The sequence below is a fragment of the Lagopus leucura genome, unplaced genomic scaffold, assembly GCF_019238085.1.
Source record: "Lagopus leucura isolate 7727_CA_CO unplaced genomic scaffold, USGS_WTPT01 Super-Scaffold_1, whole genome shotgun sequence".
Classification (NCBI taxonomy): domain Eukaryota; kingdom Metazoa; phylum Chordata; class Aves; order Galliformes; family Phasianidae; genus Lagopus; species Lagopus leucura.
Genome location: NW_024962250.1, coordinates 32,990,772 through 33,134,559, shown reverse-complemented (window position 1 = coordinate 33,134,559; position 143,788 = coordinate 32,990,772). Strand labels below are relative to the sequence as shown.

The window sequence follows — 143,788 nt, the reverse complement described above, 5'->3', positions numbered from 1 at the left end:
CTGCCATCCTTGCCTTCTCTAAATCTGCCCACTTCTGGTGTCGGAGCAAGGTTTTACCTATGGAGATCACTCTCTGGCCGTGTGAGGGCTATAGGATGGGCTATAAGATGGGCTCCCCCAGCTCTCCTGCGGGCTGTGGCTCTCACTATGGTTGCCATGGTGGTAGCGAGACAATTAGAATGGCTTTATAACCAGCTGAAGGTACCGACTGTTTCCTGGATACCATACATCCCAATCAATCTCAGCTCTGACAGACCTTGGAGCAGAGCCAGGTCCAGTGACAGCAATTGGTGCCATTTAATGTATTTCTTTTTTCTTTCTTCAGCTCTCTAAGGTTAGCTTTCCCACACTGAAGCTGCAGTTCAAGGTAAAAAGAAAAAGCCAACCTTCATCCTTTCTGGATTCGGTATTTTTCAGCCAGCATCCTTGAATTCGAGTGACGCAGCGCAAAAATGCAGGAAGTTACCAACACTCTCCTGATCTTTTGACCTGCAAGAAACTGAATGGGCTTCATGGCACTGAGCGATGTGGGTGCTGCCCTTTTGCTCAGCGCACGGAGTGAGGGATTTCTTTGTCAGGCTTCTCCTAGCAGGCTGTGTGCTGCCCGTGCCAGGCCATTCCCTGTGGGTGGTGGGGGCTGGAGGCAATATGTTGGAAGTCACACTGTATCCCGACAGCTTGGGACTCGGAGCTGTCAAGCAGTGGCTCATTGTTAGTACAGCTTCTTCCAGAACGCCAGGAAAAGAAAAGACGGCTAAAGGCTTTTTATGGCCTGCTGACACACGAGTCTGCTAGGAATTGGGCTGCCTGTGAATCCAGAGGGAAAACTGAGGGTTTGAGGGGCTGGGCTGGTTGTAGGGCTGTTGGTCCCCACAGCTAGCGAGAGTGCTTAGGACAATCCCAAATAGCACCATTACAACAATTAATCTGAACCTGTTCAAGGTTTGTGGCCCTGCTTAAGCCTTCTGAATTGCAAAGCTATTTTGGAAGGCACTGGCCCACGTCTTTGCAGTCAGCCAGTAGTGCACACTCAGTCGCCTTACAGCGTTTGCATTAGATGATCAGATGTCACATCGGTCTCCTGGATTCCTGACGTGCCCATGCATCTGCAAGCACTTTGGGTTTACCTGATCCCACATGGAGGAGCCTCCAGCAGCCTCCACTCCACAGGAAACCAGCTACCTGCAGGAGTTCCTCAGTGACCACAAAGAACAGCTTGAAAAAGACCTAATTTTCTAAAAATAAGAAATCTAGCAGTGTAGATGGAAGGTTATGGCCTTGTTTAAAGGCTCTGTTTGAAGATATTTTTTCCACAACTCCTCCTTGACACCAGTAGGTCTTCCTGGCTGCTCGTGTTGGATGATTTTATTTCAAAATCTGTTTAGAAGCTTAAGTTCTAACCAAGGACAATAATTACCCAAATAACAATGAATTTAACCAGCCACTCAGGAGTCAGGATGATTTATAGCTTTCAGAGGAGCTGGTGCTCGCTTGCCTTTTGTCTTTCTACTTAATGCCTCTCTAATACTCTCCTCTGCACACAATGACTTTCTGAACTATTTTTTTTCTCCCCCTTTTTTTTTTTTTTGTTCTGAAATAGAATGCAGAGCCCCTCCACCACCTAATTTGCTGCATACAAAAGAAGATTTAATATCCTCTAAATGACTATAAAGCACAAACCTACCAGATGGCAAATTTAGATGCTCAAGGGGGATACAGGATGCTTTTCTTGGAGAAGCATTTGAATATGGCTTTGAAAGAGAGAGTCCATTGATGTATTAATCTTTTCCTTAGTGGAGTGCTGTGGTATAACTCAGGAGAGGTGCAAGAAGGAAGAAATGGATCTCATGGCCCAGCAGAGGAAACAAATGGAAGCATTTTACTGATTTCTTGGGTCTCTTTGAGAAACATTAACTACGACCTTGAGCATCTCTGCAGAAATTTGGAGCACTATCGTTTGCATCCTAAGCATAACTTTAGAAACGTGAAGAAAGGAAAGATTCAAGAAAGTTACTGGCTTCCAAAGACTACTTTCTCTACATCTAAACCGCGGATGTTGTTTACATATTTTCAGAGCTCTCCAGGAAGAAACTGTTCTGCTTCATTTTCTTTTAATTTTTCCTATGCCAGAAGTCAACTTGCTAACAAGATTAATTGATAAAAAGGAGGAGTTCTTTAAGAACAAATGTTTTGAATTTCAGTTCAATTCCAAGTCTTTGGCTGAATAACTCATCTGACACATAACTGAATAATTTTGCTTCATAGATTATCTGAGGAGAGATCACAATATTTACATACGGACCTATTGTTCAGATTTATTGGCTAAATAATTTATTGGAATAATCTGTGCTCTGCATCTTATTTGTGGCCAGTTCTTTGGGAGATGTTGATATTCTGATGGTGTGATATGGTTCTGTTCCCATCCAATATCCCATCCAAGTGGATGAGTGTAACTTTCTGGAATGATTTTGTGATGTAAGTGGTTGTTATTGTGAGTTTGAAATGTGTTTTCACGCTAACTTCACACTTGGTGAGTATTCCTACCAGAAAATGTGTTCCCTAGGATAGCTGTAGAAAGCAAACACAAAAAAGGAAGAAACACAGTCAAAGCAAATCCATAAAAAGATTCAGATGAACAGAGATGTATTTGCAGGATATGCTTATCTCTGTTGAGATGCAACATGGAAAAGGAGAAGACCTCAAATTCATAAAGTAGAAATCTGTGTGCCAACAAGGTACATGGTCCTGCATGGGCAGCTTGGAAGATCATCACTGCCAGACCTACTATCAAACAAATATGACCCATAGTGGTTTGCACTCCTCTGGGGCTATAGATTACACAGCAAAGCATCAGGAAAACCAAAATGTCAAGTTACATATCAAATGAAGAACAGAGAGAAAAGAGGAGAAGGGCATATTCTCATGGAACACAATGATCTCAGTATTAGGGATGAAGAAAATAGGGTATTTTATGTGTTGTTTCCAAACTAACACAATAGCCTGTAGTAATGGAAACTACCTGATACTCTGAAAACAAGAGAATAATTTCCATCATGATCAAGTGATCAACTTTCACCCTGAATATGGAGATCAGGTCCCCTTATCTTTGCAAGTGCTACTAGAAGATCTGTTTGGTAACAAGAAAAGAGTTCAACCTAACAACAGTCCATTCATCCTGGCATTGCATCAGGCAAAAAATCAAGCATTTATTTGGAACATGAATCCTCTGCAGACCTTTGCTTCAAACAGTGCTTGCCACAAGTCAATAGGTGTATTAAAATAACAGGAGAGGGGCCTTACTCTCAGAAAGCCAATTGAACTGTGTTTCCCACTGTGACAAAGTAGATCCGAGTGGAGAACCTTTCACAGTGCAGCTGTAAATCTCAATGGTGAAAACCAACCATTCCATCTTTAATCCCAGCTACTAACTAGGATGACAGGCTGCAGTATTTTCTCCTTTAGTATTCACATCTTTCTCTAAATTTCAGAGGACTCCTCTAGACCAACAAGAACAGGTATTGACTTTTAGAGCTTTGACAATCTCTCTCTCCCTCTCGCTCTCCCTCTCTCTCTTTCTACTTACAATCAAGCTTCACTGCCTGCTCACCCTGTATCACTACCGTAACAGTCTAAGATGCTTCTATTGACAATCCTTGGGTGAACATTTTTTGTTCAATATACTGGGAGATGTCCTGAGTTCCAGTGGTCCTTTGCTCTTCTCTGTGATCTACAGATTTACTGGCAGTACGTTGTGGGATTCCTATCCAAAACTACAGAAATACTGGTCTGGAGGGGTAAGTATATTAAAATGCCAAACTCCCATGATTCACATCCTTTCCTACCATCCATTAATGTTTCTGGCACCATTTTTGAATTACTTTTGGGCAGCAGATGGAGGACATGCTGCTGAGTGCTATGATTATGAGATTCATTAATATGGATGGGATTATGCACATGCATTTGTAGTTGGGCAAGTAAAAGAATTTTCATCTGGGTTTTCCTTGGACATTTGATAGTGAGGTGGTACAGCTTCAAGAAATGATATTGCAGAATCAAATGTGGCAGAGCGTTTACTTGAGTTAGTTCTATTTGATAAAACTTTTGATTCAGGATGCAAACAGGCAGCGATGACTGGTAGAATCCAAAAATCAGTGCAGAACTGGATGGCCACTGCTAGTGGCAAAGCTTTTGATGACAAAGGCAAATTACAAGTATGAGTGGATCCCAGAGCTACAAGAACATAGGCATGAGAGTGCCCATCAAGTGAACAACCATGCTACCATTGCCTCTGGCATCTTGCTGCTGATTGGAGAGCTCACCAGCTGGAGCTAGGAGATGAAGTACAGCAAGTGTTGTCATGGGGATTTGTAATGGGGTGGGTTCTGCTCTGTCACGTCACCAGCCTGGAAATGTGCGAGAGTAAGTGCTGGCCTTAAAGGATTGTAAATGAGATAGACACACGCCTACTCTGGGCTTGCAGAAGTCAACTGATCACTATGAAATATTCACCAACATTTACATGAAATTGAATAGTCTGTGACGCTTCGTTATTGCAGAAATTGGTTCTGCTTTCTGGAATGGAGAGGGACTGTTTTTTTTCCAGAGGGGATATGAGCATTATGGTTCTTCTCCTTGTTCTGAGCATCTGGATTCAGTGTATGCTCTGTTTGCCTGGCCAAGGAATTTCTTTGTTGGTGGTTTCAGCAAGATGGAAGAATTCTTTAGCTTTGTATGGAGCGGTTGCAGATGATCAATGGCATGTACTTTAGGAAGATGGAGAGGAGGGAGGTGGTACTTCATGAGAAGGGTAGGTGTTTCTCATCATGATGTGCTTCATGTGATAAATGCCTGAATTTTTTGCACATCCATAAGAACAAGAGAGACATCCTGAAGGAAGTATTGGAGTGGGAATGTGGGTGGGAGCAGGAGAAATTTAATATTTTAAGCAGATGGAAAAGTACCTCTGTGAAATGACCAAAATAGTAATGACCACAGCATAGTGGATATTTGGTGTGGGGAGGACAAAGAGTGATTTTTGGCCTATGAATGCATTGTAACCAAGGAAATGTCTTCTTCTTTGATGTATTGATGGTGTGTGGGTATGATCTGTCATTTAGGGGTTGAGCTGGATCTACATGACCTTTTCCTGTCAAATGCATCAAAATGAATTTGAGTGGGGAAAGTGATGCATGGCTTGTTGAATACAAAACCGAAGACTTCAGCGAGGAAACACACAAACATAACAGCTATGAAAGAGTTGCCTGGTTGCACTAAAGATATGTAGGAACTCTGGGAGGTGCCAAAGCAAGGTTAGCAATAATGATAGCCCCAACATTATGCATGTTCCAGTTTGCGTGGAACTCTCTGCTCAGGGCTGGTACCAAAACCAATGTCTCAACTGTTTGCCTTTGCATTGCCCATCCAATCTCCTCTTCCAAGGTGCCCCATTCCTAATTTTATGAGCACCCCAGAAGTGCCATCTCCCCCCACTTTCTCTGTAGCCCCTCTGTTGAGACGTATTCTAGAGGCGCTGGCACAGATTCTCTTGCACATGTTTTTTTCCATTCAGGTATTTTTCAGTCTCCCCATGTGTGATAACGCTCCTCCTCACACAGGTTGTGCGTTACAAGTGCTAAGGGAAATGATAAAACCTCTGAGTACTTATTGTCCATTCCTAGTTTCCATAGCAACCTTGATTAAATGCTTCTTTTCCCACGTTTCAGGAATGTCATTTACCTTCTTTCCCACTCCCTAGTTCCCCTCAGAAAGAGGGCACTTCCAGGCACTTCTCAGGGGCAGAAATAATGAGCTGGGAGCATTTTCTAGTGAGTTTTCTGCTTGGGATGTATTGCTATTGCACACATATGGGGCTGAGCAGTATGAGTACAGCAGGGAGCAAGTCTGCGTGTCTCTGATGACTTTGTTTGAAGTTGTATGGTGTGCGTGCAGAGAGAGAGTTGGGTGATAAGCAGATAGATAGCCAGAGCATGGAGAAGAAAGGTGTCCTATGTTGGTCAAATATTTAATTTTTACATTATATAATTTATGTGCATTTATAAGTATCTACTGTTGCAGGCTCTTTCTGAACTGTTCAGCAAAGTTCCTCTTAAGGCAGTTGGAGGCATTGCCCAAATCTGCTGCATCTGTGCCTATTCATGGTTGCCATTCCTGATTTGCACCTCTATAGATCCTCCCAAGACCTGAGACATCTTTTGTTTTGTAAGTGGCAAGGGGGTAGTTCTGAAAAGATGGCCTATTCCACCACAGTTCTACCTGGCAGCAGATTCTGTAATATCAGATTCTGTGTCTTCTGTAAAATTACAGTCCAGCTATGCAGGGGCACCAAAAAGACCAGCCCCAGTAAGGAGCAGTATCACTTGGGTAGTGTTTGGAAACCTACCAGAAGTGTAGTGTTAGTACTAGAGCTAGATGAACCTCAGATGTTCTGATTCACCAAAAGTAAGGTTTTCTTGCATTCTTTCCTTCAGAATTTCTGTAAATCAGAGCCAAAGACACAGACTTAAGGCTTCTCAATCCAGAGACACTTTCCAGATACATCTTTCTGACCCCACAGTTTGCAATATGAGCCTGAGGATGTTAGGTATCCACAGAAAGGCACCCCAGAGCCTGGCCTCCAATTTGGTCTTCTCCATGAAACATTCCACATGGCCCTATCCACGAAACATTGAAGATTTGAAGAAAACAGCTGTTGACCTGAAACTCAGCTAAATGAGCCTTCATGAACCCTGTAGACCATCCAGCCTCACTGAAAATTCACCTATTCACCTATTCACGGAGTTTTCTTGTGGGTCCAGCAGTGAAAATGCATGAAAGGTCTCAGGTGGAGGACACCATCCTTGCTACTTAATCAGTAGACAGTGACTTCCCCACCTCCCTGGGCAGCCTGTGCCAACGCATTACCGCTCCTTCCAAGAAGAGACTTTTCCTGATATCCAGTCTGAACCTCTCCTCACACAACTGAGAATGGTGAATTCATTGATTTTTTCAGATCTATGTTGACTAGTCAGCAAATTTGCTACAGAAGTGAGCAGCATGAGGGCATCTGGCACTTTTGAAGCAAACTAATTAAGTTACCCTTTTATACCATGATCTTAAATGTGATTTTGTGGAAGAACCTGGAGGTACAATTGTGTAGTTCTGCCTGCATAGTAAGTTCTTAAGCATGATCAGGATGAAGTATGCTCCACTAAAGGTTCTTTGGATTGCTAGGGTGACCAAATTCTTCAGAGATTATAACTCTCCTGTGTGTATTTCTTGTGATATAGACTGCACACAGTTTGCCAAATTCTTCACATACTCGTTATGGACAACAGTTTCCACATGGATTTAATCCCTACAGGGTTGAAGTGCAGAATGGGGAACGGAGAGCATCCAAGGGTGGACGATACTAAGTAGCATTTCAGATTTTCACCCCTCAGTTTTGTGTGTTCTTTGAAAATAAGCCTGGGGTTCCTAGATTAGTTGAAAAAAAAAGAAGGTATTTGAAGAAGGATTTGAAAAATGTAGATAAAGGAAGGGATTGGCTGCACAGGTAATTCTGCATCATAGCCATGAGCACCTCATCTATCTCCCAGCCATTCCCATTACATTTAAATAGAGCTGTTGTAATGAAGCATTGAGAGGTGAGAGAAGGGGGTTAATGTACTACTTTGTTACTGCTGGAGATATTATTTCCAACTTGATGGAGGTCATGTGAAAATGAGTGTGGTTGTCTCCACTGATTCTTCAGGGCACAACTGATGGCTAATTTCGTTTTGCATTAGTTAAGAATCAGCATCAGAAACTTTGGCAGAGGAGACTGCTCATATCCTCTTGGTTTTATTTAACATTACATTGTTATTACCTGGAGTTTACTCTTCTGGTGTGATGCATTTTCCCCCCTTCAAACAGGGCAAACTAATGGTTAGCCAGAGGCCTGTAGAGCATATAAATGGGGCTGAGTTACAAAGGTCAGCCCTACAGATATGTTGGGCCGTACCAAAGAGCAAAGTGAACAGATTAAGCTGTATAAATATTTAAAGAGTTGTAATTAGAACTAACATGGCTTCACTCCCAAGGCTCTTTATTATACATGCGCATGACAGCAAAGTAACTAATCGTGACCTTTTTCCACTTGTTTTTTACTTACATTTCTGACAGGGCATTTTTCATACTCCGAGATGTTTCTGGCTGGTGCTGGCCTTCTGGGAGCAGATGGAGCTCACATCAAAAGCCCAGTGGTACCTGAGGAGCCCAAAGTTGTTAATGACATGAAGCTGTCCCATTGTCACAAAGCAGGAACACCCTTCTCCTGACTGGAAGACAGCAGCTCATCCTTGGCCTCGGGACCACATCTCTCTTACTACTTGTCACAGCTTCTACAACTCTTCTCAAGTACTCAATCTCACCACCAAAAAAAGCTGTAGTTGGTACAGAGCATCATCTCCCCTTTGCTTAGCAACACGTTTCCATGAGCATCTCACTCCGCAATGCCTGCTGCTGCTTCATCACTCATTGGCTGTGTCTGGTGGAAGGTCTCCATCCTCAGGTGGAGTCACATCCTCACCTGCCTGTCACCCGCAGCAGCAGGCAGCACTCCATAGCACAAAACCCAGGGGGCAGCTCCAGGACACAGAGGCTGAGCTGGCATGGCAGCTGTCACAGGGCTTAGCTCCTCAAAGCACAGCCCTAGTGCCACCAACTCTGGGAAGGGAGAGCACAGGGGACCAACGCTGCCGGTTTGCAGATGTCTGAGCTGACTTCCTCAGGAGAAGAAGCTAAATAACGATCAGAGGTTTCCACTGAATGGCCCACAGACGGCTCCTGGGGCTGACTAGGGTCAGACCCATGAATGCTCCCTGCGGCATTGCAGATGCTCCTTGCTGGGACCAGCAGGGCTGCTGGAGCACCAATACAACTGTTCCAGATCTCCCCCCTTCCTAATCATGGTGTTACAAGCCTGCCTCTGCCCCTTCCCACTATGCCATTGGCTCAGGAGGAGCTGAAATTAGCAACTCTATAGCAAACAGCAGTCTCACCTGATCTAAACCAAACATGGTAGGGATGGACAACATCACCTGGACCAAAGCAAAGCCTGTTATGGTTGTGAACCAGTTTGAATGACATTTCCATTGGGAAGTCTGGTGGTAGTTGAACAAAATGAAAGAAAGAAAGAGAGGCAGGACAAGGGAAGACATGTCCCCACAGAGGCTGGAGGCTTGCAAGTACAGCCCAGCAGCCCACACCCAGATGCACAGCTTTGCAAGTGACTGTGGGACAGGAAATACACACGTTCACAGGGAAAAAAAGAAAATGTTGTTTGCTGCCCTACTCTTCCCTACAGCAGAATTAATTGAGTCTTACTGCTGCCGTCTGTACGCCAGCAGTACTCCCACAGCACCGACTTTAATAGGAGTGCAGATTGCAGGATCAGGCCCACGGTGTCTTGGAAAAGATGAATAATAATCACTACATGGAGAAATACTGCAGTTTGCAACTCAAAGAACACTGTAAATCTGCTTCGCAATTTGTAACGCCCACAAGTAGCACACTGTGTGAAACTGGACTTAGGGCACAAATCGCTGCTCCGTAGCTGTGGCTGCAGAACTCGCCTGGTGCCAGCACAGAGTGCGGATGAATGGAGGGAAGGGCACAAGGTGGAGGAGCAGGGACCTTTGCTTTCATGGAAGCTGCTGTAGTATCTGACAGCACTCAGCCTCTCCCCAGCTCCGTCGCTCCTGGAGCAGCTGCAGGAATCACACAGCAGCGTTGCAGCCTGGCAAGGGTGAGGAGAGCCAGGCTGGCTGGGAAATTGGACAAAAGGGGCTTGGTGCGAGGTGCTCAGAAACCTTGAATGGGAAGAAAGTGTAGGAAGATAAACAGAGCCAACAGCTGAATTCCCACCATATTTTGAAACAATGACCAAAGGAAAATGTAAAGGAGGAACATGTCCTCGGAAAGGTGGGGAGAAGGGATCCACAGCTCAGTGGTAGGAGCGGGTATTGGAGGGGCTTCACTGCACCCAGGAACTTGGACTGTCCTGCCCGCATTTATGGGATTACAAGAGGTGCTGCAGGCCCTGAACATTGGATCAGGGTTGGCATAGGGAGAGTTGCAAATAATACCGTGTGTGAGGGACAAATGTAGTCAGACGTGGGATCCTAGAGAGGCTGTGCAGATTACCAAAGCTCAGCTAGGGAAGACCCTGGGTGACCTGGTTTAATTTTGGCATTTCTCCTCCTCCTCAGGGGAGCAGGAGTGGATGACCTCTAGCAGTCCCATCCAACTCAGACTGCTCAATGATGCTTGACTGCAATCTGCAGGGATCTCAGATCAATATTCTGCCATTTTAAAGAGGCTGCCTGCTGTAGTGCAACACTTGGAGATCTGGAAGGGGGCTTTCAGGAGAACACAGGGCATCCAACAGCTCAGCAGGGCCTGAGCCATTCCCAGAATGACAACCAGACTTACCCGGTTTCAGAGTGGGCTTGATCGCATGCCTGTGTTTTGTAGTGAATGTGAGGGATTTTACTAGCAGCATTTGCACTGGGTATTGCATCTCCACTTGCAAAGGAATAAAAGAAAACCTCTGCTTGTTGCAAATAGTCACAATTTTCTGCTTTACACCTCATGTCCTGAGACACATTTTTGGTGCTGGGTTTGGGCAGTGCTGTGCCAATGGGAGCAGGGACATTTTGTGCAGCCAAGGCCTCTTTGCTGCCCTCACCCTGCCAGGCTCAGGAGATGGCATTGCAGCTGGAACATGTCTCCAGCAGCTTGCTGGAAAAGTAGCTCTGACTCAGAGCAGAAGTCACTGAAAATAACAGGAAAAAGAAAAATCCCATCCCACAACTCAGATCAGCTATCAGTGACTCCAATGGAAATGCTTTGTCTTGAGGTAGCCATGCCTTGCATGTCGAGCTGTGGCCAGGATGCTTCTGCAGCCATCACTCGCCTAGGGCTGAAAGCAGCAAACAGATCCCATTTGATTATTATTTATTCAGTAGCACTTTGAGGGTGGATGTTATGCACACAACGTACACCCCTCTCCCTCACCACCGTACTGAAATTTCCAGTCTGTTTTCTCTCTTGACCCACATTTTTGCAGCAGGTGCTTTTGAATCAAAGAAAGAAAATGAGAAGCAGCTGCTTGATGGCTACTGAAGGCTCTGGGATGGCAGCAGCAGCAGCCTGAGCTGAGGAGGATGAATAGGCAGCGTGCACGTGAGGGGGTCAGAGGTGGCGAATAAACGTGGTTTGTCAGAGAGTTACAGAAATAAAGGAATGAATCACATCGCTCTCATCACCATAGATGAGGTATAAGTAGAGTTAATCAGCACTGAATGAAAGCATATTAACTCAAGAAGAATTATTCATGCACTGCAGGTGTTTTCTCAATCCCTGTCCATGGAAGTAATGAGCGAGAGCAGTAATTGGTGTCCAGCCCATCTCCAGCCGGCAGCTATTGCCCCTTCTGGACTGAATTAATCTTCCAAATTGCCATGCTGCTTTACAACACATATTTCAACATAATGATCTTTTACTTATTATTATTTTTGGTAGCTAGTGAGTTATCGAGATTGATAGCATCCTTTGCAAGAGAAATAAAGAACCCTAAGGGAAGCTGATCAGTCATTGAACTTTTGAACTACCTCCACGTCCCCCCACTGGGACTTCAAAAATATAATGTATTATTTATCCAGCCCTGGCTGTGCCTCTCACAGTGTGGTAGGAAGCTTCAGGGGACTAATAACAGGAGCCTGTATGCTTTCCCTGGATGCTGACTGGAAAGAGCCTGCTACTAATTTGCCTTTCAATAAGGACAGCATTTTTCCTTCGTAGTCACTTTTTAAAACAGCTGTCTCTCAGTGTCAGGTTACTGACGCGGCCACCAGAGTTCCTTTCCTTCTGGCCAGCAGAACTGCTGCTGTGCGTGCAGCATCCCTGTGCTTGCGGCATCTCTGTGCGTGCAGCATCCCTGTGCGTGCAGCATCCTTGTGCGTGCGGCATCTCTGTGCGTGCAGCATCCCTGTGCGTGCAGCATCCCTGTGTGTGTAGCGTCCCCGTGTGCTGAGCATCCTTCTCCCACAACTGCGCTCCAGTCCTGCGACCTCCCAGCCCTCTGGGCTACCACCACCCTTCCTGCAGACGAGACGAGGGCTGACCCAAAAGGTGCGGGTGAGACGTGCCCAGGGATCCGAGCGGAGTTACGGCCCCTCAAGCGGAGCCCAGGGCTCACAGCTCCGCGGGGCGCGGCGGAGGCAGCGGCCGCCGTTCCTTTACGCCTGGCTCCCTCTCGTGGGCCTCCCCAAAAGCACAGCTTCTCGGCTGCTGCGGGAAAGGACGAAGACGTGCAGAGATATTAGTCAACAGCCGGCTGAACGTGAGCCACCAGTGTGCCCAGGTGGCCGAGAAAGCCAACGGCATCCTGGCTTCTATCAGGAACAGTGCAGTCACCGTCCCCGGAAGTGACATCCTTTCCTTCCCCTCATGCTCGAGCCTCCCCACACCTTTCTTCCTCTGCTGCCTGCCCATTGTGCCCCAAACCAATGCTGCTGAGTGCAGGACTGCTGCTTGCCCCTCTGCAATCGTGCACAGAGCCTGATTGCAACACAAACAGTAACAGTGGCGTGTAAAATAATCCTCTGGCAAAAGGGAGGCTCACAAGGGAAGTGGTGCTCGCTAGGTTTTACACATTAAACACCCAGGGGCCTGTAGCCATCCCTAGGACAATTTGTTTCAATTCCACTCATTTTCTTGTGAGATACTCCGTAAGACCCACTGACAGTGCGTGAAAAAGGAGCTCAGAAGCATTCTGGTGTAGAGCAGTCACTGAGCCATCCAGAATTCTTGATGGGCTTTGTTCAGAAACGTGGATCACCTTGTACTGAAAATGTATGGGTAAAGAGGGCATTTTGTGTTACTGTGCCTTGCCCTTACCACTGGTGATGTTTCACTGGGCTCCTGTCACCTCAGCACAGAGAAGCATGCACTGCCAGGTTCACTAACATCACTTGCTCAGAGTATTTATCAAATATTGTGTGTGCTAGGAATGCCTGAAGTTTCCAACAAACAAGAGAAGGCTATTTCTGAATGATGCCATTCAAACAGGTGGGTTCCCCCTCAAGATGGAACTATTGGGTGGCAAGGGGATGCACTGCTGAGACACACTGTATCCAGCAGCCAGATTCCCATTGCAGCTCATCTGAGTTTCCAACTAGCCAGGGAACAGTCCTTGCTTGTCCCAGGGCTGATACTGGTCACTCACACTGCTGCCATCGCTGTCTTGGCAGCCTGTACGTTGTTCTCCAAAGAATCCTTTGTGGGAAGGATAAATGCTGCCACAGCCTGGCTGTTCTGTGCCCTCTGAGTTGGGAATGTGCTGCTAAATAAAACAGCACGTGCTCTCTGGCTGCCTCTTCCCACCTCCTTTGTCTCTGGCTGGAATTATTTATTACCCAGGAGCAGCTGTGAGTGACTGGATACCTCTCTCCCCATCTGCGAACGGCAGCAGCCAGTGCTGGGTTCTGCCTTTTGATCCCTTTGCTGCTGGATCCACTGTGTTTCAGAGGACCAGATTCTCTTGATGTATAATAGAAATGAGAGAAGATGTAGTGCTTACCCCAAAAGCAGCCTCTTTGGTCAGCAGGCAGATGAACAGAGAGAAGGAAGGAGGAGAGGACCACAAAACCTTCCAGGTCCTAAGCAAGTGAATACACTACTCATTTCGGAATCAGATTTTGCTCATTCCTTACCAGATACACAGACACCCAAGCTCAGAAAGTTACTGACTCTTGTATTTACCACTACAGCACTGATCCTGTCTCAAAGGCAGATTGCTTTTCATTACTCTTCTATTTACTTCTCAATTTAATATCACACAGAAGTGAGCAGAGGCAGCTCTCAGGTACTCATTCAGGTTTGTCCAGGCTCACTAGGAGCTGTTTGCAAGAAGATGTGGTGAGAACCTAACAGGAGAGATCACTGTGGTTGAACACAAAACATTTGGGAAAGGTGATCGGTTGGTCTTCTGAATCTATAAGCTCAGGATCCCTTTGAAGAAAGGCCTGTGGCTGTGAGCTGGGTGCCTGCCAGTTCCCACACTGCAGCCACTGCTCACACAATGGCTTGCATGAAACCAGGAGCCCTATGGCTGCATTTGCTAAGGTGCTGAGCACTGGAAACTCTGACTAACCCAGCTGGGAATCATGGGCTGCTTGTTTTGGAGAGCACTTGCAGTTAGTCAGGCTGCAGAACTAGCTGTGGGCAGCAACGTGGACTCTTACTGCTCAACTCATTCATCTCATTTGTAACTGTTAGAGAGGAAGATACATCCTAGAAAGACATCACATGTGACAGACATGCTTGCATGGCTCCTTCCTTCTGGACACAGTGCAGGGTCACAGCACCCATCGTGGTCACAGAGCATGTCATGATGTCTTGCTGCAGAGACCAGGATCTGCAGCAGACACAATGAGCCAACTGGTGCAGCATGACTGCTGAGCCACCTAGCTTGCTCTCAGCAGCTAGGTGAGGCAGGATAAAGGCAACTGGATTTGGATTTAAGATAGGAAATACAACTCTTTGGATAGAGGACTCTGGCTGGAAATGATGGATAACCACCATCACAAGCTTCTGTCCCCTCTGTTGGCTGCTGCTGGGGTGATTTACGAGCTGGTTTATAGGCAGAGGCATGTGATAGCAATTGCCTGTTCCTCTCTGCAGCACGAGGAAGGCTGCAGCTGGCAGCAAGGCTGGGCTCTGCTGCGGTCCTCCACAGAGGGACGGCAGCGTGGTCCTCCCTGGGACAGCACCCACAGCTGCAGACATCCTGATCTCTCATGGGCAGTCAGGAATTGAAAAATAATGTTCACGAGGCAGCTGCAGTGTTAAAGGGGCCAGAGCTGCAAAGATGCTATTTTTTAAATCAAGTACAGCTATTGAGTACATCTTCGCAAGTGGAGTTCTTGGGGAAAAAAAAGGGTCTTCGTGTGGAATTAATGCCTGGGGGTTTGCTTTACGGTTCCAAGTTAATATGCTGAAATGATTTGCAAAACAGTGACAGAAAAGAAAAAATGTACAAACTAGTCATGCATTTAAAAAGCATGATCCTTCAGTGGACTAGAGCCAAGTAATAATCCATTCAGCTCTCACTGAATTTGGGCTTATTTTTGAAAGAAAATGTGGAAAACCATTGGAGACACGGACTTGTTAGAGCACATCCAGAGGAGGGCCACAAAAATTATCTGGAATATTTGTCCTATGAGGGCAGGTTGAGAGCTGGGGCTCAGGGAAACATGAATTAGTGGCTTTTTGGTATCTAAAGGGGGCTGTAAGAAGGAAGGGGACAGACTCTTTAGCAGGGTCTGTTGTGATAGGACAATGGAAAATGATTTTAAACTAAAAAAGGGGAGATTTAGATTGGATATAAGGAGGAAGTTTTTTGTAATAAGGGTGGTGAGGCACTGGCACAGGTTGCCCAGAGAGGCAGTGGGTGTCCCATCCCTACAGACAGCCAAGGTCAGGCTGGACGGGGCTCTGAGCACCTGGTAGAGCTGTGGGTGTCCCTGCTCAGTGCAGGGGGTTGGAATAAATGGCCTTTAAATGTGCCTTCCAGCTCAAATAATCTATGATTCTTCTCTGAGGAATACACTGTGGCTGCAAATGAAGAAAGATACCAGAATTCTGACGAAAAGTAGAAAGATACCTGGGTTGGTTACACTCCATATGGGGGTATGGAGGTGACAAATGTGGATTTCTGGCAGTCAGCACTGGCTCTATTCAAAAGGGCAGCAATGACAGTGCTGCAAGAAACATTGGCCTGTGACTTTATAACTGGTTTCCATGGAAAATACTGTGCCATGAGAGAGTATGAATTCAAGTCAGGAAAAAAGCCAAAGGCTCAGAAACAGGATGCTGGGATGCAGTGGAGAAGGAGATGGGTGGCTGTCTGTAGGCAGCTGCATGTGTGTCACCAGAGGTGGGTTTGTCCCTGTGGTTATCCTGCACACGTCAGCCTCGCACAGATGGTGACAGCCCCTTGTTATCCACCCCACACCTTGCAGAGGCCTGCTCACCCCAACTCATGCTTCCTCCAGCCTCATCACCCTAAACCAGACCCCACAGCCCTGAGTCCCGCAGAGCTCAGGCACAGCCCTGAGTACAAGTCACTAGAGGGCACTCGGGTTATTTTTTCCAGCAAGTCTTCAGTATTAATATTCATAACAAGCACTGTGCTCCTGGGGTGGGTTGGCAGTGTTCTCCTACACGGATGGGAGGATATTCTGATGGCTGTTTCCTTGGAGCAGGACAGTAGTGCCTGTTTGCAGAGGGGGTTCCAGGAGACTGAAAGCAGCCCCAGGAAGTGGCATGCACTGATGTGCCACTAGCCCTGCTCCTGCCATACAGCTTTCATCCTGGTGGAGGCCAGGAGGAGCCCCAGCCCTGGGCTTTCAGTAAGTGCAGCAACCCGCCAGCCTCAAAGGGCTTCACACAATAGGTACTTCCAGTCCTTAGTGCTGGGGCTGCAGGAATGCTTGGGGTTGTCACAAATTCCCCTCAGCTATGACAAACTGAATCCCAGTCACCACAAGCCTCCAGCCTCCATAGGAGCAAGGCACATGCCATGCACGTTTCCCTCTAGCAAATGATGTTTCATTAGTTATAATGCTTTGTAAGTTGTAACTGGTATTCAAATCAAAGAGAAGTAGTGTATTTTCCCCTATTTATTGCCACTTTATTTGTACTAGAGTAGCAGCTAGAGGCTCTGATTGGGACCCCCGTGTGCAAGATATAATGAAAAGACAGTCCCTGCCCTAAAGAACTTCCGGCTTAATTACCGAACAAGAGACAACAGATGGGTGCCCCATACAGACAGGGAGGAGCACGAGGTAACAGGGAGACAATTATGATTAGCTTAATAAGCCGCGGTCACAGTACAGCAGCTGCCTGCTATTGTCTGTAATTGTCACTCCAATTCCTATGAAAGAACTTTTTCAGTTAATCAAGAAATGAGCTCCATCACTTTAGGAAGAGAAAGCCCATGTTCCACCTCCATATCACACACATTACCACGGCCACAGCCTATAGAGCTGTGCACTGGTGCAGAAACCCTGGAGCACCCTGGGCAGCCTGGAGCCAGGGCTGCACCAGCCCTGGGCAGCATCTAGGCTTTCCACCAGGGCATGGTGTTTGGTTGGTAGCTTCCTAAGGGCAGAGCATCTCCTCCATCGGTGCAGATTTTTATGAGCGCAGCATGCAGGCTCTTGTTCATCACATGTGAGAACACACAGGTGGTGACTGAGCTGAAAAACAGTTCTCTGTAGCCAAGAATTTGCTTTATCAAATAGTGTTATTGTGCTCTTTTTATCTGCTGTAGCTTCCATGGAAATAAATAAGAGGCATTACTTTCGGAGCAACCTATGTTCAGTACTTTTTGTTAGAGCAGTAAGATGCCAGGTTTATTAGCAAGCTGAACAAAATCTGTGGTGTTAATGAGTGTTAATAGCTTCGCATTTACTTTGCTGTCACAAAAAATATAATACAAACATTCAAAGATTTTATGGTAGCTGCTGCTGAATCATTGCAAAGTGGAATAACTTCATCACAAATTATTCCATCATGTTTGCTTTCTCACTTGTATTTCCAGGGTTGTATTTCTTCCGTTTTCCCAACCAGTAAATATCAACATGACAGGTACAAGCAAGACATGGGATAAAGGACAAGAATAATTTTAAAATAAAACCTCCCAAGTTAAAACCTAGCAACTATATGGCAGTCAATCTGCTGCTTCTTTCCCTTCTGCTGAAGCGAGTATAAGTCACTGGAAAAGGGATGCCACGGAACGTAGCTATATGCTCATCACAGCCAAGGCCACAGAACGAGGTCTCTTGGGGCCTTGAAGAACGTGACAGTTGGAAATGATTTCCCTGCACATATTTTGCACCATATGTCCTAGCAGTTGAAGTACCTATAAAGTGTGTCTAAGCAATGACACGCTGCCAGGATGAAGGCTGCTGTTCCTCATACTTTCAGCAGCTCTACTAAGAGCAATAGCCATAGAAGCTCTGGAAATCTGTTGGTGTTCTATACCCTGGGAATGCAGAGCTGGTTACTTTGTCACCCAGCCCAGTAAAAAGGTGAGAGACATCACAGGCAATTAAAGGCAAGCCAACGTTCACCGTGCAGAGTTCAAAAATACTTGAACCATCCTGTCAGAATGAGACGATATTCCCAAAAGACGAAATGCAAAATGCAACCAAATACATTAAAACAAAAAAAAAAAAAACAAACAAAAAAACACAACATCTATCAGAAAGAAAATACTGTTATTTGTGAAGGATGCAGTAATCTGGCTGGGGCAGGTCTTGATCAATCAGCACTTTGGTGCCTTATTTACAATTATGAGGCAGACAAAATGGAATGATGGGAAGTCTTGCATAACTAATTCACTGCAATGCTTCAAAGCTGTTAGTGGGATGATAGTAAGAGAAAATAGAGTGGATATTTTGTGCCAAGATTTTTAAAAAGCACTTCATAAAGGGAAAAGTTAAAGATTAATTAACTACCGGCAGTGTTATGAGAACGGAGTAAAGAAGCGAGTTGGATAGACAGCTGGCTTAGAACAGCTTATGAGGGGAGGCTAGGACATGAGCAAGCCAGCAAGTATTTGATTTTACGACTTTAATTATCTGTAATGTCTTGTATTTTTAAATTACTAGGTTGGAATATGAAATATTAGTTACCAAAATTTGCAGGTTAAGACAACAGTCAGAGATTTAATAAGCAGGAAGGGAGCTCTGTTCTGAAAGGCAACTGTGAAAATTACAAACTGCATTTCTTTTTTTTTTTTTTTTTGCGTGGTTCTCTTCCGTGCACAAGCAAATGACAACTTCATAAGCACCTGCTTTGCAAACCGAACTGAGGATCCGTGAATGTCAGTGGGAATATTTGCAGAGTTGGGTGCTTCTCAAAGTGAAACAGGGCATCAGTCCCTGACCCCAAGCCAATAAAGGAGAGATGTGCTTTAATGTTGATGACTAATGTGAAACAATAAATCAGGGAGAAATGCCAAGCTGCAAATAGCACTGTCATGCATTATACTGCCAAGTGTTCGGGAGCCCTATTCAGAAAACTTTTGAGCTCATCAGCATTGTATGTAGCTGCAGTAAACCCAGGAGAAATAAAGACATCTCTGATGGTACTGAATGCAAAATCTACACCATATGGTCAGCGCTCAGTGTGTTTTGCTCAGATTACAACATGAAACAAAAGCAGTAGTTCCATAAACACTGTTTTAGAACTAGGCTAAATCTCATGAGCTATGGTAGGCTTACGCACTGCTCTTGCATTTAAGGGATCTTTAAGACACAGTAAACATATGTTTCGTATAGGGAAGGCTGCTCAGGAATTTGACTGTTCTGGCTGGTGGGGCTTTGTGTGTTTGAGGCTGAGCAATGGCTTAGGAGACAGAAATTCACAGGCCGTGCAGAAACAGGCACAAGAATATATATCGTAAATACAGCTTCCATAGTGGGGGAGGAGAGTGGGACTTGTGTGCCTGCACCCAGCCTGGACAAAGAGAGCTGGATCGGGGAACAGGGAGGGAGCGCTTCATAGCTGTAGGCAGCAAAGCCATCTCAGGCTGTCTCGAGTCCCGTGCTCAGGACAGGCTGAGTGCAGTCTTGGCACCAGGGCTCTGCCTCTCACAGGTGTCACAGTTAGATTTCAGTCTTTGAAGAGTAGGTTTTGCCATTCTCACACTCTCACTTTCCTTCTTTCACCAAACTGGGCACGCAGTTTAGGTCACTGGCAACCTTTCCATGTTTGTTTCAAGCCTCCAAGCCAATAAAAATAGCTTGTAAAGGTTTTCATTTCATCCCCATTACCCATTTTTCAGTGATTCAGCAGGAACAGTCCATGCCCTGCTGCCTTGCTGCTCCTGAGCTTCCCAAGTGACTCCTGCAACTTTTTTGTAATTTCTCAGCAAAACTTTTCTGCTGTCTGGAAAACAGCCACTCTCTCTTCACCTTTGCCCACCTCTGCTGTGGAGCTCATTAACATGTTCTCTTTTCTGTCTTTCTGCAATTGAATCCTGTGTAACTGAAAGTTCCTATTTTGTTCCTTCCTGGAAACTTGCTATCTTTCCTTCACAACCACTTATGAAAATGCTCACATACTGTTAGGATTTCTACTCTGCCCTGTCATCCCCAGCAAATCACAAAAGAAGTCTCTTTTGCTTTGTTCTCTCAGCTTTTTGCACTCACTTTTGGCTATATCATACTCCTCTGCCAGAAACTGGGTTGATCCTCAGTTACTTTTGTGTCAAATACATCAAATTTTCCATCTTGTTTTTGTCTCAGAGATACCAACATCCTTCATAACTCTCATTCAACACTCAGTCAAAACCTCAAGCTCTCCCTAGCATTTCTGTGATGCCTCTATCTGGATTTGAGCTCTTCAAAACCTTTGTGGTATTTCTCTGGCTGGCCTTCATCTGGTTCTTCATCATGTAGGCATTTCTGTTATCAACATTCCTACAAGCCACAGACTGAGCTCTGAGATGCCTGCTGTTCTGGTTGTTTCTTTTGTCAGCCCGAGTTCCTTAGCAACCTGTCTTCTGGTTATGTGTCAGCTGTTTCCCTGCGCCAGCAACTACTGAACTTCTACCAAATTTGGCCAAAGCACAGAAATAGCAAAGCACCTTCCTGTAAGTTCTGTGAAAATTGATGTTTTATTAAAGAAGAGAGTTACTGCTTTTTTACCCTCGCAGCGAGGAGCAAGTCAGGCTCCAGCCCTCCCTTGTGTGTAAGCAGCACAGCTTGCCAGGATGCTTCAGCTCTCGTTAGGAGCCCAAAACAGGTAAGTGGGAGACAGGAGGGGAATCAGGAGCATTGTGAGCAGCTAGGAGGAAGCACTAAATGCTTTGGCTCACTGCAAGGCTGGAGGACAAAGGTACAGGAAGGATGGGCACTGCTGGAGTGCTAGATGTGGGGCAGAGCTGAGTGTGCAGCTGCAGAAGTGCTGTAAGGATAAGGAGAGGAACAAACATCAGTGTGTGAGCAGCACCCAGGGCACAGATCCTCTGGAAAATTGTCCCTTAGTTCTGCTGCTTCTGAATCTTTTCTATCTTGGATCAGTACTGACTAACTGGTGGAAGTGATTTAGTGTCACTTGTTCTGTATAGCCAGACCTTTAAGTGTAGCACAGCTAGCTGGTCTCACTCCCTTGTAAATATTCATAGCACACCAACTCTTTTACCATCTGTTGGGTTTCTTCCACTATTTTAGCACTGCAGTTCCCTTGTCCATTTCTTTCAACAACCTTGAGAAAGCTGTAATACATCAGTACAGTACAGTTCTTCATAGGCTGCTATTTTATCATTCCCTTCTGCAGCGACTACTGACAATGCAGATGCCATGCACTCTGTATCCCAAAACAGCAAATTTATTCACTGAGATCTTCCGAACCAAGTGATGCTAATAACCCAGGCTCACCATGACACATGCTCAAACTGTATAATCTAGCTGGCTTTTTTCTGCTGTAAGACAAAGGGTTTGCTCAGATTCAAAAGATAAACTTTCAGCACTCCTAACTTTTATGTGGCTGTGATAGTCCTCTGGCTGTGACAACCCATTCTGGGTGCAACATGACCTGCATAAAATCAAAACATTCTACGTTCCCGGTTTTTAGTCATTTTTTCCATCATAAGCCACTCACACACATAATAGTTGGTACTTTCCCAAGGTGTGTTTGAGTACAAATCAGAGACATTAAGCATATGCCCCAAGCCCATAGCCTAAAGGACAACAGGACTGCTCCTTAATTTGGCCACTGTCCTTCGGTGTGACAGAGGAAAAAGACTGCCAGCAAAACTTCTGGAGGTTTGGCTGCATTCCCGTGAGAACACAAAAGCCTTTCTGCATGGACAAAACCATAAAGGGTCATTAAAACACAATTACAGCTCATACTTTGTGATGACTGAAGCCCACAGCCCTGCTTCAAGGTAGTGAAAATGAAGTAAGCACTCACTGAAGCCTAAGGAGTTATTCTCAAGGGGAAATCCAGTAGGCAGGAGGAGATGCAGACAGAACAGGAAAAGGTGTTAAGTTGAAAGACATCTGGGCTTAACCTGAGCCAACTGCGTAAAAATGTCACATCCTGTCCCATGCAGACAGGACAGCTAAAGCCAGAGGTGACATGGCCAGCCTGACCAGGCTGTGCAGATTAGAGGCTGCTGCAAAGCCACATAGACACAAGAATCTGCATGGTGTTATTGTCAAAATCCTGGGAAAGGTGTCCAGACTTGGGCTGCTGTCCTTCATTTCTGCATATGCCATCACACAACGTTGTCTTTGAGCTTCCTATGGAAGCCTCATATCACCTTGCTTGGTGGAGGTTGCTTCTCAAGCAGATTTTCTCAATAGTAACAAGTCAGGTGGATTTATATTAAGGTAGATGGGTGTACATGACCTGTGAGAGACTGGTGTGCCCTTACTGAAAAGAAGGCCAACAGCAACCCAGACTGCACTAGATGAAGGGAGGCGATCTTTCTCTGCTCAGCACTGGTGAGGCTGCACTTGTAATGCTGTGCCCAGTTCTGGCCCCCCAGTAAAAGAGAGATCTGGGCATACTGCAGAGTGTCCAACAGAGGGCCACCAAGACGATGAAGGGACTAGAGCACCTCTGCTACGAGGAGGGACTGGAGAAGAGGAGGCTTGGGGGGGATCTCATCAGTGTCTATTAAATACCTGAAGGGAGGGAGCAAATGGGAGATGTGGTTCTGTAATACATTCAGTGAGGCCCATGCATAATACCTGAACTCCTAATACTGTCAGAAAGGTGACCCTGACTTTCTATTTTGACAATGAGTGATCACATTTGGAAGCTGTCCCTGAGATTTTGCTTGAGCTAAAGCCTATTGTGAGTACTTTGCATTTACTCTTAGAAACTACACCCAACTGGCTGGTTCAGGGAAAAAATGCATTTAAATTAGGCATGTATTTGCATCTTAATCGTGTTATCAAGATTAAGTAGTACCTCGGTATTACCTGAGGCAACCATAGGCTGCACACCTAAATGAAACCTGAAATATTCAAACCTCTTCTGCTTTACATATATTATGTCAGTTCAGATTTTCACATCCGCGGGGCAATCACAGATTGGCAAGTGGCATTTTAACGATCGAAAGAGACAGCCTTGCCCAGGACAGGCCTCAATTAATTGCAGTAATGATGGATGCTTTGAAATAATGTGCCCTGTTCCTGGACCACCACGAAATTAAATTTAGGCCTTGTCCTACTCCCAGCAAAATCAATAGCAGGGTCAGCTGGACATCAGTGGATTTCAATGAAGTTATGACAATTTCTACCAGCTGAAGATTAGCCCTGGGGAGTTTAGTTATTGACATCGTGATTCTCTGCAGTTTGCTATCGATTCCAATGAAGCCATGACAATTTATTGTAGCTGTGGATCTGTCCCCCTCCTGCTTAATGTCAGGAACAGGAGAAGTCTCCATTTAGCCATTAATCCTCTTAGAAAGAGCCATCACGTGTGCACACTCCTCTGGGCTGTGCAGCCAAAGCACTCTACCTGTGGCAACAGTAGAGTTCTGCACATAGAAACATCTCCATTTCCCCATCACAGCTAACAGATGGAATAACAGTAGCTTCCTCAGACGCTGTTCACATGCCCTTACATCTCACATGGGGCAGCAGATCGCTGAACCTGGGGCTACCTGGGGAATTGCTCCCCGCTGTGCCTCACCCGAAACAGAGAGACCACAGCACTGTTTTCAGCCTTGTCTGCAAGTCAAAACCCCAACAGACACAAATCTTTGCAGACTTGATCTCCAGAACTTCATGTTGCTCTGGGACACAGATCCTTTCAACATTGTTCTGTACAGAAACAGTTATAAAGAGCAGCTAAAAGATAAGACAAAATGCGGGGACAGTGAGATGGTAATTTGTTGGTGCTTGGTTGAGGGCTGAGTGCCTCCAGACCTGTAATGGTGCAGCTAGGATCAGACTACATCTGGAGCAAAGCCTTTGCTGGGACAAATGAATAGGAGCAAATTTTTTTATTTTTTTATTTTTTTATTTTTTGGCATGTTGTTAGAAAAATCACAGTTTTTGGAAAAGGCCCCACTGAACTGGAAAGTGAGAATTACCATGAGCAGCCTTTCTGGGTATGTGATGCTGAAGATGGCACATCTATTTTTTCCACTGCCTCGTGACATTGTGAATAAATGGAAGCCATTTTGGCCCCACCTCTGCCTTTCTGAGCAGCCCTGGAAATTCGTAATAAAGCACCAGCGGCCAGAGGTGGTTGCCCAGATCACCACTACTGAGGAAGCAGAAGTGTTTTCCGTTCAATATCTCCTGCTGCTTTTTGGGCAATTACAACTGTATTTTTCCTGAATGCTTTTTAAGCTCCGCCTGTATCTTCAAAATAAATTGGGATATTTTCTGATTTCAACTTCTCATTATCACAAAATGATTATCTATGGATTCCCCATTGTGTCGAGAGAATCAGGGAAGAGAATACAATGGAACTTGCTTTTTATTTTGATTGTGCATTTTCTGAAAATCAAAGAGCACTTTGTCATAGAAGAAGGAAGTACGTATTAAAGTAACAGTACGGTACTTAAAATGCAAAAACATTTCATTCAAAGCAGACCAGTTCTTTTCCTTGTAGGTAGATTCAGTTGTGCTTATCTCCATGGGAACACTCCTATTAAAAGTTAGTGACAGATTTTTAAAGGTTCAGGAGAGAACACTGGGGAAGTTATTTTTTCATCTCCAGTCATTTCTCTCAAGACATAAAAAAATATATAAAATGCAGTATTAATGCAAAATGTAATATGACTAATGCTGCTACCCTCAGCAACCCAAGGGAAATAATCCAACAGATTAGCTAAGAAAGAACCCATCTCCTATCTTTTTTTTTTTTTTTTTTTTTTTTTGCATATATCACCTAAAATTCATCTTGTTCCCTGCAGTGAACAGTGCTACTTTGTATTTGGCTGATCCAGAGTGCCAGAATATCCAGCAAAAATACATAAATAAATAGAAGTCCATAAAACCAAATAGGATAATCTTGGTACAACATCAAGTCAGGAGCAAAAAAACCACCTCTGGCAAAATGATGTTTTTGACACTTTGAACAAAGATTGATCTGACTGAGTGCAGCAGATGTGAAGTTGTGGTAACACAAAGCTATTAAATGGCAAAATGGCAGCTATACAGATAGCAGGACATGGTACTGCTACTTGCAAGATGTCATAATTGTTGACAAGTACTGGGTTTTCTTGATATCATCCCTGTACCGGTGCTTCCACCTTCTTCGATGTTCTTTGAAATAGTGTAAGTCTAGCTACTTATTTGTTTGTTTGTTTTGCCAGAGTTTCAACATTATATATCTCAGCAGTCTGGATCATTGATCAGTGCTTTGCTTGGGATACTGTGGACTTGAGATCAGAACTGAAACAAAACTGAGCTGTTGTTTTGCCTAAATGTGGTGATGACATTCTGTTCCAGATGTCCACAACAATGAGCTCATCTAAAATGGCAGCTCCCTGACACTTCAATCATTTTCAGACAAATTCTGAAAGGGAAAAAAAAAAAAAAGAAGAACAAGTGGCCTCATTAATGATTTTGTTGGAAACAGCTGCCCACTTCAGTTAATGCTACTCTCAAGACGTGAATTGAATGGGAAGCCAGTTAATTTGATGTGATCTGTTTCAGGCTCCATGTATTAAGCTGCCTGTAATCAGGAAACGTACTGATCAATACCTCTGGTGATGTCCTGAAATAGCGGCAGGGAGGCAAGTTCCTTTCTTCAGGTGAACTTTAAAAAAGCCTGAATTACTGAGAAAGAAAACAGTGTGAGTAAGAAAAATTAGTGAGGAGAAAACAATCTGCTCAAGAACCTCTTCCATTAACACTGAAAGAAGCAAGGAGTTAGCATGATTTCTTTGCCTATGATAGCATTTTGCTCCCTAAATCAAGACAAGCAAACCAGTCCAACGTGACATATCCCTAAAACAGTCTAATACATCTAAGCACTTTTTGCTTCTTTAGATTTTTTCTTAAGAAGAAAAAGACATGCAGCAAGTGCAAAATCTTTTCATATCTTAGTTTGCCTCACTCTCACTTCAAAATGCTGTGTTATACAATGTTATACAACCACTAGATTCTAGGGACTTACAGGAGTAAAACAAAGGCACTGCCAACAAGTGCATTTAATGGAAGAACATGCTTAGCAGAAAGTGGCCTGCTAAATGGCTCTGCTTTATTAGTATTATTATGAGAAGGCATTTTAGTGAAAATTGGAAATGAACAGGCTCTCAGCCCTTCACGGCACTTCTCCATGAGCAACTTCCTCCTGATTCACTCATCATCATGTGCAAAGAAGAGAGCATTTCATAGAATCATAGAATGGTCTGGGTTGAAAAGGACCACAATGATCATCTAGTTTCAGTCCCTCTGCTGTGTGCAGGGTTGCCAAACACCAGAGCAGAAGGCCCAGAGCCACACATCTCCAAAATTCCAGTGCTGAACTAGCCCATCAGCAGTGAGCAGAGTGAGCTCCCCGGGAGGTGAAGTTCTATCATCTGTTATCCTACCCAAGGAGAGCCTTTGAGAAAATTTCTACTCACTGCCCACCATTGCTAGCATCAGTCTCCTGTGATGACCGAACCGCTGTTGTTGTTAATATTCAGTTTGTTACCTCAGTGCTCAGACTCACATGATGAAATCATCAGACAGCCTCCACCAGAAGACTATTTTTGTCTCCCAGTGTGGATGACAGCTGTAGATTTACACTGCTTTTGGCAAGAAGGAATTTTTTAGAATATTGCCAAATACAAACAGTTATGGAAAGGTGACAGTTTCCTAAAAAATAATTCCAGGAAGGAAAGTCTATGATGACAACAAGAAATAAACCACTCGTTATTCTCAGTCAGATTTAACTCTTTCTTATATCTCTATTTTTTTTGAATTCATTATTAAGAGCTTTCTCTGATTTCAGTTTAATTCTATCTTGTATTCTGAATCCTTGGAAAACTTTTCCCTTACCCCACATTAGTCAGCTTCTCTCTCTTCTAGAAATACCATCTAATTTTATTAATTAGAAGAATATACTTAGGTCTTCCAGATAGCTCTTCTAGCTTTTCAGAGTCTCCCCTTTGCTTATTAATGTAAAAACAACTGAAATAAAAAGAAAATAAAGATTGCAACTTGAATATTTTTTCTTTTTCTAGAGTTGTCTGTCTGTATTTGGCAAAGTAGATGTTTGCAATGTTGTCTTGTTTTGTTTTGTCTGGTTTTGTTTTTAGCATGGAGGGCTCTATTTTTAATGAGCTACGTTGGCAATTTCTGTCCACAGCCTTCTCTATTTCTTTATTCTTCTCACTTACAAATCGATCTGTGGGTGGATTTTCCTGAAGTCATAAAGCAAGTGACACAGCTATTTCCTGTAGCCATCAAAATTCTGTAAGAGAATTTCTCCCTTTAGTAGTTACTAAGTTACCTGGAATACAGCCAAAAAGAAAAAAAAAGAAAAAAAAAAAAAAGAGAAAGAAAAAAAGAGACCTAAGTTGATTAGGTCTGAGATAAGTTTTCAATAGCCATATGGACATCATGCCTTCAGTTCTGCAAGTCTACAGTGATACCACAAAACGTATGAAAATAATTTTGCTTGCATTTGTCCCTCCCAAAAAGAACAAGTTTTTAAAATTAGAACAGTACCAGAAAAGTGGGATGTATTTTTCCACTGAAATACACCACAGGAAAAAGGAACTGATGAGATGGATCATTTTAGCCAGATCACATTTATTTTTAGTACACAGAGTTGGCACATGAGCAACAGGAGTAGAATACCTTCAGCTGCATTTTCAAGCTTATATCCATTTGTTAATAAGTATACCAAATGTCACTTTTCAGCAAGGTTGGTTTTTTGTAACTGCAAACATTGCTGTGAAGATCCAGCATTATTTATAACACACGAAAGTCCGAATGGTTTGCAAGATTTTTTGAAATCTTCCAACTAATTCTGAAATATGTTCAGTACCAATCAAATATTCTTGCATGTGCAGGTCTGATTCACAGAATTCTCCATAGCTGCTAAAGAAGGCTTCAGTATCATCTGTCATCCATCTGTCGTCTTCTCAGCACAGGACTTGATTCTTCACAGTGATTGGTGCAAGTCAGAAAGAGCTCTTGAAATCCCTGAATCCCACTAATGTAGAACAGACCAATGAGACTGGAAACATTAAAGCAACTGGTAGGCAGCAAGTGGCTACTTCTCCAACCAGCCGCAGTTTCCTTTATAAGAAGGCTGTAATAATCACCATCTGCAGGAGCTGATAGAAAGGGGTAAGACGGAGATTGTAACTTGCTCTTGCGTTGTTATGGTGAACTATTCTATCTTTAAAACTCTACTCCAACTCCGCTCTGATCAGCTCAAGATCAGTCCAAAAGTGATCAGAGTTCAATCACAGTCTCTGAAGTGGTAATAAGTCAAAAATGTTACACTCACATTTTTTAATAAAGCATTATCACCCAAAAAACAACTGGAATTGTTAAAATGCTGAGGATTCTACAAATCAATACATCATTGATATTAAACAGTTTAAGATTAGGTGAAACAACTGTAATCGGGGAGGAACATAGAAGAAGAACAAAAACTTTTGTCTATGGTGTGAAATATTTTTTTCAAGTGGATGTTTGCAGAAGGAAGTACAAAGAGACAGAAATCATTTGGAAAATCCTCTGTGGTTTTTCTTCATTTAAAAAATACAGTGCAGTAACAGCACTGGGAAAAGGGTAGCTCCCAGCACAGTTAGGGTCTGGCCCTGAAGGTAATGATCAGTATCATTCAGGTCTTTCAACAACTTCTTTCATGGTCCTTGTAACCACAATGGACCCCAGCAACAGCAACTACGCAAACCCCATCTTCAGCTTCTGGTCCTGGCTCTGACAGCCCAGCACCGAGGTGCCTCCCTTCTCTGTGCACTGGTTTTCAGCTCACAATGCTCCGGCTAATCACCAGGGGAAAAGGAGTAAGGAAAAGCCATCCTTCCCACTGCAGTTTTGCATCGGGACCTGACTGGCTGCATTCCTATAGAAGTAAACTCCCATTGAGCTGTTCAGCATCTTGCCTTAAGGTGCTGCAATCTCTAGGGAGAACAATTCTCAGAATAAATTGTAATAAATAGAAAAAGGCACTGCAGAAAGCTTGAGCATCTTGCACCTAGCTCTCTTCGAGTGATCATGGAGAGCAGCTGCTAAGTGCAGGCTTCTGCTTGTTTTGCCTGCCTCCAGCCTGAGCCATTCCCTATCACCAGAGAGGCACAGAGCTGCCGTTTCCAATGGTGGGGCCTTTTGCCGGCATCAGGACAGGGGATGAGGACAGGGCAGGACGTATGTGGCCACTCTGCGGATGCTGCGATGAGCTGCCATCTCTCGAGGGAAGCAGTGGCCTGTCATGTTCCCCAGAGCTCCGCGACCTTGCCTAACTGCATGAGGGCAGCTCCTCAGGAGCTGCCAGCATGCAACGTTGGATGGATGCGAGGAAACATTTATTCTCAGAAAGAGCAGCAACGCAGTGGCACAGGCTGCCCAGAAGGTGATGGAGTCACCATCCCTGGAGTGTTCAAGAACCGTAGAGCTATGGCGATGAGGGATATGGTTAGCGGGCACGGTGGGAACACGTTGATGGCTGGACCAGATTATCTTAGTGGTCGATGATCCCAGCGGTCTTTTCCAATTTTAATGAATACACAACAGCGGCGAGAAGTTACCACGAGGCGAAAGTGCGGCCGCGAACGCGCAGCCTCCTCTCGGCCCCGCGACGAATCTGCCGAAGCGGATGCAAAGAGCAGACGGGCGCGCCCCCCCGTCCCCGCACCCCCCGCTACGGTGCGGCGCTCGGCCCAATCTTCCCGGGCCGTGCCCACGTCGGAGCGCGGCGCGTTGGGCGTGGCGGGCCCGGCGCGGAGGAGGAGCGGAGCCGTGAGCGGAGCTGAGCGGGTGCGGCCCTTCCCGCCGCCGGGGCGAGGCCGGAGCGGGAGGCCGGGCGCGGCCCATGGACCGGCCGCGCCTGAGGCGGAGCCCGTGGAAGGAGCCGCTTGGCCCCGGAGCGGCCGTGAGGGGTGGGAGGCGGCGCGGCTGAGCGGCCCCGGGGCCTTGCGCGCCGCCGTCCGCCGGTTCGGCCGCCCGGCACCATGTCGGCCAAGGTGCGGCTGAAGCGGCTGGAGCAGCTGGTGCTGGACGGGCCGCAGCGCAACGACAGCGTGCTGAGCGTGGAGACCCTGCTCGACCTGCTGGTCGGCGTCTATGCCGAGTGCAGCCGCGACTCGCCGCTTCGCCGCGACCGATACGTGTCCGACTTCCTCGAGTGGGGTGAGCCGGGCGGCGGGCCGAGGGCGGGGGTCGGCGTTGGCCCCGTGGCGCGGCCGGAGCGGGGAACACCGGCTCTGGGTGCGGAGTCCCCGAGTCCCGCTGCGAGCCGCTCGGCTGCGGAGCGTCCACGGGCCGGGCCGACCCCAGCGGTAGGGCGATGCCCCGCTCCTACGAGCGCTGCCGGGCTGCGGGAGGGCTCCCAGCTCCGCCGCTGTGCCGGCCCCGGCCCTGCTGCGGCGGGAGAGAGGTTACGTCCGTGTCCCTTCCGTTCAGGAACAGCCCCAAAGGACGGAGTGCTGCCAGGCGGCCTTTGTGGCAGCTTTGTTCAGTGGTTTTATGGCACTAAGCGGGGTGATGGTGAGAGCCCTCCGATAGCGGACAAAAGGAAGCGTGGATACGTGCTATTGCACTTTTATCCTAAGTTTTCTGTTCCTCGGTGCTTTGTAAAGGTTGTTGACTACAGGCAAGCGAATAGAAGAGATTCTTCCCTGGTGCATGCTTAACTGAATTTATGTTAAAATGGCCATGGTGGCTGACTGGTTTATTCAGCTGAGTAAGTTATGAATAATAACGTGCAGTGAAGGTGACTTAACTTCTCCGTGGAAAAGGAACTGGGGGTGAGGGAGGGGAGAGCACTGCTCGCCAGAACGCTGTCCTGTTTATCAGCTGGGCCATGTGTGTGCGGTTAATGAGGCTTTTAAAGATCTCTCTTAAAAAAAACCGAACCCACAAAACAAAGGATTTCCTTAGGGAGGGGGAGGGGCGATTTACTTCAATGGATGCAAGTGTGCCCTTGGAGCTTCCACTGCAGTGCTGAGACGTGGGGACAGCTGGTTCTCCTTAATTTCTGTGGGGACCACCACTCTTTGTCATACGCTAACCAACTAAGAGGATTCACTTCCTGGACTCTTCTATTGACGTCAGTAATGCGATTGCCAACTGAATAATTAACCACTTTATCACATCTGCCCTGCAAGCTGCAGCCAGGGGAGCATTGATTATTTGTTTCGTGGTGGGAGCTTTGTGTGTCTTCTACGAAGTGCAGTGTGTTGTCATACTCTTGTTTCCCAGCTGATAGCTGCAGTGAGTGAGCATATATGAACTGGTTGGAGTGATACAGTGGACTGCCATGGTACTTAAATCATTCTCTTAATTTCTATCCTTTGAGACAGGCCAAAGAGAGAGATGCTTCTTCTGTAGTGCTGTTGGTGGTTGTGCCTTGCTGATGGATGCCCATATTGTCCTTTTCTGTGTGATGGAAAGACCAATTATCCAGCTGTTTGTAAAATTGCTTTTTTAAGTTCTATTTGCAGCATCCACTGAATGTGAAAAGGTTACTGACTTGATGAAAAGTGTAGGTCGCAATAAAAACAATGTGTAGCTCTTACTGCAGCGTGGGATTACCCTAGTATAACAAAGTGCCTATTCAATAAATAATTGAAATCTATGTGAGCTACCATCTGGTGCTGCAGAGTAGAGATAGAAGTTTATAATCCGTGCTCTTCCTGGTAAAAGGATGGGCCTAAGTCTGGACTGCTGTATATTTGTGTTCCATCAGCCGGGAATATCCTTAAAAGCAATTAAAGCTGATACTCTGGGTTTCTCCCTTTCCTTCAAGCTGTTAAAAGCAAGTAAATGCCAACAAGACACCTTTTATCTGTGTCCTAATGCCCTCACAGCGTGTTTCCACTGACAAGGAACTTGTTTCTGCCTCCAGCTAATAAGGAAAATAGCATGCCAAACACACTAATCTTCCTCATGTCATGATGCGCAGTCTTAATTACAGTTCGTTTCTGTGTTAGAAGATATTCTGGATTGATGCGCTGTGTTCTGTGTGCTGTTATATGTCTGTGGCAGCATGAGAGTGTAGCTAAATATTTGGGATATACTTTGAAGATCGGCACATTTCTTTATCAGCTGGAGACAGAAGGAATTTCCTTTTGACAAAATGGAGACTTATCACTGACAATGGAAATAAGCTGCACGAGTCTGAAGGTTAGGTTAAATCGAGCTGTGTAACAAAGCATTCCTCTACAGTTGTACTGTGAGACTCGGGCCGGTTTCTCCCAGCTGACATCCAAGAAACTTTGCACATCACCTGCAGTGGTTAGTGAGCCCCGTATGATCGATCTCATTGCTTCTGTCCTATAAACCTGGCTGCTGCTCCCTGCATTCCTGCCACAGGCTTATTTCTTCAAAACCTCCTTCCTATTTGGTAACCATAGAAGAGTGTAGGGTGTGGCCATTTGCCCAGGGGCATTCCATCTCTTCAGAAGCATCATCAGAATCTGCCATTTTAACCTTGGCAGTTGTAGCTTTCCCATGGTGAATGGCATTTTAGATATTCTATACTTTTTTCCCTATGCTGGAATTATAATAATTTTTTTTTTTTCTTATGCCAGGTATCTTTGGAGAAGGACTAGCTGAGCTTTCAAGTGAAGATTTCAGAAGTAGTTTTCTTCCAGTTACTTTTATTTATAAGAACTCTTGAATAAGATCTCACTCAATTAGCTGTCGCTGTATTGTTTACATAATGGATACTAAGATAATGCTCAGTATTTCTAGTGGGAATTAAATCCAAGTTTGTTAACTCAGCAGACCCATGTCTTACATGTTCAGCAAGAGTTTGCCAAATCTGTGCTTAGTGTCATTTTAAGCCATTGCTGCATATGCTGCTCCTAGAGTGAGAAATAATAAAGAACTTCAATAGCCAGCTCTGTTTATTCCAGTTACACTTTATCTTTCCTCTCTGAAGGTTGTCACCAGGACTGCCCAGCTGAGAGGGCTTTTTGGCCTCTGAGGCCAAGTTCCTTGCCTGTCCCTGCCAGACCCTGTAGCACTGTAGGGTTGTCAGGAGAGCTATCTGGTGCTGGGCAGTCCTGGTGTCCTGAAAGGCCCACAGATCAGCCTTGGCTGATGATGCCCAAGCCCACTGAGACAACCCAAAGATGCGGCAAGCAAGGAGGAAGGTACACGGCCTTTGGAGTTACTGAGAGGATTATGCTGGTCACCAGTGCTTAATAATGTCTGTGCACTGCAGAGGGACCTCCTGAGAGACTTATCCTGAAAAAAGCGTGTCTGACCTTCTGCATGATAAGGAGAATATGACAGGGTGGGGAGCCATCATGGCTCGGTCTGCATGCATCACCTGCCCTACAGTTTGGCTTTTAGGTGCAGTGTGTTCCTCTGTACGGAGCATGTTGTTCCCTCATACTGAGGAATATAAAGCTTTCCTAATCCCACACTGAATGTACTGGAGCACAAGGATGGCTTGCTCACAGGGTTACTTCACTACAGCCATGCTCACCTAGCGTCACTTTATTATTCAGGACTGATGTCAGTGGGCTGTGCAGTGCTTGCTGCCCCTTGCTCCAGCCAGCAGGGGCTGGCACAACCAGCTGCTCCATTCTCCAGCAGATACTGGCAGGAGTTGAGCCAGTCAGCGAGTGTTTTTGGTGCAGAGTCTAACAGGAGTGGGCCTTGTTGGTGTTCAGAGTGTTCTTAGTGCTGCACAGGCTTTCTTAGTCCAGCCTTTGTTTCCTCTGATCCTGTTTTGTACTGCTGGCACTCTGTGTAGGGTGGGATGGCAGTCATCCCCATGAGATTTGTTCAGCATTTCACCCTCCTGGACTACACACTGGCTTGATTTCTTTGTGAGAACACCTCAAAGCCAGTGTCTGAATAGGTTAGATTGATCTTCTGCATTCTCAGTTTGTGTAGGGTCTGCTCTCCAGTTAGGCTGGTGTTCTGCTTTTGTTTTTTCTTTATTGCTATTGTTGTTCTGTTTGTTTGTTTTCCCTGAGAAGAAGCAACTTGAAGGCAGGCTGAAGTTGTGGGGAAAAGAAAGAAGTCTGCAGCTGATTAGCACAAGTAGGCCAGCTGGGCACCTGCTGTCAGGCTGCTTGGCTGGCATAATAGGCAGGCAGTGCATGCTATTGTAGTAACAGCAATTTATTCTCACTGTGGCTTAGGTGGGGGAAAAATGCGTGTGTAGACGCTCAGCAACATCTCCAGCCCAGCCTTGAGCTGCTACTTTTGGGTGGATGTCTGTTACATGGGTGGCTGTGCCATAGATGGAAAAATCATGTGCAGAATGCTCAGCAGAAGGGTTGCTGTTCTGCTGGTGCAGTGATTCACAGCTTTGGGTCACTGCGAGGACTGGTACTTCAAGTTTTGCATCTTGCTTTTGGTGGGGGCTAAAAGAGGAGTCTGTGAGTTAGTTTTGCAAGTCTGCTCCTAGACCTACTTTCTTCTCCTTCCAGCTGCTTGAGAGGCATGTTAAGCTTTCAAATAAAAGGCTCTAATGAGTGAAGAGAGAAACTTGCAGTGGCCTTCCTCTCATAAGAGTTTAGAGTCTGTTCTCTCAGCTTGGAATGGCTATGAATGTGAATGTGGATCTGAGAAAGGGTCACATTTCTGCAGCCTGCATATAGGGCTTCTTCAAAGCTTGCTGCAAGGTAGCCCTAATCCTCTGGCTGCCACAGAGACTGATATGCTAGAAAATGAGCTAGGTAAGGGCGGGGATGTGGTGTGTGGTACTGGTGCATGAGACAGAAACTATTTTGAAGTATTTTTGAGATGACCTTAGAGCTGTCAGGCTTGGAGCACTGCATTCCTTATGTCCTTTTTTGGGTAACATCAGGAAAAAGTGTCACTTAATGGCATGTTTCTTGATTTGAGTTTTGTTAGCTTGAATTCTCTTCCCTTCACCACTTCCCCCTTTCCTACCCTTCCCGTCTGCAGAAAAAGCCAGGAAGTGCCTCCAGCCTTTGCGGACCTGTTTGACATCCTTCTCTGCAGGCAGAAGCTGGCCAGAGAGTGATAAGCCTGCTGGGAGACAGCTTGCTTCAGTAGCGCAGGCAGCTGATGAATGAGAAGTCTGAATTTCTGTCTCTGCCTGAAGTCCTTCCGACCGATTGCTGAAGCCTGTTGTGGTCGCTTGTACTTGAGACAGCCACAGGAGGTGGTGGGTGAGGCTCTTGGGGCAAGGAGCTACAGCCTTGCAGAGGTTGTGGAAAGGCCGGTGGTGGCCATGGTTTCTTTGTGTGCATTGCAGCGTGGATACAGCTGGAAGCCTTTCCTGCTCCCTTAGGGCTTTTCTGTGTTCAGAGTCAGGGCACTGTAGCCTGGGTCGCCTTTGTGAGGAAGCCTTTGGCTGTCATCTGGCAGACAAGCACTAGCAGGGCCACTGAACCCTGGCTTCCAGCATTCTCTGCTGTTAATGGTTCTTTTACGAAATTGATGTTGGGATTAAGTCATGGTGGAGTAGCAAAAACTGCTTACAAAAACATTAGCTTTAAGAGCTCTGTAGTCAGGGCCAGTGATCTGAAGGCACGAGGTTCAAAGCTCACTACTGAGTACATAATGGACTCTTTACAGCACATCTCTTCTAATCTCGTATTTTTAGAACAGGGCAATATCTTTTAATGACTTTCTGTAATATTCTGTGCAATGCTGGCATTGAATGTGGAGTTGTGTTATGACAGTGTGAAGGTACTGTGGCTTGGAGGATGAGATGCTCACCAGCATGTGCTATTAAAATGGCAGCTGTTCTGGGCAGAGATTGTCCCTTGTGCCATCCAAGGAAGTGGGCATTGCTTCTGTCCTGTGGATAGGTAGTTTCCAAAAGCTTGCTAATAAGTTGCTTGTTAAAGGCCGCTACCTGTTTTGTATTTTAAAGTTGTATATATATTTAAGTCAGCAAGGGATAGAGAAGTCATTGCTGAACTTGTATTCACATAGAAAACATGCACATGCTGTCTGGCACATGATACAGGAGAACGTAGAACGCAGAAGTAAGGTTCCAAAAGCATCCATAAATCTAACACTTTTCAGACTTGTTTCATGTAGAAATACAGAAGTCATTTTCGTTCCTTTTTTTGTAGGTGATACAAAGATACAGCGTTTGGCTAAGAAATTCTTTATTTACGCCATTAAAACTTCTGTAGTTGGCACCACTTACGCGTTCTCAGTGGAGAGAAACCTCTTGGATGTTGGTTTATTCTGCAGATTTGGTGCAATGAACTTTTTTGTCAAGTGAAGTAACCTTTTCTTTTGCAAATAATTCACATGAGGGGGTGAGTCAGTATCTGTTACACCTACGAGAAGGAAACGGTTTTAACTGCGTGAGTCAGGCTGAAGAGACTTCTTTCCTCAGCTTTTTTTAGCAAGTTGATTTTGCTTTATGGTTATATATTAATACGTCGGTTTTCAGAAATCTTGATCTGTAGCTGAGATTAGCTGGGAATGTTAAACTACAGCAGATTCTTCAGACTTTAGGAAATTTACATCCTTCCTTATAATTTGAGACACTTTGTGCAAGCTGTTTTTGGAAGGCTGTTACAAAAAGGAAGAATTATGATACCTAAACAGTAGTGAATGTATCAGAGCCATTAATGGAATGTAGTGCTTAGGATGCAGATTAACTGCATAGACTCATCTCCTTATTTACCCATGTCTGAACAGATGATTGGGATGCTGGCTCACAAGCAAAATCATTGGGAAAGGTGACAAGGGGCTTATTGAAACTTTTTACTAGATTTTTGCTTTGATAATGCTTCAAACAGAATTAAGCTTCATTATCTAAGGCTCTTGCAAAGTACGCATGAGAATTCCAATCTGTTCTCGACGTAGTCACTGAAGAGCTTATATCACACTTGCTAATATGTCTGACTGAAGCTCTAGTATTTAAAAAGAAGGGAGGGGAGGCTTGATTTTAAAAAAGCTTTCTGAGGTAAAAAAAAAAATTTTCAAGTGCGTTCAGGCTGTGGTTTGGTGTGTTCTGTTCTTTTTAAGTGCCTCCTAATACTAAAATATTCCACTGTATTTTCATCAATGTATGCAGATTGCTGGAATGCAAGCTTCCACTTACGAGGACCTTTGTTCCTATAATGAATGTAGCTTTTTTCAATAGGAAACTACACACTGATTTTGCATAGACCTCAGTAATCATGTCTGTACTTGGGGTGCATTCAGATTAAGCATGTGCATCCAACATTACCAGCTGAGACTGTGTGCCTGAGTTAGTAATTTCTGTCATTTGTGCCATCAGGGTCTTAACATTGAAATCTGTTATTACTTAACCATGGCTTGAAGCTTCAGATGTGACTGGTACCTCTGGGTGCCCAGCTTGAGACCTCTGTGAAGGAGTCTGAGGTTTGGAAAACAGCAGGGATGTCTTCACTGAGCATTGAACATTTAACATGGATTCATTAGTCAGGTGTGCATTAATACAGGCTGAGGTGATGCTCGTACCTTGCCTAAGTGCAGTGCCATTAAGGCCTTGATATATTCAGCTGCCTTTCCCCAAAAAAGCCAACTAGAGAAAAGATGAGAAGCAGCATCAACTCCAGATATATCCCAAATTCTTTTCACGTTTATGAATGTTTTCTGGCAAAAAAAAAAGTGGGTAATTGCTTTGTGAAATCCTTTTTGAAGTTCATCTATGTCTGTTTAGTGAGATGTTCATTTTCAGGATTTTAAAGAAGTGTATAAAGCATTCTGTCTGAACATTTAATTCAGCTTAATCATAGGTTATTTTATTCCACTTTTCATAAAAAAAAATCAGAGATAAATATCAAAGATGAAACCAATTTAAACTCTTTAAGTGTTTATGTGGAAATCAATGTTTTTTTGTTAAAGGAGTGCTGCAACTGTTCTGCCAATGTTGTGCTTTTCTTCAGGACTGTGTGGTTCGTGGGATTTGGATCCTTTCTTATAGAAGATGGGAGCTCAGTTAAAGTATAGCAATGTGGCAGGAGTATGGCTTCCTGCTTGCAGCAGCTCCTCAGCTGAAGTACTGTACATCTTCCCTGCATGTGACTTATGGAAAAGCTTTGGACCTCTGCAAATTCTCAGAAAGTGCATAAGCATGGTTTTTGTTTTCAATTGGTTTAAATGCTGGAATACTGTGGAAATAAAGAGCTGTGAACTTTTTTCTTTAAAAAGAAAAAAAATTGAAGGTGTTATAAACCTTGAATGAGTTTTAGAGTTGTGCTGGTTGTGTTGGGGGAAATCTGGCTTCATCTGAGGAAGGAAGAGGTAATACTTCTTGAGCATCAGAAGCCATTGTCCCTACTCTTGTGGCATTCCTCTGTCCTTGGTTTCCCCCTTCTTCCAGAGATCCGCGCACACCCTGGGGACGGACGGCGGTCCTCTCTGCTATTTCTGCTGCTATCACAGCACGCCTTCTCCTATCTTAATCTTCCACATCCTTTCTCAGAAGTTGGCTTCTTCGTGCAGTTTTTCTGTGTGCTGCCAGTTCTATTGCTGCCCTTGACGTGGCTGATCAATGCTGAGGGCTGGAATGCTCTGCCTGCCTTTTATTTTGCTGTAATTAAGGCAGAGTAGGAACAGCAGGAGGGTGACTTTAGACACAAAGATCCTATTAACGTCTTGAAATATGTTCTCTCCAGGGTTTGCTTTTTAAGGTACATGTTTGGTTTTTAAATTTAGCTCTTCATGTGATAGGATCAATTATCCTCCACCCTCAATTTTTGTGTATGATTTCTGTGTTCTCCTTGACTCTTATTAGTGCTAGGAGATGAATGCAGTGTGCGTGTTCTGCAGACTTTGTTCTACTGGCTTCTGTCTGTTCTGGGACTCGATCCAAAGAAGTAGCATGTGTCTTTTTTTTCAGTGGTTGCATATACTTCATGAAGATGTATATACTGAAAATTTAAAAAAAAAAAAAGGAAAAAAAAAAAAAAGCAATAGGGTTTCTGTTATCTAGTATGTGATCATTTGGACACTGTCCATGAGTTGAAATGGGAATGTAACTTCTCTTTGAATTTTCTGTCTTTTATACTTGTGTGTTCTTTTTAAGGCTGGGGTGGGATTTCGCTGTGTGCTATCAGTGGGTTCTTTTAAATGCTTTTGTTGCCCTGGAGCCCTGTCAAGGGCTCAAAAAAGGAAATGGCGTTTTTATGATTCAGGACCTCACCCTGGTTGCCTTATTACATAGGGAAGGGAGAAGAACATTTTTACATGCACAAATGACTGTAAATGATCTAAAGATCCTAAAAAATAACTGGTAAGAAACCCCTGGATGCTTGGTTATAAGTGCAGGGCGAAGACTAGAGTTTGTGGTAGATAGTCTTTCTGCCTTTTATGGATGACACGGTATTTTTACTGAATTCCAGAACACATCATCCTTCAGAACAGACTTCCTGACGACTTGCAGATAAGGCACTTCTTGTGTCACAGGGAAATAGTACAAAAAGTTTCCTTTAGGCCAGATTTAGTGAGGAAAGTGTCTCAATTGTATGCCATCGTATTGCTGTACTGAGGGATTCAGTTTGACTATTTAAACTTCTACTCTTGTAAGTGTAGATTTCTATTATCAGTTCAACTGGGGTTTCCTGGGTACTTAATTTAAGTTTGGAATAATGACAATGTTAAACTGTTTTTAAGCTGTAGTTTTGCTGTCTGATAAGTAATAAAAGACAGCATGCCATGGGGATACCTAACTGGAGACTTTCAGGCCCACAGACTGTCTTTGTGTTGCTCTTAGAAGCATTTACTGGTCACTGAGGCAGCTGAACTGTAGTTATTGCTGTGTGCATATTCTTGAGGGCCAGCAGGATTTACTGGGTTGGGTGTAGTGCTGTACCTGCAAGGCTTAAGGCTGTCAGCTCTGCATCTGTGGCTAAGAGTATGCAATCCTTGTGCATCCTAAAGTTGACTTTTTCTGATATAAATTGTAAAGGTAAAAAATGTAATGGCGGGGGGAGAGGGATTAATTTAAAATGTTTTTAGTGCTTTTTTGGGAGAATGTGTCCTTAGGAAAGACTTTGCAGTAGTTATCCTAAACATTAGCAGTTTGTGTGTTCTTGAGTGACTGAACCCAGGAGTAGAAGCGCCCTGGTAGATTTTGACAGAATCAGAAATGGAGGTACTCTAGTTATAAACTTGCTGCTCTTGCAGGTACTATTAAACATTGCAAAGGTTTTATTTAATGTTTCAGGCACCCTCAGTGGAGGGTGAGGATATCTGACATCACATTTGATACTTTACTTTTTTTTGATACTTTTTTTGATACTTTTGCTTACCAATATTGTTTTTTCTTCACATTGTGAACCTCACAAAGTTGGACACAAGCGCAGCATCTCACACTGTGGACTTGTAAAAGCTGGGGAATGACTGGCTGGAGAGCCTTCAGAAAAGGATTTGGGGATCCTAGTAAACAGCAAGTGGAAAAGGAGTCAGTGGTGCATCTTTCTGGAAATGCAGGCTGCCTTTATACTGGGCTCCCACAGCTCCATCCCAGAGTATCTTTAAACCTCAGTTGGACCAGGCGCTGCACTACCTGGCTGAACTTGGACTTTGCCTCAGAAAGTTGGACTCTGTGATCTGCAGAGGTTGCTTCCAGTGAAAATGTTATTCTCATTCTGAATTATTGTTTTTTTTGTTTTTTTTTTTTCCGCTGTGTTTTAACATGAAAGAGTTCCTCAGACTTTTCAGAATGAAAACTGAAATAGATGCCCATAAATCATTCTTTGTTGTTGGTGGTATATAACATAGTTCAAATAACTTGTGTGAATGCACTGTTCATTTTTTTTTATTTTTTATTTTTTGTAATCTCAAATGTTTACCCTGATTGGTTGGCGTTTGACCACGTAATCTGAATGTAAGTATTGGCCAAATTTTAGCTAAATGTTGGACTTGTAAATTATGAGAAACTAAAGTTGTTGTTGTTTTTTTCCTGTGTTGTTTTGTTGTGCTTCTAATAAAAGTGAATTTTCTCATTCCTGCAATAGAATTACAAGAACAGGTTTTAAGAACTTTTGAACTTACACTTTATGTCTTTTGCCTTTTCCCAAGTACCATTTCCTGATGTTCAGTTGTTAGTCTTGACAGTAGTTGAAGTATTTTTAAAGCTTTGTTGCATGCGGCTGTGGGAAGCCTGCAAGCCCTGTGTGGCTGTGAGGCTGAATCACCGCTTAGGAAAATAAAGGTGGTGTTGATCTTCTAGATATTAGTGCTGTATTACAAAGGGATCTCTATCTAGTAGAATCCTGAGTATTCTTATGCCTGACGTGACAAGAAGTATGTCCAAGCAGTTGCTAACAACAGGGTGAAATAAATCTACCTCATAGCTGTAAAGATCTAATGGGAGATTATCCCTGGGTTTTGTTTTCCTCTGTAAGATAAAAACTCATAAAACTTGCGTGAAGTTGGACTTGAAATATGGCTTTTCATCCTGGTATTGTTAGTGCTAGAGCATTAGCAAACCAGAACTCACAGTAACAATTTCAGTGTTAAAACCATATTGCCGTATGGAAGATAGCATGGTAAGTACAATCAGTGGTAAGGATAGCAATGTATAATTGGAAAAGAAAACAGGAGCTTCTTCTTTTATTAGTGGTGCATTGTGAGTTTTGATAGAGTATACTCTAAATGGCACTTGACTTTCCATACAAATAATTTGTGTTCTTGAGTAACTTGCCTACTGTTGAGCATCTGTGGACAAGGAAAATTTCCCTAAACTCTTCAGAACGTAATTAGACTTTACAAAATGATTCCTAAATGTATTGAAGTCTGGTAAATATCCTTATTGGAGAATGTACACTGTCAGTTTTAGCAGGAAGGCATCCACTGGCAGTGTGATACAACATAATGTACTGGCCCATTACCCTTTTGGGGCAAGGGCTATGTACGTACTTGAGAAACTTCTGTTGTGTCTTAATTTTTCAGAATAAACCTTTTTCCAAGTAATGTATGGCTGTTTCAGGTGCTGTGGTTCTGAGCCCTCAGCTGTGCTTGTGTTTCATTGTAAAAAAAAAAAAAAAAAAAAAGTGGTTCACAGCATATTCTGGTTTCGGTGTCTTGCTTCCCTGTTGGGATGCACCTGCACACTTACGGATGCCATTACTTCGCTCCTGTTCATTCCCCGTGGTAATAACTTCTTTTTTTTGTGCCAAGTCTTGCTGCATAAAACTGCTGAGAAATGTCTTCCCACTTCTCGTATGTCCTTGATTTCCTCTTCGTTGTTCAGAATTTTTATTTCTTATTTACTAACTGATTTAGAGAAGCCCCTTTCAGGCAGCAGTGGACGCTTTTGCACACATTGGTGCCATCATCTGTTGCATCACTAATTGTAATGTATCACTGTGCCCACTGGTAATGATAGCTGTTACTTCAAGTACATGCTTGATAGCTACTGAATAAATAATACAAAGACTTCACTGGAGAATGTGCTCCAGTGACTTACCTTCAGAGCTCTGCAGGGAGCTCTGAAATGGGTGACAGCTGGTGAAAGATAATGGATTATCTCTCTTGCAGAGCATGGGCAAGACCTACTTCTTACTTCAATCTCCTTGCCCTCATCTCTCCCTCCCCCATTGTGCCCCATATAATGCCTAAGAACTCGTCCTGTATATTTTCAGAGGGACTTAGGCGGAGAACGTTATCTCTTTTGTGCAAAATGATTCACTGGCAAGGAAGTAAATTTAGCTGTGTGTAACAATTCATGGAAGAGGAAATCAATGTTGTTGACTCGCAGTCTTTTAACACTTGTCTAGAAATCAGTTGTTGAAGTATTTAAATTGAAATGAGCATCAATTATAAAGAACTAGAAGAAGCATCACTTAGTCCAAAGTATGGATCATTGCAATATAAGCAGTGGTCAGGCCAGCCATCTTTATCACTTCTGGAAGCACCAAGTAGGTGTACTTTAAGAAAAATCTTAAATAAAGATCATGTACTGAAATGTCTGTTATACAGGATTTTGAAGAAGGAACTGATGATACTCAAAAGTATGTGGTAACTAGAATATTCTTACTTAACTTTTATGGGTTTTGATAGGTTCATGTAAGAAAGATGAGACTCTGAAATGACATCCTAGTTCTTTGAAAATGCATTTTTTAGAGAGCAGTCCCTCAGAAAAGACCTACTTGTGCAATTTTGATTTCATGTGGTACAGCTGTAAATGCTCCTGACTTTTCTTCTATTAAAATGCTACTGAGCTAACAGATGGAGGTGAACTTCTGACAGCAACTTCACAATCTTCTCAGTTAATATAAAAATTCTTACAATAAGTTGGTACGTTTTTGTTCCTGTGTAAGAGGAACTGCTTGTGCCATCTGAGTAGAAATTGGTACAGAATGACACTGGCTTTTTTTTATTACTGTGCAAGTAATACCATGCAATAGTTCAACAAATTGTTGCTCCTGATAATTATTTTCAAAGATTTCACAGAGCAGTCTTTTCTAATGATGGTGCTAGGAACTCTGTTTTAAAATTTAAATTATAAAGGAGGTGAAAAATAGACTTCAGCTCCAAGAAATCAAGAAATAATGATAAAGTGAAAATTGCGTGGCTGCTGGGGTATAAACATCAGGGCAGTTGCCGGAATAATAGTCTTGAAGACATCAGTTCCTTTACAGAAGATTGTAACAACAACAATTCTAACTTTTTAAGTGTGTTCTTCTGCACAGTGCTGTTTGATGTCTTTGACTTAAAGATCCTTGCCACAGACTTGTGGAGTGTGTTCCTGTCTGTAAGAACTGGACTGAAGCCTTCATATTTTTGTGTTTTTGTTTTTTTTTTTTTTAAGACTGTGAAAGAAGGAAGAGACTGAAAATGTTTTTGGTAATATTTACATGCTCACTGCATTCACAGGGACAACCCTAAGGTGGAATGATGTGTTACTAAGTAAGACCTGCTATCACTTTTCCCATAGGCTTAAAAACAAGGAGATGTTGTTGTTGTAAATTCTAAGACTCTTAGGGATGGAAAGCTAAAATTGTAAATATTACATCTCTTCCAGACTTCTTTCCAGTAGAAAATTCCAGATATGTTTACAGAGCAAAAAGATTACATAGCATCAGCTCTGTGGTACTCACATCGAAAATTAGATACTGAGCTACAGTATCAGGAATGAAAGTTTGACAAAAAGAGTGTGGTTTGGGACAGAATGGTTTTTTAAGTGAGTCAACACTAATGGAAAAAATTACCTAAGAGCTAAAACAATCACTGGACGGGCAAAGTAGCCAAGGTTTATTTAGATGACATTGGAGATAAGTTAGTGAAGGGAAATACTAAATTCTGCATAGAAAAAGAGGGGAAAGGAATGAGATATAGCTATAATGTTGTGTAAAGAAGTAGAAAGCTAACCATATGGCTCTTCTCTGTGTTTTCAGTTACTTCAAATATTTTGAAGATTGCCTGAAATTCTTTCTTATTCTTCTGCTTACGCCCTTATCTTCTGCTTGTGGTCTCCTCAGAGGCCATGCATTTTGTCAGAAGATTTTTAGTAGGGAAGTCAATACATCTTGTTGTAAAACATCATTATTTCCTTCTTTGGAAGTAGAAGGTTCTGCAAGCACAGCCACACCAGTAGGGTTCTGCTATTGCACTGGAGCATGCAAGCCTTTGGTTATTATTTTCAGGTGTGAGTAAACGAAAAGGTTGTAAACCAACACAATGTAGCTGGTAGTATAGATAAAGATTGGAGTTTCTGTCTAGCGCAAACATGTTCTGAATGCCCTGGTACCTGAATTTGTACTTTCAAGTCAGTACGCTTGTCTAGATAGGTTGTACGTGAGGATAGAAAAGGAATCCCCTACTTAAATGCTTGGAAATAAATTTCAGGGCAAAAGGATTTTGAATACAGCGCTCGCTGAACAAAGACAATGTGGGAATTTACTGAAATTCAAGAGAAGGGAGAGTAGGAAACTAGAAACAAGAAGATTAAGAGCAAAACTTCTTCAGATACTGTATCTGATATGGAAAACTTGTTGGGATGGTCCACAATTGACTTAATTTTGATACCAGCTTATGGCCATGAAGCCCTACTGGCTCCAAGCATGTTACTGGAAGAGAGAACCCAGAACCCAACTGCTGCTGCTCATAGTGAGGTGTGCAGTAATTGGCGGTCTGGTTTGGAACGGTGGAGTGTGGAGCATATGAGCCTCCAAGGAGTTTGGAGAGGTCTAGAAGGATGTCTGTTAACCCGTGCTATGGAGGCTGAGAAACTGTTCAGAGACTGTCCAAAATTGTGAAACAGAATTGAAGAATTTCTGAAAGATAGTAAGGCAAAGATCTTAACAAAAGATGGGGGTAAAATGCTAAACCATACAAAAGTGAAAGCGTGGGTTTTGACCTGCGCAATGCTGGAATAATGGGAAAGAGCTTATTCAATATATTGTATGTGAATTACAAAGGAAGTTGGGTGAGAGTGGGTGACAGGAATGTAGAGTGAAGGGTAGAGGAGAAAGAACTCATTCCAGCTTTATAGAAATAGCTAAATTTAGAATGTTTGGAGGCTTTGCAATGTCTCTGGAAAAGGTACAGTGGTGTTCTGCTTTTAGATTCCATTCTGTGCATATGCATGCAGTCTTAAAGCCCATCAATTGTTTAAAAAATTCACTCTTAACACTGTTCTAGAAGTTGGCTTTTTATGTGTAACTGTTTAAAGGGTGCTTTGAAATTTTGAACGTGAAGTGTGGTGTGTCTAATATTCCTTCTTTTTGCTTATCCAAAATGTTTTCTTTCAGAGCTATTCAACATGTACTAAAAAAAAACCACAAAAAACACAAAAAACAAGCACACACCGCCTTTTTAGATGGTTATTTATTCTTAATTAGTAGCAGATATTATGTGTCAATTTGAATCTTCAGAATAGCAATGCTATTCATCAGACTAACTCAAATGCATACTGTTCTAGAACAAAATTCTGCAGGCCTTGCTGTTTACAACTGACAATTTTTTGCTTTTCTGAGCTGCGAACACTTCATAAAAATACAGGTGAAATGAGGAACGTGGTACACTTCCTGAAGAACTTATTTTGTAAATAATTCAGGGAGCTGAAGAAGAGAAATTATTTCTAATAATAAGAAAGTCTCTCCAAGCCTTTTGCTATAATGTGAGACAAGTTTTAGCATGAGACTCCTTCAGTATTCTGTGCAGATTTAGAAGTAATTTTGCTCTTCTCTGCCTCTGAGAAACTTGAGGTACTTGTCTCTGGTTGCAATAATTACTTGGTGGGCGTCTGTCGCCTTTACCTACAGCAGCAATTTGACTTTTTGTTGACCTTATAATAAGATCTGGGGCTCAAAGGAAGTTCTGAAACTGGGTGAGTAATGTTGGAGAAAATGTCCTGTGCCGCCGTGTAAAAGTGCAGTGCACAGAAGGATGTACCACACCTTGCTTCAAGGAGGTGTTGCTGTCTAAAGTCTTCAAATTGGAAAACAGTTCAGGCTGTTTACGTGCAGTGTTGCAGTCTTGAACCATCAAAAAGAAATAATAAGCATTTCTCAACCAACGAAAGTCAGGTGCAGTGTTAGCTGGATCTGGTACTCTATCCTCTCTGTCTTTTGTTTCCCCAATGATTCTGTTGATCTGGATGAGAACTGAAGTAGGGAAAAAAGGTAATTGTGATCTGATTTGGCTCCTCGCTCAGCTTAGCATGCAGCAGCAGCAAGGCAGGTAGCACTGCACCAGCAGGGCTGCGGCAAAGGCTGTTGTGTCCATGCTTCATCTCATCTTGATCTGTGCTATTTAGGATGACTGCCGCTGAAAAAAAAACCTGAGCTCTTTTCCTTTTCTTGCTCGCTGTGGTGTAGCGGCCTTTCTGACCCTTCAGTGCTGATGATTCCATTTGCTGAACTACCTGGAAATGCTTGCTTTGTGTTGCTCAGTAGCTTAGCTTTCTGCTGCTTCGGTGAGCAGAATCAGATCGGTGAGGTGTGACCAGCAGAGTTTGTTAGAGCTGACACAAGGAAGAAAGCAGGCCTGTGAAACTGTCCCTTGGTTGCAGGGATCCAAGATCACTCCAGTTTAATTGAACTACAGACTTAAATTCGCTCTAAATGTGTAGGCATGGAACATGGTAAAAGTGAATTGCTCTCCTGTTGCTGAATGTATGTGGAGGTGCTTTGCCAAGAAAAGCTTATTAATAGGAACATCAGTTCTTTAAAGGAGGTGGCATGTGGTAAATATAGAACCAATGTAAAGTATAAATTTTGCTGTTACATAATGCATATACGAAATATTCAGATACTTCAGACTGTCCTGCATGTATCTGGAGAAAGCAAAAGATAAGTGTATTTACTGTAATAATGGAATGATTATGGTCTTCATAGTTTTACTTTTAAGATGAAATATAGCATGCAGATGGGGAAGGTAGAACTTTGTTTGCATGTTGAAGTGCCACTTCTGTAATATAAGTAAGCTTATATCAGCTCAGCGTGGTCATCAGTCTGGAATTGTTTTATTTCTTAGCAGGGTGTGTGAGAGATTTGAATCTGATACAGTTTGGAATCACTCTCATGTTGCTGAAATTTGGGTGAGCTCAAATTCAAGATTTCCTTAATATTTCATTTGAAACCATCTGGAAAATAAGTGCAAATAGCAACTTTTTTTTTTTCCTTTGCACTCATAATTCTCAAACTATTCTACAAAAATTGTTTTTAACTCTGCTTTTTGGATCATTTGTCCTGCAGTGAAATTAATGGATTTTTAAAATATTTACTACTTTGTTATGAAATAAAGGAGATTGAATCATGGGTATTTTACTGTTTGGAACTAGTGATTCACTTTGAAGCATGAAACAATTTTCCATTACTGATGTGCTTCAGTATGTAATCCCAATTTGCTATGGCTTAAATGGTCTCTCCCCACACCTGCAAAAATTGGCCTTGTATTTAGAGTACAGAAAAATTCAGGTACCAGAACAAATAAAGCTACATTAAGCAAAAACAGCATTCCGTGTTTGTTGCCATGCATTTCTTACAGTGTTTTGACACAGATCTTGGAAGATTCTGTCCTAGTGTGCTGTAGGTTGGCTTGAAATGCTCACATGCCAGATGCATGCTGATTGCAGTGTGAAGTAAGTCCACATGAATTCCAAAAAAGGCCATTTTGTCCCTCACCAGTCTCTTCCTGCAGCCTGCCCCGGGCTGATGCTCCAGCGTTGCAGCTGTGAGTGAGTCACGTTGGGTGAATGATTCGGTGGGAGGGGATGGACAGACAAGTTAGTTTTTGCCTGGAAATGTTTCCTGGTTTGATGTGCCACGTGAGCACTACTGATGATCCAAACAATAAAAGTGGAGCGGTGGTGGGAAGGAATGAGGAGGAAGTCTTTCAGCAGCAGAATGGATTTCCTGGATTAAAGTGGTCATGCAGGCTCCCCTTTTGCTTGTCTTAAATGTCTGGGAAGCCAGAGAGTCAATCCCAGGGAAAACCTGTAATTCAGTGAGCTTCTGTATGACTTTATGCAAGTGTATTTTCTGGGTGGAATCTGAACCTTGTAAGGAAAAAAGTTGAAGATGAAACTTTAGAAGGTGTTGGATATTGACAATTGTTTAACAGCAGAATCATGGAATAGTAATATTTGTATTTCTTTGCAACAGTTAAAAGGAAGGAAAATACTGTAAAAATCTCATAAGGCAAGATCTACTGTTTGTCTCTTTGGAAAATCATGTGCTGCAGACATTGTTGGGCTCCTGCACAGTAGTCATTAAGTCTCTGAAGCTGAAGAGACTGATAGGGAATCTGTGGTTGGTGCTCAGTCTGCAGGACTGCTTTGAGCCTTGGGGAAAGGCATTGCAGCTTTCCCTCTCCAAACAGTGGCAGCTGGGAAGCAGATAGGAAATACCAAGCTTTACACTCTGCAATGAGCTTCCTTCTCTGGTAGACCTCACATGCGAGGTTCTTCAGCTATATATGCATCCATTGTTTCATCAGCACATACCAACACCTTCAAGTCTGATCTGTGCACGTGGAATTGAAGGTGTGGAATTGAAGGTGTGGAATTGAGTTCCTCCACGTGGAGAAAATGGTGCCCATTGACATTCATAGATGCTCCATAAGGAGACCAAGGAGTGGATGTCGGTGCAGTGAGGTGGTGGGATGGTGCAGTTCAGAGGTGGCAGAAGCAATGTGAGATAGAGAAAATTCTCAGCTACAAAACATTATCAAATAGTGTTATTATGCTCTTTGTATCTCTTGTGGTTTCTTTGGAAATAGGAAGCACTGCTTTCAGAGAGACCTACAGATACACATAGGAAATAGAGGTCGGATGTTTGTTCTTGCACATGTAAGCCAGTGCTTTTTTCCTCTTTTGTCTGCTAGAGCTCTGGGGCTGTGCAGGTCTCAGAGAGGTGCCATTGCTTTGGCAGCAGTTGTACTGGCAGTGTGTTTTACCACTCAGAGTGCTCAGAATGATCTGTGCGTTCTTCAGTGTTTGCCTGTCTCCAGTGTTATCTTTGGTGCCTTTCACTGTAGGTGAACGGGCTAGTTGGGCAGTGGGCCAGCTATTGAGTGCTCGTGGTAGCGTTCATCAGTGTCCTGGCAAATGGTAGCATATTGCTGCTCAGGGAGTCCTTCTGTGTGGTACTTGCTTTTGGGTCTTGCCCTACACAAAGTATACTTAATGAGTAACAGTGACCACAGATGATGTTTCAAGGTAAATACACTACTACTCTGCCAGCAAAGTTAGCTATGCCAATAGAGTCAGTATCAGTGCAGCATTGCCAATAGAATCGGTATCGTGGTGTTTCCTGCTGCCATTATCCTTCAGCATGGTGATACCTCTTTTGTATAGGTACTTGTATCAGATCCTAAATGCCAGAATTATTTTTTCTGTGATTGATACAGCCCCTCCTGGAGCACAGTGCAGAAACCATGGACTGTACAGTCTTGGTTTATACCAAAAATAGTGACTGTTTTTGTCCATTTAAATCTTTGAGGAGTTTGATGTGATTTATGTGATCTAAGTCCAAGCACCATCGAGATATCTGACTGTAAGTGGTCTGGCACTGTGCTTTACTTAGGCCAGAAGACTTTTGTAAAACAGAGCTAATCCTGTGACTGAGTTATGTCTTCAGTGAAGATCTGGCATTTATTTGTTTTTGTTTGCTCTTTAAAAAGCATTTGCATACCAATTTTAAGTTTCTTAATGCAATCTCAACTTTATTAATAAACTTACCACCTAGTAATTTTCTCACTGGCAATCAATCTCAAGAAAGTTCAGGTGTTGCTGGTGTTGTGCTAGCGCAACTATGTGTCATTGAACCAAGCGCTGACCAACTGTGAGACTTGATGGCTCAGCATGGAGCAGCGTCCTACTCAAGAGGCTCTTCTGCAAGATCTGTGAACGCCTTGCAATGGGAACTAGGCAGTGCTTCTCTGGTTATTATTGGATTAAACACCGAAGTCTTGCACCACTGAATTTGCTTGTGTAATGAATGCTGAGTGATGAAGAGTTGGATCATTGAGTAAGAGGCAGGCAGAATAGGTGAAGTGTGTGTGTGTAGTGCAGGTTGTAAAAATGGGAGGGGGGACATGGCACAAGTAAAATGCTCGACAGGCAGTGAGTCATAGAGCACAAAATGTCGCCTTTCTCTGTAAACAGCGGAACGTTGAAGTTTGGCTTCCCAGGGATTTGGGACCTGCCTCCATTACTGGCACAACCCTTTGCCCTTCCCACTGCGCTGCCTTCTCTTTTCTGATGCATGCTTTCTTTTTTCACTTGGGGTTTCATCGTCACCCTACTGTACCTATAGCTCCCTCCATGCCCATGAGTGACAAGGTATGTCTGTTTTGCAGCTCAGGATGTATGGAGTGCCCAACTGTATTCCTGCTACAGCCTTTCCTTTCATTGGAATGACACAGTGGTGTCTTTTCTATCACCCTCGGTTCTCGTAAAACTGGAAGTAACTTAGTATCTTTGGACATTTTAAGTGAAATTTGATAAACGGGAAATCAAGTATCTGAACTGGGATCAGAAGTTAAGAAGAAGGAGGAATGGATACTCTGCCAAAGTGTGATTCTTTATTTCCTTAGGAAATCACACTGAGGAAAAAAGCTTTTGCAGGGGTGGATGGTAAGAGGAAACAGGCCAGCACAGGAAAAGGGAAGCAAGGATCTATAATTGGAAGAAGTTAAGGCTGGAGTCAACAAAGGATGGAGGAATTAGCAAAAATTTACACTTCTAAAATAGAGGGAAAGTTTCACCATCAAGCAGAGAGAGGATTGTACTTCTTTAAAACTTGAGAGAGGGGGTTATAAGAGGTATTTATCAGCCCTCGTAAGCTGGTTGGGGCTACCTGGGTGTGGGTATCTCAAGACATGTATACAAGCACTAACTTGTTAAACCTGTCAGCCTGCTGTTTTAGTAGCAATATCACAGGAATGCTGTTTCTTTGAAAAGGGTGCACAAAGGGCAAGCAAGTTACTTGATTTCTAGAATGTAAGTTAGGGGTGGTTGAGGGAAATAGTAGAACTTGCTTCTCTTTCATGTTCTTCCTCCAAAGAAAACATCATCTTAAATGAGAAATTGGATCTGCCTGATGTGTGGCTCTACAGACAGTTATCTGCATCATTTTGTTGTTTCTTTGACATCAATATTGTGCAATTCTCACAGTTTCCTACCATACCTTTTTGTACAGGGAGTAGATAGATAATGGGAGTGTGGTTTCTGTGCGACAGATGGTTTGGACGTGCCTTCTGGGCAGGTCTGCCTGAATGTTATCCTCTCATTATATAGGTTTAAAACCTAGATCAGTTCTGATATGTGACACTCTGGGGCAGTGGAGCACAGTATCTAGATGTGTTGTCCACAGAGGTGGTGGAAGCTCCATCCACGGAAGTTTTCGAGAGCTGACCAGACAGAACCCCAGGTAACCTGCTGTAAAATCAGCGATGACAGCAATGCGAGCAGGAGACCTCCCGAGGTCCCTTTCATCCAGAATTGTCCTGTTTGTCTGTGTTAGTTTCTTACAGTTGTCACATTTATTTAAAGCTCGAGGTTGCCAATAATAACAAAACATCAGATGTTCCCGAACATTTGGCAGCTTCCGCTCAGTGATTTTTGTGATTCCAAATTTCTGGAACCTTGCATTGCCAAACAAAACATGGAGTCCTCAGATTGTAGCTGTTGGACTGCTCCGCCACTGAAACAGGAGTTACCAAGAGCCCACAAGTGGGCTTTGGTCCATTACAACATAAAGGCGCTACCTTTTGCGATTCCAGAGAGTAAATTATTAACAGAATCTGAAGGGAAAGTACAGCTCCAAAGCATCGCTGCCCTTGGCTGGGGCTGGAGTGCACCTGCCTGCCCCACTGCCATGTCACATCACTTTGCTGTTGCTTCCTGCAGCACCTTGTCCTTCTAAATGGATCCATCTGCAAACATCTTCTATTGGATGCCATAATTGACTGTGATGTAGATGTATGCAAGAAACCTAAATCACAAACCTATTTACCTGTGACTGGGCTTCAAATTATGTTTTCAAATTATTCAAGTTGATGTTTTCTTTCTGTGCAAACAAAGCATCGTGGTGCCATCTATCAGGAAAAGAAGAGAACACGATTGGAATATAATTTTTTTGTGGGAAAGAATTATGTATTTCCTATATACCTTGGTTTTCAGTGAAGAAATGAATATTGGCATTTCCTTCAATTTATGAATATTGATCAAAACATAGACTGTGACTGTTGTGTATACTGCTCTTGAAAGCAGGCGTTTCTTGGCTCCTTAAAATTAGTAGACTTTTTTTTTCCCCCTTTGTGTACTTCTAGAGAACATCCTTCTTTCAAGCAAGTGCAAGTATAAGAATTCCAAACCAGCTTGAGTGAAAACACAGCGATGCATATAAATACATTGAACATAGAATGCCTATCCCAAATTTCAATCAAATTTCAAGTTTCAATCATGAATAAACAAGCTCATGCTGTTACTCAGAGCTAGAGTTACCCTGACAACAGTATATATAACAGAATTCAGTAGTTGCTGCCAACAAAACCCCCAGTACGGTTAATGCTTTTGTTTGCCAGGATAAAATACTTTCATTAAGTATTACATCAACTCCAACTGTTAATATTGGGATCAAAACTAATCGCTAAAATGTAATAATTCATTCCAGTGCATGGAAAAAAGACCTTAGTTTCAGTTTCCTATTTATAAAATAGAAAAAGAAATCTGGAGCCCCTTACTGATTCTGTGTTAGTGGGTGTATTGCTTGGCATTATCCTGGCAAGGACAAATGGCAAATGGTGTTCTGATACTTTGTGGAACAAGTTTGTGCACTCTCCATCTTGCTGGTTGTGTATATACTGCTAATTTGGATACGAGGCAGCTGAGGAGCAGCAGCAGTCCGGAGGCGAAAACAGGAAAGCAGTCTAGAAATGTTTTTTTGATGTAACTTACTAAGAAGTAAGAATTGTGCAATCCAGTACTTGAAAGCAGCAGGCTACATGCTGATATAAACAGTGTTCTGCTCCAAAATGTCCATAAAGCAAATATCAGTTTAAGAGAATTACTGGCTTGATGCCTCCTCTAGGCTCTCATTTGTTACATAAACTCCATTTTGGTATCTGTGATGATGGGATTCTGTCCATGTTAGGTTCTACTTTCAAATTTTATTTACTTTTCAGAAACTTTAGATACCTTGAAAAGACCTGAATTTGTCCATTGAGGTGAGGTACCATCCACTCTGCCATTCTGTACATTCAGACATTTGTGTTTGGTGCTGTATTTTCTCAGAGAGTTGCTACTGAAGTTACTGTGTTTATTAGCACCAGTGTTTGCTAAATACTTGAACACCAACATTCATGAAGTTTATGAATAGCTTGTAACAATGGCAACTTCCTTTTAGGAGGGAGAATGTTTTTTTCATTTCCACAGGTTAAACTAAGTCATTCTGTTCCATACTACTTCTGCTAACAAATGGAGATGAAACAGAAGGACTGACATAGGACTTGTGCAGTTCTCAAATAGAAATGGTGGTGAAGGAAATGGGGTCTGCTTATCCCGCCGTCTTGAAGGATCCACTTCCTAGGGATATGGGAGTAGTGCTTTTCTCTGCAGACATGATTTCTTCCTTTTGTTCAAATTTAAGTTCTCTCCCTAGAACAAAAAAACCCCATGGCTGTTCTTTAGTACAGATATTTGTTTTATGAGCAGTAATGAATTTTTGGTGATGGTTTTTCTCCCATGTGGCCTCATGAAGTACATCCTATCTCCTGGGAGTGGGTTGTGGAAACTTGGCTGAAGTTGATAATGCCCATTCATATGTTGGGGTGAGTCGTAGTAGGATCTGTACTTTTCTTGTCGTAAAATAAGAAAAGTTCATCTAATTTTATGTGTGTTCTACGTAGTCTCATGCACTGCTCTTGTGGACTACAGCTCCAGAAAGCTGTGTAGTCATGTAATCACCAGCACTTCAATAGGGTTGTGTCACACACTGTGCTTCTTGGTGATGCATAAATGGTGTAGATGAACTAGAACTAGTTAGAACAGAAGGTTGAGACAGTGATTTTGTCATAAGACGAAAGCTTGACTACTTAGGGAATTTAACTTCTTTTTAGAATTCTAACTGTTAATTGCATAGAGCAGTTTTTTCCTCCTATTTGTATATTCTAGTAGTAGCTGAAAAAGTAAACCATGTATGCTTCAAGTACTTCAAATTTCTGTTTAATGGATTAGCTTGATTTACAAAATTCTTGTTAATAACTGAGTTTTCCATTTGTTTTTTTTCCCTCCAAACAGCAAAACCATTTACAAAATTGGTAAAGGAGATGCAGCTTCATCGCGATGACTTTGAAATTATAAAAGTGATTGGAAGAGGTGCATTTGGTGAGGTAAGATACTTTGTAACATAAGTCTCATCCTTTGTTCTTCTGATTTCTTGGTGCAGTTGACCTGCATTTGAAGACAAAAGATTCACACAGATAAATTAAAATATTTGCAAATGTGGGTGCCAGCCATTTACTTTAAAGTAGGGCTTCTGGTGTCTACTTCTGCCATTCCTGTGATCAGCTAATTCATTGTAGCAAAGCTCCTATTCAGTGTGTGAGAGCTCAGTGGTGCCATTTAGCAGCTGCACAGCTGACTTTGGGATCCTTTCTCCCACTTGCCATATGTACTTACTCTTCTGCGCTGCTGTAATTTAACACAACTGGGCTGCTTCTATGGTAGGAATGCAAAGGCTGCTCCACCCATCTGCCCGTCTCTGTAGCAATCTGGTAATGCAGAAAGACGCATTAGGCTGCCTCAGAGGCTGTTCCCTGTCATCTTTGAAGATCAAAGGCTGCTGGATCTGTTTTTTGGACAGCAAGTTGAATCATGCTGGGATGATAGGAACGCCTTGTGTTTTGAGGACTTGCCAGGCCCAGAGCCCTGGACTGAAGTTATACTTCTTAATATGCTTAATGAAAGTCTCATCAATCACAGAAGCCTGAGAGGGCCTGACCCTGGCAAAAGTGTTCATGAGCATATTCCCTCTAGGAGGCACAGGATACCTGAGACTGCTGTAGAACCTCAAAACAACACTTTCTGCATTTGAGTACACATAACAAAAGGTATAGCTGTCAGCAAAAGAGATGATTATGTAGAGGATTTCTGGAAGTAAAAAATTTACATTTCTTTCAAGAAGATTCTTTTGTTGTACAGCAGTAAAGTCAAATGTAGTGACAGCCATCCTTGGCTCACTCGGACCCCTTAGCACTTGGTTGCAACCTCTGCTGCCATTGGCTAAGGCTTATCTTCAGCTGCTGTCTCCACAGAGAGCAGGACTGTGTACTGTGCAGGGCTTTCCTTTCAAGCATGGTGTGCTTCATATGTCAGGCTTTCACAGAATGTTTGATTGTGGGGTAGAGCTATCATAGGCAGACTACAAACAGAGCTAGAAAAATGCCAGGACCTTTCTCATTCTTGGTTTGGAAAGTAGTGAGGGTTGTGTGTGTATGTGGACTTGGTAGTAGATGAAATAATATCAACAATATTCTAAACTCTTCAGGGACTACTTGTGAAAAAAACAGACACCTATGGAGACAAATTCGTGTTTCAGGAATATATTCTGATCCTTACCATCCTCTAACAGTATAGTGCTGTAGTTTGTGTGTAGTCACAGTAAACATTGCTGTTCCAAGAACTTGAGTGTTTTAAGTAAAATGTCCAGGTAAATACTAAGATCTTGATGAGTAAAATAAAAGTTAACTTTCTAGTGGAATTTGATCTCCATGACTTGCAATATTTGTTTTTTAAAAATAATTACAATCAATTGGTTGTTTCATTTAAGTGTTAGGTTTTGTCTGTAATCTGTTACTTGGACACAGCTTTTAGGCAGAATAGTTCTGCAGAAGCTCACATGAGGAGAAGAAGAGAAGAACAGAAATGAGAAACACAAGTTGATAAGTCCAACGAAGGACTGAAAGCACAAATTAAGTGTAGAATAGAAGTCTGAGCAACAAGGTTTATGGCCAGATTAAGGGACCCAGAAAATCAAGGCAGTAATAAGTATTTGTCTATGTGTCTGTTACGAGTTTTGATTCAAAGCAGTAGCATACCATAGTTTTGAAGATAGTGAACCCACTGTAGAATGGTTTTGCTATGTGTGACCTGGATTTCTTCTGGAGGAGACTAAATGAGTACCTTTGTTCCAGGTATTCACAAAATGTGCTTCTGACCCCAATGAGTACATAAAAATCAGTCACTGGTTTTAACTCTTCTAGCAGCATCAAAGCATGTGTGGTCCAGGAGATCAGACTGGATACACTCTGAAGGAAAATTCTTGAACTGCATATAGTAGTGATGGACGGCTCAGCATGGGCTACTTTGATCTGCTTTTTTTGGTCCTGCTGTGCCAAATTGCTTGCTGTAGTGACTGTGACCAGATCTGATATCTAAAGAATTTTAGATTAGTGTTTTGGTGGTTTGTCTTTTGGCGGGATTAGAAGGGGTTTCTGGATCTCTTCAGAACTAAACTTGTGAATGCTATAGCTATCAAAAATGATTTCAGGACAAGGGAACCTTTCATTAGCGACTTGCAGATGGAGCCAGAATCAGGAATGCCTTTGCCAGAATATTTCTCTTAATCCTAAAATCAATGAATATTTAACAGTAAACTCTTTTCACATTGCACACAGAAACAGGATTCATTTCCTGATGCTTTTTCAAGTTCTGATATCTAGCAGGAGAGGAACTATGTTGTGGAATGCTTCTGAAGGCGACCTTGAACTTAACTTACAGACAAAGTACTCAGACAAATGTTGATAATTTACATGCTTTTTCATGATGAAGTAGAAGTCTTGTGTGATGTGTAAGGCTTTAAAGCCTTGTTACAACTTTAAGGGAGGACTTGCTCTGTGCTTTTCAAAATAATGATCTTTTCCACATAGAGTTTTCCCCAACTGGAGATCTCAGTACAGCAGTGGATTAAATATGACTGTTAACTTTTCAGGGATTTTTGTTTATACTTGTTAGGAGGTTTAGGGTGGCTTTTCTTAGCTTTGGATCAGAAGGATGAAAGGTGTATAAGAATCACTGTGGAAATTTTTGCTAATACTGTTTGGGGTGCATAGATTAATGTCTTCCATATTATTTCACTTGCAAAAGCATGGCGTGACTAAAGCAACTGGTAGATTCTACCCCTTCCCACTTCATCTCAGTGAAAATGAAACTTCAAAGAAGCGAAGTGATAGAACATCTTTATTTCATCCTTCTGGAGCTGTGAGAGCTCACAAGTGTTGGTTATCTTTCAGCTTTACATTGTCTTGTTCTTCTTTTAAGTAAAAGGTTTATAGTTGTAGGAGCTTGAAAATTTTTGATCAGCTCAGGTTGTGCAGGAATCATTGATCTGAAGCTCACTGCTCTTCATTCCCACTTGCCAGAAAGTAATTTTCCCATGGTATGCTCATACACATATGGGAACCATGTTATAGATTAGTTAATGGGATTATAGTGGTTATTCTTAAGGTTTCTGTTTTGTTCTTGATAACAAACAAAGACCTATTTGCTCAAAACACGGTTGCAAAATATTGTATTTGTTGAAGTGCATAAATAATTTAATCAAAATTAAACTAAGCATATTCCTGCTCAAAATAAGTAGTTTAAATTAAGAAGCTGAACAGCTAAATGAGCCAGACTTCAAAAAGGTTGAAAACTACGTTCCATTCTCCCCAATGTCTATAGCAGCTACATCCACCGTTTAGCTGTTTAAAACTTCTTTGAGAACCCATGGGTTTTCAGTCTTACCAGAGAACTTTTGCATAAATCAGTAGCTTTGAAGAAAGATAGCTTAACCCAAACAAAGACATAGTAGTAATTATTAGTTGGGATCAATGTTGCCACACAACACATACAGCCTAGAAAACAGAATCTTGACCAGAAAGCGGATTGAGATGGCGTGTGTGTGTCCCTCCATACAGAGCAGTATCTAATTAAAGGCAGATTGATAATTCCCAGTGCATGACTTCTCTGCCAGTATCTTTTTCTTTCCTTTTCCTTTTCAAACCCACATAACTCAGCCTGATTCTTTATGCTTTTTCCAGCAATATGAGAAGAAGAAAACAGCTGGTAATCCAAAACCACCTGAGTGAAAGTTCTTAAAGCAAAGGAGAATTGAGAAAGCAAAAGAAAAAATATTTCTTAAAGTTCTCATTATTATGCTAAGACAAAAATAGCCTAACTCAGGACCTGGAGATTTCTTCTGAAGCCACCTGCCAAAACACACGGTTCTCCTTTTCACATAAACGTAGCCAGCTACTTTGCATGCATGGTAAACTACGTGTCTGAATATCCTTTACTGGAATATTTAAGGTCTGAGTCCTGGAGTCACTGGCTTAAGAGCTTCATTAATTTTCTTCAGAAGATTCATAGCTACGAAGAATAGTTTGAAATAGTTTGATTTTGTGCCTGTGACAGCTAGAATGATATTGTAATTTGAAATGTTAAGTGTATGATTGATAAACTACTCAGGGTTCTTAGCCATCTCGTGTGGTGTATGCAGGTGTATGCACCTGGCTGGAACATTTTTGAGTGCCCACATATTACTTTCATTCTCTTTTTTGGGGGGGGCTCACATGCAGATGGGAAACTTCCAGAAAGAATAAAATAATGGTAAACCCTCCGAAATAAAATCAGAACTAAAATTATTTTTTGAAATCTTAATTCTCATTTCTGTTCATGACTTCAGTGTCCTATCTTTGCGAACAAGAATGAGCATGCTGTGCAGAGTCATGTGTGTGTTGTTAACCAGTGAAAACACACCTTGTCTAGGGGAAAGTGTAAAGACTGTAAGAACAGAATGGAAAATGACTCCAGTTCTTAGACATAAAAATACATATATCTCTGTAACTTGAAATTTGCATGTGGTTGTCTGCTCCTTTTGTCTGGAAACAGTGTGAACCATTATTTGAAAGGAAATGTCCTAAGAAACTCGGCTTTGTGGGATTGTGCCTATCTGAGAAACCCAGACCAACCTAGGATGTGCTGTATGTGTGCTTGGTGCTGCCTCTACTGCTAAGGAAACTTGGATTCCTAGTGCTGGAATGTAGTTAAGGGGTAGATAGGACGAGTGCCCTGTGTATCAGAACTGTGACCCTAGATACTTGCACTTGCTCCTTTGCAAGCTTCAACTAACCTCATTAGTAATGTACTTTAAGGCTTTAACATCACTTCTCTTTGTTTTGTATGGAGGGCTATTTAGATGCTTGGCAGTAGATAAACACATTTCAAGAGCAAGCTGCTGTTGAGGGAAGAACTCTGTCAGTATGTATGTTGTTGGGGAACTTGCATTGTATGGAGTGGCTGGCACCTCCTGGAAATCTGGCAATATCGGACCCAAACAATTGTTTTCCTTCCCTTGTTTTTCAGTAAGGATTTTTTTGAGTGAGCAGCACTGTGGTTGCAGCAGAGGGGTTGAATTTGCTTAGCATCAAAATAACTAAAATTCTTAAAGCGTCCCTTGTAAGCATCGCTTACCTATTGATAGACTGTAAATATTTTTTCCTGTAAATGTTTGCAAACTTGATCCATATGATCAAGTTTTTTTCTTTTTTGTTTTTTGTTTTTTTTTTCTTTTAATGGTTTGGTTGGAAGGGACCATAGAAATAATCTAGGGTAATGCCTGCAATCATCTAGTAATAATGCTTGTTACCTCTGCACATGCTTAGCATCCTAGCTGCAAGCAAGACACCTAAAAGTGTTTCAAGAAGAAAATAAAATTGTGGTTGGCAGAACAGGATTGATTCTGCGTTCCACTGGTTTCTGATGAATTATGTGGTTCCCATTATTATGTGGCTAAGAACTGGTTAGACTCTGAAGAGAGCATGCAAAAGCTAAGCTTCCTATTGACAGTCACTGTTGGCAGTGTGAGGCAGTGCTCTTTAGGCTTTGTCCACACCGCAATCTCAGATTTGGGGTACCGTGTTCAGTTTTCTGTCTGCATCTCTAGAAATTAACCAGGGATGTGGTGAGCCTGCAGGCTGCCACTCAGATTGCCTCCCCTGTTCAGGTATCTTGGTGACTGCTACTGAGTGCCCCAGAAATATTTGATTAGGTTTGCGTTACCACGCTGTGCTCTTCACAAGTTGTTTTCTGAAGTAGAAATGGACAAAGAAGCTGTTTTCTTAAGAAATTGCTTCAAAAGAGACTGCAGCTATCTACAGCCCTTGCCAGCTGGGTTGCTGCGTGGAGGCAGGCCAGCCGCTGGAAGCTGGATGGGCAGCCCACACAGACAGACCTGCCTCGTGCCACTGCACTGATGCACATGCCAACTGCTGAGGATGAGCCCGGGTGTTGCTCAGTGCCACCTTCTGCAGAATCTTTCTTCTTGGCACTTAGAAATTATTTGTTACTTGCACAAGACAGAGATCAGTGCTGTCTGCTAAAAACTATTATTTTGCTTTGGAAATGTGAACCATGGAATATGAACATCACCAAGGATACTCTGGTTGCTCATTTTAAATGTAGGGTAGACAAAAAAAAGCCCCAAAAAACTAATGTAACAGTCCAGACCAGTTTTTCCTCCACAACGCAGTATTTAAACTGTTAACTAATGAGCTATGTGTCAAATACTTCTCATGTCCAAGAGTGTTGGGAAAATAAAGCAGTTCCAACAGCATTTTTTCAGTAGCACGTACTGAAGATATCAAGAGCATGAGACAGAAATAGGAGTATAAAAGTGGCATCTAGAAGCATTAGTTGGGGGAAATGTCTGTAATATTCAATTATGGGCCTGGTAACAAGACATTACAGGTAAATTGTTTACGTCTGAAATGACATTTTCTCTTCTCACGGATGAAAGGTTTGTCTAAAATCTTTGCTCAAATGTCTGCAGCCATTTCGAGTTCCTGCCAAAGGTTAATTCATAGCAATTTTACACCATTTTATCCATGTAATTTTATTGCCCATTAGCCTAAGCAGCTCTTTCATCATCCTTATTAGTGTTGTCCTTTCTTCCAATTTTATTTATAGGTAGCAATCATGTCCCCCTTTTTGCTTCCTCTATGCAAAGCTTTTTCTATCCTGTTGTTAATATGAGAAACACTTTAGTTCCTTGGCCATCTAAATAGCCCTCCTTATGGCTGCTCCAGGTTGGTCATCTCTCTGAGGTGTGGCTGTATGTGAAGTTTCCAGTGGTTTTGTGTTTCCACAGGCAGTAACGTTCCCCCATCCCAGTTGGTGTATTGTGCCTATCAACTGCAGTGCCACATGTGCCTTTTTCTTGACAACCTTGCGAGCTGTTTGCATAAGGGTTGTCAACTATATGTCTGTCCATCTCCTTTAGTGATGAGAACTTATTTTTTTTATATTTTATACAATCACACAACAGTGTGATTTCCAAGAAGTTGAGCACCAAATAATCCATGCGCTTCCCAGTAAAATGTATTTTTGTTAACTGTTTTAAATGTATTCTGGAAATTCAGTCTCGCATTTAAATAATTTCTGCAGTTTCTTGGATCATCCTTACTATTTACATAAAGCAGAATTTGTCATTTAATACTGCTTACTGTTGCTGGTCATGTACCCAAAGGTCAGAGTCCAGCTCTGGGAAGTTCTGTCATGTTTGTTGAGGCTGATTTGGCTTGGATTCCTACCCTATAGGTTTCATCGAGGCAGAAGAGAAGGTGGAATTTGGCCTGGGATAGCTTTACACATTACCACCCTAAATGTCAATATCAGATGGCTTCTGAAGATCGGAACGTAGCAAGAGGCTTTTATGAGACCATTTGAGAAACAAAATTGAACTCTTGCCAAAGTGTAAAAGGGTTATTTCAGCTATATTGGTTCATTTTTTATTTTATTGCAATAACAGGGGAAGCAGAGCTTTGAGGCAAAAGGTACTAGAAGAAATAAATGGCAGAAATTCATACAAACCTGATAGTGTGTGCATAGTAGTTACCACTGCTGGCTCTCACTGCTTTAGCTCCAGTTCTCATACTTTTTTATGACACGTATATGCCTTAAGATGGTTGAAGCGTAGGCAGGAGGATTCATTAGGTTTTCTGAGGAAATGTACTTGAGCTTTATTCCAGTGTTTCTGTTGCCATGAATTATGAGAGCATGAAGAGTCCCAGGGATGGTGCCAGGTGATCCCTGTGCAGCCTTGGAAAGGGCCGCACTGAGGGGGAAGGGCTGAACCTCTCCTATCTGAAACTTCTCCTTATCAATTTTGCAGACTTCCTCAATAAAACAGAATCACATTTCTCTGTTATTGCTTAGTATTCAGAAACTTTGATGCTCCATTCCAACTGAACATGTGGAAGTTAGACATGTTGTAGTTTTTATTTTGTAGCTTAACCAAGTATCAAAAGTAGCTTTTGTGAGTCAAGCGTATTTGGATTAATTACCCCACACCCCATCCTTGTGGCCAGGTATGGGAAAACAATTGTAGGGGTGGATCAGAACTGCTCCTTTCCAGCCTGCAGCAGCTTAGGGTTCAGGGACTTCCTAACCACACCTGCATTCCATAATCAGTAGTTCCTGAGAGTTCCTGAGGCTACTGCTATGGGTGTTTCTGAAGCATTAAGAGCATACTTAAATATATCCTGAATGGATACTTATGTGTCACAGTGACCTGTTGCAAGAAAATAATATTTTATTTCATCTTGCTACCTTTTTACTTCATTTGATGCTTTTCAATTTCTGTAACATGAAAAACTGTTTTTCTCTATTCATCTTCATGACTTCCAATTGCATAGAATGATAGAATCATGAAGAGGTTTATGTTGGTAAGGGACCTTATTTACAGCACGTTTCTTAAGTTTGCACAGCTTCTCAGCTGTGCCTTCCACAATGCTGGGCTCACCTTACACCTTAATGGTTTAGCACATGTCAGTGTTAAACTCGTGCTGCCCTACAGTGCTGTTGAACAGTGATGGGCTTAGAATGAAGTGCAACAGATGCATGTTTGCATTCTGCTTTGTGTGCTGTTTGTTAATGGAAGGCTGAGCACTTCAAGCACTGTGTTGTAATGAAACTTGATTATTGCTACTTCAGGGCTTGCAACGCAAACTTATAAACTGTTTCTGCTGCACAGCTTTCATTCTTCTCTAGCAATTAATTGTGTTCTACTCTGATCTCGTTGAGGAGATTGGGGTATTTGCCAAGTGATCAAGTTCTGTATGAAACAGAATTTAACATATATAGAGGATATGTCAACATCTTAGTTTCCCAGAGGTTGTAATGCACAGTTTAACTTACAGCATATCTTTAGCTGCATCTGGCAAATGATTCTATTAATTGTGGTTGGAGAGACTGCTACAATAGGTTTTAACTAGGAAGGCTGTGACAAGGCTGGGAACAAAGCAGAGCGTTTTAGGCCATTACCAAAGGGCAGGTTTGTACAGTTCCATGTGTGCTTGGTTAAGGCTTCCTCATGTTTACTCATCCATCCTCTCCTGTTGGAGTAGTGTTTATTGGATATATTTGTAGACCAGCAGAGGCCATGATGCTGTGGATATGCTACACACCTTACAGAAGGATTCCTCATAGCACTGTGTTTTTCCCAGCTGCATTTAGAGCTAAATTCTCATGTGTTTCTGCTAGTTTTTTCCTTAAGGTCTGTTTCCACTACGTCATTCTGTGCAGGTGCATACTAGCTGTAGGTGTGACCTGGTGAGCAGCTTCACCTACTGAGGGACGGGAGGCACAGGTATACTGCTGCAGAGTGGAGTGCCAGCATCTCATCCTCGTGTTACTGCAAGAGCAGTCTCCCCATCCCTCATCTGGAGTTTCTGTACAGTAAGATATTGCATTTCCCCCTTCCCTCCTCAGGGTCAGTGTTGCTCTGCACTATTTCAGCCTTGGTTTACAGGCTGCCTCTGCTTGGAGTTGCTGCATCCCCTGAATCCCTTACAGATAAGAGTTGTAAACCAACAGAAGAGGAGAGAGTGATGCGATTGCTGTCACTTTTCCCACTGATACTCAGAGCTCTATTAGAGGCAATGGAAGATGATACATTTTATGCTTCTTACATTGGACAGCAACAGAAATATTTAGGCAGACCTTGTACAGACCTGAGAAAATGCTGCTGTCCTACTTTGCGATTCTTCCTTTTCTTTGCCAAACAAGGATTTTGTGGAAATGACGCCTTTACTACTGGAAGAGTTAATTTGTTCTTGGAGAATACAAGTCATGACCCAAATGCAGTCTTTGCATTCTCAGGCCTTGAAGTTTCAGTATTCTGTATTTTTTCTTCCACTGCAAAGCCATAGGAACAACTGCTTTTCCTAACAGGCCAGTCTAAGCAAGTTTAATACACAGAATGCATAGTGAAATGCTTCAAGCAAGATGATGAATAAGTAAATTAATACTGTTTTTACTTCTTTTTAAGTATCTGCATATAGTGCACAAAAGCATTTTAATTTGCAAATATCTTTCAAGTTTCTGAAACCAGAAATGTGAGAACAAATTAGTCAAATGTAGTGCAATTCTATTGACAGCAGCCTTCCTCGTTTTCTAAGACTGCCCTGTTGAGCATTGCTTTGTTGTCTGCAGGCATGGTGTTACGAGTGTTGCTTGTTCTTGACAAATAATACAACTTTACTACACATCTTCACAGGAAAAGCTTCACACTCTTCCTGTATCATCTCCATTGTACTTGCTCATGAACAGCTGACCACATGTGGTGCATCAAGTAGATAGTATTAATGGAGGGAGCAAAGAATCAAGCTGTAGTTTGTCTGTGTGAGTTGATTGCTGATGATTCTTTAGCAACTTAATTAACACTGTGTGAACGTTAAGCTGTTTAAATATTGTATTTCTCTGACTGAGCTTTTGTTAAACAAAGATATCTTGTTATTTCAGGTTGCAGTTGTTAAAATGAAGTGTACAGAGCGCATTTATGCAATGAAAATTCTAAATAAATGGGAAATGCTCAAAAGGGCAGAGGTAAGTAATATGTTTCTCTAACGCGGAGAATTTTTAAAATAGCATAAGGAAAATTACATTGATACTCTTCCAGATTAGGAAGAATTATTTCATGAGCATAGGAGCTGAATTCTTTTTTCTTTTTTTCCTAAGCTGTTTTAACGCAATCAGGTCTGACAGTCCCTTCCAGGCATCTGTTGTTCTCAGCATTACTGTGTATTCATTTAGCAGACAGTCTGCCCTAGTTTTACCCTGAATTTGTTGGCCAGATTTTTGTTTACAGTGAAGGCAAGTTAAAGACTACAGGAAAGCTGAGATTGGTGCTACTATGGTATTCATAGCTGTATACAAATGCATTATGAAAGGTTCTTTTTTCTCTTGTGTTCTGAAAGCATATATATTAAGGAGCTCTGCATCCTTCAGTTTATAACAGGATTTATATAACTGGTAAAACTGTAACTAAATACTTGGAAACCACAGATTCAAATTGTAAAACAAAGGTGTTAAGAGGGTAAGCCTATTTGAAAACGAGTATCTTTGACGAAAGGAGATGTACATTGTCACAACAAATTACATAAATGGGAATGTGTACTTCATAGGCGAGGGAAGGACCTGCTATGCTGTAAATGGCCTGTACCTAGAATACCTACTCTTAGACTGCAGAGGAAAAACATCATAGCAAAAGTACTATATAAATTAGCAGTTAAATGAGCAATAAAATTGATGGGGAAATATATGTAATGCATCACAACTTGCAGAAGTTCTGTAAAGGGACAAAGGTGAGGGGCTTTCTGAGGACTAAGCCTACTGACCCTTCCCTGTCCTATTCTTCTGCCCCCATCCTGATGCCTCCCCTCTCCCCAACCCACCCTTCCCAGTCTCTCCCTTCCTTTCAGTGAGTCAGTTCCACCTCTTTTCCTGTGAATAAATCCCTTGCCTCTCGTTAAGCCCCCTCACATTGCACTGGGCTGATTTAGTCACACTGTCCATCAGCTCTGCTCCACAGGCCGCTGCTGCTCCGCTCTCCTTGGAGCTGTCAGGAGAACTTTGCTCCAGGCTGTGCTGCATCATTGGTTCTTAGTTGAGTGTCTTTGTGGAGGAAATTCAGTGCCACTTCTATGCAGACTTCAGTGGGATGAATTCGTTGCTCAGAATTTGTTTAAATCCTAAGGTGCTTTTTGGGAACTCCCAAACTCTGGTGTAAATACAACCATGCAGGCTTAGTTCAGTCGTTTTTAAAGTGACCTAATTAAGAGATTTAGCTAAATAGCTGAAGCATTAGAGATGTCCTGAGGAGAGAAATCTTCACAAGTTGTTGTCTTCATATTTCATGACTAAATCCTCCTACATTCTTAGGCAAGTGAGAGCTGAAAGAGGGTTGTCTATCAAGAAAGAGCTACAAGGAGTGGTAGTTCTCCCAGTGCATAGTTGGGATGAGTATCAGTCCAGCTCAGTCCTCTTTCCGCTGATTTCTCTATCTATGCAGAACTGTAAAGCCAGCTGTCTGCTTTGCTGTGCCCCTTTGTCATTTCCTGTTCTCATGGTTTGGCTTTCCTAGGTAAGCAAGAGCTTACCTAGAAGTAAGAGAAGAGGTAACCTGCATATCAAGTTCATAAAACATTCGGGAAATGAGAAATTCACAATGTGGTAAAACTTGTTAATTTTTAAAATGAAACCTGCAGGAATACAATAGCCTCCTAAGTGGGCAGTTCCACTGAAAAGCAGACTTGAAGCGTTTTATTATACACTCTGAGTGGTGTAAGAAACATTCTTACACTGGTTTATGTAATAGAAGCATTGTGTGACATTAAACATAGCACAAAGTTATATAGATAGTGCTAATTTCTGCACTGGCTGCAAGAAATAACATATGGTTGGAAGCTACTAAAGGACAGCAAAGATTAGTGACTATCAGCTGACATCTCTAGGTGGGCTGTAAGCAAAAAAATAGGCATGCTGTTTGCATTGATGGTGTGGAGCATTTGTATTCATTGTTCTGACAACAAAATGTGTAGTCTTTAGTGTCTTGCTGCTCACAGTTCCAAATCCTGACTAGCTAATGAGGTAGCCTGACATGCTTTTTCAAGGTGTTGTCTCGAGACGGTCACGGTAGGTGGATGGTTGGACTAGATGATCACAGTGCTCCTTTGCAACCGAAATCATTCTATGATGTTTTGTGCTGGTGTCAGTTGAAAAGGATAGTTTGGAACTTAGAATTCACGATGCAAACTGTTCCGAAGCGTACTGGTTTAGGAGTGTTGGTAATATTCCCTCGCTGTTTGAGCTTGCGCAGTGAACTGGATCAACAAACAGATGTCTTTGAAAATAAATAAACTAGCTCTGTGTGCTGGCAGCCACCCCAGGCAGCAGTGCCAGAACGACCGAGAGCTGCTGGGCTGTGGTGCTGGGACTGGGGATTGCATTACTTAGGACTGCTCCTGTGCCAAGTTTTTTTTTAGAGTGGTACTTTGGCCTTGTTCATAAACATGAAAATCACTCAGTTAACATGTAATTATAATTTACATCTCTTTGCATCAATAATTACTGACTTGACAATATGACCCCAGTATGGAGCTTTTCAGTAGAACTATAAATTGATTTTTGCTTCCTTACAGGGAGAATTACAGTTGAGATAGTTTATAAGATGCGATCAATATATGGTGAGGCTTCAGCTTCCCAGGAATATTCTTCCACAGTACATTTTCTAAGACATCTGGACAGTTGGCAGTGACAAAAAATCAATTCTTATCCCAAACCCAAAACCTGAATCTGGAACTACTGGATGTTGTAATAATTGCTTTCAGAATGGAGAGCAGTGAAAGGATCTGCGTCTTGATAATACTGATCCAATAAAAACATTTTTCTTTCTTTCTTCAGAGGACTCTCAGAGGTTATGAAAGGTGGTTTTATGTAAATATACTAAGAAAACCTGCTATGCAGGGCTTGCTTCTCTGAAGGTTGCCATGTGAAGTAAAGATTCTTGAAATTGGAAATGTATTATACTGGACAAAGATAGTATAATAATAAATAGTATAGTAAATAGTATAGGATAATAATAAATTTAATAGTAAATTTTGTTCATTTCCCTATAGTATGTTTGCAAGATCTATAGCTGGAAGTGCAATGCAAGAAAAGTATACAAAAGAAACTGTATTTTCACAAAGTTCTTTTTCAGAAGAACCATACTTACAGTAACAAATTATAATTTTCCTAATGTTGTTCCATAATATATTTTAAAAAGATTTAGTGTTGGCTCGAACTGGTTTGTGGGTTTTCTTTTTGCTGTTTTGTTTTTCCTTTTTTTTTTTTTTTAATGTCACAGTCAGAATTAGTGTGACTGAATCCCGAACTACAAGCCTGCAGAGATTCCTTGGCATGTCACTTGTGCAGTCTGAATTCTAATGAATTAGAGGCCTCTGTTCAGCAATTATAAATAATCCCATAAAACATCCATATATATTCTGCCTGTGGAAACTACTTGCTGATGTTGACAATGGCTTTTTCCCTTCACTTCCTTTAGACAGCTTGTTTCCGAGAAGAGAGAAATGTCTTGGTGAATGGAGATTGCCAGTGGATTACTACATTGCACTATGCCTTTCAAGATGAGAACTATTTGGTATGTTTGATTCATCAGCAAATAAAAGCTTTACATTATGAAAGAACTTTATTTTTTTTTTGTATACTTAAGTGTATTGGTGCAATAAATCAGTCTACCTCATGCCTTGCAGCTGTGTTTTGGCATTCTTGTTTTCTCCTTGAAGAAAAACTTCAAAGCATTGACTGTAAATGTAAGAGAGTGAGAAAGTCATGTAGTACTATGGTCTGCAGAGGTTTAGCTAAGCACTTTTTTAACTGATCTACTCTTGCATAAATGTATCATGCTTAAGTTTGTTTCTGGACAACATTGCAACTAATTAACTTAAGGGAGAAGTTAACACAGGGAAAATAAGAACTGTTTTAATATTAAAGTTTCAAATTCAAGACTGTTTAAAAATGGCAAAATTAACATTTTACTTTAAAGCAGTGATTAAATTGTAATCTTAAATAGACTCGGGAAAAAGTATTTCAGTGAAATGCTTTTGAAACCAGCAGATTGGTCATCTGAAGTGATGGTTACTGGAAAATTGAGAGTTACTATAACGTAGTCTGTATTTGTTACTATAACAAAGTCTGTACTTAGCTTTATCACAGAGATCAGGAGTGTGCTGGTCATGGTTATAAACAAGAAATGAGCTTATTGATGGAAACTTTCCAATGAGTTCAGGAACTAAGCATAAAAAAGTCAGATAATATTCAGCATTCTTTCAGAGATGCTAGTTTGACTATCATCTTAAAAGTATTTTCACAATGACAAGCACATCAGGTCTCTAGGTGCTCAATTACGGTGTTATTTCCATTTTATTAATACTCTGTGATAGATCCACATTTTCCACCCCTCAAAATCTAGTTATCTGTGGAACTGCCTCAGGAAGATTGCTCATAAATTCAAGTTCCCTCAGAATCAAACAGCCTTCAGACTTTTATAAAAATAACTCAAGATACTGTAATGTAATATTTCCAAGCAGCATCTGAAAATGGGGCTAAGAATTTTTTTTTTTTACCTGTAGTAAGAGAAAGCAATAGTAATGACAACAGAGGGAGAGGTACAGTATTGCTAATAGCATTTTATGAAAACCCGCTCCAAGTAAGCTGTAACAGTGTAATACATTTCCCCAAGTTCCCAAAGGCATGTAGATGTTGAAATTTCACTTGACAGCAGAGTTTAGACAGCTAACATCTAATTTAAGATCCAGAATTTAGAAAGCAACAACTCTGCCTGGCAGCTGAAGTCAGCAGATTGCCAGCTTGCCTGAGGTCTGGTACTGCATGTGCTGAGATGCTAACTTCCAATTTGGTCTGTTACTCAGCATCCATCTCATGTAAATGTCTGGTACTAACAGATGAAGTGTATGTGCATTTTAGTTACTCTATTGTAAACGATGTTTGAAGAAAAAGGCGAGTTGACAAAACACATCAGGAAGTAGCTTTCAATCCAGAAATGTGGGCTCTGGTCCAGGCTCTCTTCCGTGCTATCTTAGTAGTTAGCTTGTCCAGGGCTGAAAGATCTCTGTTCAGAACTCTGCTCATCTTAAGTTTATAGCTGTATTTTTCCACGTCTCAAGAGGGTGCTGCCACATTACAGAACCTCTTCAGTTTGGCTTTACTTTTCAGCTTTGCTACTCATCCTTACTCTTGTGTAATGGACCACAAATCTAAGAAGAAAATGAGAACAGACACCAGAGCTTGAGTTGCCAACCCTTCTGGAAGGGAAAGCTCTTGATTCTTTTTATCTGCTCCCGTTGATATTTGTGCATTATAGCTCATGATTCTTATATGCAAAACCAGAGAGGTGTCTTTCCACACCTAGGGCTTTACCATCCTCCCCTGGCTGCATGAAGTAAGACTTCAGAATGAGACAAATAATGATAATATATTAAGACAGAAAAGCAGTAATGCCATTGGAGTCTCTAGAAATAGTTGGGGTTTTATTTCCTCTCTTTAGTATCAGTAGAGCATGTGATGATATAATACAAGCATGAAACACAACATTCTACAAAATGTATTTGTTCTAGAGTTTGATTTTCTGGTTCTGCTCATCTACTTTTTAAATGTGGTGTTTTTTTCTGAACAGCCAGCTCTTAAATGACATTATGTAGAAACGCTAGTGTGCCTTTTTCTGGTTCCTAGAAAGTTTTTTGCAGAGACAGTATGAGTCAAGATGGATTAAGTAAGCCGTTGGTTATTCTACTGAAGTTGATAGTGGGTAGGTAAAGCTTAGTCTGTGCACATCCGAGATGCATATGTGACCTGAAGTTCATAATCTAAATTTAAATCCGTGAGTTTTTGTGTGATTTACCAGGAATTCAAGGATAAATACTTTCTTATTCATTACAAAAGATCTGTTGCCAGCCTCTTTAAGTTTCCTTATGAGTATTTTGACATCTTTTTTCCCCTTTGATCTCCAGCCGCCCTCCCTGTTTGATGTAACCACTTCCCAAGAAGAAATGCAATATGTCTAAATTTAAGTGTCATAATACCCTTTATTTTAACCCTATATGAAGAGAGAAGTGCCTCTGGGCAAGAAGATCATTGTGGGGAAGATGATTAATAAAGTTTGACTTTCTTGTAGAAAAGGTCTCAAGTGTTCCCCTGTTCCAGGAGCCTCATTTCATGGGTCAAGTGAGTTCTCACTGCCTTATGAACTCTGTGGGAACTGAGAAGTGCATTACTGTGTCTTGCTGACAAGCAGTCTATTTCAGCTCCCTCAGAAGGCTCTGTAAATTCTCTTAACCTTACTTTTGAAAGAAAATAGCACGATACAATATTCATTTTAGAACACTTCTGGTTCCCGTCTGTAGCTTTTTGTTCCCAAACATAATTGTGTTCGTGCCATGTTCCAGCAAACATTTAAAACTCCTTGTTGGATTGTGTAGTATATGCTGGTTGCTTTCAACATAATCTGATAGGCAAATTTCATGATTTAAGCTATAATGAAATGCAGAAAAATATCAAAATGTAGGCCTTCTCATGTCTTCTTCTAAACCAAAAGATAGTGAGGAAATAGTGTTCCATCCTGGGAATCATGGAACAAAAGTGTTCAAGTCATTATGCTTTGAGTGATGCCCTGGATTTAGGTGTATATTGCTGTTTTTCCATCTATAAAACAGAGACTGGGATATTTCCTAACAAGTCTGAATCCTTTACTTTCACATGATGCCATATCCATGTTGGTACTTTCCAGAGATAAAATAATGGTTGATTGGCCTTGGAGGCAATTTACTTTTTCACTGAAATGCATTTATGTCCAAGAATGTGAACGTTTGATTTCTTAAATTTTTAAGTGCTGTAGTGCCTCTGGCATGACAGCACTTCTGACTTATGAGCAATCTCAGCCATGGTGTCATGGAGCTCCTGCCAGCTCTGTTGTGCATTTGTGATGTGGCATGTGTCAAGATGAGCACTTGATGATAGTGATGTACTAAGTTCCACTTCTGGAACCACTAGTAGTATTGAAATGTACCAAGGCTAAAATTTGTAATGAAATGTTTGTTTTAAACTAGGCTGCATCCATCTGTTGAGCACTAATGCCTTCCAAAGAAGTTTTTAGTGAAATTTTAATTTAAAAATGTTTGAAAGAAGCAAGGATTGTTACTTAGTGCTTCTGTTAAGAGTTTCCTTCAGCAAATGGTTTGTATAACATAAACATCTGATATTCAAGTGCATAGTTCCTCAAATTTTAGCACCTGATGATAGACGTGCAATTCGGGCAAAAAGCCACCTGCAAAACTAAATGTTAAAATGTTAATCCTTGTTATTTCCTAGTCTGAAAGAATTCTATTCTGCAAGAGGTATCAAGTATTTTCTGTTTATGTATAATATAGCACTGAAGTTCTCTTACAAATTCCTATTTTTAATTTCTTTTTCTTCCCATCTGGAAATTTTCAGTTTAGGCACTGATGACCTACTTAAATTTTTCATTATATTAGATTATTTCTTTTTCCCTCTGTGCATCACTGTAGTAGAGATCGAAGGGACAGAATGATTTTCTATCATTATCATTATTGTTTCAGTAGTTAACTGATGAACTTCATATCTTTTTCTTAATAGCTGTGTATCAGTATGTAACTGCTTTATTTCTCCCTTTTCAGTATCTAGTGATGGACTACTATGTTGGTGGTGACTTGCTGACACTTCTCAGTAAGTTTGAAGACAAACTTCCTGAAGATATGGCAAGGTTCTACATTGGTGAAATGGTGCTTGCAATACATTCCATACATGAGCTGCATTATGTGCATAGGTAAAATGTCACCTTACTTTGGAAAAATATGTATGCAGTTATATTAAATTAATTCTAAAGATATTGCTACAAATACAGATGGCTAACCACGGGGATGCTACTGTGGGCACATGCTTACTGTATGATGAATAATAATTACATAAGCTATATAATATTTTAGTTACCAAGTCTTGATGGATTCATATTAGAAGCAGTGGCGTTTATATGACTAACCTCTCAGTAAAGCTTTTAGTCTTAATCATGCTTCTTAAATTATTCTCAATTTGCTTCATGAATATTTATCTCCAGTTGTTCAAACCAGCATAGATGTTTGAAGCAGTTTGAATTCTCTGCAAATGTTTAAAAGTTATGCAAAAATGTATTCACTGTGAGCCCATAATAATGGTAAATCTGCTTACCTGAGCTGATCCTCGGATGGAAGAGGATGGTTTTGGTAATGAGTGAACTTGTTTAATTGTGCCTGCATGTAGGAGGTGTATTCCAGACCAGTACCTACAGTCATGTAACTTAGATTGTAACATTTAAGAATATAACATTCCTTACTCTGTGTAGGAGGAAATAGGCCAGGAAGGTATATTTCTATTTTGGGTTACCTCTTGGAGTGACTATTTCAGAAGAGCTGCTAGTGGTGCAAGGGAAACATTTGGTAAATATTTTGTTATTTCAAGATTCTTGATCGAGTGGAAATCCCTATCCTTCACTTCATTTTCAGATTTAGCAATTACGTGTGATAGAACAATTAGAAAGCAAAATGATAGTAATACTAGAAACCCTTGTGGTTTGTATCCTTATAAGCTACATATGACCTTAAAGCTTGATTTCAGTAACCAAGAAGTTAGAAAATGCAAACTGCAAGAGTAATGACGGTTTTCAGTCGTGTGAATATTGCTTTTGGCTGTGCAAGCATGTTCATGATGGATAGCTGAAGTCAGTGCTCAGGAGAAGTGGGCTTTAGGCTAACATTTTATCTCACTTGGCTGGTAGGTTTTGACTTCAGTCACTTTACAGTGAAATACAGACAGTAATACTCTTGTAGGTAAATACAGACAATATGTGGGGATTTTGAAATTGTATGTGTTTGGAGAAACTCACCAGAGGCACCACTGCACCATTACCAAGGAAGGTGGCTGCCTAACTGACCAACTACAACTTTAAGTGGGATTGAATGAATGCCTCCTGTGGCAATAGGAATAAATTTTTCTGAGGCCAAAACATGCGTGAATGTCCAAGAAATTACTGCTTGGCATCTGCAGTGGATTAGGAAGAAAAATGATTGTTCTAGAGAGGATTTCAAGGGACATTTGAAGGCTTATATGACCTGTTAGCTGTCGATAGGAAACAGTGGAGCTCAGAGATGAGGCATTAAGCCTTTCTGAACAGAAGCGGTGTTCCCTTAGGCAAGCAAGAGCTGCATGCAGAACAGAAAAGTAGAGATGTGTTGGATGAGATTGGCTCTTGCTTCCAGTGGCACTGTGAATGGTGTTATTTAAAAACCAACCAAAAAACTGTGCACAGTTGTGTACAAGGTTCTGTAGTCTTGTGTTCTTACTGAGCTTGACTCTTTTGGGACTGTAAGGGCATCTGGAAAGGACTTAGAGCTGTAATAGTATAGAATAAATTTAACAGTGGAAAATTACTGATGAGGTTTTTGGGAAAGGAAAATGAAATAGCCTAGTATTCAGGGTTAGCAAATATATAATTTTTTTTGATTCTGAGAAGTAAATATGCCTTTAATTTATGTTGACAGGCATAAATTAACATTCTTATTTTGCCTTAATACTGCTCATGAGCAGCAGTATTAGTGAAGTGTCAGTAATAAATTTGAAATCATTAGCTCTTGGTTAAAAAGTAGTCATTTCAGTCTGTGCTGGAAAAATTTCTAAGTTTGGCAGGATTTCTATATATATTAGGTTGTTTGTTAAACCTTTCTTAATGTTTTTCATAAGTTTTCTCAAGTATAAAGTATGGAAATCAGCAACCTAAAAAACAGACATTCTCAGCTCCAACTTCTGTGTAACAAGGTGACGTTTGGAACTGCCTATTTGAACAGCAATTCAGTGTTGTTGTGCAACAAGATTGCATGTAAAACACATATTTAATAATAATACAGAATATTATTTGAATAAATATGATATCTAGAAAAAATAGATTTATTGGTTTGTTTGGTTTTTTTTTTTTTTTTTTTTTTTTTTTTTTTTGCTAGTTTGAATAATATTTCAGAAGGGGATGGTGAAGTGCTGGCATGTTAAGAGTTGATCCTGAGCAGTGTTGACTAAGGAATGGGAAGGACACCGGTATGAGTTGGCCTGCAAGACGTGATTGTTCTAGTTTTTAGTCTGCAGAATTGGTGCATCATTGAGTTTGTTCTGCTTTCTCTACTTGTTTCTCTCTCTTTTCTCTGCACCTTCCCAGCATACTGGCTAGGTGCTCTTAAAATAATGCTGGCTATTTTGAGGCAATTAATTAGTATTATAGAGAGAGAGAGAGAGAGTATGCATCAAGATTGTATTATTAAATTGGGTGTTGTGGTCCATCTTTTGTGAATTTGAGTACAAACTGGTGAAAGAAAATGTGATTGATTGGACTAAATTCAATTAACATGCTCTTGTTAAAGTCTTTTTTGGCTGCCTTTCTGGTACCAAAAATAATATCAAGTAAAGAGCTACAGTGAAATGGGAATCTTAGTTCAATGTCATTTAGTAATCTCAGTATGCAGAATCCATTTACAGCCTGCTGTATACACGTATCAGTAGGAATGGCCTGCTTTGACCCTTCAGACTTTCTCCCGTTATTGTATCCTGCTGAAATGGCATTGTCCTGGTCCAAGAGCCACGAGAATGCAGAGATTTCTACAGTAACAGCTGCGTTAATGTAGGATGGAAAAGTCCTTAGGCACCCATGGAAGCTAATGTGATGTGCAGTTATTATATAGAAAAATGATCTGTAATAGCAAGTGGAGAATACAGGCCAGCAGAAATGCTGGACAAAGTTTAGAGAAGCAGCGAAAAATCTCAGGTAGGAAGCTATAGGTTGATTATAAATCAAACAAAAAAACCAACAACAAACAAGCAAACAAAAACTGTTACCTACTGAGATTACCTTTTCTTTGCTTTTTCTCTTGCCTCCAAAAGCATATTGCGATGCGTACAATCTTGAACTAACGTTGATGAAGTAGACTGCATATCTGGTCTGTTCTCTGACTCACTGTAATTGTTCCGCTTGGTTATTTGACCAGAGTTCAGCTTTGAGCTGAAAGTCCAATATAGTCATAAGTTTCAGTGTTACAGGCAAAGTTTTAAGTTTGGCAAATAGAGAGAGTCATATATTGTATAATAAAAAAAGCTTGCATCACTGTATAACCAACATAAATTTCTTTGTCATTGTGACGGAATCTGATGTAATCTTTACAAGCAGAGCTCAGACTATATATTTAATTTTTTCAATTCTTTTTGTCATACAGGGACATAAAGCCTGATAATGTTCTTTTGGACATGAATGGCCATATACGACTGGCAGACTTTGGGTCCTGTCTGAAAATGAGTGAAGATGGCACAGTATGTATGAAGCAGAATTAATTTGGGTCACTGGTAGTGGGATCTTTTAAGTGAGTTCCTGGTCCTAACACTATTAAATGTATTAAATTATTAAAAACTTTTACTGTAAGCTTTTTGACGTGCTAAAAATTGAGGGAAATGTTCAACGCATTTATAAGAAACAGTTTTTGAAATCTTCATTTCCTGGTATGTGGTGACCAGCAGTTTTGGCACAAACTCAGGTCTTGGTGGCATTCTGTAGTCTTAAAATGTCTGTCAAGAATTTACCACTTTAAAAACAAAATGAATTGGAAGGAGCTATTGTAACTCCACAGGAACACTTGAAGTGTGTTTCTAGAGATTACAGTTGCTCCTCTGCCCGGATGGTTGAGGCTTTCCTACCACATGGACACAGAGAAATTAATTACCTACTCCCTACAGTGCATCCACAATTATGCTACACAGGCATTAAGCCAATTTCAAACCTAATAAAAATAGGATGCTACCTGCCCTGGAAACTTGTTTTTGCTATTTTTTGATGAAATTGTAAACTGAAACTCAGGTGTAGAACTCAAACTGCCTGCTTATTAATTTTTCATTTCAATTTCTTGCAAACAGTTGCAGCTGTAAAGTGTAAAAGCACGTGTACACACAGGCAAAACATTTTATTGGCTTTTTGACAACAGGTATAACTATTTGGAGGTTTTACTGTGTGCAAATGAAAATGTAGACTTTGTTACTTAATACATTCTTTGTTTCATTGCTGTGATTTCTCTTTTTTTTTTTAATAGTTAACTTCCTTTTCTAAAATCGTGTACTGATGTCTCTGTCAGAAATACTAAAGTATGAGTGAGAATGTTGCTTTAGAGATCCTGAAAACTTACCAGAATTATGTTTGCCTTGTTTTTAAGGTGCAGTCCTCTGTGGCAGTGGGTACGCCTGACTACATCTCCCCTGAGATACTGCAAGCCATGGAGGATGGAATGGGAAAATATGGGCCTGAATGTGACTGGTGGTCACTGGGGGTCTGCATGTATGAAATGCTTTATGGTGAAACGCCTTTTTATGCAGAGTCATTAGTGGAAACCTATGGGAAGATTATGAATCACGAAGTAAGAAATACATTCATCTTACTGTATTTACTAAGACTATAATGTTTACAGTGAAACTGTTACTGCTTATAAATATTGAAGTGATGGTAGTTCTTTGCTTTCTCATGATGATGTAGAACTGTATCTAATTATGTAGATTCATTGGTTTCATTTTTAGGAATGTTGGCATCTCTGAAAGGCAGAATTTTATTTTTTTTCTCTAAATGGTAATGTTCTTGTTGAAAAGTCTAAGCAGTCTTCATGAAACAAAATTTAAAACCAACACTTAAGATAGGCCCATTGAAAGCTTCTTCTGGAGTGTGCTGGAGAAATGAAGTAATGCATTATTTATGCAGCTGTGCACATTTTCTGTCACATCAATAATCAGTACAAAAAAAGGAAAGAGGTAAGTCAGCTGGTGTGGACATGAGCTGCATGAAGAACATGAGGTCAAGGGGGAGTTGCCCAGAGTAGAAGTGGCAGAAAAACATGAACTTTTGAGCTGCATGAAGAATATGAGGTCAGGGGGCTTTGTCCAGAGTCAGAATGGTAGAGAATTGTTCAAACTTCTGGATGCATTCTGAACATTAGGGAATAAGAATAAGCCAGTTCACAATGTCCTTCCAGAGGTGTGGTAGGAGTGTGTGATTATGTGCTGGTGTTTACAATATTGTGCTCTCCTAGTGAAGCAGTGGTGGGTAGGACATTAAATTCTTTCTAGAGCTGTCACCCTTGCAGTGATCAGTGCTAATCTCTCGCTCTCTTTAATTTCCTCAATTAACTAATTGTTGGCAATCTTTTCTGTGTTATGATTGAAATATGTAATCAGCTTGGGGCTAAATGCTGTCTGCGTGGCTGTAAACTGTTTTTGAGAAAGTTTGAAGCTGTTATCGTGTAGACTTAATATTGTAGTCTCATTTACATACAATTGGTGTGTTTTAATTTTTTTAATTCAAATTTTTTAATTTGAATTATGCTGTTTTGGTCCCTAATGGTCTCATTCAAACCTTGAAAGGTTGTATTGTAAAACCATAAAAGTACTACTGGCCTTTACTAAGTCAAACTTCTTACTGTACAGTGGAAGCAGTAAACTGAAAGACAGAAAAACTTTGCCCAGTTTTATCTGGAGTAACTTCATGTATATCAATGTTTTGTGGAGCACTGACTAGCATCTTGGGGTTTTAAGAGCAGAAACAAATAAAATCTCAAGGAGTACATCTTCAGCAGGTCAGTGGAGCTGTGGCTGAGAGTGTCAGTGAGTATATGCCTATGTTGCACCATCTTTATTGTACTGTAATGTGTCAGAATTCCTGTATGTCTTCCAAAGAAAACGTTGCCTTTACTTAAGGGTTACTGTAACAGCAGCTGTTTTCAAACAGATTTGTATTAAAGGAATCAAGAAGAGATTACTAATCTTCATAATCTATTTTAAGACAACAGATCTATTGGTGGTCATGTTGCATTGTACTCTGCCACTGCTCACTGGATGTAGTACAATTCTCTGTATTTCTTTGCAGTTTTATTGGTGTAATTTAGCACTTTCTTTTTGAAAACAATCACTGAAAATTATGGGATGGATTCCTCTAAAAATTTCTTAATTTGTTTTGTTTTCTAGGAACGATTTCAGTTTCCATCCCATGTTACAGACGTGTCTGAAGAAGCAAAAGATCTGATTCAGCGACTTATCTGCAGTAGGGAACGTAGGCTGGGACAGAATGGAATAGAGGATTTTAAGTCTCATGCCTTTTTTGAAGGGCTTAACTGGGATAACATCCGAAATCTAGAAGCACCTTATATTCCAGATGTTAGCAGTCCATCTGACACCTCAAACTTTGATGTAGATGATGATGTGCTAAGAAATCCAGTGAGTCTTTTATTTAAATATCACTTTTGCAAGTATGCAACCGTGCTGCACTGTAAGGTAGCAGTGAGAACTTGTTTCACGAGATAATTACTTTCTTGTTTTTGGGTTTTGGTGTTGTTGTTTTGGTTTGCTGTTTTTGTTTTGTTAAAGGAGCAAGTAGTGAATTTGTTTATGTGTTGTGCCAATGAAATGTTTTGTTTTAATATCTAAAAATCCATGAAACAGATTTCCAAGTCTAGCAAATTCAGTGGCACCTGTGTGTATATGACATGGATATGCGCTGTGGTGCAGTGTTACAGCAACGGGGAGTATTCATATTGCTCAAATGAAGATCACAAGTAGTTATGCTATGTGAAATTTCAGATGAATGAAACCCCACTCAGCTGCTGCCATTTATATGATAACTAACCCAGTTTGTCAACCGTTATCATTTAGAAAAGAAGCTCATGATCTCTGAAAACCCAAAATGAGCAGTGAGGTGAAAAACATTATTTTTTCACATTTGAAATGACTTATTTTTCACATTGTAGCATCTAATACTTGGTCATTCAAAATTGAAGCTTATTCAAAGCTGAAAAAAAGCTGACAGACATTTGCCCTTTTGATTTACCTTTACAAGGAGCTTGTATTTGTTTTGTTCTTTATCAGATATGAATATAATCTGTCTTCAAAAATACATACATGCAGCTTGTTATCACAGCTGCCCTGGTGAGAGAACTCAAATTGATGCTACATAAAAGCCAGAAGATTATTTTTGGGAGTGGGGGTGTTGGTGTTCTTTCATTTTGTTCATGGCCACTTGTTCATCAGTTTCAATCTAAGAAATGGAGAACTTTTGGCTTGATTTTTTGATTACGTGTCTTGCAGTAACAAGCATACTAAAGCAAACATCATGCATTTTCATGCCTGGTCACTTTAATTAGAAACTTGAAGTTTCGGTTTTTCTTTTAATGGTTGCCTTGTGCTTTGAACTTGCTGAAATGCTGCCTTTTCAAGCGCCAGCTCACAAAAAAAAGAGGCTTCTAAATTCAGGTCATTATATTAAATGACCTAATCTGAAATGAGGTTCATGCAAGGACAATGGAAGGCTATACAATGAAGCATAATTGCCAGTTGTGAATTGGTAAGCGCTAAGAAGAATCTTTCTACCAGCTGTTTCTTTTTAACCATTGAGACTAAATCAAATGGCTTTAGCTCTGCATGGGTTCTCTTTTGGGTTTTCATGCATGTTATTTTTATGCAGGAAGTGGTGCCACCGAGTTCTCACACAGGTTTTTCTGGACTGCATTTACCCTTTGTTGGGTTTACATACACAACTGATAGGTAAGCAAAGGATATGTTATTTATTAAAGTCATTTCTCAAATACAGCTAATTCTGGAAAGATCTCATTTTTGTAATCAAGCAGGAAGAAGTCCATTATATGTATTAACAGATGAACATTCATCCCACATGAATATGTCTTGAACGTATTTTGATCATGTTTTCGAAGATTAGATGCTTTTGTATTTAATTTCCTTTATTTGAAATGAATGAAACTTAAGGGACTAGGTGTGTCACGTGTAAGTAAGTACAGACTTGCTCTTCTTCATGAAGAGGCTAAAAGCAAGTCTTGTCCATGTTGCTTGTCTGCCAGAAACAGTCTAGGATTAGTTCATTGCTTGTTGATAGGCAACATTAACATAATGTAGTGTTACTCTTAATACAGATACCCCATTTTCAGGTGGTTCTGGTTCTGAAAATAGGGTGAAGATAGCACACTTTGCCCATCTGTGAAATTTGAAATGAGTCTTCATCTGACTTCAGAGATCCCTCAAATACATTCTTGTGCCTCTGGGTTTGAGGTTATTCTACCTTGTTTGTTATTCCCTTCTTTTCCTTTGCTGAGATTTGTTATCCTCACAACACAGCACAGAAAGGACCTGTTGCACATATCTTATTTTTTAACTAAATCCATCTTTGTCACACTTGAAACTGAACTTTTGGTTTTGTTTCTCAGTTCTTTCAGTTGTGGGCATATTCTGCTCTGCTGTTAGGTAGTAATTTCTGACTGAGGGGAGTTATAATTTTGAAACAGTTTGTATAGTTAATGTACATTGACATAATTAAATTCCTGAATGTAAATATCTTAATTCATCAGCAGCATACACAGCAGTGTCAGGGTATACCTGCTCTGACAGTTCTCTCAACAGTAACAGTTTTACTGGATGTTCTTGTAAGTTTAAGTTGCATAGTTGGAATCCCAACATGTCACTGCCGAGAGTATTAAAAGATTATTACTTATGTGGTTTTGTTTTCAGCTCTTTATCTGATAGAGGCACTTTGAAGAGTGCAATGCAGTCTGACACTGTAACCAAAGATGCGGATGTACAGCGTGACTTAAAGAACACTTCGCAAATAGAAGGTTATGAAAAGAAGATACGGAAATTAGAGCAAGAAAAGCAGGATTTGAACAGAAAGCTGCAAGGTGAGTGGCGGATGGTTTTTTGGATTCTTAGCCTTTGCTATTAGAGGAATCGAAATGCATTTCACTGAATAACTTTTTCTCCTTTTCTGATTTTAAAGAATCTACACAGACAGTGCAAAGCCTCCAAGGTCCAGTGTGTGTTACAGTAAATACAAACCGTGATAAGGAAATAAAAAAATTAAATGAAGAAATTGAACGGTTGAAGAACAAATTAACAGGTAAGCCTTTGGCATGACTGGCAGTAATTACGGTACTGCAGCTTAATGTTTAATAGAAGTGGCAAAATACATATTGTGGTTTTGCAGTAATTACAATTACTGTTATTGAAGTGCTTAAAAAAATATCTTAAAAGTTTAGTTGAATAGTTAGAGGCATTTCAGTTTTTCCAGGCAAGTACTTAACCTTTTATTCCACTTCTACATCCTCATACCCTGTACTAGTATGGAGAATCTAGAGTAGAATGAATTGAATGGATGGATTCAAGCAAATATTTTTGGTCATGTTGATTTCCATAATCAACTGGAGATCCTGCTCTCTCTCTTTTTGAGGAGTATATTTTTGGTGTAGTTTTACTGGATGCATGTGTAACAGAGAGTAGAGAGAAAAGATCAGTTGCCCTTTAGTAATATGAGGGGATAGGTAATGGTGAAGATGTATAATAATAATAATAATGCTGTATATTTAAGTATTTCTGAGCTGCTGTTCCCTTTGTGTTTTTGTCTGGTGATGCATTAATTAGGAAGCATTGCAGAAAAATACTGGCATCTGTCCCAAGAAGGGACTGACTCATCTGTATCTCTGAAAATCTGTTGCTTGACAATGCTGTTAGTTTATGCATACAAACCTTCTGTTAGTGTTAGAATCAGTCATATGCTAAATGGTTGTTCTGAATCCTGATGGGTTGGCTAAGAGGTTTATAGTGGCCTGTAGTATATTGTGAGTGAGTTCAGATGCTGAGTTACTAATACCAAGACCTCCAACTGTTGTCCTCCATTCATGAGCACTTTTTTGTAGATGTATTTATTTTCTTGGTCCAGATTTCTGGTTCTTCCTTAATTCATTATCTTGGTTTGTGTGTCAGTCAGTCCACTGTCAGTCACAACTGATATGTTTTCTACACTTTGGCAATACTGCCCCCTTTGTAAGCACATCTGTTGTCAAATCAGCTTTGCTTCAAGTGAGAATTTTTTCAAAAAAACCCTCCAAACTCTGGTCTTGTGCATTCAAGAAATCATGTTTGTCTAAAGAATTTGATTAAGGTGCTACTTCTGCAAATGGGTCAGGTTTATCCAGTTCTTCAGCCTATTGTGTGCTGTTACATATTGAAATCTGGCAGTATAGTCTGTGGAGTGGGAGAGAGTTTAGCACTGCTTCATAGTAAAATGAGAAAAGGAATGCTACTTCATTTGCTACGGCAGTGCTTGGGATCTCTGAATGCATAGGTTCAGTTTCCTGTTCTGCCATAGATGTCACAATTTCAGTGAGACAGTTATTTGTGTGCAATTTCTTATTTGTGTAAAAGAAGTAGTAATTATAACCAAATGGAGAACTACAGTTCGATTTCTTACCAGCTCTAAGACTGAACAAAAATACATACAAAGGCAGTTATCTTTTCTGTTTAACAGTGATCAATATTTTTTTTTTAATTTTCTTTGAGACTGAGAACTGCCAAGAGAACATCCTGGTAGGAATATGGGCAGTTGGGTTTCCATTCTGCTTCATGCATAATGGTGTTGCCTTTCCAGATTTTCAGCTCTTATCTGCTCTAGGATAAGTAGATATGGAAATAAATAAGCTCTAGGAAATAAATAGTTCTTTCCTGTCTTGCTGGTAGCACCAATAAATGAAGTCTTGTCATATAAAGAAAACTATTTAGGAGACAAATTACCAGAACTGGAATTCAAACAACTTGAGTTAATTTCAGTTGTCAAGGGCTAGGAGTTGCATTTCTCAAAACATAAAACGTCCCTGTGCTAAGGCTTTTTTGCTTTAGGAGATAACAGTCTTTAGGAGGTGTGGAATTGTTTGTTCTTAATATGTTGAGAAAGTTAAAATGACATGGAGCTGCCGGTGCATCAGAGTTACTTTTAAGTTGCCTAAAATGGAAAGAAGTTAATTTTCTGAACCAAGTTATGCCAGTTTGCTTAAGTAATGTTCCTTACTTACATTTGGGACCAGTTACCTTTATTATGTATTACTGTGCAGATGTAAGTAAACTGGAAGGACAGCTTGCAGATGCAGTGGCTTTTCGACAAGAGCATGAAGACTGTATGCATAAGTTGAAAGGACTGGAAAAGCAGTGTCGAGTATTACGACAAGAAAAAGAAGACCTTCATAAGGTATTGATCCAAAATGAATATGTTTAGAAATGGTCATGCAGAACAGTTCCAGACCAATTTTGGTTTGATTACAGTTTCAGTGTTAGAAATGTTGCTGTGTAAAACTATAATGAGATGTTAGTGAGCTTGTTAGTCTTGTTAATGATATACTAGTTTGCCAAGGTGTGCACCTTTTTTTTTCTTTTTAAAGTAGGTTGACATCCTAATAATTTCAGATATGTTCTCACCTTTTTATATTGACTTGTTTGATGCGTTTCTGTCTTTTGAAGACAACTGGAGGTTACATATCCATGCAGTCACACAGAAGCTAATAAACTGTGTATAATCACAGAGCTCACTGAGATTTGGTTTGCTGGAGGTAGGAGGGGATTTTCTAAGGAATGATTTTAGTGTAACGATTTGATTTTCTCAAGATATTCCAGTTTACAGTGGAGTTAAATATGCGGGTCTGTGGCTTGTCATTAGTTTTGTAGATGCTGAGAGGTGTATATTTGAATGAGTTAATAAAGCTCAATTGCTGTGCCAACTTGAGCCCACTTATTCTCTGTAATACCAAAGGATTAATTATTGCTTAAGGCCGAGGATGACTTTTATATTACTGAATTGTCTTACTGTTGTGCAAATTATACCTCTGTTTGCTCCCTAGAATGTAGAAGTATGGTAAGGTAGGTCACTAAAATATTTACAGTAAATAAAGGCTTTGCGTTTATTATATATCACTTCCAGTAATACCAAAATATCATCTATTCAAATATCTAGATTTAAAGACCATGTATTGCTTATATGGCATTCAGATGGACCAAAAATAATCCATGGTCAAAGACCTCTGAGTTTTTTGTCCACTAGAATTTAACAGCATCTCTTCTGTCCGTTAAGCTCAGTTAAGATGTGTTCACTGGGGCATATGAGTAGGGAGGATGGCAAATCTGCTCTTACTGGTTTGCACACACACCGTTTTGGAAATTCATGCATACTTTTGCATGACCTCTGCTAATGGCAGGATTTTTTAAATATCTCTCGGCCAGCATACATTTACTCTGTTGTCTAGTTCTGCACTTTTTAATTTATTTTCAATGTCAAGTGATTTTATGTAGAGCGTTTAGTTTATATTTTAGTCCTGTTAAATTATGTTAACTATTTGCTGTAAAGGAAATAACTTTTGTACTTTCAATTAAAGCTAAATTAGATTATCGTACTCTCAATTAAATTAGAGCTTTACAGTTTGTTCTAATCAATCTTCCTCAATTTTCTTAAGAATTTCACAAGATCTGCTGCAGCCTCTTAGTGCTGGTACAGTCTACTTGACTGTTTTCCTGAATGGGCAGTCTACTGAAACTTTACTGAAACGACTTCCTTTAAGAAGTATATTGTGCAAGTACATTGTGGTAATCTGAAATTAAGTCTCTGAGAGGTGAGATGGCCTTGTGCAGTCTGATTTGTATGAAAGACTTCGGGAATAGCAAGAGTCCTCTTGGAAATGCCACCCTAGAAACGGAATAGCTGTTGTCTTGGTATGCTCCTGCAGCTGTGTAAATTAACTATTAGGAATAATATTTGAAGTTATCTGAGAGGTTTGAGTTTTCAAGTCATGCTTATGTTGGTTCACTTTCTTTCTTGGAAAAAATAAACTGACTTTAATTTTTATATATATATATTTTTTTAAAAACCAGCAACTTGTAGAAGCTTCAGAGAGATTAAAGACACAATCCAAAGAGCTGCGGGATGCCCACCAACAAAGAAAGCTGGCCGTGCAGGAGTTCTCTGAGCTCAGTGAGAGGATGGGAGAGTTGCGGTCTCAGAAGCAGAAACTGTCCCGACAACTTCGTGACAAAGAGGAGGAGGTGGAAATGAGCTTGCAGAAAAATGATGCTATGCGACAGGACATCCGTAAATCAGAGAAAATCAGAAAAGAGGTAGCTCAATAAAATAACTAACAGTGACGTGTTTCAGCTGCTGCTTGCCCTGTATCACTGATGTGATTGTATTGAGAAATCAGGAGCAGAAACGATGATTTACTCTGCTTATAAGATATTGCTCTGATAACTCTTCCATATCGCTTCACTGTACTTCACAAAATAGATCTTGAATTGATTTCTAGAAGTTTTGCTAGTGTATCAGGGAATAAGCAGAGTCTACTTTATTCTTTGTATGCAGACTGATTTTAATCTTGAGGAAACCATTTTTGCTACGTGCCCAGCCTGTTACTTCTTTGTGTTTTGATTCCTGCAGACTCTGAGTTCCATTCAGCTTGAAACTTAGAATGCTCAATGCCTTGATGTGCTTTATGTTGGAGTATTTTGACTTCACTTTTTTTTTTTTCCAGTTGAATGTTTCTGTTTATCTGGAGAGAGGAACAGTGATACAGACTGAATAGGTGGTTTTCCTTACTATTTTCTTAGTCAGTGTAGAGAGTATACTTGTAAATATCTTTAAACAAGCTAATGTTCTGATTACTATCCTAGGCAATTTACAGTTTTGAATAAGAAGCGGATAACGAGGAATGCATAAGACCCAGTTATCATGTTAGCACAGTGTTTTAATCACTGAAAAGCTGTCATATTTTGTGCTCTATGAGTGAAGTTTGAAAAGAAACTTGAGCTTTGTAAGTGGTGCTAGAAAACTCCTGGCAAGGAGGACAGATTATGAAAATGTATTAAGAGGTGAAGTATTTCAGACCTGTCTGTGAATTAGGGGTGGTACTTGACTGGGAAAGATGTAGGGCTACAGCACTGTATTTGGCAGTGCATTCTGCCCTCCTCTGTAGAGCTAGTTCAAGTGTTGAAAACAACATGAAAAACTTGATCATCTGTCTTTGTTCCTAGGAATTCCTCTGTCCTCTCTTTCCTAACATCTTCATCAGTCTTCTGTTCAGAACATAATCTATAAGTTCATTATCTCAGTCTGCAGTTTTAACTACAGTGCTTTTAAAAACAACTTTGTTAGTTGAATGTGAATGCAAAAGGAAAAAAAAAAAAAAACCAAGCAGGTTTTATTCTTCATTGGTTGCATAGCTGCCTTCGATGCCACTAAATTGTCTTCCTGATACTATAATACTGTATACTTTTGAAATAGATAAATGGATGATCAAGACTATTTTATTCCATAATTACAAGGTACAAATGTTCAGTGTTCATATTTGAAGTATTTCACAGTAACTTGGCACAAAGGTCAGGATTTTCAGATCTGCTGCCTTAGTAGATACTGAGGCATGGAGCTGACTTGTAAATATGAGAGGCTTTCTTCTTTCACAGCTGCAGTGAATTCCTAGTGCTGATTCCTTCTCTTAACATTAATAAAAGCTTTGCAGTTATCCGTGCATGTATCTAATGTGGTTTATATCAGTACCAAAAGTCATTTGGTAGTAGTTGTGCTTTGAAAAAGACAGATGCCTGGATCACTGAAGGCAAAACATTATCATGAAACTCTGAAAGCATTGTTATAGTGGTATAATGTAAGATAGAGATAAGGAAAAGCTTTGTTTTCAAGGCCCTGGAAAACTCATCCCTGTGGAGGAGAGGAAATGAATGATACACATAGCCCTATCTTGTGTTGAAATGACTTTAAATTACTCTGATTTTACAGCTGGAATCCCAACTTGAAGAAGTTATGGCAGAAGCATCAAAGGAGCGTAAGCTTCGTGAACACAGTGAAGTCTTCTGCAAACAACTGGAAAATGAACTGGAAGCTCTGAAGGTTGCTTCTTTTTTTTTTTTTTTTCTTTTTTTAATGTTTACTCATGACACAGGAATTGCAATATTTTTGCTTACTCAGCTGTTGATACCAGGATAAAAATTACAGCATTACTAGAAACCTGACCTAGCCTGATTAGGATCTGTTAGATTTATTTTCCTTTCTTTTTTTCTTTTTTTTCTTTTTTTTCTTTTTAAATAAACCCACGTGGTCCAAAGTTGGTCACTTAAGGAGCTAAACCCTTGAAGGCAGCTTTTTGAGCCATTAAGGACCTAGACAAAAATTTTCCAAAGTGTTGCAATGGGACAATTCTTTTTCAGATGATATTCCTAAAATATAAGGATTGTAGTCCTTTCCTGATGAGTTCTCTTCTCCACTCTTCTGCAGGTGAAGCAGGGGGGGCGGGCAGCAGGAGCCACACTAGAACATCAGCAGGAGCTTTCCAAGATGAAGGCTGAGCTGGAAAAGAAAATCTTATTCTATGAAGAGGAGCTGGTCCGGCGAGAAGCATCACATGTTCTAGAAGTAAAAAACGTGAAAAAGGAAGTACACGATTCAGAGAGCCATCAGCTTGCACTGCAGAAAGAGATCATGATACTGAAGGATAAATTAGAGAAAACAAAGCGAGAGAGGTAAGTTTTAGGGACATGATTAATAACCAGGGATTTCTTTTGTATGTGTGCTGCATTGTACAGGTAACAGCTCAGGATGGTGTTTCACCTTAATTCTGTTCATGTTTTTCTGAAAATCCCAGTCTATAGATTCTGCAGTCTTGCTGTACACGTTTGTGTTTCTTGTCCTCCTTAGGCACAGTGAAATGGAGGAAGCAGTGGGATCAATGAAAGAGAAATACGAGCGTGAAAGATCTATGCTCTTGGAAGATAACAAAAAGCTAACAACAGAAAATGAGAAGGTAATTATTTTAGGAAACATTTTTTAGCAAAGCAAGAATTACATTTTGCTTCTGTGCAGTGTTGAAATAATGTTCTCATTGGTCTGAACAGTACCAGTCAATGTTCAGGCAATATATAGCGAAACAAGTGAAGTTCTGGCCATAGAAGTATCAGAGATCTGGCCAAGTAGTAGCTTTAGCGTCTCAGTTACTGCACTTTGTGGAACCAATTCCTGCAACTCAGAGGGCACCACCTTCCAATTTCTGTGTGAAAGCTTCACAGAGGGCAAAGCATTTACGATGCCAGCTTGCCTTCCTGATGGATTACAGTTAAGCCTCTTTCCTCACCATAGCCCCTGTGCTTGCTTCCCTCTGCTGCACCTTTGCTTTGGATTGATTTGTATGAACTGGAAATGTATTCTATTGTCAGGATCTGATCATGATCCAGTTCTGCAAAAATAATAAATGAAATACAATTTCCTGTGTTGTTTGTTCAAATTCTGTAAGTATGTGGACATACACATTGCTAAATGTATGAAACTCATGTAAAGGGGAAATCTTTTGTTTCAGCTTTGCTCCTTTGTGGACAAATTAACAGCACAGAACAGGCAACTAGATGATGAGCTCCAAGACCTAGCAGCAAAGAAGGAGTCTGTTGCTCACTGGGAAGCTCAGATTGCAGAAATTATTCAGTGGTATGTATTGTTCAGAGATCCTGATGGCCACTTTGAGATTTTTGAAATACTGATTGCACTCTTTTTTATGTATAGCCAGGCCCTTTTTTGTATGTCTGGAATCAACAAAAGCGTGGTGCTTTGGAGTGATGATGAATTGTTTCTTTTGCTTTTGCAGAAGAGCTGACTAATAAGATTTCTAAATGAAATTGTCAGATACCATTAGGTGCAGAGGAGAGGGTTTGGTTGTCAACTTGCTTCAAACTCTTAAGTGGTTATTAAACCACAAAGTTTAGAACATTCTGGTAAGCCTTGTCAGGAAGATGGTCGTGATTTAAAGGTCCACGTTAACACAGACCCTGAGTAGTTGTATGAGACACACACTTGCACTTAATTCACACATCAGTCTTTCCTTCTTGTTTCCTGGGTTAGCATGCAAGTATTTTCTGAATGCAAGACGTTTGGTCACCTACATGTTTCTTCTGCTGACTGAATGTGAGTGTTGCTGCTGCTGGAGATCAGTGGTTACAAATTAGATGAATGTCTAGTTTCTGACTAATACTTAGGCCTGAAAAGGCATTTCAGCTACTGAGTGGAGAGGTGCAAGGTGTGGGGCTTCATAGTTTTTATACTTGCCCTTCCAAATGTTATAGGAGAACTTTACAATAGCCCTTATAAAAATCCAGCAAGCAATGTGCAGATCATGTTACAAAAAAATAACAGAGAAATCTCTGCAGAACTCTTCTTGATGGCAGAAGGAAAGCTTCAGTTTCCCTGGTAACTGCCACAATCAAGAGAATCAAACACAAGAAAAACCTAAAGCAGGCAATACGAGCAGTATTCAATCTTCTCTGCTGGGAAAGTTTTTTATGCTCTCTCCATGTTTGCCACATTCCTAAATCTGGTGCAAACACTAATTATTTGGTAGTATAGCCTTTGTTGCTGTGATCCATGAAACTGTTCACTGATACCTTTTTGTAACTGCACAATAGGGTAAGTGATGAAAAGGATGCTCGTGGCTATCTCCAAGCATTGGCCTCCAAAATGACAGAAGAACTAGAATCTTTGAGAAGTTCCAGTCTGGGATCACGAACACTGGTAAGAAAATACAAGCATTTGAATGTTCTGGGGATGTCTAAGAAGCCAACAGTTTTAGTTTCAGCCACATTCTCAGTATCTGTCCAAAATCAGATTTTTTTTTCTAATAAATCCTCTGCTCTGCTAAAGACATACTAGTTTTACTTATGGCTTGTTAAATTCATTTGGATCGTGCAATCAGAATTTGATAATTACAGTGGTATTTCTTACTAACATCTACCATTAAAAACTGTTGCACACTACAGAGTAGAAACAATGGATTAAACCCATAAAGGAGATCACAGAAATGTACCTCACCACAATAGATGCAAGAGAATAATTTTAATTGCCACTACAGTGACAAAATAAGTTTTCTCTTGTACAAGTATTTTGAACAAGTTTTAACTGGTTGGTACTGTTACAAACTAGTGACTCATGAGAGCCTGTAGCTTTATGCACTGTAGGACAGTGAGACCTTGTGTCGTAGTCTTTCCCATGTAGTAGTAGTTGCATGATTTCTCAAAAATAGAAGAGGTGAAACCCTCTCAAAGGAGTATGGTTTCTAAGGCAAAAGCACTGTTTTGCCTTGCAGGTATTAAATACCTACATACAGAAAAGGAGAAACACTTGCAGCTGCCCATGGAAGCCCACACCCCTAGCAGTGCCAGTCTGCACAGTCAGATGCTGTGGAAAGAGTCAATCTGCTGCTGATTTATATAGATAAAAGTTACTCATCCCTTCTAAACCTATGAATAGGAAAAACTAAGAGAAGGTTATGACTTTTTACAGTCTAGCCTTTGCCTGCATTATAGAGAAACGATCATAACGTTGAGTGGTTTTATAAGAAGAAAGATTGGATCAAATGCAATTGGCCCAGAATAAAGAATGCTGTCTGTTCTGTATATTACAGCTGGTTTTGTAACTTCTGCAGAACCTGATCTAAGGTTAATTATTTCTCAACATAAAAAAGGCTCTCATTTTCATGAGTGTTATTTGCATTTTCATCTGTGACTAGAGAGAATATCCATTCGGGAACACTGAAAATGTAGTCCACACTGAAAAATGCTTTGAAAAGCTTGGAAAACTAGCTTGTGGTGGTGAGGATTTGTGTAGTGTACAATGCTTAATGAACATATGAACTGTTTAGATGAAAATCCCTGGGTATCCAGAATATTTCAAGACCCAAATTACTTCATTTTCTTCATGTTATATTTTAGGATATTACGTCTTACATAAACTATATACATTCATCTAAACTCCTAAAGTCCAGTATGTCCCTGTGCAAGTTCTGTACACTTTTATAGTTTCAACAATGAAAGCTAGCCATTTTCAGTGGATTCTTTGCTTGACTGTCATGCTCAGTGATCTAGCAATTTGACTTCAAGCATATTATGTTAATGGTATGACCATTAAAAGCAAATGATTGTTACTTTGTTTTTACGAAATAAAATCTGGCTATTGGCTGATTTCTGTGTAGCAGGAGTAGTGTCCATAATTAATCAAAAGTGCATTCTCTGAACCAGTGTGAAAGTTATTTTACATCTGTGAACAACTATGGAAATACATTTAGACATCTGATATTAATATTCAGTAACTTACTGCCACAGGATCCACTTTGGAAAGTGCGACGCAGTCAGAAGTTGGATATGTCAGCTAGGCTGGAATTACAGTCTGCCCTCGATGCTGAAATTCGTGCCAAACAACTAGTTCAAGAAGAGCTACGAAAAGTTAAAGATGCAAACATATCTTTTGAAAGGTAATAGCTGCTTTGGTTATGTTTGGGTTTTAATGTGCAGCTCTAAATTAGAATAGTAATAGTAATAGTAACAGCTTTTTTTTCAGATTGTTCCCTTGTGCCCATATTAGTGGACTTTGCTTGGAAGATCCTACTCTATAGACTGCATTTCTAGTGTTGTCAACTGAGAACTCTTAACGCTTTGTTCAGGTTAACTTTACACTGCTGCGAATATCTCAGGAATAAGATAGGGATCTTAGGCACCTGAGGTATAAGGTATGGCCAACAGCAGATTGAAAGCAAAACCAATTATTTTTTTTAATAAGCTAACTGGGAAGAAAAGACCAAACTAGTATTATAATAATTGTGTTTGGCAAATATTTGCAGTGGTAACAAGAGTCTTAAGTGTAATTCTCACTGTCTAGCCAAGAAGTGAGGTGCTAATTTAGGGGAAAAATAAAATCAATAAGCCTAGAAAAAATATACTTATCCTCCTGCGTCCCCCCCCCCCCCCCCAAAAAAAAAAAAACAACCAAAAAAAAAGTCTGAGGCAGGCATTCCTGACTTGGAAATACCTACAACTGTATTTTGATCTTATTTTGTTACATTAGTAAATTAAAGGAATCTGAAGCAAAGAACAGAGAATTGTTGGAAGAGATGGAAGGCTTAAGGAGAAAACTGGAAGAAAAATACAGGACAGATCCAGGTAATTGAAGTTGCTGCGTTTTAACAGAGTTCTAATGCAGCGTTTGATATTGCATTTTAGCTAAGGCTATTCTGTTTTGGGTTTTAGGTCTCAAACTTCCAGACTTTCAGGATTCCATTTTTGAATATTTCAACACCTCTCCTCTTGCACGTGATCTGACATTCAGAGTGAGTTATTACATAAACTAACAATGAAGATGTAATAGCTAAGTTGTATTTTTATTACCTAAAAGTAACACTTGGGCCCTATGTAACAAATTTATATCTGGTTTGTTGGACAAGTTAGTGTGTCGTAGAATTGAATGACCAGCAGACGTCAGATTAATTGGCTTTTTGAAGAGAAGCTGCCACCTTTAGGAAATACTCCCATAAGCTTACATTGCATAGTCTTCATTCTGTTTTCTGTAAGTCAGTCTCAAGCCTTTGGCTGAATACTATACGTTCAGATTGTTTTAGAAAGGCTGGCGCAGCTTATTACAAATAAGGGATTAAATACTTTGGAGTTGGAAGATGCTAGTTAACATTTTAAAAAAACCACATGTATTCACACAGTTCAAAGAGTGCTTAAACAAATATATACAGTTGTTGGCTCCAGATCTTCATGGGGTGGTCAGAGTAGAAGGGACTGGGAAGAGAATCAGAGGACCCACAGATGATGATACTGCAAGTTCATTGTGACACACCCTCTGATCCTTAGAAAACTAATCATACACATAGCAGCTCCAAGGGCGTTTTGCTTAGAAAAAACTGTGCATTCCCCAAGGAAGCAGCTGTTAAATGCAACACAGAATCACGTCTCCTTACTTCATGAACTCCTGATCCTTGAAGATTTGAGGGTTTTTTTTTTGTTTTCGCAAAACACATTGCCAGTTCAGGATAAAGCTACGAGCTGGAACTGGAAAGAGTGATCTGTTATGTTTATGGAGCTGAGTTAAAAGGGCTGAGGTTAAAACCTAATTAGTCTGGTGAGATAATATATGTGAAATTTGTACGCTTTCTGTCGTTTTTCAAATTCTTACTGGTGCCAAAAAGAAAGCTCATGGACATGCTGTGATATTTGCATGTGTGTACTTTGTGTCTGTGCTGTTCTCGGTTAGAAAATGTCCAAGCTGGCTTTCCTGCTTAAGCAGTGAGATGAGCTACGTGGATGAGGTGAAGAGAGAAACATTACTTACATACACTACAATCTGGATAGCTTTTATCTACCAACTTTGATGTTGCTTTATAAATCAGCAAACACACTTAAAATAGTAATGTGGAACATCAAGGCGGTAACTACAAAAGATCCAGTCTACAGATCCAGCAATAAATGCATACTCACTGATTGAATGCAAGTGGCATTTTTTGATGAATTACATTAAAATTCCTGATACAGTACTTAGTAACTTCCATTAGCAGTTTTTTTCACATTTATATTTAAGGATCATCTATGTAATCTGCTCTAGGTTAGTTTAGTTTGAATGAATATCATTGGGCCACATAAAACGTTTTATTTAGCTAGCCTGCTAGTTTTCCATCTGAAGTTCTTCTGTGGGTGATAAGTGATCATTTTTATCCCTCATATCTGTTACAACAAAGGATTCTGTTTCTTCTTCGTCTACATCTTCTCTGCTAGCCTTTTGGGAAGAAGTAAGTCCTTGCTAGTAGTTTTGTCTCCTTATTTTGTTGTGACCTATCATAGTAAAAATGGCCTTCTAAAACTAGATGTTGCTTCCTTAGCATCTCTATAATTTAATCCACTAAATAGAGCTAGTTTAGTTTTCTTTTAATACATTTTTACAGGCTTATTATTTTAGATTTTGACTGTCTATATGGCTAAAGCTGAATCACGCCTAGCATTTTTAAATTGTTCATATTGCATAATGGTATAATTTGATCTTCAGTGGCCCAGCCCTACGAATCAATTCATAACAAACAAAAAAAATAACAAATACCCGAATCTATTTAGTGAGCTAACTGAATTTGAGTGATCTTTCTGTTGAAACTAGCTGGGAAGTGAGTGATTCATTACTCATTGCCTTTAGTGCTAATTACATCATTTATGTGAAGTCTAATCTGATGTTTGTTAATCGTGATTTCCATGATGTCCTCAGAGAACAGTAATACAGCACCCTGCTTCCACACCCAGATTCTTTAGCTCTGGAATTGTAGCATACTTCCCCCTTGTGCTGGCAATTAGTAGTTGCTAATGTAAGTGTGAAATTGAGAGCTTCTAACGGGTGCTAGCTTTAAATTTTAGTGAAACGTAGAGCAGTGTGATAAGACAATGTGATTATTTTTAATTATCAAAGTGGAAATAGGATGAGAAATCATCTTCTAAAAAACTGCTTAGTTTTAAAAACCTTGTGTAGTATTACTCAAAGAATTTTTCTTGTGGTGGCTGCTGTGTGCTAGAAAAATCTTAGTGTAGCATAAGCTACCATGAGAAATGAGCTGTTTTATGGATTACTGCCAAGCTTCTCAGACATCATTCCATACCTGCCTGCAAGAGAATCAACACAGTCTTTCTGGGAAAAGCAGATTGTTAGAGTATTTATGCTGCCTACTACTGGGTTTTGCATATCTTAGTGCTTCCAGCTTTACAGCTTTTCCATCAGGTGGCAGGGTTTGTTTTGAGGAAGGACTTTTTAAGAGTATAAAATTGTTAGATGCATGCATACAGAAATGAACAAAGTTTCTCATTTATTTTTGCAGTGAGCTGTTCATTGTAGCTACTTTGAACTTCCATTCTGTTGGCCTAGGGACAGTTTATCGTATCTGTGGTATCTAATCTAACATGTTTGCTGTCACTTTTGCAGACTGGCTCCATTAGCGAGCAGGAAACACAGGGTCCCAAATCAGAAGTTTCACCATCTACTTCAGTTGTAACTGCAGAGCAGCAACAAGAAGTAAGGGAATCATTATTCTACTCTGAAGAGTAATGCAGTGGAAAGTCTCTCTGTCTTGTTCATTATCAGTATATATTGCAGCTTTTGTATGAAGAGGCAAGATTGAATGTTGCTTATGTGTAACATGGCAGTGTTAATTGCATCTGCTTTGAGAATAGTTGCAAATGTGAAACTTTTTTGCTGGCTCTGTGTATGTTGATGTACCTCATTTTTGTATGTTTTCTGTACTGCTGCTTGCTTGTTAGTGTGCAGGCTTTCCTGTGAGTGCTTTAGAACACAATCTGTTTCTACTAAATCAGAATTGCAGTGTTTCTGACAAATTTTTGATAATTTTCAAAAAAGAAAAAAAAAACAGAAAACAATAAGCTTTGCCACCCCAACCTTAAAACAAATTCTTGAACCCTCGTTTTGCTCAATTACAGTTTTTTGTGATTCAGGAACCAATTCGGCTTCAGAGGATGCCTGCTGCTCCTTCCCCCACCATTCAGTCCATTTCTCTAGCTGTACCAAAGGTAGGGGGACTGTGCTAACCATATTCTGAACTAAGGAAGAATTACCATTTGTTAATTAGCCATCTGTGTTTGTCCTGTTTGGGTTTGTCATGTGTTGTTTCTTTGTTAGGTCTCTGTTTTTATTCAGGTATTACCAAATGCAAGTTGATGGGCTTTGATTTGTCAAAAGGGATGGCAGAATAAATAGAGGATTTGGCTCGAATGTCTTCTACGATTTGAACTAAACGTTACTGTTATCTTGCAGCACCTCTTACAAGATGCAGTTACTTAAAAGCCCAGATTTCATAACACACACTGATGTATTGGAAGGGGAGGGGGAATGGGCATGCTTTCATTTTATAAGTTGAAAAGTTGTTTTCTTTTGTTTATCCTGAATGTATCTTTTACAGCCTAAAGCTCACCAGCTCAATATCAAGTCATTTACAAGCCCTACTCAGTGCAGTCATTGCACCTCACTTATGGTGGGATTGGTTCGACAAGGTTATGCCTGTGATGGTGAGTCACTCAGACTTTCTGCTTTTTTCTGCAAGTTGACCCCTTTGTCCCCCCCAAAAAATTATCTGAAAACACTAATGTATTTTAAAGCAATTATTTCCTTGGGAAGGGAGTGAAAGAGTAGCTACCACTGAATGCTTCTCCTTTTCTTTCTTTTGTATCAGCATCAGGCTTTTAAATTCAAAGAACACATTAGACCATTACACAGAATCACAAAATGGCCCAGGTTGGAAGGGACTTCAAGCATCATGAATCTCCAACTCCCCCTGCCACATGCAGGGCCACCACCATTTAATACTAGACCAGGCTGCCCAGGGCCTATTCCAGCACCTCACCACTCTCTTTGTGAAGAACTTCCCCTTGACATCCAACCTAAATCTTCCCTCCCTCAACTTAACACCATTTCTCCTTGTCCTGCTGTACTGTTGCTACCATTAGTGCTGTTATATATAGTGTGAGTTGAGCGCAGGCCAGATGTGCTTTCTGTCTGTATAGTGAAGCAAAAAAGACACTGATAGCATACAAATCTTAATATAAATCCTGTGTTTTGGGAAGAGTATGCACTAATCTTTTTTTTGCTTATAGCCTGCCTTGCTGTCAATTGAGCCTATTTAAAATGCTTTCTGTGATGCATGTGTACCACTGAGTTCCATGTTTGAGTATTTGGAGATAATTTTATTTGAAAATACTTCTCTTGTGTTGCATGCAACTCGGTGAGACATATCAAGTCAGTGAGTGTTCCACACATCTTTTCAAAATACTACAGTATAGTTTTATTGTATTTCTTTGCCCAGCTTAGTTTTTGCTCTGACACCCTCTCCACACCTCCAGCATCACACTCAGATGGCATCATCTGCCCTTCAGGGCTTCTTTCCTGACAGGTCTTCCAATGATTCTTCTTCCCCAAGAGCATCTACAGTTCTGCTAGCTCTTGCCCTGGGGCACACTTTTGTCTCCTGCTGGCAGTTCAGAATTCTTGTTTTGCATCTCTTCCTACAAGTTTTAAACTGTCTTTCCTCCCCTCCACACCCCTTAGTATCAGCATCTCTTCTTTTTGCATGTGAGCAGAGCATCATTAGTACAGTGTTTGCCTCTTCTGCTCCAAGTCTTGATAGCTATAGAAAAAAACTGGAATCACTTTGACATAAGAATAGAGATGACTGCAGTAGAACAAAACTTTTGCTATGTTCCACCCCCAATCACTTGCTTTGTCCAATTCTTTCTCTTTTCTAATGCTGGAGGCTTTAGTAAAATATAGCAGTACTTTCAGAGGCCTGTGGAACTGGCCCTGTACTGCACCTAATGTACCTTGATTTGCACAGTCCCACCAATTATGGTGCCTTCTGAATGAGCTGAATGCATTATCTGGTCATGAGCAACACCTGCAATGCTTTGTGTGCATGATTTGCACACAAGCCAGCAGGCTGCCCTGGGCTGCCCACTCTCCTGTGTGTTCCCAATGGCATTGTGAGGTAGAGGTTTGTAGGCCAGTCTGTAGTTCTAGCAGAAGTATGCTGCTCCTATCTACCATATGTTCCTGGGCTCCTTTGACCCTTCCTAATTACAGGACTAGATGTGCACAGAGTATCTGACAAATGTCTGCGTCTGAGAATATGGTGAGGAAGAAGCATGACAGTGCCATGTCTCTGTCCTCCTTCCTGTACCTAGAGGTAGGAACACAGTGGCAAACAAGACTAAGTCTACGGAGAGATCTGGCCCCTAAACTGTGGGTCAGGTACCTCTCCATAACGTGTTGATTCACTCTGCAGTTCTGGAAGTCTGTCTTAAGTGAAATGTCATGCATTCTGTGCTTTTTAAATGTAGTGCTTCTTTATAAAGTGCTCTGTAGACAGGAGACCATTGTCTCTTGCTGGCGCAGCACAAAGTGGAGTGAATGGTAAGAAAGAATGTAGTGATCAGTATAGCATATGTTTGCTCCTTACTTTAGCTCTGAAATATATTTATGCCCTTTTCACATCATCCTCAATTTCGGCTGTTGTCCCCTGGTTTCTGCTTTGTTACACCTTCAAGTCTACTGCCTATGCTTGTTGCTTTTAGCCTTTCTGTTTTTTGGAGTTTTAGTTTTACTTGATTTTTGCAACTTCAGACTCTCTTGCATACTAACATCAAATTGAACACCTGTTATCTTTATCTTGTTTCCTACCCAATCATTTGTATTCTTCCATTATTAATACACATTCTCTCCTGTAGTTGAGTTGGTTGCTGCTTAGCAGTACCAGGACTGACCATATCCCTTTCCTTCTGGAAAATACTTTTATAAGCAGCATTGAGATGTGAAGTCACTTCCTGCCTTTTATGGAAATCATGGGTTGAAAACAGAAAAGCACTTTGGAGAGTCTTTTGCACATCTAAGTGTGCTCACTCCTTTAGCATGGCGAACTCTTGTTATGTTTGACTGGCAGTTTCACTGTATTTAATCAATTTTCTCTTGTAAGGGTAGATAAACTGCATTAATCTCCTGTTACGATTCACTCATGCACATGTTTCACTGTGGATTTTCTCTTTTGTATTTAGTGTGTTCGTTTGCATGCCATGTTTCCTGCAAGGACAGCGCTCCTCAGGTCTGCCCTATTCCACCTGAGCAAGCCAAAAGGCCTCTTGGTGTGGATGTACAAAGAGGAATAGGAACTGCCTATAAAGGTTATGTCAAGGTAATAGTCGTTTGTTCTTGGACAAGAGAACAGCAGCACATTTTACTTACAGCTGTGCAGCTAAATTGTGCTAAAGCCATAAGACTTTAGGTGACATCTGTATAACGTTAGTTGCTTTAGATGTAGAAGAAAGGTTGTTTTTTCTGCAAGAGCCAAAGGTTAGTAGCTAGAATTTTAATAGGTGCTAAGAGAGAAAAAAAAAGGAAAAAAAATCCAATGCATTCCATTAAAGAATTTCTGTCATAGTTGATGCAGACATATAGAAGGTAAACTGCCTGACCACTTTGGCGTTTGCGTATTACACAAGCTACACTGTTTATCCTAAAGCTACTTAATATACTTATTATGCTGTAACAGAGAATATAAGAGCTTAAGGAAGGATAAATGTTTGCTCAATTACTGGATTTTCACTCCATTTTAAAGAGCATGTAAATTGTGTTGTAATCCATTGATTATAGTTTATCTAAATGTCCCTGCTTTCTGTGTCTGCTGCATGTGCTTACATTTAATAAACAATTAGTTACTTCTACACAGGTTCCAAAGCCCACAGGAGTCAAGAAAGGGTGGCAGAGAGCCTATGCAGTTGTCTGTGACTGTAAACTTTTCTTATATGATGTGCCTGAAGGAAAATCCACCCAGCCTGGAGTTGTTGCAAGTCAAGTCCTGGATCTCAGGTTTGTGTCACTATGATAGAGGAGAAATCCTCTGTTTTTTGGTTTTTTTTCCCCACTAACAAGAGTACTTAAATATGCAAGAAACTTCTGGATCATAAAAAGTCTGCTTTGAAGAAGACTTTATTTTCTGAGTATAGATGCCAGCTAAGTTTAGACTGAAAGAAGTGGCTCAAAAACAGTGAGTCACTTGAGTGACTTCTGAGAAGGCACAAGTATCAGAGTATTAGCATGCTTCTTCCTAGAATTCCATATGCCCAAATGGAAAACAAGTGTTCTTGGTGGATGGGTTCTTCTGCTGCGTGCCCACCTGAACAGTGAGTCAGATTGTCACACAGTCAGTGATTTCAGGAAAGTTAGGAAGACTGAAGCAGCCTTCAGATAAGCACCAGCTAATTGACCATGCTGATGCCTCTGACTCTGCCTTCTCACAGGAGTCATTTTTTCACGGTGAACCATTTGTGACACTGAACACTGTATGCAAAAGTTCTGAGACTTGCATTCATCAGAGTAACAAAAAAGTTTTAAAATTTGAATTTACAGAAATATCAACTGTAGTAACTTATAATGTTACAACACAGTGTTGAATATTAAGTTTGCATTCCCAAGCATGTTGATTTATATGTTTTCCCAGACAGTAGTACTGTGGGATTACATCAGTACTGCTGCTCTGCTCTCACATTTATTCTCTGAGTATCATCAATGTCAGTTCTCTGACACGCTGGCAGCAGAAGTGCTATATCTATTGAAAATAGCAGCATTCTCATCAGTACATTGCTTGAAGCAACTTAGCCAGATATTATACTGACTGTAGTATGCCTTATCTGTTTATTGTAGCTGCCTCTTTGAATCTGTCTTCTGAAGACTCTTAGATGTTTTAACAGAAGCTAACTAGCACAGCTGTGAATTCTAGCATAGGCGAGTTTAGTGGCATTAGTGTCATCTTTGCACTAAAATTGGCAATTATGATGATCAACTTGGTCAAAATGCAGTTTAAAAAGGCTTGTGTGGACAAGCCCTCTGGGGTGGAGCGTCCTGAAATGCTAAAGTTGTTCCAATGTCTGTTTATTTTACTGTAATAGAGAATAAAATCTAGCTGTTTTGAAAACCCTTATTTGAATCCCACAAACTGTAATTATGTTGCCAAGAGCTTTTTATGTGATTTTTCTTTTTTTCCAAAGGCCCCTCTCATGCTACACATTGAGGTATGAATTATTCATTTCTAATGTGTCTGCTGGGCTGGAAGAGCAATATTCTTGCTGCTAATTGTAGAATAGGCGTGGCTGGTAAAAGCAAAACTACACAAAGCCAGCCCACTTAACTTCAGGTGTACTTAGTTACACGTACGAACGCTGTAGAACCATAATTAAAGCTTGTGAGTTGTTTAGGTAAAGGGGAGTCATAGCGTAACAAACAAGTGATCCCAGTTGTGACCTCTGTGCAGTGTTAAGAGATTGCAGCCTATTGAAATCAGTGTGATATCACTTAGATTTTGCTCAGTATGGTTGTGTGTGCATGTACGTGATTCTCTTGTTCTCTTTTTTTGCTAGAGATGAAGATTTTTCTGTGAGCTCTGTCCTAGCGCCAGATGTAATACACGCAACTCGTAAAGACATCCCTTGTATATTCAGGGTATGGCTATCAACTTACTGTTAAAGATAATACAAATTGAACACTGGTATTCTGTTTTCATAGTGAAGTATTTCATCCATGTTTAATGTTTATTAAGCTATGCAAATTCTGTTTTCCCTGAATGCAAAAGTATAAGAAGTGTAGAAATGTGTTGAAACGTGTATAAAACTAATATGATATTCCTCCTACTGAATTAAAAAGAATGAAGTTCTCTTCCTTTTGGTGCTTCCTTGCATATAAAGTTGCCTTTTTTTTTTTTTTTTTTTCTTTGAACTCAATTCCTTAAGTGTATTTTTGTATCCTCTTCCATTGGCATTACTGGATCCTGTTCTTCTCTTCTTGGTTTTGGAGCGCTCTAGCTTTGAGAATCGATGCTGTAACAAATTAGACTGAAGCTGGATTTTACTTGCTGATTTTGATTTACCGTGTGTTGTCTTAAGTAAAAAAGTACATTAGAAACTTATTTCCTCAATTTCAAACATCACTATAGTAGGAATTGTGAAAACAAGATAAAGTAATTAGCTTAGTTATGAATTCATCTCTGCCGTTCTACCTGAATGCTGTGTTTAGTTTTAAATAAGAGAAAACCTTCCTTCCTAGATTTTCTGTGAATTATGTGGAATTTTAAAATGTAGGGAAGTGTCTGTTAATAGCCAACATCTATAATTCTTTGCATTTCAATACAGAAACTCTCACTGTTTTCAGCGTCCTCTGAACCTCAGTCATTTGGATCAAGTCAGTGGAACATGGAAGCCAAAGAGCCGCGAGTCACGTGCAGTGCCAGTGACTTGGTGCTGTAGAGTTTTATTTTTTGTTTTATTTAGATAACATCTTGGCTACTTGAGTTCTACATTCATTTTGCTTTTCTGCTTTTTTTGTTGTTGTTGTTGAAATAGTTTCTACCTTACATTTTCATCCTTTAGTTCACTACTACCTTCTTTTTCCTCTTACTAAATGGTATTTTATTTATTCACATCTGCCTTCTGTCTTCCACACTGAGGAGGTTTGGTTGCTTCATTTAAGAAAAAGGCATCTACACAGTTCAGCTTGCTTGACTTTCTGCTTTTGTCAAGTAGTCCCAGTATTGAAATATTTGTGTGGATGACAGAATGCCTTGTGTTTAATCAGCTTATCCCCTACATTTAAGAAATTTGATGAATTAACTAAAACTCTGGTATGTGGGGCTCTTTAGATGTCCTTTTGACAGGGACCAGAGAAGATGCTGGTCCACCATTTTTTTTCTTAGTTCTTCAAAAAGGGAGTCCCTGTAACTGGAAGCCAGTGGTATAGAATCATAGAATCCTTAAATTTGGAAGGGACCTTTAAAGACTGTCCAGTCCAACTCCCCTGCAATGAACAAGGACATGCATAGCTAGATCAAGCTGCCCAGGGCCTGATCCAGCCTTGCCTTGGAAGTCTGGGATAGGGCATCAAAAAAAAACAAACACTAGGTAACCTTTTCCAGTGCCTCATCACCCTCACTGCAAACATCCTCTCCTGCAAGAGCAGCAGTTTTTGTAGCTTCATTTGATTCACCCTGAACATCATCTCCTAGATCTGCACGTTACTGACATAATGTTATAGAATTGCGTATACAAAACAGTTAAGGTGGTTACTTTACATCATTTGTATAGAATACGGCATCTTTCTTTTGTGTGTTATTTCACACAACACGTGATGATATTGTGATGTACCAGAAGGAGATTTTTATTTCTTTTGGATTGTCTGTTACCAGAAAGCAACGCCGAGATGATGCTAAACTCCAAAATATTTCCACCTGATTCCCCATGAAATTGAGAAAGAAATGCTCAAACTCCAACCATCTCTTTTTTTTTCCTCAACCTTTTTCTGCTTTTTTTTCTGTTTAACTGTTGTTGTTCTGCCAGCCTGCTGTAAAGGCTGATACTGACTGTTGTGCTGTCTATGACAGAAGACACAGTTCTCATGATCTCTCAGTTCCCACAGTCTCTTTGTAAGGGGTGCAAAACTAACATTGAGATTTTAGACATGAGGAAGAACTTTTTCTCTTGCAGAGTGGTCAGGCACTGCAATGGCTGCCCAGGGAGGTGGTGGAGTTGCTGTCCCTGGCAGTGTTCAAGAGGCATCTAGTTGTGGAGCTATGAGATATGGTTTAGTGCTTGTGGTAGCAATGGTAGCTGAAGGATGGTTGAACTAGATGATCTTGCAGGTTGTTCCCAACCTTGCAGTTCTATGATTCCGTGACTGAGTTCCTGGAAAGGTCCTGGATGGTTCTGTTATTCAGAACGTGTTCTGCTCAGAGACCTATAGGATGATTTCCCTGAAAGTTAATTGAAGCTGTTTTCATTTTTGTTCAGTATTTCATTTACAGAAGATTGTTTTCTTTCAGGCCTTTAATGCAGATACAATTTGCACTTCTCTCCAGACAAGTATTTTAAAAATTAGCAAAATCAGAATCTAGAACAGCAATAATAGCAATGCCATTGGGTTTAAAATGCCTCTGATACTGAAAGCACGTGTTTCATTATCAGTAAGTTATTAGAAATCGATGGGGGAGACTGGGACAAATTATTGCATGTATCTAAAATTCCATTTCAGAGCAGGAAGGAGCCTTTGCTTGCATGCATTGATTCATGTGGGAAAGGAATGTAGGATTCCTTGCCCATATTTTAGGATTCAGAATGATTAAGCAAGACTGAGTGTTTTTAAACAAAACCGCTGAAGCTTGTGCATTTTTGTTGAAGTGCTGTGGCCATATTAGGCATGTGCTGCATTGCTTACCACTTAGGTATGTTGTGGCATTTTATGTTCACAGTTCTGGGAAGCATTTAATACTGACAAAGTGGCCACTTCCTAAGTCAGAGTAGTATTGACAAAGTAATCAGCTCGTTTATGGATAACAATAAAATATTGTCAAAAAGGATTCTTATTACTGTTACTAATTTTATTTTCTCTGTCTCTTAAAAGGTGACAGCTTCTCTCTTAGGTTTGCCTTCGAAGTCTTGTTCTCTACTGATCCTGACCGAAAATGAGAATGAGAAGAGAAAGTGGGTTGGAATTCTAGAAGGGTTGCAGTCTATCCTGCACAAAAACAGACTGAAAAACCAGGTTGTGCATATTCCACAAGAAGCCTATGACAGTACACTGCCTCTTATTAAAGCGAGTTTAGCTGCTGCTATCGTAGGTATGTTTGTTTTTATAAGTGTGTGAGAGTTGCTGAAGCTTTTAGGTGGGCTTCTGTAATAAGAATGCTGATGCTTTGAATTCCTCAGATGAATATCTCAATAGGAAGGCATGGGGAAGAGTGCTAATCTTACCCTGGTTATTTGGATTTCTCCATCCTCTTGGGGTAAATAGTGATTGCTGAGCAGACTGTTTGAGCAATACAGCATATATACATTGTACAGCATGCTTTTGACAAGCTACATAAGCTAAAGCAAAATTGATTTACTGTTGAAAATCTTTGTCCAGAAATGTTTCCAGCTGTTCAAAGAAAACGGTCTCTTTTAAAGATATGATAAAATATAGATATACTAATAGCCTTTCTTTTTCCCTTCCTGGTTTAGATCGAGATAGAATAGCAATTGGTTCAGAAGAAGGGCTGTATGTGATAGAAGTGACCCGTGACGGTAAGTTAGGCCATAATGAATGCAGTAATTATGTACAGAACAGTGAGCTCCATAACTTTCAGTGCTGTTTTAATATAGGTTATACAACAGCCCTTCAAGTACAGTAAGTATCAAAAGCATTCATTTAATTGACGAGAATGAAAAATGAATGTGAGATATAAACACTAATTTGTTCATTATCATTATATTCAGTTGACTGGCTGAAATTAAAGGGACAGTTTACTGGGCATACTCTGACACATTCTCACCTTAACTTTGTTCCCACAGTAGACAGCCAAACGCTTCAGTAATCAGAGCACACACAGCAGCAGTTGATGCACAGTGAATTATCAGGCACTTATTAAATAGAATTTGAACTAAGTGAAAGAAATTTGGCATGGAAACTTGTGTAACATGCACCATCAGAGGACTGAAACTGGCTCTAATTAGAAATCAGGCAGCAACAAAAAAGTGTTTAGAAGACTTTGCCCGTTAAAGCCATTGTGTACAGTTTTCTGTTTCTTACAGCTGGTAGAAATTTGACAGCCACTCATATTATGTGACTGATGGTGGCCAAAGTAAATGACTTGCCTGCCTTTCCATTATTTCTTTACCCCCATGACCTAATGCTTCCTTCCAAACCTGCTCTTTTCCTTCCCCTTTTTGATACACTCTACCCTCTTCTTTGAGAAAAGTGAGACTGCTTCAGCCTGTTCTTTCCCATGACTTGCCATGTCCATTCCAGAAGTTCATCCAGAACAGCTTTCTGGTGTCTCAGTAAAGTGAATGCTGCTTAGTCACTGGTCAGCAGACATACCTCTCTAACACTGAATTATCTGTCGTCTCAGATAAGAAATAAAGGAAGCGTTTTCCCCTTTAGGCTTATATCCTGGTCACAAACACAGACAAGTGAGGCAGACATGTCTTGGTATGGTAGAGAAAGTGTAGAGGCCAAAAGGCTTACTAGCAGATGAGAACAAGGACAGTTAGGGGCTAAACCAGTAAAACACGTCTGTTTAATTCTGCAGTGCAGTTTCTTGAAATCTGATACTCCATGATATCTTACTGCAGTATAAAATAAACTATTGGAGTCAAACTGAATTAATAAAATTTATATTTCTAATGAGCAGTGCGAATTTAAAAGCAAAAGAATCTACAGCTATATATCCTGTTCCAAATTGCCATTGGAAACATTAGTCATTTATTTCCCTTTGATTTCGAAAGCAGCCAAACGCACCATGTGAAAAACGTGCTTGTTTGTAACTGATGAAGCACTCTAAATTCAGATGATATTCTAAATCCTTACTTTTGTGGCATAGGAATTTAACATCTTTGGCTGTCTGGTAGGATTGTTTTTGAGGCAAAAAGCAAACTGTTACTGCTTCCTTTTGTTTAGAATAGGCCATTGCCCAATTCTAGGAGAAACTACTTTGTATGTAAAGACATCAGATATTTGAAATTCTTTTTCACAGTAATGAATGCCTTTCCTTTGAGTAAAATTCCAGTGGTCACCATTCTGTAAGTACTTAGATATAAACATAACTTAAGATGCAAGTAATTCCAGAGATTCCAGGGTAGCTTCTTGCGCACAATGTGTTTCATTTAAAGGTCATTTCTTACAGAAGCAATAACCACATCACAGTGCCACGTATAAGTGTGAAAACAAATAATCAGTTTTGGTTTTAAGTTAAAATATGTTTTCCATAAGTTTTCTGTGGCCAGTTCCTGTGTGTAATGATATTTTCGTACATAATAATCTCTGTCATTTTAAGGCAATTGTAATTGTCAGTGTTAATGAACTGGCAGCTGCTTACATGAAAGATCCTTGCCAGAACAAGTTGTGCCCAAGCCTGTCAGATGCTGCTAGCTCAATATTGAGATCTTCAAACAGTGAAGTCTCCCCAGTTTCTATAGATAACCTAAATAGTCTGTAGTGTGAAATAGCTTTTCCTAATGTGTGTATTAAACCTTTCCTGCTCCAGTTTAAGCTAATTCCTGCTTCCCCTTCACCCAGTGTGCACAACATTTTTTGCCTTTCCCTATAGGTATTTAACATCCACTGGCTGTAGGGCTCTTGTATTTGCATATGGCATTTGCCAACACTAACAGCATTCTGTATCTTCAGTTCCTAGCATTAAATACTTTACATTTCTTCTCTTTCTGTTCTGCTAATTCAGTGTTACTCCACTAGTATACTCAAAATACTGATGTTTTTCCCGAGTGTGGGGCCAGTTTCAGAAGGTACATGGTGTGACAGTGAGTAGGTAGTACGGATATTAGTTTTTGGGTTTTTTTCCTGAATTTCCCCTAAAGGTTAAGCAACCTTATCCTGCAATGCCATGAAGCTTTATCTCAATAAAAAGAGTTACAGGAATGCTTTGTTTCACTGTTCTGAGAATTAATAACAGCATCTAACATATAATAAGTGTTGTTTGTTATCTGTATGCGTCTGTGTTTAGATCTATTTTTGGACGTCAGTGTATAGCTCTGCTTTGTTTCCAGACCTTGCAGGTTTATTGTTTGACTTAGGCAGCTCTTGTTTCCTTTGCAGTGATCGTCCGTGCTGCTGACTGTAAGAAGGTGTACCAGATCGAGCTTGCTCCCAAAGAGAAAATCATCATCCTCATCTGTGGCCGGAACCATCATGTTCACCTTTTCCCCTGGGCCTCTCTGGACGGATCAGAAGGAAGCTTTGACATTAAGCTTGCAGAAACTAAAGGCTGCCAATTGATTACAACTGGAACGCTAAAGAAGAGTTCTGCGACTTGTTTGTTTGTAGCTGTTAAACGGCAGGTTTTTTGCTATGAAATTCATAGAACTAAACCTTTCCACAAAAAATTCAGTGAAATTCAGGCTCCAGGAACTGTTCAGTGGATGACAGTGTTCAAGGACAAGCTCTGTGTTGGCTACCAGTCTGGGTTCTCTCTGTTGACCATCCAGGGAGATGGACAATCTATAAACCTGGTAAATCCTAATGACCCCTCACTTATGTTCCTCTCACAGCAGTCTTTTGATGCCCTTTGTGCTGTGGAGCTCAGTAATGAGGAATACCTGCTTTGCTTCAGCCATATGGGAGTATACGTCGATTCGCAAGGTCGAAGGTCGCGCATGCAGGAACTAATGTGGCCTGCAACTCCTGTTGCCTGTAGTATGTATATGTTTTTCTGTTGCCATATCCCTGTTGCTGCTTTACTTGTCTAAAAATAATCAGCATGTATTCTATTTTGCTTCGGTTTGTCTTTCAGTGCCAACAGTTTAAGTTTTGTTAACAGGATGCATATCCTGACAGTAGTTTTGGACTTGGCAATCTCATGGGCTGAGATCCTGGAAGCTGCAAGAAAAATGCTTTGTTTTGTTCTAGGACGCAGAATAACTGACAGTGGAATCATAGAATCATAGAATTGCTCAGGTTGGAAAAGACCTTAAAGATCAAGTCCAAAGACAACCTAACCATACTACCCAGACTCTAGCAACCCTGCGCTAAATCATGTCCCTGAGCACCACATCCAAATGGTTTCTAAACCCATTCAGGAATGGTGAATGCAAAATGTCTTGTACAGAGTAATCCTGGATGCAGGGCAGTACAAGAATTCTGGAGTAGTCCTCAATGCAGGAAATTCTGCATAGGTCTCAGCTCCTCTAGAGAACCTAAAAGTTTGGTTGTCTTTGGATTATCTTCTGTGTCCTGTGTTCAAAGCACAGTAGGAAGTTGGAGACTAAATGTAACTGCTACTCTGAAGGTTCATAAGGGTAACAAAATAAGTAGAAATATTGCTTGTGGCAGCTGGTTGCAGTTTTCTCCTTTTTGTTGTATTTTGAAGGAGAGAATTTCCAAAAAGAATAGAAACAGGTAAAGGATATCTTTTCATCTGCTCTGTCCTTTTCAGGAGCTCTGGTTTATCAGCTGGTTAGGAGAGAAGCACATGTGGAACATTTTTCAGTAGTCAGAGGCAGTACATGATAAAACTCAGATTTCTATTTGGAGCTCAAATAGCAATTAAAGTGTTTCAGATGATTGAAGGCAAGAAATATCTTTTTGTTTAAATAGTACACAGAGCAGGTCGGTGCTCATTGGTTTGATCAGGCCAGACCCTAATGGCAGTTTGTTTAACTTTAATTGTCTCAAACTGAGATTGTTTGCTTGCTTTCCTCTGACCTAGTTCTGTACAGAAGTCCGAGGAAAAGGTACAAGGAAACAATGTTGTTGCAAATTTACTTTAAAGCACCATTAGCCAAAGCTAATGTTTCCTTTTCCTTTATCAGCTTTACAGTTCTCTGTATTTCAGCTGACTAGACGTGCTAGTTAATTGTTCTGTCTGTTATTATTAGAAGCTGGTCATACTGTAAACTATTTTATAGCTCTCTAATATGTGCAGTTTGTTTTATTTTTTTAGAATAGTAGACAAAGGAAACTGGATTACTTCCTTTTCCATCAGCCTTGTCTTCTTTCCCAGACCTGATGTGATGGTGGCTGGTTTTTTATTCCTTATGAATTGTCTCATCAGGAGACCATCAAAGTGAAAACAGCTCTTTCCCTGTGGTAGCTTTTGCTGTAGCACAGGAGGTTTTAGGATTTGGTGGATAATATGGGTTATAGGAGACTCCAAGGTCAGTGCAAGCACAGTCTGCTCCCTTCTTTTGGGCAGCCAGTTGAGTGTTGGATGTGAACTGAAGGGGCTTAGGCAGCGTGGGGCTGTTAGCTGCAGTGTGCTCAGAGCCTGCTCAGCACTGGGAGCCACACTGTGGGCAAGGCCAGTGCAGGTGGGGCCAGGTCTCTGGACCTGGTGAGCTCTGCCTGGGCTGCAAGCTGTGCCACGCAGGAGCTCAGTGTTCCTGACTGGTGTTCTGTGCTCTCCCTTTATTTGTACATCCAAGCCAACCCCATAAAATCAACAGCTGACCATTAAGTTCCTTCTGGGATACGTATATATGGTAGCTGTCCAAGGATTTCTGTGAATGAGCACAAAAAACAGCACCAAAACACTGTTTCAGTTCTTGTAAAGAGTGTCCTGTTGGGTTATTTTCCTTTTGCTCATTGAAGCAGCTCCCAGACTATCTTTTCTCTACTAAATGCGATAAATTTCTAGTAACTTGTTCTTTACATCAGGACACAGACTTTGTGTGAGTAGGAGCACATTGATATGAAGCTGTAGCAATCTCTAGTTTTTGTTAGACCTGAAATAAGCTTGTCTGCAGGTGCCCTTTATGTTTTAAAAAAGGCTTAAAAGACGAAATGGATTGTGAGTCTTAACCATTGTGACATTTTGGTGTTAACCCGATGAAAGCAACCCATACGTGAATATCTAAAGCTAGATAATTGTTAGCAAGAAAGGAAGGAAATTCAGAATAGAACTGCATCGTGACTTCATGACCCACCTCACAGATGGTGACCCTCTTTTCCCCTGCACGCAGCAGATGTGTGGGTAGTTTGTTGCTTCCGAAATGAAGTAATCTGCATCTGTAGAAAAGCGAGCTTCAAGCGCGTCGCTTGATTCCTACCAAGTGCCAAATTAGTGTGCATCTGCAAACTTCAGATGGCGTTTTGCAGTTTCATGAAATCATCATTGAAAGCTTAAAAGTACTGGAAGGGTCAGAGGTAAATCTTTCTGTGATGCTGGCAGCTGTCATTAGCAAGTCTGTTATGGCAAAAAAATGTCTGTTTGAAAGTGGGCTTGGGAAAAAGGTTGATGTTTTAAAATGTAGCTTACATGTAGAGTAAGGTAGAGAACTTGTTACTGCTAAAATTTGCTTAAATATACATCAGGTACGGACCTCTGAAGCCACATGAGGGTCTTCTCTTTGTTCTTACATCTATGCAGGTTGCAATTCTTCATACGTAACAGTGTACAGTGAATATGGTGTTGATGTATTTGATGTTAACACTATGGAATGGGTCCAGACTATTGGCCTGCGAAGGGTGAGTACTTTTCTTTGAATATAGAACTTAATTGGTTTAATTCCAAGGGAGGTGTTCCTTCCCAGTGTATGCTAAGCTTCAGTTGATTTCTGCCTCCCTCTTGAAAACAGATCAGACCATTAAACATGGATGGCACGCTGAACCTCCTTAACTGTGAGCCACCAAGACTAATATATTTCAAGAACAAGTTTGCAGGTGAGTATTGAGCAAGGGGAGAAATGGGAAAATGATACCAAGCTGCCTGAATAATTTTAAGTGATGTTACCTTTGCATGAGATGGAACTTGTGTTGGATAATTCGGGTCAGCATGACTCTTAAGTATACAAATTTGCATTGTGATATTACAGTTGGAGCTGTCCTCAGTGTACCAGAAACATCTGACAATAGCAAAAAGCAAATGCTTCGAACGAGGAGCAAAAGAAGATTTGTATTTAAGGTTCCCGAGGAAGAGCGAATACAGCAGAGACGGTGAGAATGAAGTTCTTTTTTTGTAACTGGTTCTACATGATGACGTGCAAAGATTGGGAATGCTGAGAGTAAAAATCACTCTGCTTTCTTCAGGGAAATGCTCAGAGATCCAGAGCTAAGGTCAAAGATGATTTCTAACCCAACAAATTTCAACCACGTGGCTCACATGGGACCAGGAGATGGAATGCAGGTTCTCATGGACCTCCCGCTGGTAAAAATACATTTGGAAGGGAGGGAGATGTATGTGCACGTGCAATTGCTCAGGAAAAAGAAAACATGAGAATTTACTGTGTAGGATTCAAATACTATCTAAGTACCAAATTTTTCTTCTAGACATTTTGAGAAAGGTGAACCTTCCTTATTTATGTGCAGTGGCTCTAAATCCTCTGCACGGAAATACTATTTGCTGGCTTAAGAAGGAGACACTGAAAGAAGTAGATATCATTGCTGGGAGCTTGTTAGTAGTTATGTAAATAATCAGTCTCTCCTCCTTCCTTTTTCTTGTTTGTCACCTTAAAATAACAGAATGAATTTCCTTCCCCCTCGTCCTCTACATTCTGATCTGATCCCACCTCCTGCAGGCTTGGAGCATGTCTTTCACAAGCTCTGTGTCCACTGAAATCCTTTTCCCAAGTGACCATTCCTCACTGCAAGGCTCCCCTCTGCTTTCTTCCTCTTCCTGTTCCTCCTCTGCTTCCTTAGCAAGGGTAGGAGTAGCTGTGTGCTGTCAGAAATACGAATGGTGTGCTTGTGCCATTTGGACAACTGCAGAGGAAAAAAAAAAAAGGGCGGGGGGGAATGAATGCTTTGGAAGATAACTAAAGCACTGTGAGTCTGCAGCAGCATTTTTTTGGTTTGCATTTAACATATACAGCAGTGTGAGCTATGTAATAGCTAAATCTCCAAGAGCAAGGTGCAGAGGTACACTTCTGAGGCTGTGTCCCTTCCATTTTATAGCTGCTGGTCAGGATTTTTCTCGTCCTTTGCTAGCTTCTGTAAGGATAATGCATTCATCCTTTCAGCAGGAGGAGGAAGGAAGCAGAGCTATTGGCACAGTCACTGCCCCTTCATAGAGGGTTTGCTGGCTGACAGGTTCCAGTGGCTGCAATGGGGCTTAGTTCTTTCTCTGTCTTTCTCAGGGTTTGTGTCTGTTACTGAAAATATGTGGATGTGGTCAAGTAAGTTCAGAGTTTTTCTACCAACACCGAGTTGTAATAGCTTCAAAAGCACGGCAGAATTTTCACGAGTAACCTCTAGTCGGATAGATTCTGTTGCTGGCTAACAAAGTGTTTCATTTCAACTGCAGAGCGTCTTACCTGCTGCACAGGATGAAAAACCATGTCCATCTACAGCTAACCTCTCACGGCAGCAACAGCAGCAGAGAAGCAAAACCTATATTTCATGGCCCTCATCAAGTAAGGCTGGGAGCAAGCTTTTCAGTTCTAAGGTGTTGTTTGTGGCTTCAACAAGAGATGTAAAGCTGCTGTTTTTCCATCTCAGGTGGCAGTGATGTGGGGGGAGCCATGCCTTCCCGAAGTATGTCAGATCCTGACCAGGAGTTTGACAAAGAGGTAAAGATGCTGTTGCTAAATGGAGACTGACAACATCCTGTCGCTGTAGATTGTTTTCTTCTTCCAGTACATTAACTATCTTGGAAAATACTTCATAAAGGCTGCATTCTTTGTGGAGATATTTTCTTCCTGCAGATGTTTTCTCTAGCACTAACACAATCTGATTGTATGTTGGATACACCAGTGCTGAAGCAAGGCTGAGAATCTTTTTATAGTGATATTTTAAGACATATTGTGTCCTGGATTAAGCTTTGTAGATGAGGCAATTTTGTCTAATTGATGAAATGTCCTCAAAGCTCCAAGAAATGTTCTCTGGGCTATTAGCATAGAAGAGCAAAGAAGTGCTACTTAGTTAAATAGTTTTTTGTGCTGCCTTAAGGAAAACTTTTTGTCTTGTAACTTGAAAAGGAATAGAATTTTAAAATGTGTAAAGCTGTTTTTAGCAAATGTAAAATTATGTGCCAGTAGTCACTAGTCTGAAAGTGTCTGCAGAAGAGTGGTGTCCCTGAATTCAAGGAGATTATATGATAGATTTATTTGTCACCCCTTGATTTGCTATGGGTGTCACTTCTTGCAAGCTTTGTTGAAATGCCACCTGTGTGAGATAAGCATTAGGAAGTTTTGCTGGGAGACAAACTCTTAGATGAAGGCATTTGTTTTTATTTTTAATGCTTTTTAGTCTCCCGATTTTTAGCAGCCCTATTTAACATCCTGGATTCAGAGAGGTGGCTACCTTGCTTTTTCCAGAAGCCAGACCTCTGAAGGATGCCAAGTCAGTGTTTGTCTCGAGTTCTGATCACAGCCGTTCTCAGACTTCCTGTGTCACCTCACTGAGAGAATGCTTATCACCATTAAAAGAAGCATGTAACGTGGGACTCTCTAACTGTAGGCATTTCTAAAACTATCTTGATTTTTGAAAGGTGCTGATGATAGAGCATCTCAGTTGCCTGTTGTTCTGTAGCATCCTTCTCAAATTTGATTATGCTTCTTGCTCTACTTGCTGTCTGTAGGCAGGAGTAGTGGTAGGTTTTTATAACGTGTTCGTTTTTTGATAGATCTTGCAGTTTCTTGGGACATGTTAAATTTAATATACAGTAGTTGTAACTTGGAAAAGAAGCATCTGATAGCACCTTCTACTTACATACTTCTTTTCCTCATGTGGCTTTATCGCTGCATGATCCGGTTCATTTTGTTACAAAGGGTCTTGCGTTGTTTGAGCCATGCAGAGCCTGATGAACAGCACCCTGGTAGGATGTTACCTTTCAGTCCATTTATGAAACATGTATTTTCCCTTTCTTGAGAGTAACCAGCTGCCATAGTACCAATGTTTTCTGTGCGCTATTTTGTAAGCTGTGAATTTGTGCAATGCTCACAGTTGTAGCTCACCAAAATAGTGGGAAACTTGCCAGCCATCCTGTTGAAGTGAGACCAGCCTGTGAAGGCAGATATCCAACAACCAGTCTAACGCTGGGGAAATAACTGGATAGACTGTCTCTGTTAGATATTGACGTAGGGCAGCTCCAGTAAGTGCGTTCTGTTTCTAGACCTCCGTCCCGCCTGGTACTTGGCAACCTCCACTCTTCTGTCAGGCACTGCACGTGCTTGTCTTTCTTGCTGGCACTGTTTTGTAAAGAGTTTGTGTGCTCGTTTCCTTCCTTCTCACCAAATTGAAGGTGATTTCACTGTAATTGTTTACGTGTTTATATGGACAGATAAACCTACTCCTTGGCTATAAAAATGGCTTTAAAAGCTCAGGCTGGTGAATGCAGAGTAACAGTGAACAGATAGATGTGTTCTATCAAGGAGGCTTTGCATTGGCTGAAGTAGAGGAACCTGGGGTATAGCAATTTCCACACACTTTGCCATATTTCAGGTTATGTCAGAAGAGCTGCACTAAGGCCTGTTAAAGATGATAAAAGGATTTGCATAGTGTTTAGCTATGCAATGAATCTAATATATGCTACGTGCTGCTCTCCTTTGAGTGCCTTGACAGCTTTCGAGTGCAAGAAATTGATCTTAAATAAGTGTAATTTCTTAATGTTTCTCGTTAACAGCCTGATTCAGACTCTACCAAACACTCTACTCCATCCAACAGCTCCAATCCCAGTGGTCCCCCGAGCCCCAACTCTCCTCATAGGAATCAGCTCACATTAGATGGACTGGACCAGTCGACCTGCGACGCGTAACACTACTGCTCACACCCGCCTGGCTTCAGTTACCTGCTGCTCCTCAGAGCACTCAGGAGCAGGACAAAGCTGTCTCGGATGCTAGTGCCAAGACTGACACCGAATCTCTAGTTGTACAAGAGTAATTATATATCCAGATTGTAGATACAAACTATTGAAATGAAGAAAATTCTTTACTAAATAGCAATTGAGCTTTTTATGCAGAATTGTTCACTGCTCGGTTACGGTCGATTCCTTTCTGCACAGCTGTGACACAGTTTTATTGCATAGGAGCATTTAAGGCCACCAGTAAATATTGTTATTCTTACACTGAAAAAGAAATAGAGAGATACTGATAATGTTGCTACAATATCAGGAATATTATTTTTCTATAGAATGATGTAATATCTCATTAGCAGGAAATTCTTTTAGACACGATTTGGACCTCTGGATAGGAAATGCAAGCAGTCTAGTTACGTCCTCAGAAAAAATACACTTCTCCCTTTTTCCCGTAATGGTTTGTTTCCTAGATCTTAAGGAGAATGCGAGGAAGCTGTCGGTTGTTCCCAACATCAGTAGTATCACCAGGATGTCAAATAAAAGTTGGTTATAGTCTCGTGGCCTTTTCATTCATGTAGCCATTACATATTCAGCTGCGTAACAGTCTTTCTATCTTTCTACCAACTTTTTAGTCTTGTACATAGGACTGCTACCAGTTATCTTCTACCCACACCCCGCTTGTTAGTCCTCATCGATCCCTGTCATTAGTCAGGGCTTTTAAAATATTGGTAATTACTGCTGTGAAGAGAATTTTACTCGTAGTTCCTGCCTATCTCCTTCTGAGAAGTCATTTCTCCTGGGCTTTTTGGTGTAAGGACACACTACATGCTTAGCTGGCAGGCCTTCCTGTGGGTGCATTGCCCTTGCAGGCTGCTGGAGCTAAGGGACTCACACTAAAACGTCATTCTGGTTTATTGGTTACCAAAGTGGAATGTGAAGGATGTGTAACTGGGGGTGCTGCTTTTCTCATTAAATGTATCCTCATCTGCATGAAGACCCCATGATTATTAATCAAGTATTGATCATGTAGAAAAATGCACAACACACTCCTGTATATTTTGCTATGGCCCACGTGCAGTGGTGATGTTTTGCGTGTATATTTAATCTCATGCTTCCATGTATTATACATTTAGTAATCAAAAGATTTGTGACCATGTTTCATTAAAAGCTTGTAATTAATTCAGTGGCTGGCATATCCAGTTTGTCATTGTCACACTAGTGTGCCTTCTGTGCCAATTTTATGACAGTTGGATGTCACTTATTTAAAATTTGGTTTAAATGGGCTAATGATATACCAATGGCTAATGTTCTTTTCTGAAACACTGTATAGGACGTGCACTTATCTTTAGTTAAAACTGAGTGTTCTAGTCAACATTTAATCCTGTTACGTTAAGTGTTGGACAGTACTTGCTCTTTTTCTCAGATTATTGATAAAGGGGCTCAGTTAGAGCTGGACACTACTGCTTTGGGGGTTTTCTGGTTTTTACTTTTTTAATGTAAGTCTAAGTCTTTGTAATTATTGAATTGTGAGAACATTTTTGAACAATTTACCTGTCAATAAAGCAGAAGAGGGAGGTTTTAAAGTTTATAGTCGTCTGTCTTGACATCTGGAAACAGTCCACCACTGACACGTGCTGTCATCTTGTGGTAACTTCACTTTGTCCATGGAAGCTTTATGTAAACTGAAAAGTACCTTGAAGCTCCATACCTGAACACTACAAGAGCGGTGCATGTTTCTGCACGTAGAGATGGATGCACTGGAGCAGCGCGAGGCCTTTTGCTGAATTACAGCGCTGAAATGTGCCCTCAGATTGTACTCAAATAGCTCCTGCATCAAAGCAGGGGCACAGTTAATTCATCTCAAATGATTCACATCCTTATGGCCAAGGCATCACACTGGCGCTGCTGCCCAGAGAGCTGTGGGTGCCTCATCCCTGGAGGTGCTCAAGGGCAGGGTGATGGGGCCCCGGACAGCCTGAGCCGCTGGGTCGTTTCCCTGCATTGAGGGAACTGGATGCTCTTTGAGATCCCTTCCAACCCAAACTCTTCTGTGCTTATGAGGAGGCTGCAGGATCTGTTTGGACATCTGAAGTGAGGCAAAATAAGAAACACTTCACGTGTTTTCAAAGCAGAAAAAGTGCTGAAGAAACACTGCAAACATTTCAAGGAGAGATGTGTGAATGGTGCCCCACACACAGCACTGAGGGTGACAGGAGGATCGAGGTCTGTGTGCCGGAAGCCTTCCAACAAGCATTCATGCTAATCAGCCTTTGACTTTTACAAAATGTTTCTCCCGCTCTCGAGTTGATTTTTCTCCTCACACTGAGGGCTTCAGATGACAACAAAGTCTTTAATTATGGGGGTATTAAATCAGAGCACTCAGCAGTGCCAGGGCTCGGTTATAATTTAAGCAGGAGGACGTTTCTAGAAAAGTAAATGAATTGCTCAGTATGAATGCATTATTTATTTTTTCCTTCCCTTCAAATCTGGCTGAGCAGAATCCCTCTCTGTGTCCCCACCACCGCACTTTTCAGATCTCTCCCCTTACAGCTCCTAATTCTGGTTACCTTAAGAGTTCTGAGCCCTCAGGAGAGCTTTCAGAAATGTGGAAATATGTGGAAATTCAAGACTGGAAGCAGAATGTTCTTCTGACTGCGCTTTCTTCTCCCTGGAGGCTGCCGGTCTAATATCACAAGTAAGGAATCCAGTTAAGCACAGTGAGGATAATTTGGTCTGTGACACTTTCACAGGCATTACCTCAGTCCGTGATGGAGGCACTGATGGACGTGCTACTCAGGAACTTCATCAGGAAATTCTGGTCACTTCTAGCATAGAACTTTGACACAAAAGGCTGCATATTTTGGAATACCTTCTAGCTGCTCAGAGCTAAACAAAGCTGCCAACACCTCTGTCTGCAGCACAGCTGTGCTGAGAGCAAGCAGCTTCTTCAGTGGGTGCATTCTGCTGTTGTATGTTAGTAAATTCTTGCTTTGTAGAACCGTTTGAGTTGGAAGGGACTCTTAGAGGCCACCCAGTCCAGCCCCCTGCACTGAACAGACACCCACAGCTCCATCAGGTGCTCAGAGCCCGTCCAGCCTGACCTTGTCCACCAGTGAAATCACAGGGACTTCAGTGTGGGACTGCTAAACGGCCAGCATAATAATTGCTTCTCACAAGGCCAGCTTGGGCATCCTTTGCATAAGCATATCAAGAGCTGGCACTGGTAGCATACGGCACTGAGAAATGGGAGCCTTGAAGGGAAGAGAGGGATGTGGGAACAGAACTGCGCCCCCAGGAGAGCCAAGTGTCACGTTGTGACCCCAGACCATGTGCCAGGGCTAAGCTGAGACTAGGAAAGAAGAAAAGAGCTGTAGCCATGGCTGCTGGGCTATTGGAGCACCTCACGTTCCAGGTTGCTCTGTGCAAAGCAGCTTCAGTAGCAACAAGGCATCAGAAAGAATTCACCTGCTCAGGTCTGACCACCCGTAGCATGGCCAGCAGGTTTTGTGGTCTTCCATCTGCTCACACTCTTACAAACATTTCCCGGCTTGAATTCCGCTCTCCAGCAGCCTCGTGCTCCTTGTCGCCTTCACCGAAAGGCACGGAAGGGCCGGGCAGATGGCTGCCATGCAGGAGCAGCGCTTTCCCCACGGACGGAGAGCCGAGGGGCCCTCAGCTGTACCGGCGCTGTGGGGCCTGGCGGAGCTCAGCCTGCCCGCGGCAGCGGGGTGAGCCGAGGACAGCGCAGCGCCGCGGGACGTGCTCCGCTATGAGCAGCTGCAGTGCTGCAGCCAACCGCAGGAGGAACACGAACTCAGGAATCGGCCGTTCCCCGGCCTTGCAGTAAATATCTTTCCTGCTCCCCAATAAGATGCAGCACTTTTTTTGTCACCTGACTGCACAGGGAATGCGGATTTATTGGTCGTTTTAGCATAGATAAAGCCCCCAGATTCTTGCAGCACTGCCCGCTTCCAGCTTCTTCTGCAGTGCTGCTCTGTATTCCCGGGAGGAAGAGCAGCGCGATGGGCGCTGAGCTCTGAATGCTGATGAGAGGTGAGGGCCACTGCCCCGCAGCAGCTTCGCCTGCTCCTTCCCTCCAGCAGCCCCGCATCGTGTCCCTCGGCTGCTACAAAAAGCACAACGGGCCCAGGCTGTTTGTCGGCTCTGTGACATTTTGAGCGCTGCCACATGCCTGAAGCTGGAGCTGCATGGCTGCTGGGTGCCCCACACCACCCCGAGTGTGGGCACAGCCCGGCCAGTTGGTGCCCATTAACCCCTCTGCTGCTAAAGGCCTGGGAAGCAGAGACTGCCGAGCCGCAGCCGTTAGCACTAATGCACTCTGCATTAGCCTGTCTCATTGGGACCCCGACCCTCAGCACTGAGAGTACAGCAAAACCCCTGGCAGCCTGAGCCATGGCTCAGACTGTCATGATGGCTGTGCACGAAAACCCCTCGTTTACACAAGATCTCAGCAGAGACTGAGCATCCCAAAGCCCCGCCGTTACCCTGCTGGAGGGCAGTGTGTTGTCCCCCGCTCCCCACAACGCTGTTGCTCCGTTGTGTGCAGAGCCCTCCTCCCTGCAACGCTCTGCGTGAGCGAGCAAACGGCTCCTGAAGGAAAAGTACAGAGCGTGCCCAGCGAGCACACTGACAAAAATTGATCTGGGCTTTAATTAAAGCCTCTGTTGTAAGTGACCTCGAGCTGCTAATGCATTTTAAGAATGGGGCCCGGCAAGCAGCAGAGCCAAGCGCAGAGGCGTTTAGGGGCTGTGCTGAGTGCAGAGCAGCAGGGACCGCCCTGTGCCCTGCAGCCCACAGGCCGCTCAGAGCTGGCTGCAGTGCTGCTCTGGTGCCTGCACCCACAGCAGGGCTCTGGTACACCTCATGATGCCTCTGGAGCCCTGTGAGAAGGATTGTGTCTTTCAGAGACTTGAACAAAACACAATACACTTAAAATAGCTGCTTCCTTATGGAAATGCCAACGAGCCCTACTGAAAACTCAGCAGAGTGTAAATCTGCATACATTTGCATATATTTCAGTACCTTCAGGCTCACCCATTAGACTTGATGTGTAAAGAGCTGGTGCCTGAGCTGGCACGTGGCACCAAAAACATCATCAGGTCCACCCTGTGCCACTACTGCCCCAACCCATGCTAGCAGAATGCCTGTCCCCTCCATCCCTTGGCCACTGCCACAGTGCCAGGGCCAGACTCATACCTCACTGCTGCTTTACAGAGAGCAGCACCACCAAAACTCACATTACGGAAACAGAAGGGGCACCAGGAGGCTGTGGCTGAGCCCTGTGGAAGAAGGTTTATGATTTCCTTCACCAACACTTTTATTCAGGCCTGGACCTCACCAGGAGCCACATAACGGTGTCCCTGGGATGGCTGTGGCTGTGCCATCAAGTCTCAGTCTCGCTGGGGTCATACATGGGGTTGAGATAGAACACCTGGCGGGCCTCGGGAGCCATCTTCTGCAGCGTCTTCTCCACACTGCCAGCGCCTGGCAGTTCCTGCAGCAGTGAGGAGAGAGAAGCACTGGCTAGGGAAGGGAAGAAACCCCCCACTGAGGCACCCCCATGCCCCCAGCGGGGCTACTCACCACGTCGAACATGGGGTTGTCAAAGCCTTTCCCACTTTCTGCCTGGGGGCTCTTCAGGTCCTTTGCTGTGTCCCAGAGTCGGGGGAGATGCAGTGCCTGCAGCCTGGGGACAGATGTGGCATCACCCCTTCAAACCCCAGCCCTGCCACTGCCCTCCATACAGCCCCCCACCGAAATGCCACCACTTTAGCAGGCCTGTAGGAAGCACGGGGACAAAAGGTTCACGCTGTCTTTGCAATGGGACGTTTGCACGTTGAGCGGAAAGCAGTGAGCGCAGCTCCGGGGCTGCATCCTGCAGGGAGCGCTGGTCAGCCCTGCTGTGCTCTGCCTCTGAGCCATCGCGCTCCTTTCCTGAGCTGAAATGAATTGCCACCTGCTCCCACTGCAATCTCAACAAACACTAATTACTTTTTATCATTACCTTTATCAAGTTATCATTTTATCATCTTAATCACCGTCTTTGCTTTATGAGTTTCTCTTACCCTAAGGCTCCCCATCCCAAGCAGCAGCCAAGGGGGGCTGAGCAGTGGGTCCCCACTCACAGTATCCCACCGAGCACTGCCTGCTGGGGGAGGCACACCCAGGAACTCCCTCCCCAAAATCTGACCAGCAACTGTCCCACAGGCTGGAGCTGCCTGGGATGCAGGGCAGGGGCAGGGTGGCTGGGGACACGGGCTCAGTCCATCTCTGGGATCTGCACAGCCTCCTTTCCCACTGCTGACAGAGCGGTTTTCAGAGGCAGGCATCCAACAAAGTGTCAGTGTAGTATAAATCATCAGGCAGCAATTACAGGGCTGGGAGTGTTTTTTTAGATATTAAATGGAGGCACTGGTTTATTGCTGGGAAGTGTTACACCAGCACGTGCCAAGTGGCAGGGGAAGCATCCCGGCTCACAGCCGGCAGAGGTCCTGTGCCCCCCAGCAGGTACCAGCACACCTCTACCATAGTGACAGCAACACCCTCGGTGCTACAAAGTGCTCAGGGTCAGCTCCTCCTGCCCCCACTCAGAGAGTTGGGATGAACGCACTGGGGAAGAGCTGCTTCCTGAGCTGCAGTCCCCTTTCACATCTACAGAACTGCTTTGCATGGCTTTGATGCGTTGCTATTTAGAAGCTGGCAGCTGCAGCTCTCTGTTCCCATCAGGCTGCCAGCTGAAGGCTGCAAGGAATGGGAGATCTCCATGGGCAGCCATGGCAGGCTGTGCCCAGCAGTGCAGTGCAGTGCCAAGTAATCTCCTGAGGATGTCCCTCCACTCCAGGCCTCCCACCCACCCTTGCTGGACCCTCGGTGGGAGCTAGCAGAGCATGGCACAGTCGTGGTCTGCCTCTGGGTTACCAATGTAGAATCATAGAATCATTAAGGTCAGAAAAGACCTCTAAGATCACCAAGTCCAACGATCAACCCATCACCAAAATGGCAATCAAACCACTCCCCTCAGTGCCATATCTCCACAATTCCTGAACACCTCCAGGGACGGTGATTCCCCCACCTCTCTGGGCAGCCTGTGCCAATGCACTGCCACTCCCTCTGAGAAGACATTTTTCCTAATATCCAACATAAACCATATGCTGCTGCAAAAGCCCGGTCCGTACCTCAGCTTTCCCTTCCTGCGGAAGTAGAGGAGCCCTCCAAGCACCAACAGAGCGAAGAGCAGCCCCAGGACAGTCCCCGATGCGATCTGCCTGGAGGCATGGATTGCCACCTGCCCGCCGAGAGTGCTGCCAGTGGCCACCTCCACTCTGCCAGCTGAAATGCCCAAAGCTTCACCTATGGGGGGGCGGGAAGGAATGAGGTAAGAGCTGGAGCGTATAAGGCTACATGAACACCACGCTGTGATGCACCACCCTGTGATGCAGAGATGTGGAGTCCACATCCTTGAAGAGATTCAGAACTCACTTGGGCCAGACACTGAGCAACAAGAGGGCTGGGCTGTCACAGGGGTCCCTGCCAACCCTGATACCCCTGCTCCTGCAGTGCTGTTCCACTCACACCACTACAATTAAAACTGTGAAATTCTGGGCTAAGCAAAACTCACTAATGAAGTCATTAGAAAAGCAGAGCATGTGTGTGTTAAGAAGGCACAGAGCTGTCTGTGTTCCATCTGAGACCAGACAGAAGGGACACGGACCTCAGGCAGAGCACCAAAGCTCTTCGCAGCATGTGCCATTTGCAGGCAATCAGGAGCTCCAGCTGTGCCACTATTACAGCCCACAGCTCCCAGCACCACACTGGTGGCACAACAGGGATGGGGTTGTGGGAGGGGGCGAGGGGGGACTGGGTGGTCCCAGAGCCATGACACCAAGAATGGCAGAGTTTGCAGAATCAGAGAATCATTAAGGTTGAAAAAGGCCTCGAAGATCACCTCACCCACCCCACCGTGCCCACTGACCGCGTCCCTCAGTGCCACATCTCCATGGTTCTTGAACACCTCCAGGGACAGTGACTCCCCCCCCTCCCTGGGCAGCTGTGCCACTGCATTGCCAGTCTTGCTGCAAAGTTTTTCTTAGTATCCAACCTGAGTTTCCTTTGATGCAACTGAAGGCCATTACCATGCTGTGCGATGTCACCCATGATGTCTGCAGCCAGCTGCTCCGCAGCAGTGCCTGTCTGCACCCCGGCCTCGCCATCGACCAGCACAATCTGGATGACAGGTATGGAGCCCCGCAGGAGGAGTCCCAGGAAGGTCTGAGCCCTGTGCACCTTGGAGATGGCCATCTGAACACCGGCATACTTGGGCTTTCCAGAACACAACAGACACACACAGCCCGTGAGAGCAGCAGGTAGAAATGAGTCCTCTCTATAGACAGCTATGATGGATGTTCTGTGAGGGTCACCTATAAATCTTCACGGCAGCCCCACCACAGAGCTGCCATCTCTGCTGCTGTGTTCCTCCTCCAGACAACTCAGAGCTGAGAAACCCCCCTCCCCCCCCATGCTTGTTTCCAGCAAGCTCCCCTTGGGCCCAGCAGCCAGCAGCTAGTTTTCACCAAAATTGAGCAGAGTGGGTGTTGCGGGGAACAAGGGAGGCTGCAGCAGCCCCCAGGGCAATACAGCACATCCAAGAAGCCAAACCTGGTAGGTGAAGGCTTCAGATGGTGGGGAGCTGGGGAGCACCCTGAATCCCTGGGACATACCAGGCTGAGCCAAGCTTGCATCACTCTGTCCCGGTATTGCTGCAGGTCAAATTCGGGCTTAAAATCCAGCGTGACAACAGCTCCTGCAGTTCAAAAGCAGGCAGACAGACAGACAGTCAGAGCCCAGAAGGGGCAGAGCACTGTGATGGTAGCATGACTCTGGTTGCCCCAAAAGGCACCTGGGAACCCCCAGTATGTCCATATTGCTGGGTCACACTGGGCTCTAGGAGGGCTTTCTCCAGGCAATGGGGCCTGAAGAAACCTCGCCTCTCTCGCTTCCCTTCCCATCAGTGGGTTTGGGCGTTTGTTTCCCATGATATTCCAGCAGGAAGCCCCCTCCCCCATATTTCCACAGGAAGCTCTGCATTGAGATACATCTCAAGGCTGCGGCTCAGCAGCGCTGCCGTGGCTTTGGCTGTGAGCACAGAGGAGGGGACACGTGTTCCCTGTGTCACTGCGCTGCATTTGGTGATTCAAACATTTTCCTTGGAAAAAGCACCGGCAAACACTTGCTGAAACATGAAATTCTCCTAATGGCTTTTAAACGCTCTGCTTTTGAGAGCACATCAGAGGAACATATGGTGCATTTTTAATGAATTTGGTACTACATTCCAAGTAACTCGGTACGAAAAATCCCCCTTAACAACCTGCCAGGTAGATGAATGGATAAGCGCCCATTGCTCTCACTGTGTGTGTTTTATTTTCAAAGAAACAACACGAACTCAGTGGGCCCCCACTCACCACAGACCCCACAGCAGTGGCCGAGGGGCCGCAGAGGGCTGTGGCACGCCAGTGCCGGGCACTGCTCCGCCCTGAGCAGTGATGCACAGATGCGGTCTCCATCCTAAAGAAGAGCACGGCAGGGTCAGTCCCTCCTTTCCCCACTTTCTTTAGGTGGGAAGACATTGCCCCCAAAGTGCCTCACCTGGAAGTTCCCGCAGGCACAGCCGGAGCTGTGGGGACAGCGGGTGCCCGTCACCTGCAGGGTGGCATTGCCGTGGAACTGCAGAGCGGCAGAGGGGCTCCTCAGGTACTCAGCCCACGCCTCAGTGCTGCTCAGCTCCTGCAGAGAGAAGAGCGAGAGGCTGCCGTGCGACTCCAGCTCCGCATCCAGGCCAGAGGACTCGGACAATCAGGTTTTATCAGGTCCCCTCACGCCTGGCCCCAAAATGGCAGAGCCTGGGCAGTGCGGCAGAGGAAATAACAGATTACTGATGAGATGTCTTCCACATCTCCCGCTTCTGAAGGCAGCGCCTGTTTCCACTGCAGAGGCTGTGATCTTCGGCTCTCCCGACTGAGAGGGATGGGGATTGTCATCTGCCTGGGCTGCAGCACAGCAGGCTGACAGAGGTTCTATAATTATCCCTCTGATCAATTATACACTGATACGGAAGCAAAGCTGGGAGACAACTGTGAGCCCACAGGGCACGCTCAGGCTGGGGCAGGAAGGCAGCCCCTCGGTGGCACAGAGGATGCCAGTAGGGAAATAACCCCAAACCCATCAGGGTGCAGTGCTGCAGCTCCATGGGAAGGAGGTGCCAAAATGGTTTCCCACCAGCTCCCCATACCTGGCCCATGAGTGAGATGCTCTGAACGGGGATCTCTTGCCGCGATGAGTCAAGGTTTACACTGAAGGAGGTTTCAGGCTGGAAGATGACGTGGTCATACTGGCATGGGACACGTTCCTCGTCCAGGAGGAAGATGCGGCCTGCTGGTTCCAGGTCTACTCTGTAGGACACATCCTGCCACAGCTCGGGGTTGAACCACGAGTGCTGCTCAGCATTGGCAAAGCTCAGCACTGCGCCTGAAATGAGCAAAAGGAGAGGTGAAGCAGGAGCTGGCTCCAGCCTGCAGCCACTGCTTGGGTAAAGCTGGTGCAAAACTCCAGCCCCAGAGCTCTTTATTCCTCTTCTTTAAAGCTTAACCTTACAGTTAGGGAGGAAAACAGCCACAAAGCCTAAACTACAGTTGAACTGGGTAAAATCAGTTACGATAACTGATTTGCAGACCAGCAGAAACATGCTCAGCCCTATTATGAGCAGATAACCCCCAAACCAGAGCACCATCCTACCACTGGCCATTTCCCTGGTGATCACACTGTGCCCTGCTTTTGCTTTCCTTTCCCCACAGCTTCCCAAATCACACAGCACATGAGATTACCTGCATTCATTCTAAAATTGTGCTTTCAGGAATTCATTTGGGAAATCTGCCCAGAAATGCCTGTTGTCCCATGAGAGCATCACATGGCCAGGTCAAAGCCTTGTGTGTTTGCAGCCCAGAAACCAATGGTATCCTAGGCTGCATCAAGAGGGTGGTAGCAGCAGGGCAAGGGAAAGGATTGTCCCCATCTGCTCTGCCTTCATGAAGCCCTGTCTGGAGTCCTGCACCCAGTCCTGGGGTCCTCAGCACAAGATGGGCATGGAGCTGCTGGAGTGGGTCCAGAAGAGGTTATGAGCACAACCAGAAGGCTGGAGCACCTCTCCTCTAGAGGCAGGTTGAGAGAGCTGGACTTGTCCATGCTGGAGGCTCCAAGGAGACTTCACTGTGGCTTTCCCATACCTAAAGGGGTCTACAGGAAATCTGGAGTGGTACCAAGCACCAGGTATCAGGTACTGTAGTGATTAGACAAGAAGAAATGACTTCGAACAGAAAAGGGGTGGGTTTAGATAAGGAAGAAAATTTTCACACTGAAGATGGTGAGGCCCTGGCACTGCAGCCCAGAGAGCTGATGGTGCCCCATCCCTGGAGATGCCCAAGGCTGGGTGGGATGGGCAGCCTGAGCTGGTGGGGGCAGCCAGCCCATGGCAGGGATGGGGCTGGGTGAGGTTTAAGGTTCTTTCCAACCCACACCATTCTATGATTCTGATACATCTCCCCAGCAAACAGCTTTCAGGTAAATAAGCAGCACTGACAAAAAGCTGCTGCCTGGCTCATTGGGAATCTCAGTGTGAAACTGACAGGAGGCTGAGGGATGTGCCAGCGCCCAAACATCAGTGTGCAGACACCTGTGGGGCTGAAGGGCAGCTCCAAAACATGGTTCAGCACTTGGGGGCCCAGCTGTGTAATCTGTAACTGATTTTCTTTAGCAATACCATGGCAAAACAAATGAGGGCTTTGATGTGGCTGCATGCTTAACAGGCAGGGTAAAATACAAACAATATTTACCTCTCTGCTACAACTTCAAAGCGTCCCTGGCTATAATTACTTTTTTAAAAGACAGGTGATCTAGCAGAGGAAGAAAGATGCGATGTGAGGGAAGCCATCAAAGAGAAGGCAGGGATTGAAGAGGGGTGAGTCACCCCGCACCGAGGTGGGACAGCAAAGGCCTTTGTAGCAGTGCTGGTGGCAGATTTGGGAGTTAATGGTGGCTGTCAGCCTGGCACACCATACCTGAGCCACATCCCGGGTCCCAGCTGCCATCGAAAGCTGCGAACCCAGAGCCAGATGCCAGCAGAAATTCTCCATTCAGGGGAAGGTACTAAAGGGAGAGAGGGATGCAGAGTGTTACTGTGCGGCCCTGCTGCCAGCCACCCAGGCTTGTCATCAAATAACAGTGCTAATTATTAGATTGCCAATTGCACTCACCATCTCCAAGGCACTTTACAGTCATTAGGAGTCACCCTCCCTGTGCCCTGTGTAATGGAAAGGTATTGTCTCCGTGTTCTACAGATGGGGATGCTGCAGGGTTGCACTTTATTTTATAGCAACACAGAAAATCACGAAGCGTTCAGGGAAACGAGCAGGAAAAAGCAACTTAAGCTCTTTCCACAGTTCCCTCCTCCTCCTGCTTACACATGCTCCTAATAACTCTGAAACGGCTTCGTACATTTGGATGCCACGCAAAACCTAATTCTTTTATGCTTAGACGTGTCTCTGCTGTTGGGGAGTAACAGTTTCTAGTAGTTCTGGCTGGGCAGAGGACTGACTAAGGGATAGGGGCTTACAATGGCTCTCTTGCCATTGCTCAGACAACACAGCCAGAATGGTTGCACCATGCTCACCTGGTGTGAGGGAGGTCTGCAGGACAAACACCGCCCCAGGGCTGGGTTGGGGAGGATTTGTAGCCACCAGCTGGCACAGCTGCTCCAGGCCAGGCTGCAGCAGGTGACTGAGTCAGGGACTCACTCATAGCACACAGCTTATTCAGCCCAGTTCATTTTCCGCTTAGAGACTGCCAAAGAAAAAGATTGGGTTTTCCCCCAGTATTTTCATGCGTCAAGGAGTGAGTGATGCTCAAGGCTCTGCTCTCCTCTCACTCATTCCAGCAGTGTAGCATCATGGAATCATTAAGGCTAGAAAAGACTTCTAAGACCACCCAGCCCAACCCTAACCCACCCCCACCATGCCCACTGACCGTGTCCCTCAGTGCTACATCTCTGCAGTACTTGAGCACCTCCAGGGATGGTGACTCCACCACCTCCCTGCCCGCAGCTGGCAGCCCTCCAGGCTGAGCTGTGCCCACACACCGTGGCCTGTGCTCACATAGAAACGTGTTAGATAGGATTCTGAGGTTACATTGACATAATTGGTCTTTAAATATGCATGTAGGTTAGAAAAAGCGAGACTTATGACTGAGTGCTGCATGTGGCTGTAATAGCTCTGCTACGGAGGTGGTTTTGCCTAAGGGTGCTCGGTCCCACACACGACCACCTTGGTGGTGATATCAGATTCACCAGTATCATACGTTGCTCTGCTCTGGACGCAGAAGAGGAAGGAGTGAAGAGGTAGATTATTAAGGTATGGCTATCTTCTACCCCCAAGGTATGTCATCTCCCCACCAGCCAGAAAGATATGTTTGCCTATGGATGAGCCCATAGCATGAGCAGTGCCTCACTGGAAACCATGCCATCATGTTCTCCAAACCTCTATTACTCTTGGGTAATTTTTCCAGCACTGAAGCACTGAGAGAGGCTGAAAGACCTGCCAGGAAAATAAACGTTACCCTTTGTCTGACAACGAAAAGTCACGTCTACTGACATTTTGAGGATCAGGACTCAGCCTGCTTGTAGCTGGCCAAGCTCTATGCTAGGAGCTTCCTTTACCAATTAATGTACCCTGCCCTGGTTAGTTTTCCTCTGAGCCCACACAGGAGTAGGTGGTGGTACATGCTATGGAAGGACTCTTCTCCCTGAGCCACTGATGGCTGGAGCAGTGCCAGTCTTTCACCACTATCTCCAGGTGGGTGAGCCCTGCCTGATGGACACTGCTTTCCCCAGTAGAGTTACCTCTACTAATAGTCCTACTCTACCCCAGCAGAGTAGGAGCATTGGCTACAGTTATGTGTTGGAGCATCTCAAACATCCCCAAGGGGCCATGCAGGATGCGATGAGCTTTCCTGTCCAGGAAGCTATTCCTTTGGAGCTTCACAATTCAACAAGGAGGAGGAAAAAACTTCAAAGGCCATACTTTGACAACTACGTACATATATGTGTGAGCTGCATCACTCTCACTGCTCCCAGAAGCAATGCAAGAACGTTCTGTGAATGCATTATGCCCAGAGCAAAGAAAGACAGCCTGGTAAGAGCCTACTCCGGCTCTTGGCTTGGATGTGGAGAGAGCAGGGAGGAGGTGGGACCTCTCTGGAGAAGATGCAGTGACTCCTCCACCTCAAAGGCCACAGCCCTGGGCTGCAGGGAGTTTTCCAGCCCAGGAAGAGCTGTCCATATGTCCCATGAGGACACAACTGTGGTGTCCCAGCCCGACTCACCTGAACAGTGCACTGTGAGATGGGCAGTGGAGTTGCCTCATCTGCAGGAGAACAAAAATCAAGAGAGAACTCCACACTTCTGCTTTGCAGCAGGAGTTTCTGAGGCTGGCCCTAGCACCAGCAGCTGATGCCATTTTCCCTCCACCAGTGGCCTTAATGGAAGTCAGTGGGGAGCCACTCAATGGTTTGAAATGAGCTGGGCAAGATCCCCTGAGGTGCACGCACTGCTGTCCAAAGCATCTTAGTTTGTGAAAGGTTTGCACATTCTCTCTCCTTAAAAGAGCAAAGGGTTAAGCAACTGGGATCACTGCAGAGCACAAACAGAGTCTCTGGTTGGGCAGCAGCTTTCTGCATTTGGGAGTTTTGTATAGGAATTACATATAGGCTGGGCCCCTTTCCAAGTACATCTTGAACTGAGCAGTGACATGTACCAAAGGAACAGAGCCAAAAGCTGGTAGTTTCGTCTGCTTTCCTTGGCTCCTGCCAACCTCTACTCCACTGCCATTAATACAGCAGGCTCACAGTCTCACTAATCATTTCCCATCCCTGACACTGGTAGATGACTTATCTCCTTGGTCTTCATTACCAAATGTAATGACAACTGAAATACAGTCATAATTTTTCTCATCCAAGCCAACAAAAAAAAAAAAAAGACAGGAAAGCCTCCCCCCCCCTCCCCCCCCTCCCCCCCTCCCAGTTCTCAGCCAACACGTGCAATCCCAGCATCGTGCTGCTGTCCTGTTACCTTAACCTGTAAGTGAAAATGAAACTGCTGAGAAGCAAAATGAAACTGCTGAAATGCAAAAGAGAGGGAGAGGAAGATGAGGCAAAAGCTACCTCTGCTTTTCTTCTCTGCAGAACTACCTGTATTTCTTCTCATCAAACAGCAAAGACCTGAGCATGTGGCTTTTAACCACCCTCTGGCACACCCCAGCTCCGCTCCAGTAATGAACTATGCCACCTCACACAGGATGTGTGCCATCACCCACCAAAGGCATCAGCACTGGAGAAAGTGGATTTCTGCATCACCTCTTAAATTCCTGCTTTGCTGGGCATCTGCAGCCTGCAGATAGCAGGTGGACAGGCAGAAGGCAGGCAGGGCAGCATTAATTCCTTAGAGGCTCTTTTTGCCCGCTCTCCTTCTTGGATGAAGCTCACACTTGCATCCTCAGCTCCTTTCCCAGCCCAATGTTGCTGGGCCCAGCCTCATCCTGCTGTTCTCTTACTATTGCCTCACTCCTGGGCCTGGAGCATCGCAGCATCACCGCTTGGCTAGAAGCAAGTAGCTCACTCATCTATGTTCACCCCCAGCAGCAGGCAGGGCACGGAAGAGCAGCATGCCAGCAGGACATCATCACTGTGGCATCAACCCCTGCAAGCTAATGAGGGCTTGGCTGCTGTCCTTGCACATGTCCCCGCCTGCCCCCTGCAAGGCAGGGCCATGTGGCAGCAGTGCAGCTGTGCTCTCATTAATGCAGGATCAGGTTCCCCTGCTGCGTCTGCTCATCACTCGGTCCCTTGTTTTTTGGTGAAGCAGTCCCTGTGCCCACTGCCTGCACACAAGTGGCTGGGCTGGGCACAGGGATGAGGGGACATCGGGAGCATCTGCATCGCATTGCCAGACAAATGAGTACAAAGACACAGCGCCCACAGCAACTGGGTACGTGTAGCATTGGCACCTGTGGGAGTGTGCATCAGGATGAGGCACTTGAGCTATGGCTGCAGACTGCAAACAGAAGCTTAGGGCTATTGACACATCTACTCTAGATTAGTTCCACTCATTTTTCTCAACTCCACTCCTTGGTCAAGGGCAGAGAGTGCAGGAGAGCGGCTGGAGGTGCAACACAGAGCCAGAGCTGCTCCAGCATCCTGGCCACCAGAACCCACCTGGCCACCAGCCCCCCGTGGTGCTGTGGCACCCAGCCCCCCAAAGCACAACGCTCTGCTCACCTCAGGCTCTGTAGGCTCCTCCTACTGCTAGCAACAAATGCTCTCAGGCAGTTATAGGCACGGACGGCTGCAAAAGGCTGCTCCATCGCACCTCGTCCTCAGGCAGGCTTTCAGCGGCAGCATTGCTGGAGAACAGCCTGCAGGGTTCGGGCTTGTAACGATGTGCTGCCACACACGCACTGCCATGACATTTTTTACCTTCGTTTCAGGAAAAGGGAAAACATTTCCTTCTCTGGGGCACCTGAACCTGCATTCCTGCGATTTCGGAAGCAGGGGGAGGGCAGCGTGGTGCCTGGGATGAGCACAAACCATTGCGATTCATTAGAGCCAGCACCCCGGAGAGCAATTGGCATTTCAAGATCAATCTCTGCCAGGAACCAAGCGGGAGCATCCTGCAGCAAAGCCGAGTACATTCTGCTCTCACAATTAGGCAGCTAAAAATATAAAGCTGGAAACTGAGGTCCTGGTCTGACCCCGGTGCCCCATACATTCCTGTTCCTGTCTGGGCAGCAGGGACAGGGTTGGGGCAGCTGCACTTCGAAGGCTCTGGAATGAGTGCTGGAGGCTGAAAGCACAGAGATGCCCAGCACATAGGTGTTCTTCCCCCGAGCTGGAGAGAAGCAGCAAGCAGAAGGCAATGCTCACACTGTGCCCTGACCCCTGGACCGTGTGCACTAAATGAGGCTGCTCTGCCCACGTGGTTGGCTAAACCCAACTCTTGCACCCCAAAAATAGAAAGCGACATCAGCCCTGCTCCCAAGGGCAACCGCTGGCCAGCACTGAGCCAGGACTCGTGTGAGACACACCATGTGGTGCAGCTGGGCTGGACAGCAGAACCCAATGCACGACACAGAGCTGCCCTGCGACCACCAGTGGCGCACAGGGTGCTGGGCTCCTTGCTGGGTCATGGGCTTCCAGTGACACGCTGGCCTGTTAAGCATCACTGCACCAAGCACCTCTTTTTCTTTTTTCTTTTGGTGGATTTACCTTCAGGCTTCTCTGGAAGCTACTAAATATTTATCTGCAATTTTAGGCAGCTAAAGACCATGGAAAATCCAGCCTAATAGTGATGGTTATGCTTCAAAGTCACTTACATTTAAGCTGGATTTGGATTTAGCATGTAGTTGAATTAGGGACAAGCGTCAAATGGGACAACAAAGAGCCTTCCCCTGAAGCTGAGGGAAGTGGGCTTTGTGACCCTGCACATCCACTGAGCAGCTGTGCAAAAGGCAACAGTGGACATGGGGTGCACGGCAAAGCAGTACAGGAGCCTTCCTACCACTCCTCTGCCCACCATGCACCAGGGATGCATCCACCATGCAGGGGATGCATCCCTGCATCCCCTGCATATTTGGCCCCGTCCTTATGAAAGTCAATGAAAGCCAAGCCCCTTCCCCAGCCATGAATTTCCTCTTGTGATACCACAGCAAACATCGAGCTCCTATTTTTTTTTGGCCAAAGGCTGTATAGCATCTCCATGGCGACTCCAAAGCTTAATGTATTCCTGCTGATTTAAGTGATTAATTCTCCAGCGCGGCAAGGCCAGCATATGAACAGGTGCAGCCCTGCCTTGCTGCAAAAAGCCTCCAAACCTATTTGCTTCCTAACGACCCTACTGCCCAATTTCATGCTGTCTCCACAAGTGGCAGAACAGCTCAGGTGCTTGATTTCAATTTTGTAAAATCCTTCATCTTGGCAGTCTCCTTATCACCTGGTGACCACACAGTATGGCAGCACATGGGAGAGAGAGAGGTGGTGGAGGTGAAATTAAAAAAATTCATAACAACGCCTGGAAAATTGGTGGGACAGCTCCTTGCCAATGATGATGCTCCAAAGAGGAGAGAGCTGCAAGCTGGGTAATCTTAGAATCAGAAAATCATGAAGGTTGGAAAAGACCTCTGAAGTCACCAAATCCGACTCCAACCCATCCCACCATGCTTACTGACCACTCAGTGCCACATCTCCACAGTTCTGGAATTCTGGAATCACCTTCAGGACACTGACTCCCCCACCACTTGCAGTTCAGATGCTCAGCAGCAGTGCTTGCAAAGAAGCGCTGCTGAATGAGCTGCACAGAATGGCAGCCTGACCGGTGACAGGGAGGAGTTTGGTGTCACTCAGCTGCCCTGAACTGACCCATCATTGCTAGGAAACCTGCCCTGAGCACCCAGCCGAGGCCTCCAGCCCTGCACCCACAGGTACCACCCTTGGTGTGATGCCGCTCTGCCTCTGCTCCCAGCACATGGCCAGCCTTGGGGCTTTCTAGTTTTGGCTCTTTAGCTTGTTTTTGAAAGGCTAATGATGTAGTGAATAATGCTGCTTTGCAATTATGCACTTTGCAGTCCTCTGATGAAAGTACTTTAGAAATATTATACATTCATCTGTAAGTAAAATAAAATCTACTGGAGTGATATTTTGCTCTTTTCTTCTCTGGGTAAATTCCACATCATTTATTACATTACATTCACATGCGTTTCCCAAGTACATTCTTTCCTTCCAAAATTCATATTTTAAATGCCGTACAAATAAAGTAACTCCTCCAAATATTTGTAGCGGGATTAAATGCGGTGCAGGGCGTTATTAAAGCATCAAAACCATTAGTGGGGAAGACAGCCCGAACAAATTACACCACATAAATTTCAAGGGCTCATTTGTATTTAATGGCCGATAAAAGAGCAAAACCTGATTTTCTGCTGAGTCTAAAACTGAGAAGAAAACTCTGCCACGGTCCCATCCTGCTGGATGAGACACTGCTGGGTGTTGGCATGGTGCAGCCAAGGCCTCCATCACCACATGTATTACAGCACAGCCCTGTGCCTGTCTCACCGCCTCTGGGTTAATAACTCACAAGAAAAATCAGAAAAACAATGGCATTTGAAAGGAATTTTCTTGAGCAATGTTTTGGGATTTCCCACAATGGTTTGTTTTCATTTCAAAATGCTTTTCTGCCAGCTTCACTTAGCCTCAGCCCAGGGCTAGTGCTTGCTCCACACCAGCTGTGCCATGAGCAAGCTGCTGCAGAGAGCTGTGTGGCAGGGCTCTTTCCTTCCATCCCAGAGGAAAAGTTAATTTCTTTCTAGAGAAAGTGTTTTGGGGAGGGGAAGGGGGGGAGGGGGCATTTCCTCCCTACTTGTCAAAATGAAAACAGAATCTTGGAACTGATCATTTTGCTCCTGGCTGATTTCTGTGCAGTGCCAACCAGCACGGACTGCCCTCACTGCTGCTGGAGGTGCTCAAGGGGAGGTAGGGCTAGCACTTAGGGACAGGGCTCACTTGGCAGTACTGGTGTACGCGGGCTGCTGGAATAGGTGAGCTTACAAGTCTTTTCCAACCTTAATGATTTTCTGACTCCTTTGTGGTCAGACAGGATCACGGCACATGAGGACTGTGAACTCACAGGGGCTGCACACCACAGCCTCCCCCACACCAACCCCCAGCTGTGCAGTGCTCACCATGTCCATTAGAGCGTGGGTAGACCTGACAAACACTGAGACCACCTGGAAAGAGAGCAAAAATAAAAAGCCTCAGCGTGCTTTCCATGGGCAGGTAACGGGCCTTCTGCATGCCTGATATCATCAGAAAGAACAAAAATATCACTCCAATACCTTGTCCTTCTCAAAGTGAATCGTGTCTCTGGCACACGGGACTCGCTCTTTATCCCAGTTGGACGCCGTTTCAAAATTGGTGTCAGGAATCCACTTCTTGTAGGCAGCCATGGTGGCAGCTAGGAGGAGCAGGGAAGCAAATGTGAGCCAGTACTGACTGAGTAATGTCCCAGCATGGACCAGACCTCAAAGGACATCACAGCCAGTAGCGGGGTTTGCAGCCACACTTGCAATATTCAGACCTGTGTTGCACCATAGCACCACCTCAAACCTGGGGCATCAAGACTGTGACTTCTCTTTCATCTCCCACTCCTCCCATGGCTCTGCAGTGGCAACATCCATATTTACTGAGGCAACAGGTAGGTGACCTACTAGGCTTTGAAGGACGTGAAGGAAGGCCTTCACCATCACATTGGTCACCCTAAGGATCACTGAGTCTGAATCCTAGCCCCACACAAGGCCACCTCAAATCCAAATCCTAAGCCTGAAAGCATCATCCAAATGCTCCTTGAACTTCGGCAGGGCTGTATCCACTGCCCTGGGGAACCTGTTCCACAACCATCGCCCTCTGGTGCAGAAGCCTTTCTTGACACCAGCTGACCCTCCCCTGACATGCTCGGCATGTGTAGCACAAACTGTTGGCTGGCATCACATCTGGGGCTCAGCGGAGCAGCAGCACTGGTGCCCAAAAGCCTGAGGTTGGGAACAGCAGCACCACCCTCACAGGCTCACAGGATCATGATGATGGTGCAGTGTGATACCTACTCATGGTGCCCTGCCCAGACATCAGCCCTAGGGAAGGTTGCTTTCTGCTCCAGCCCCTCGAGCAGCCTAAAGTCAATTAATTCAAATGAATGAATGGTAAGACAGAAAAGTGAGGGGAGAGAAAAAAAGAAAAGCAAAAACTTTCCCTCTCAACATGCTTAGTCTTTTCAGGAACAAAGGAAGGAAGGAGGGAGGAAGGAATACAGCATACACACAAATCTGGTGGAGGAGCAGGCAGGAATGTCACCTGGGTGCTGGATGTCGGGTTGGGAAGGAGACCCCAGGCCAGGAGGAGGGGGGGGTCTGGATGGCCATGGCTGATGGAGAAGGGGCACTGCAGAGTGCCTGAGCTCTGTGAGTCCCAAAGATGGGAGGAGATCTGTTGGTTGTGCTAAGCAGCACTGCAGAGGCTTTATCAGTGTGCAATGATCACTTCAGAGCATAATTGCAGATTTGTAGTGGCTGAGTCTGCCAGCGGCTCTGCTGAGACCATTCGTTGTGCAGAACCACGGTTGAATGAAGAGGAAAAAGAGGAAACAATATGTTTTTAACCTGAATGAAAGGCAGAACACAGGAGCAGGTGCTGGAGCCCAGCCACAAGGAGCTTGGACAGGGGGGAGCAGGGGGACAGCAGAGATGGTTTCCAGCTGCCTCAGGAAGGGGGGATGGGGGGGGGGGGTTCCTGAGAAACAGCAAGAGCAAGTTGTCATTAACAGAAGGAAGGCTAGGATCGATGTGAGGTCCTTGCTGGCTTAGAGTTGAATAGAGCTTCAGAATGGAAAAGACTCCGAAAAGTCAATGTGGGTTGCTCTGTCCATGCTATGGACTCGTGTCCTTTTGACTCTACTAAAGCTCTGGCAGAAAGGCCCCACTGCATACCTCATACTCCCACAGCTGCAAGATGTGCTGTGGAGTGAGCCCTGCTCCATGTGCTGCCCATCTCAGAGCCGGGGTCCCAGGGCTGCAGAGGTTAACCCACTCCTGCAATACCCTCTTTTCTTCATGCAGCTGCACTGACACATTCCTGCACCCTCCACAGCCTGGGAGATATCAGCGTGCTATTTAATCAGCCTGGTCTCCAGGGAAGCGCAGTCCTTGAACATCAAAGCAACATGCATATTTAACAGAAAAGAGATCCTGCAGTGCAGAGCTGCAGGCTTCAGGCAGGACCAGAAAAACCTGAGCTGCAGAGGTGCAGCAGGGCCATACATACACTGCAGCCTGGGCTCCCGAGCTCGCCTCCATCCTTCGCTTTGCCCAGTTTGAAATGCATTTTGCTATTTCAACACAAACACACCGCAAGAGCCTACAGCTCTCCTACGAAAAACAATTGGTAAAGTACACAGGAAATGGGAAAGTCATCTCTCAGTCACCCTTCTCTCCACACAGTGTGGCCCTAGGCAATACTCACCAAGGAGCTGCAGGACACCAAGGAGGAAAGCCAGGCTGTTCCCCATGTCGCTGCAGCACTTGCCTGCACAGCTCCTTCCCGGCCGGACCTTGGACCATCCTGGACACGTGATGGGCTCAGCACACATGCAGGTGGTGCAGGAACACGGTGCAGGAAGCAGCCCTCCCCAGCACCCACCTCAGCCCTGCTCAGTCCCAGCAGCCACTGTGCTCTCAGCTCCTCTCCCAAGCTCCCCATGTCCTTGGCAATCTGTGGGAGCCTGAAGAGCCTCTGGGGAGTGAGATGTAGAAGGGAGGGCAGCAGCAGGGGATGAAAGCAAACAGCCATTGCATCCAGCAGTACCCTCAGCCCCATAATTACTAATAACAACCCCATAATTACTAATAACAGACTCTGTGTATTTTTCAGTGAGCTCAGATGGAAGAGAGCAGCTTCAAGCAACAATGTGTAACTGCACTTTGGCCAACAGCTGATCTGCTCATTACCAGTCATGTGCCACACAGCCTCACACTGCTTTCCTTGAAGCTGCCAGTGGTGAGGGGACAAAGGTCCCCACCTTCCCCTCCCCAATGTCCCCACTGACCCCAGATCTGCAGATGAGTGCCTTCCCCTCCATCTCTGTCTCCAGACAGCCTTTGCAGATGGGGAGGGTTTTGATAAAGCCACCCACTGCTTCTTGGACATAGAATCATGGAATCATTTGAGTTGGGAGGGACCCTTAAAGGCCATCCAGTCCAACTCCCTGCAATGAGAAAAGTCACCTACAGCTCGGTCAGGTACTCACAGCCCTGCCAAGCCTGACCTTGGGTGTCTCCAGAATTGCAGCCGTTACCTCTCACTTCTCCCAAAATCTTAATGCTGTGAGCACAGGTCTAAGAGCAGAGATTTGATGGACTGTGCCCCATGGAGGTCAGCAATGCCCATCCCCACACCCTCACCCCCAGCAAAGCATCACTCACAGGCTTGCCAAACAAAGAAGCTCATGAGCAGCATTCCCGGCCTGGGCACAAGCCCAAATACAGTCAGCACTTTTTGCGCAGGGAGCTGGATGCCAAGAGATGTCCTCGAGGTGAAAGGCTCCTGTGCTCATTACTGCTCACAAATCACTTCCCAGGGATCAGCAGGTGAAAGCTGGCTGCACTGAAATCTCTAGTTTAAAAGGCAGAAGATGTATGCACTTAAGATGCTTGGCAGTAACAGCCTGAAGAAAGGCCTGCAGTGTGCAGAGGGCAGGGCACACACTTATCCTTGGCCTCAGCATTCTGCAGTACATGTGGAGCAGGTGGAAGGTCCCAGAAAAACCTGACTTGGAGGCAGCTGCTCACTGCTGCATGATGGCTATAGAAACCTAGGGACAGAACAGCCTGGCAATTGCTCTGCATTTCTCTCTGGGACTGGAGTCCCCACCTCTTTGCTCCATCCTGTGCTGCTGCTGAGCCAGAGGAATGGGCAGCGCAATAGGGGGCTGAGTGAGAGCAAGCTTTGGGTCAGGCAAAGGCACAGAGAGAAACAAAGATGAAAGGAAGCAGAAATTGATCTTCAGAAATGAGAGCTATTGACCCAGCCTGGAGATTAGCAGGTTTACTCCTTGCTGTTAGCCAGCGTGCTTTCTTATACAGGCTCTGACTACCTGGAGAAGGACTTTTTAGAAGGGTATGTGGCAGGACAAGGGGTAATGGCTTTAAACTAAAAGGGAGTGGATTTAGATTAGATATTATAAAGAAATTATTTACTACAAGAGTAGTGAGGGCCTGGCACAGGCTGCCCAGAGAAGGTGTGGGTGCCCCATCCCTGGAGGTGCCCAAGGCCAAGTTGGATGGGGCCCAGAGCAGCCTGAGCTGCTGGCTGGTGCCAGAGGCACCATTTCCTTTAGCCATTCAACACTATGCCTCTGAATTTCCCTGCTGTACAAACACATCCCTTCTCACTGCAAGTCGCAGTCTGTAGCAGAAATAAGCAACACGAGGTGCTTCTCGTGCCATGACAGTCCTCAGCCCTGGAACTTCCTGGCTGAGAAGGAGCTCAGTGCTGTGCTTGACGGCTGTGAGTAATAACCCCCAAGGTAGATGACGTGCCCCCAACTCGCCACAGCCCTCTAAATGTCACTGTCACACAGAGCAGAGCTCAGCGCTGTTCTTCCACTCCCTGTGAGGAGCTGCACGCTACAGTAAGGTGTCCCCTCATCCTCTGTGCTCTGGGCTGAGCAAACCAAAGGACTTCAGCAACTTTTCGCACACCTTGCTCTCCATCCCAGATCCTTCCCCATCTTCAAAACCTTCATTTTCAACACTCTCATGACTTTAAATCATTTAAGTCATTATCTTGCGGCACCCAAACCTGCACCCAGTGCTCAGGAGGAGACTGGAGCCTTTCCAAAGAGGAAGTGCAGCCTTGTGCTGCAGCAAGAAGGCTGGAGGAGCACTGGCTCTTTCCAAAGTCACTGGTGAAGAGCAGCACTGAGCTTGGGTGACAGTGAAGCAGCCATTTTGGCTCAAGGAGGAAGGACAAGATGCCAATAGCCACTTGAAGCTGCACTTGCTTACCTTAGAGTCACAAGAAGGAGATCAAGGGCTCCCTGCATGTGGGCAAGGGATGATTATAGAACTATAGAATTATTTGTGGATTTGGGATCTGAGCACCCCAGCCTGTTTTTCCACTCCTGAGCCAAAGCCCTGCTGGACACATTAACTAGCCCCTGAGCTCAGATAAGATTTCTTTATAGACCCTGAGGACTGGCAGCGCTTACCAGCCTCCACCTTCTGTCCTAAGACGCCTGCTAAGGTGGCAATAACTGGGGACCAGCTCAAGCATCACCTGTGTTCCCACTGGGTGATGTCACAAGGCACTTTACAAGGTATCTCATCAGCCTCCCTCAGACAGATGCCATGTTTTCATCAGTTGGGGCTGATCTAAATAATTGCTGCAGGAGCTGCTGTGTTGGCACGAAGCAGCAGCTGAGTGCCACAGCAATGTCTGCAAACAACTCGTGCCTCTAATCAGCACAGCCATGCTGTCAAAACACAAGTTTTTACCAGCTGTAACTACCACCAGTCATGGCCAAACATCTCTTAATCCAATTCACAGTCCCTATGGAAAAAGCCATTCCTGTCAAGTTTCACCCACATTTGCCATAGGATCTCAGCTCTTCCACTGTCTTCCAGTTTGGGCCACGGGCCATTTGCCGTTTTCAGGAGCCCTCGGGACACACAAGAGCAGTAACCATGCTCTATCATCACTACTGATAGATGTGGCTCCGGTGGCCACCTCAAAGAGCTGTATGAACATGCCTTCCCCCAGTGCCATGTGAGCTTACGGTTTGCCTGACCTACAGTATTTCTATACCGTGGTCTCTCCTGGGGTGTTTTCCATGCCCTGCTTCTGGAAAATTAATAGCCACAACACAAGTGTTTTGTTGGTTTGCTTACTGAGCCACCACAGGCCTCTGGTTCTGGTAGTTCTGCCAACTTCCCAAAGGAGCACACATTCACTGAGTGAGGCGAGAGAGGAGAGCCGGGGCAGCGCCTGTTTAGGTGTGGTGCAGCAGAGATAAAACCAGGCACTGTGAGACAGTGACAGCCCTCAGGGTTTAAGCCAGCAGGGCAGGAAACAGTGACACACCTGACTCATGGAATGAGTGCACTGGGGAAGGAAGGGGAAATCACCTCTTTCACCACTTCTTTTGCTCACCAGCTATTTCCTCCTTCCTCAAACAGTTCCAGGACTTCATCACGCTGAAGCAGGCTGTCCTGGCGAGCAGGGGAGTTTTCAAAACCACCTGTAAGGGCAGGAAGCCAGAAGTTTCAAAAACATTTATCTTCACCAGTCAGTAAGCAAACCCAAGGCCTGAAATGCCAGAAAGCATTAAAAAGAAATTAAAAACTTCCCCTGCAATTCTTGCAGAGGATGACCCCAGCACCCGCTTAGCTCTGGCCAATGTGCACGTCTGCACAGCACCCTCTGGAGACCAGACCAAGAGCTCTCTGCCCTGCTGTCACCTGCTGTTCAGCTCTCCAGAGCTGGCACGCTGCTGCTGTCACTGAGGTAATGCACTGCCTTCCTGAGGAAATCATGCCATAAAGCTGGAAGGTGCCTTCTGTTACCTGTCAGCAGGCAAATGCATCTATAAAACCTCCTTCTTGCCAGGCACAGAGTAATGGATCACTGCAATTATGATCCACGGCTGGGAGAGGAGCAGGGATGCTAGGAGAGAATCAGTGTTTGCCTTCGAGTTTAAAGCAGTTTTCTGCTTCTCCACCTGTCCTGTAAGGGGATCAGCACTGAGTGTGAGCAGCACCAAAGAACTGGGATGAGCTCTGGGGATAGTGAAGACTGTTCTTCATCAAGAGGGCTCTGCTTGAAGGTAACCCACATTTACATCAGTAATGCTCATAGAACAGAAAAGATGCTCTGTGCACTGCTCCTGTGAAGCTGCCTTCACAGCGCCGAGCGTGGAATGCGCTGGAAATGGCACAGCTTTGGCCTCTCCCAAACCCCATGGAATGATACAGACTGCACTGCGATACATCGCTTCTCACACGTGCACACAGCCCTGAAATACATTTCCGAGCAGAGGAAAGAAAGATGCACAAACAACACTGGAGAATAACAACAGCAACAATCTCCACTTCAGACATCGAAACCGCAGCACCTCTCCTTTAGCTGCCTCTTTGGAAAAAGCAGTGAAACAAGTGCATGAAAAAGCATTTCAATTATTTCTACTCTGCTTACCTGAGCACTCTCGATGGTGACAGCAGGATGAACACCATTGCCTGGCTTGTTCTAACCAAGTTACTGCATGCAAAGTAGGGCTCTGATAACATTTACAGCAGATTTCCTCAGAAGAGGAAGAAATGTGTCGTGATAAAGGCCTGTCAGGTGTAAAGCACTGAACAGCCGTGCTGTCTGTGGGAACACAGAAGTGATGCATCCTTACCCTGTTTGCAAGGCAACAGCAATCATTCAAATTCAACACACTAGGGTTTTTTTTAAAAATGATTTCCTACTTAGATTTATTTTTCCTTTAGTAACACAGTTTAGCATTTCAGAGTTTTGCATTCTATACTCTTACACACTGTCCTTGTTTATTAGCATTTGAACACAAAAAGACATAGCAAGACCTCCAAACACAAATAAATACAAAAACACAATATACAGTAAACTGAAATACAACATATAATAATGCTATTGGGAAATTAAGACATGTTGCTAATTCTTTTTTTTTGTTGTTGTTGTAGTTTATTATTATTATTATTATTTTAACAACATGGTTATTGCTGAGCAATAAATTATACATTTTAAAATTGTTTTTCCCCCCTAAATGAAAAGGACAAGAATCACTGGTTACCAGATCACTTGCACTGTATCCTTACAGCTATTGATAATTAAGACAGGCAGAATATACACAATCAAATGAGGTTGGCCTTCTTTGGTCTTTGTTTTTGATCATAAAACTGAACACAAGTGTACCGTTCACTGAAGAGTATGAGATTAAAGAAATGGTTACACAAGTCTTAAACACGTTAATTTGTACATTATTCTTGATCACTGATGTCTTTCCCATAGATATTTCTTAC

At 42.8% G+C, this 143,788-nt stretch overlaps 2 protein-coding genes across 4 annotated transcripts; one reads left to right on the top strand and one right to left on the bottom strand.

The window, feature by feature from the left end:
• The first annotated feature begins 30,207 nt into the window (after positions 1-30,207).
• On the top strand, positions 30,208-117,625 carry CDC42BPB (CDC42 binding protein kinase beta). Of its 3 annotated transcripts, none has more exons than XM_042870547.1 (37): positions 30,208-30,401; positions 54,895-54,986; positions 65,437-65,520; positions 69,020-69,115; positions 73,188-73,336; positions 76,797-76,890; positions 77,781-77,981; positions 79,576-79,824; positions 81,068-81,147; positions 82,123-82,289; positions 82,388-82,507; positions 84,495-84,628; positions 86,299-86,541; positions 88,211-88,321; positions 88,706-88,950; positions 89,126-89,231; positions 89,781-89,905; positions 90,877-90,982; positions 92,569-92,717; positions 93,308-93,402; positions 93,490-93,569; positions 96,200-96,289; positions 96,727-96,801; positions 97,191-97,296; positions 99,832-99,968; positions 100,503-100,642; positions 102,190-102,271; positions 105,218-105,434; positions 105,817-105,879; positions 108,410-109,006; positions 111,678-111,775; positions 111,886-111,970; positions 112,123-112,243; positions 112,337-112,454; positions 113,550-113,658; positions 113,744-113,814; positions 115,869-117,625. In XM_042870547.1, the coding sequence occupies exons 1-37, from the start codon at positions 30,224-30,226 to the stop codon at positions 115,998-116,000; spliced, it is 5,145 nt and encodes a 1,714-aa protein (XP_042726481.1). In that variant the 5' UTR covers positions 30,208-30,223; the 3' UTR covers positions 116,001-117,625. The 3 variants fall into 3 exon arrangements, with proteins under 3 accessions (XP_042726481.1, XP_042726408.1, XP_042726554.1); XM_042870474.1 differs by having other exon boundaries at positions 96,712-96,801; XM_042870620.1 differs by lacking the exon at positions 96,727-96,801.
• A 3,702-nt stretch (positions 117,626-121,327) lies between these two features.
• AMN (amnion associated transmembrane protein) lies at positions 121,328-138,298 on the bottom strand. The gene is made up of 12 exons (XM_042873533.1): positions 138,216-138,298; positions 136,040-136,158; positions 135,887-135,931; positions 128,168-128,255; positions 126,346-126,581; positions 125,703-125,840; positions 125,519-125,621; positions 124,778-124,860; positions 124,193-124,379; positions 123,236-123,410; positions 121,644-121,746; positions 121,328-121,554 (listed from the first exon to the last, which is right to left on the bottom strand). Exons 1-12 carry the CDS (start codon positions 138,259-138,261, stop codon positions 121,444-121,446), a joined length of 1,434 nt encoding a protein of 477 aa, XP_042729467.1. The 5' UTR covers positions 138,262-138,298; the 3' UTR covers positions 121,328-121,443.
• Between the last annotated feature and the right edge of the window lie 5,490 nt (positions 138,299-143,788).

Excerpts from the sequence above, each read along its gene's own strand:
- CDC42BPB (XM_042870474.1), top strand. The coding sequence starts at position 30,224 with ATGTCGGCCAAGGTGCGGCTGAAGCGGCTGGAGCAGCTGGTGCTGGAC. Across the intron at positions 86,542-88,210 it reads CAGAGAAAATCAGAAAAGAG|CTGGAATCCCAACTTGAAGA; the intron begins GTAGCTCAATAA and ends CTGATTTTACAG. Across the intron at positions 93,570-96,199 it reads CACGTGATCTGACATTCAGA|ACTGGCTCCATTAGCGAGCA; the intron begins GTGAGTTATTAC and ends TCACTTTTGCAG.
- AMN (XM_042873533.1), bottom strand. The coding sequence starts at position 138,261 with ATGGGGAACAGCCTGGCTTTCCTCCTTGGTGTCCTGCAGCTCCTTG. Across the intron at positions 135,932-136,039 it reads TTCACTTTGAGAAGGACAAG|GTGGTCTCAGTGTTTGTCAG; the intron begins GTATTGGAGTGA and ends CTCTCTTTCCAG. Across the intron at positions 121,555-121,643 it reads ACAACCCCATGTTCGACGTG|GAACTGCCAGGCGCTGGCAG; the intron begins GTGAGTAGCCCC and ends TCACTGCTGCAG.